Source organism: Acomys russatus, chromosome 29 (genome assembly GCF_903995435.1).
Source record: "Acomys russatus chromosome 29, mAcoRus1.1, whole genome shotgun sequence".
Classification (NCBI taxonomy): domain Eukaryota; kingdom Metazoa; phylum Chordata; class Mammalia; order Rodentia; family Muridae; genus Acomys; species Acomys russatus.
The window spans coordinates 40,867,071-41,010,173 of NC_067165.1; the positions used below are offsets into that span (position 1 = coordinate 40,867,071).

Below are 143,103 nucleotides of genomic sequence, written 5' to 3' on the forward strand. Positions count from 1 at the left end.
ATCAGGCCCATGTTAAAAGCCTGGTCCCTAGCCTGGTGGTCCGTGTTAAAAGCCTGGTCCTTAGCCGGGCGTGGTGGCGCACGCCTTTAATCCCAGCACTCGGGAGGCAGAGGCAGACGGATCGCTGAGTTCGAGGCCAGCCTGGTCTACAAAGTGAGTCCAGGATGGCCAAGGCTACACAGAGAGACCCTGTCTCGAAAAAAAAAAAAAAAAAAAAAAAAAAAAAAAAAAAGCCTGGTCCTTAGCCTAGGTGCATAATCTAAATACGCCTTTCTTTGTCTTTTGTCTCTCTCGATTCTCCTCCCCCTCCTTCCACTCACATGATGGCTCACAACGGCCTGTAACTCTAGTTTCCGGAGATCTAATGCCCTCTTCAGGCCTCTGTGGGCACCTCCTGCACACACATGGTACACATACATACACACACTGAAGCATACATACATGCACATAAAATAAATAAATCCAAAACCCAATAAATAATGAAAGTAAAACCCAACCACCAAAGCTTCAGCAAGGTCAAAGATGCTGGTTTTAAAGCATGATTTATGCCCTTTATATATAGTAAGACGGTATCTTCCCCCCCCCCCCCAAGACAGCTTTACAGACCACTCAAGGAGAGCAGTGCAGTAGAAATGCAAATAAAATCCGGCTGGAGAGGGGCGTGACACCTAACAGAAGGAGGTACATTTGTGGAAACAGGTTCAAGGCCGTATGCATTCACATCCTTAGCTCCCTAACTGTAAACAGATGGATCAGCCACCCAGGTTTAAAGGCAGAAGGGGAGACAGAGAGTGCCCAGCTGGTGCGGAGGTATTTCCTGGGCCATCTCATGGGCGGTCCCTATGTGACAGAGCCACATTTATGTAGTCCCCACCTGAGGAATCAAGCCTATGTGTATGTTTATTTTGTAATGTTTTTTTCTTATTTGTACTTTCCAAGTTTTTATAAGTAACTTGAATTAAAATCTGTATAAAAACATACACGTACAAATGTCACTCATGACTTTATAATATACTACATATGTATAAATATTGTATGCATATATGCACATATACATAGCATCTAAATACGTAACTCTTAGAAGATGCAGCCACTCCAATGTCCTTATTGTTGCAGTATTTAGTACTTTTGGTTGTGTGCCTAGCCTTTAATGGTTGAGCCATCTCTTCAGGCCATATTTAGTATTTTTTAAAACTGCAAATTCTTAGCTGGGCTGTGGTGGCACACGCCTTTAATCCCAGCACTCAGGAGGCAGAGGCAGGCGGATCTCTGTGAGTTCGAGGCCAGGCTGTTCTACAAAGTTAGTCCAGGACGGCCAAGGCTACACAGAGAAACCCTATCTTAAAAAAAATAAATAAATAAATCTGCAAATTCTCAATCCAGGCTTGGTGGTATGAGTTTGATGCTAAACTGACCTCCATGGAAAGTTCCAGGCCAGCTGAGGCTACTTAGAGAGACCTTGTCTCAACCCCACTCCTACCCCTGAGGAGGGGGGGGGGAAGGGGGAGAACCTTGCAAACTTACTTTTCAAGGGTCTCAGTTCCTTGGCAGATCTTCTCACTCTCAGAGTAAGCGCTGAGGCCAGCTCTCCATACTCAGTCCCTTCGTCCTCCATCTGTCTTATACGACCCCTTCTCAGTCTCCGAGGCCCCTTAGCTACACACAACTCTACACCCACTGGGCCAAAGTAAGAAAAGTCTTGGGAACACACAGACCTCCTGCATTCGCCATTCTGTCATTTATCATCTCTGCCTGTCTCTGTCTGGCAAGGATTCTGTGCCTCCTGCCTTCCTCGGGGCCATTTCTGTCCCCAGAACCTGCAAGATCAGTTCAGTTACTGTCTGTCTCTCTTTCCCACTGACTAAGCCGGGCTGTGGGGCTACAGTGGCCAATCTCATCACCTGGTACATTAGGCAGCTCACAATGACCTATAATTCCAGTTCAGGGGCTACTATGCCCTCTGGCCTCCTCCAGCATCCAGCCCATGCATGAGGCAGACAAACCCATGCAAACACACACATAAATAAAAATAAGTAAAGCTAAAAAAAAAAAAAAAAAAAAAAAAAAAGATGCATTTCTTGGGCTAGGGGATGGCTCAGCGGGTAAAGTGTTTGCCTCACAAGTTCGAAAACCAGAGTTTGGATTCCTAGAGCCCAGGAGGGGTCAGCATTGAAGGCTACCTTGTCATTTCAGTGGCCAAAGGCAAATACAGGGGACCCTCAGAAAAAACTGGCTAGCTAAACTGCCCAATGAGCAAGCTCTGGGCCCAATTGAGACAACCTGCTTCAATGAATAAGGAAGAGATCAATTGAAGAAGACTCCCAATATGAACCTCAGGTCTCCACAGGCACTCTCACATACTTACACGTGTGTGTGCGCATGGGCGCGCGCGCACACACACACACACACACCATCCCCATACATGAGAACTCATGTGTATACATGTGCACACAGACATACACACGAAAAGGGGGAAAAACCAATATATTTCTTGTCCAAATTCTGCCTCGTGTTGTATGACTTTTTCATAATCCTCGTGTTTTTCACACTAAGGGTAGAGTCGCTGCTGGGAGGAGAGGAAGTCACAAAGAAAATAAACATCTCTCCACAGCAGCACTGTGACTCAAAAGTAGGGAGACCTATGCCTTGGAGTAAAATAAACACGCCTGTATCGTGGAAGAGAACTTAAAATTAAGGTCAGTTTTAAAATAAGGCTCGAAGCTTCAAAGCTAGGTCACGGTTGGGGTGGGATGTTGCTGACTGGGGTTATGTCTCCTTCGGCCAGAAGAGTGGATGGGAAAGTTGGAGAAGACCAGTCCAACAAGGTCAAGGTCACTGCCAGCCACTCAGCCACATCCCAGCCACTTCCCCATAAACCTAGGTCGCAGGGATCCCGGTGGCTATTTTTGAAGTCGCCTGCCCGTGAGCTGCAGCTACAGAGCGAGGAGCAAGGGCTTGGTGGCTCACCTTAGGTGCTGTCATCACAGTTGTCAAAAGCTGAGTTCATGCTACACCATGCAAGCTTCGGCCATAATTTGTGGCACGGACATCTGTCATTCGAAAGCCATTCCCTCCCACAGTGTGTGCCTCTGAGATTCAGACTTCAAACGGCAGAAAGGTAGAGCTTTTCATGGGCCCATGGCCTGCTACAGGCTTCAGTTATTTCCGGCCATCGGGACAAACCAGCGAGACTCTGCCAGTCCCTGTTTCAGACGAAAGCTTGCTGGCTTAAGTACACGTTAAGTACATGTTAAGTATAGAGGTACAAGAAACACCTGCTTCTGGCTAAGTAGCCTAGGTTAGCATCGAGCTCACGATTCTCCTGCCTCAGCCAATTGAGTGCTAGGATCGGAGGTGTATGCCAATGTGCCCAGCCTATCTGTCCGATTCTTTTTATAATTACATTTATTTATGAGCACGTCTGTCTGTACAGAACAGGTGGGAGACGGAGGACAGCTTTCAGGAAACCATTTTCTCTTTCCACCATGTACTCCTAGGGAACAACCTAGGCTGCCAGGCTTGTCAGCAAGCATCCCTACCCACTGCGCTATCCCGCCAGCTCTAATTCTTTCTTTTTAATTCTTTCAAAGCTGAGGATCAAGCTTCAGGTCTCAGGCATGCTAAGCAAACGCTCTATACCACTGAGCCGAACTGCTAGCCTTCCTCTGTTTGCCTCGAAGGCTCTTGCCTTGAACACTCACATGAAGCTGTTTCCAGCCATTTTCTCCAAGCACAGCCCACAGACGCCTGAAACCTTGATTGTCTTACGCAATGGCCGTTGTTAGATGTGCCTCACTTAGCTGAAAAACAGACCACACTTCACTGGTTTCCAAATGACAGATGAGTTACCTCATTCAAACACTTGTCACACCACACAAGAGGAGACAGGCTCTAGAAGGGTCATTCACCCCGGACATGGGAGCCCGCAGAAGCAGGGGGCCAGCACGATCCTTTCACTGACTCTGCAAGCAAAGGATACCTGCTTATTTGTTTTTTGAATTGTTTTTAGATGGAAAAGGAATGGGGCAGAGGAGGGGATTTTGGTGGTTTTCCCCCTAAAAGAAATTTCGCATGAATGAACTATGTGAGACCAAGATCCTGGTTGTATGTACTTCCTTACCGCCAGCAGCAGGTCAGCCTCAAAGGGGAACACACCTGTGCCAGCCTTTTGCGGTACAACCCGCCCACTTGATTAGGTCTCCTCACTTGAGGCTGCTCTTGAGATAAAAGCAGGGGCCACTTCATTCTAGGGGGTTTCAGGGGCCTGGAGAGATGGGTCATTAGTTAGGAGTACACACTGCTTCTGTGGAGGACCAGAGTTCAGTTCCCAGGAGCCGTGTCAGGCAGCTCACAACTGTTCTGGAACCCTAGCTCTGCTCTGATGCCTCTGGGCCTTGGAAGGCTGGAAGGCACCCCCCCCCCACACACACACACATACCCCACCTGCCAGGCTCACAATTAAAAAGTAAGATCTAAGCCGGGCGTGGTGGCTCACGCCTTTAATCCCAGCACTCGGGAGGCAGAGGCAGGCGGATCGCTGTGAGTTCGAGGCCAGCCTGGTCTACAAAGTGAGTCCAGGATGGCCAAGGCTACACAGAGAAACCCTGTCTCGAAAAACCAAAAAAAAAAAAAAAAATAAAAATAAAAATAAAAAATAAAAAGTAAGATCTTTAAAAATAAAAGACAGGGCTTTACAAGGGCTAGGGGTGTGGTTTGATTTGTAGACAGTGTGCCTAGAATGTGCAAAGCCCTGAAGTCTAGTCCCTAGCAACGAAAACACAGTGTGGGGGAGGGGAGGGTTTCAGTAATCAGCACTATGGGCAAAATGCGGAGCTGGGGCCCAAGCCCCAGGTTCTGGTTTCTAAAGTCTCGGGGTCACCCACAGGGCTGCACCAAGGGTAGCCAAGGGTGACCTTGAAATTCTGATCCTCCTGTATTCATCCCCTACGTTGTAGCATCATAGGCGTGCACTATGCCAGGCTTCTGCAGTGGTGGGAGTGAACGCAGGCCTTGGGCCATGGTAGGCAAACAACAACTACTAAAGGGGTCACAGCCCATCCCTGACCTAAGTTTCTCACACTGCACAACAGATGCGTGCACGCCAACAACAGAACAGTTTCCAAGATGAATTCTGCTCTTGACAGGAACCATTCATAACCTTTATTCTACTTTCCACACCACAGAGATTTCAAGAACACAGAGGACCCAGGCTCCCAGAGGAATAGCCCAAGAGCCATCAACCAACCTGCCCCTGCACTGCATCCCCCACCCCACCCACCAGCCGCAGACAGGGTTTCTCTGTGTAGGCCTCACTATCCTGGAACTCTCTTTGTAGACCAGGCTGGCCTCAAACTCAGAGATCCGCCTGCCTCTGTCTCCCAAGTGCTGGGATTAAAGGTGTACGCCCAGCCCCCATCAAAACTCTTATTCTCTGTGAGGCACACACTGCCCCACCACAGCTTGTTTCTGTGCCCCAAAACAAGCACCATCCCCACCATCCACCTCCAGCCAGACAGGCAAGGAACACCAGAAAGGGCAGTCTGCTTAGACAGAATGACTTTGCTGGTCCCCTCCCGACAAGGTCACTGACCTCCTTGGCAGCTGATGGCTCGGTGTTAGATCAGTCTCTCTACGGCTTGAGGGTCCACCATTTCTCCTTGTTGGAGCAAGATGAGTCTTAAGAGCAAATGGCAACATTTTAACTTACCCGGAAACACGTGATAATTAGGGACAGCTGAAGACACTGGTGCGCTAGGTGATGTTAATCTAGTTCCTCTCATTTGATCCTCACAACACCACAAACCTGGCAGCAGATTCCCGCTAACCCTATTTTACAGAGGAGGGAACAGAACACCTGAGGAGTTAAGCCACCCACTAGAGGCCACCCAGCCGGGAAGCGGAGATGGTAAGGTTGGGACGTTATGCAATCATTCCAGAATAATGAGAAAAGCCATATGCTTGAAAAAGAAATCACAGCCGGGCGTGATGATGCACACCCATAATCCCAGCACTTGGGGAGGCAGAGGCAGGTGGATCACTGTGAGTTCGAGGCCAGCCTAGTCTACAGAGTGAGTTCCAGGACAGCAAGGGCTACACAGAGAAACCTTGTCCCCCCCCCCAAAAAAAGAAAAGTGACAGTTACAAACTCGGGGAGTAGGGACTGTGGGGTGGGTGGGCAGGCCTGGAAGTACCATAAGTGTTGTCCCTTCCTGAAGGGCACTTCTGAGGCTGGCGTTTCTGCTTTAGAGATTTACACTGCACAAAGAACCGCTAAGGTAGGAAGTAACTCGGGAAACCATTAAGCCACAAATGCATAAAGCCATTGCAGGGGACCAGGAAGGTGGCTCAGTGGGTACGAGTGCTCACTGTGAGAGCACGGGGACATGAGTTTGGATTTCCAGCACCCATGTAAAAGCTGGGCATGCTTACCGGTGCTTGTAAGCCCCAAGTTCGCGTGGCTGGAGATACATGGTTCCCAGGAGCTCAAAACAGGCAGTCTACCTGAAAGGCTCGGCTTCGGGTTCATCTAGAGACACTGTCTTTTAAATTTGTTTTTATTTATCTGTTTGTTTGTTTTGGAATAGGGTTTCTCTGAGGAACCCTGGCTGTCTGGGAACTCTCTCTATAGACCAACCTGGCCTCAAACTCATCTGCCTGCCTCTGCCTTCTGAGTTCTGGAATTAAGGGCCCGTGCCACTGCCACCCAGCTTGTCTTTTGGTTTTTATTTATTCACTTATTTATTTATTTTGGTTTTTTTGAGACAGGGTTTCTCTATGTAGCCTTGGCTGTCCTAGACTCGGTTTGTAGACCAGGCTGGCCTGGAACTCACAGAGATCCACCTGCCTCTGCATCCTCAGTGCTGGGATTAAAGGTGTGCGCCATCACAACCTGGCTGAGACCCTGTCTTAAGGGAATATGGGAAAGAGAGCAATAAAGGGAACAGATACCCTGTGTCCTCTTCTGGGTGCACCTGGGTGTACACACACACACACACACACACACACACACACACACACACACACACGCACAAACGCATACGCACACACGCACAAAGCCAAACACAAAAGCACATGCCTAGCTGGGCATGGTGAGTGCAGCCTTGGGGACACACAGGCAAGGAGACCAGGAGTTCAAGGCTAGCCTAAGCTGTGTAGTGAGTTTGAAGCTGAGCTGAGCAAGCTGAGACCCTGTCTAAAAGATGGGGCTGTCTTAGTCTCTATTATTTACTACACAAGGTACCTAGAGTTGGCGATTTCATAAAGACGAGAGAGGGGGGCTGGAGAGATGGCTCAGAGGGTAAGAGCACTGTCTGCTCTTCCAGAGGCCCTGAGTTCAATTCCCAGCAACCACATGGTGGCTCACAACCATCTATAAAGAGATCTGATGCTCTCTTCTGGCCTGCAAGCACACATGCAGACAGAACATTGTATACTTAATGAATAAAAAAAAAATCTTTAAAAAAAAAAAAAAAGAGCACCACCTGTTCTTCCAAAGGTCCTGAGTTCAATTCCCAGCAACCACATGGTGACTCTTAACCATCTATAATGAGATCAGCAGGCACACATACAGGCAGAACTTTGTATACATTATAAATAAATTAAAAAAGAAAAAGACAAGAGAGTGATTATCAGAGGCTAGAAGTGGGGAAGGGGAGCCATGCTTGGGGTAAAGGGGTCTCTCCCAGCTAGTTTTCAGACATCATCTGTCTTGCTGTGTCTGGCCTCTTTATCCATTCATAAAAACTTAAAAAACAGGATAGCTGCCTGGCATGGTGGCAACACCTTTAATCCCAGCACTCGGGAGGCAGAGGCAGGTGGATCGCTGTGAGTTTGAGGCCAGCCTGGTCTACAAAGTGAGTCCAGGATAGTCAAGGCTACACAGAGAGACCCTGTTTTGAAAAACCAAAAGAAAAAAACAAAAACAGACCAAACCAAACAAAAAACTGGATAGCTACTGCCATTGTTACAGCTACTGCCTCTAAGGCTCAGAAGACTAAGCACTTAGCCCAACGTCACTCAGCAGGAAAAAAAAAACTGCAAAGATGGCTCAGTGGTTAAGAGGGCATACTGCTCTTGGAGGGAACCCACCCTTGCAGGGTGGCTGGCACCACCTTAACTCCAGCTTTAAGGAACACCATGCCAGTACATGCACACACCCATACATACACACACAAATAACTTACAAATAATAAAAACAATTTTTTCATTTTGCTTTTTGACACAGGGTCTGTCTACGTAGCTCTGGCTGTCCTGAAAATCACTATGTAGCTTAAGCTGTCCTTGAACTCAGATATCCACCTGCCTCTGCAACCCGAGTGCTAAAATGAAGGTATGTGCCACTACGTCCAGGAAAAAAAAAAAAAAATATATATATATATATATATATATATATATATACATATATATATATAAAATATTATAAATTTTTAATTTAATTTAATTTTTTTAAGCAGTTGAGGCTAAACCTAGATCTGGGCTGGGAGTTGCCACTCAGCAAGGGAGCTTGACTCCCAGAAAGAAGAGCCTGGGTTCCACACTCAAACAGATGCCCAGCTGTGACCCTCATGCCTCTGTGTAGTAATCCTGCCCTGGTCTACATGCCGCCAACTGGTCGGTCCTCACTCTTACACAGATGTCTTCCTTTCCCAAAGTCTCAACAACAGGGCGATGCTTTCCTTTCCCTGTTAAGTAGGCACTGGCCCAACTTCCACAGCGACAAGGAAGAGTAAGGTAGAACAGAGTGGCCCAGCAGTGCCAGGGCCCCTGGGGACCAAGGTGCTGAGACAGGAGAGAGATGCAGGAAATGGAGGGAGGGAAGGGTGCCACACATCACCTCTAAGCAGAGCTGACAAGAGAGTTGCTACTGCTGCTGCTCACAAAGCCAGGGAAAGGGAAGCATGAGGGAGGCTCGGGGCAGCAGCTCGGCAGAGATCACTGGGAATTGAAACACCAGCCTAAGGTCACCCTGTGCAAGAGGTGGGACAGGACAGGGCAGGAGCAGAAAGACCACACCGGCTTCTTCCTTGGGAAAAGGCTTACAGAACACTCCCTTTGCCCTGGTGAGTTAGAGAGTGGTTCCTACGGGGGCCTTTGCCCTGGAACCTCACAATTGATTGAAAAAAAAAAGTTTGTGTTTGGAAGCATATGTGTGAGTATTGTGTACATGTGTGTGCCTGTGGAGGGAGGCCAGGTGAGACTTTGGTACTGTTCCTCTGCAACACTGTCCGCCTTATTTTAGGACAGGTTTTTTTGTTTGTTTGTTTGTTTTGTTTTTTGAGACAAGGTTTCTCTGTGTAGCCTTGGCTGTCCTGGAACTCACTTTGCAGACCAGGCTGGCCTCGAACTCACCTGCCTCCCGAGTACTGGGATTAAAGGTGTGCACTACCACCACCTGGCAAAACAGGGTATTATTATTATTATTATTATTATTATTATTATTATTATTTAATTTTTACTTTCTTTTCTGGGTGGTGGTGGTGGCAGTGGCAGTTGCTGCACACCTTTAATCCCAGCACTTGGGAAGCAGAAGCAGGTGGATCTCCAAGTTTGGGGCCAGCCTCGTCTACAGAATGAGTTCTAGAAGAACCAGGGATATAGAGAGAAACCCTGTCTTAAAAAACAAAACAAAAGCCAGGCATGATGGCGCATGCCTTTAATCCCAGCACTGGGGAGGCAGAGGCAGGCAGATCACTGAGTTCGAGGCCAGCCTGGTCTACAAAGCAAGTCTAAGACAGCCAAGGCTACACAGAGAAACTTTGTCTCAAAAAAACAAACCCCCCCCAAAAAACAAAAAAGAAAATAAGTGAAAAACAAAAGATTTTTAATAAAAAAAAATGTTATGTGTGTCTGTGAGTATATGCCATGAGTGCAGGTGTTATAGATCCCAGAAGGGGGCACTAGAACCTCTGGAGAGCGAGTTACAGGCTGCTGTGAGCTGTCCAAGGTGGGAGCTGGAAACCAAACTGGTTCTCTGGAAAGAGCAGTTAAGTGCTCTTAATCACTGATCTATCTCTCCAGCCCCCTATAGCTTTTTAATTGTTATTTTAAATGTGTATGGTGTATGGTGTGCCACAGCACACACACGGAGGTCAGAATACAACTATGTAGATATGGTTTTCTCCTTTCACCTTTATGTGGGTTCTGGGTCACCATGCTTGCATCTTCGGGCAGCAAGCACCTTCACCTTCTGAGCCATCCTGCCAGCCCAAGATGGGGTTTCTCCTTGGCCTAGGACTCCTCAACTAGGCTTGGCTTGCTAGCCAGTGAATCGCTGGATCTATCCCCTGTCTCTGTCTTCTCAGTGTTGGGGCTGCCACACACTGGGCTTAAACATGTTTGGTTGTTTGGGGGATTTTTTTTTTTTTTTTTTTTGGCTAGTACTCAAGTGTATGCTCCACAGAACCATTTCCTCAGCCCTTGAGGAGGGATCTTTGCATGTGACTAATGACTTTAACCAATGAAGTTAAAAATGATCTCCTCCTGGGACCTGAGTAGTCCTACACGCCAAAGCAAGGGTTCTTACAGGAGACAGAACAAGCCACACAGACAGGAGCAGTTGACTACATGAGAATACAGGCATATGAGCCAAGAGCTACTTGGAGCCATTGGCAGCTGGGCGCAGCAAGGTCTCTCCCAAAGTAATGGAGGGGACACGGATCTGCTGGGACCCTGACTTCAAACTTCTGGTTCCAGAACAGAACGCTGTTGTTTTAAGGTAAAAATGGTTGCTGCTTTGCTACAGCAGCCACAGGAACCAACACAGCATCTCAACAGGACCTAGAATCCCAAGCAAGTTGCTCCTCTTTTGAGTCTCCTCTCTGTTGCCCACCTCCTTAAACTCTCTGTAAGTGGAAGCAATTTCCCCACCAGGAGTGGAGCTCCCAGATGGAGCCGCCACATCCATTAGCCTTACCTGACACAGGACACGGGACAGGGAAGGCAGCCCTCCTCTGGTAGCCTGACCCTCACCCACTGTCAAAGCCTGGAGGGTTCACATGCATATTCAACCAGAAGGGGAACTTTCTTAGGCCCCAGAGACCTGGAGGGGGGGGGATGAGGCAGAATGAGCCATATTTTGGTGCGCCCCACAAAAGTCACACACAGTGTTTGGCTGCAGAGAACTATCAGGGAGGTTCCCTGCTTGATGTTTTTTTCCACCTTGAAACTGGCAGCATTTCTGATATGATGGCTGGGGATTTCCACCAACCACTTCAGTGACCATTCAGCTTGAGGGCTGAACGGCAGGACCAAGCAGAGATCTGCAAGGGCCGCTGTTTCTCCCGGCTGGTGGCTGCCGCTTTATAGGCGCTGTTTCCAGAACAAAGCTGGTGTTTTTCTCACTGCCAAAACAAGCCAGGCTCCTGCCGTCCTCCAGGCTGGCCGGCTAGTCATTCATTACCACAACACGTGCCCCGTTCAGGACTCTCCTTGCCCACCCTCCAGGGGCACTTGCCTCTGGGACCAGCCCTACTAGAGGACCTCCTGGGAAGCACAGGTTCCCTGGGGGAATCGGGAAAGCTTTCCTAAGGTCCCATCTGGATGAAACATTTACTGGGGCTGTGGACCCACAGAGGCGAGCTGGAGAACTGCTCTCTAAACAAAAATAAGTTTGAAAAGAGCAGCTAAGGGGGAATTGCTTCACACGTTGCACATTCACTTCCCTCTCCTACTGCGAAGTTGAAGGAAAACACAGCCAAGCAGGAAGCGAGCCCTCACCACCTACAACCACTTTGCCGGCCTCTACCCTGGGGTGACCCTCCAAGGCCCACTCCCAGAAGCCTCTACTTTCCCTACCTGCCTTGTTCTTAGCATAGTCCTGGCGAGACCTCAGTGAGCATCAGTTCAGTGTAGCTGAGCCAGAGAAGGGATGGAGCCACAGCATATTGCTCAGGGATGCTTTTGCATCCAGGACATTTGTAAGGGAAAGAATTAAACTGCCAAGAACAGCAGGGACACCACCAGGGACCTATGGTGTCAGGGATGAGAACCAGGGGTTATGTCCCTACTTTCAAAGTCCCTTTGAAGCAGGTAGTGAAGCCGCTCTCTCACCAGGGGACCCCCCTCCCTCCCTTACTCCCCAAAGGCACACTCACCCCACATACACAGAAGACTGTGCCCCAAGTCTCAGAGGGCAGGGGTGGGGGGCAGGAGGGGAGCTTCACTGACTGACTGTTGAGGCTGCAAACTGACAGATCCCCTGCTCCTGGCAGGGCCTAAACCCAATGGAAACTGCTCAGAGGACCCCAGATTCCATTTGCAAACTGGGGGGGTGGGTGGCGTGGAGGCGGTAGGATTTTAAGAGAGCTGGATGAAGACCCCGTATGTGGACACTTGACACCCTGACATTAGAAAGGCCATCTCCAGCCTCCACTCCACCCCAGAGCACTCATGTCCATCCTCGCCATTAGTCCCTTCCCAGGTCCTGGGGTCTCTGACACGGAAGTGCATGACCACCCTAGCAGTACCCCTATCCTGGGGCCCATGAAATGTCATCCTGGTCTCCCTATCTCTTAAGGATGAGGTGCAGAGAGGGAAGTACAAATAAGAACAGGAAACTGAAATAAAAAAGAGCCCCATTCAAGCTGATTTACCGGCAAGAATATTAAAAAAAAAAAAAAAAAAGTCCGGAAATGCAAAGCTGGAGGCGGTTTTGCCACCGTAACCCCGGCTCAGCCGCAGATCTGAAGACTGATGTAGCTCTCGCCTGGGTCCAAAACTACGAGGCAGCAACACTGGTGTTGGGGAGAGAGGGAAGGAGGGCCCAGAAACTTCGGTGTCTGCCCCTAGCCAGCCCTAACCCTCGGTGAAGAGGCGGGAAGGACTGCAGGGCCAGGACCAGGGTGCAAAGGATCTTGACGGGCTCCTGTCTCCGTGCCTAGGCTGGCACCCTGCTCTGGCTAAGCCTCACTACGACCAAGGCCAGGGAGCCCACACTATCTGATGCCTAGAACGTAGCAAGGGCCCCACCAGCCGGCATGGCCGGAGAGCCCCTGGTGCGGCGGGACGCACAGGGACCGGTGTAGGGGAGATGCTGCGGCAGGGGAGATGCTGGCACAGGCGGCCTTGAGGACCCCGAGGGTAGCTCAGGCCCAGGTCCCCGAAGACTGGCTCCGGAGGCATCCACTGTCCGCTTGGCGCCTAAAGTCGGGGCGCACCGGCTTTGCGTGTTGGGAACGCGCCGGAAAGTTAGCCTTGCCTTGCCTGAATTCGCCAACCCGTTCTTCCCACCTATGCGACCCATTCCCATGAAGAACGCTTACCGGTCCCGGAGCGGCTGGGCCCCGCAGAGTTGGCAGCCCAGAGGCTGGGCGCGAGTGAGCTGGAGGCGGGGCACACCGGGGGACGGCCCACCCACTGACAGCCCGCACACTCTACTTCCCACTTTGTTTCCTTTCTACAGATAACAGGAAAAACAACTGGTCCCCCACGCCTCTCCAGCCACGCCCCCAGCCCAGAGGGACTTGCAAGGGCAGTGGCGCAGGTGCCTCTGAACCCGCAGCAGCACTGTTCAAAAACAAAGTTTTCTCTTGATGCGAAGGCACATCGCCAAATAAAAGCTCAGAGAGGCCCGCGCTCAGGAAGCAGAGGCAGATGGATCTCTACGAGTTCGAAGCCAGCCTGGTCCATAAAGCACATCCAGGACAGCCAAGGCTGTTACACAGAGAAACCCTGTCTCAAGGGCGGGGGAGGGGGGGTAGCTTGATCTTAAGGAGGCATTTTCTCAATTGAAGCTCCCTCCTCTTTGATGCCAAATTAAACGATGACATAAAACTATCCAAGAAGCTGACTCCCTTCTTAACTCGACATACAAATGCCACAACCTTTCCTGTTCATCCCCAAGATGAACATTAATAAAGACATCACAATATAAAATATTTTACAAAGTTAAACTTCCACAGCCTTATAAATTTACTAAAAATTGTCTCTTGCTAGGTGGTGGTAGCAAATGCCTGTAAGCCCAGCACTCAGGAGGCAGAGGCAGGTGCATCTCTGATTTCCAGGCCGGCCTAGTCTACAGAGTAAGCTCTAGGACAGCCAAAGCTATACGCAGAGAAACTCTGTCTTGAAAAACAAAAACAGAGAACAAACAACAAAAGGTTGTCTCTTTAAAAATATCCAGTCGTGGGCTGGAGAGATGCCTCAGAGGTTAAAAGCACTGACTGCTCTTCCAGAGGTCCTGAGTTCAATTCCCAGTAACCACATGGTGGCTCACAACCATCTATAATGAGATCTGGTGCCCTCTTCTGGCCTGCAGGTGTACATGCAGGCAGAGCATTGTATAGAAAATAAATAATTCAAGCTGGAGAGATGGCTCAGAGGTTAAGAGCAGTTGTCTGTTCTCCAAAGGTCCTGAGTTCAATTCCCAGCAACCATATGGTGGCTCACAACCATCTATAATGTGATCTCGGTCCTCTTCTGGTGTGCAGGCACACATGCGGGCAGAATACTGTATAAAAATTCTTTTTTTAAAAATCAAGTTCTTAGCTGGGCATGGTGGCGCATGCCTTTAATCCCAGCACTTGGGAGGCAGAGACAGGCGGATCTCTGTGAGTCTGAGGCCAGCTTAGTCTACACGAGGCCAGCCAGGCATACATAGAGAAGCCCTGTCTTAAAAAGAAAAACAACAACAACAAAAACCCCAAAACAACAAAAAATTCCAGTCCTCTTTTTTTTTTTTTAATCCAAATTCTCTGTAAAACTCCAAAAAACTTTTTTTTTTTTTTTTTTTTTAAGTTTAAGGTCTCTCAACTGTGGTCTCCTGTTTCAAAAATTAAGCACTTTTTTTACTTCAAGAGGGAAGAATCAGGACACAGTAGAAATTTGAAGAAAGCAAACCTGAATGCCAACACTATTATAGATCAATCTTTAATGTCTGGGACTCACTCATGATCTTCTGGACTCATCCAAGGGGCTTGGATCACTACCCTGGCTCTAACCCTCAGCACCACACACAACTTATCTTCTAGGCTCTGGCTCCACCCCACCAACGCTGCTCTTCTTAGTGACCATCCCATGGTACTGGCATCTCCAAAAATGCTGGGGTCTCTGCTGCAACTAGGTTGCACTTTCACCTATAGCTTCTCCTGGGCTCTCTTCGTGGTGTCAAGCCTCGGTTTCTCTATATGACCCTTTTAATCCTGGGCCTTCAAGTGCTACTGAGGCTGCACCTTCACCAGTGTCCTACCTGCCCTCTCACAGTGCCAACCCTCAGCTCTTCTCCATGATCCGTTTATGCCTTCAAAACTACACTACCAAGCTCAGTTGCCAGCACAAGGTGGTTGCCTCTGAACAACAGCTTCTCTGTGCTCTCAGGAAACACTTCCCAGAAGACTTCACCTCAGTGATGCTGGTCTCTTCTCAATCACCACTAATTTCTCAGCGCCAGCTGACCAACATCAGTTGTCCCAGTGTGGGTTCTTTTCTCCGAAAGGCTGGGCTGAAAATCTGGCCAGAGTTTTCTTCAGCCTTCTGGAGGCTAGCTGAAGAATGCTCTGTCCGGAGAACAGGTCTCAGAGAAGGCCTTCTGGGCAGGGAGGGAGCACAAGACAGTCGCTCTCAGCCTGGTGGAGACAAGAGAAATCTACTTCCCTTCCAGAGGGGGAAGGGGGCCTCTGGCTTGCGAAAGGCTGGACTACACTTCATTAAAATAAAGATAAAAGAGTCAAACAACTAGATTTTAATTCACTAAGCTTAAAAGGAGAAGGGCAGAGAGCTATGGGGAAGGGATAGGGGGTGTGCCGTGCAACCTTCCAGCCCCTGGGTTTTTAAACTAAGCTTACTTGAATAGCAGGAGACACTCCCAGGACACTTCCTGGGGCTTGTCTCCAGGGTATCTTTGATAAGTTTTTCTTCAAAGAGCCAGTTTTTGACACCTTTTGTGTGGGTTATGGTCTGCTAGGAACTATCCTTTAACACATTTGGGTCTGGAGGCTTGTTGCCAGCAGGGGGGTCTGCTCACCTATGTCCAAGCACAAAGCTTACCTGGAGGGAGCATCCATCCTCCTCCTGCCTGCAGGCAAAGGCCCACTTCCCAGTAATGCAAAGGTTTCACCTCAGTGATGCGGGTCTCTTGTTAATCACACTGACTCTTTAGCCCAAACTGATCCAAATGACGTAATCTTAATTCCAAACAGTCTTTAAACTTCCCTGTGAAACTTCCCAAGCCAGGCCTCCATCACCTGCTGCCCTTAACACTCTTTTCCTCGAAGCTCCCACAGAACATCCCACTGAGCTTTGAACACTCAATGGTTTTTCTAGCCCAAAGTCCCAAAGTCCATCCACAGGTCTGTCACAGCAATACCTCAGTATCTTGTCACCAACTTGTCTTAGTTAGGGTTATTTTTTTTTCTTTTTTCTTTTTTTCCCAAGACAGGGTTTCTCTGTTCAGCTTTGGCTGTCCTGGACTCACTTGGTAGACCAGGCTGGCCTTGATCTAACAGTGATCCGCTTGCCTCTGCCTCCCGAGTGCTGGGATTACAGGCGTGCTCCACCACGCCCCACTCAGTTAGGGTTACTGTTGCTGTGATGAGACACCATCACCAAGGCAACTTGTGGGGAAAGGGTTTATTTGACTTTATAATTCCAGATCACTACTCTTTATCACAGGAAGTCAGGACAGAAACTCAAACAGGACAGTGACCTGGAGGCAGGAATTGATGCAGAGACCACAGGGTGGGGGTGGGGAGCGCTGCTTACTGACTTGCTTCACGTGGCTTGCTCAGCCTGCTCTCTCTTTTGTTTTTCTGAGACAGTGTTTTTTTGTGTAACCTTGGCAGTCCTGAACTCACTTTGTAGGCCAGGCTGTCAGCGAACTCACAGCAACCATCGGTCTCTGGCCCCCTGAGTGCTGGGATTAAAAGGTACACCACCATCCTTCAGCCCGCTTTCTTTTTTTGTTGTTTTGTTTTGTTTTGTTTTTCGAGACAGGGTTTCTCTGTGTAGCCTTGGCCATCCTGGACTCACTTTGTAGACCAGGCTGGCCTCGAACTCACAGCGATCCGCCTACCTCTGCAGATTGCTATGAGTTCGAGGCCAGCCTGGTCCACAAAGTGAGTCTAGGACGGCCAGGACTACACAGAGAAACCCTGTCTCGAAAAACAAAAACAAAACAACAACAACAAAAGAAAGCTGGCTGGCAATTGCAGTGGATAAAGGCTCTTGTTACCAAACCTGCTGACCTGAGTCAAATCCTCAAAACTCACATTGTGGAGAGAGAGAACTGACTCCCAAAAGCTGTCATTCATGAACTTCATGCTTGTATCATCATCATCATCACCACCAGCAGCACTACCACCATCATCTCTACCACACACATGTGCAAACACATATACTAAAACATTTTCAAATGGGCATGTGTGGGTGCAATGATCCACTGATGCCTTCACTATGCACGATGCTGCCATGAGCCAATATGCGCTTTTCCACAGCTCTCTTTGGTCCTCACTGCAGCCCAGGACACTTAGTGTCATCGTTAAGACTCATCATTAATAAGGACACACTGGCTGCTCTTCCAAAGGTCCTGAGTTCAATTCCCAGCAACCACAAGGTGGCTCACAGCCATCTACAATGAGATCTGGTGCCCTCTTCTGACATGTAGACACACTTCCGGGCAGAATACTGTATAAATAATAAATAAATCTTATTTTAAAAAAAATAATAATAAGGACACTCTGTCATTGTAGGAGGCCACAGTCAATAAACAGCCAGCCTTTCCCAGATCCTCAGGATGTCTACCTTGGCCTTGCTGTCATTGTGAGTCTCTTTCCAAAGAGCCTAACACCCTTCTTTACTGAGAGCCCAACTTAGGGTAGCCATCCTTTTCACTCAGAGTGTCAGAAAACTCAAACAAAATTGACATTGGAGTAGTCACCCCCATTTCTCAAATTCCTCATAGCGTGGCCTCCCGCCATCCCCTCTGGTTTCTGATCTCTTGCTCTATTTTTAACTGTTGTCATGCCTGTGTTAGAGGAAGCTGCCCCAGGTTCCCTTTGAATTGTAAATAAAATGAACTGCTTATGGTGGGTAATTTAAGGCGATCCTAAGAGAAAGGGGTACTCTAGCCACAGGGAAGCCACCGCTAACTGGGTCCTTCTCTCTGGAAGTGAGGACAGCTGGAAGCAAGCACTCTGGGTCCCTTTGACGAGAAGGAAAGGAAGCTAGCCTGAAAGGGTGGGGCTGCTCTGTGGAGAGCCTGTGGGCACAGGCCTCCAGGCCTGCTCTCTTGGTTCCCAGAGCCTTCTCCTGAAGACTTCCCCCTCTGCAGGCAGCCAACTTCCGCAGCATCTCCCGGATGTAACAAACAGCAAGTGTCTTTGTTCTGCTCAACCCCCAGTGGCTTCACCATAGACACCCACACATGACCACAGGCAGGGTTACCTCAGGGCAGCTACTGTGAGCCCTGGGCACAGAGGTGGGGCAGGAGTGAGAAGTCCTTCCCTGCCCCAGCCTGTCAAGATCCCCACTTTGCTGCAGATCGCATCCTTCAAGGCAGGACAGAAACTGCCCAGATCATTTCTTTACCCTTTGAGCAAGAAAAGCATAGTGAAGCATAGCGACATTTCCAGAGCAAGAATCTGCCCTGGAGCCAAACTGCCTGGGCTGCAGCAGTGGCGCTGTGTAATTTCAGCCAGTGACTTAACTTCCGTGTGTGTGTCTGTGTGTGTGTGTGTGTGTCTTTCTGTTACAAGGCAATGCTGATAGCAGGGTTCCACTTGTAGAACACTCCATGGGATTAAACTAATACATATAACACTGTAGGCTGGGGATATGGCTCAGGGATAAATAAATAGCTTACTGTGCAAGCACGAGGATCAGAGTTCAAATCTCAAGAACCCACAAAAAAAAGCCAGACAACAAAGTACACATCTATACTCTCTATGTACACTAGGTGAGATAGGAGTCATATATGGGAGAATTCCAGAAGCTCATGTGCCAGCTAGCCTGGGCCAGACAGCAGTGAACAAGAGACTGTCTGAAGCCGGGCGTGGTGGCGCACGCCTTTAATCCCAGCACTCAGGAGGCAGAGGCAGGCGGATCGCTGTGAGTTCGAGGCCAGCCTGGTCTACAAAGTAAGTCCAAGATGGCCAAGGCTACACAGAGAAACCCTGCCTCGAAAAACCAAAAAAAAAAAAAAAAAAAAAGAGACTGTCTCAAGACATGACGAAAGATGATAACAGACATCTGAGGTTGTCCTCTGACCTCCACATGTGTGTGCCCCACAACATACACAAACATTTAAGAACCTGTGTCTATCTGTAAAGCCGAACGAACCTCCATAATATGTTTTTGACTAATTGCTACTACCTTAGCTATTCTAGAACAGTCTCTGGACATTGCGGGATTGGACAGTTCTGCCCTAGAACTTGACACATTGGCTACAGATCTGTTCAGCGGGTTCTAAGCAAGAGAGCAACCAAGCCTCGTGGTATAGGCCTACCACGCTAGTTACTTAAGAGGCTGAGGCGTGAATAGTAGAAGCCCCAAGACCTGTGTGGCCTACAGAGTGAGCTGAAGGCTAGCTTGGGCAATTTAGGCAGACATTGTCTCAAAATACAAAAGAAAAAGGGGTGGGGGCTGGGGACGTGGCTTAGTGGTAGAGCCCTTGCCTAACGTACTCAGCCCCACCCCCACCCCAGTTCCATCCTCACTATGGTGCAAACAGAACAACAACAAAAACAAAACAAAACAAAACAAAACAAAACAAAACAAAAAAACCCTACACCCCCTCTGAAGTCCCAGGCTGCCACATCCCAGACACCACTTACCACTCTGTGACCCTGGGGAAGCCCTTCAGCCTCAGGTCCCCATCTATACCTGGAAGACTGAAGCTGTGCCAGGATTGGGCAATCCCTGGCTAAATCCTGCGCTGCCCTTGGCACTGAGGCCAGGCATCCACAGTTAGTTCTGAAAAGTCTTCTAACGATTTCTCTGGAATTGGGGTGCCCGTGGGGTCGGGTATGAGGCTAACGCAGAGTTCCAGAGTCAGGAGGCTGCCACCTGCAAACCCCTAGGACCGACCCTGGGCCCACCTAACACGGCTCCTTTGGCCACTCTATGTGGCGGCGCTGGGGTGCATGCTAAGAGGGAAAGGAAACCATGGAGATGAAAACGATAGTGTCTGACTGCGGGCTGAGGCGTCCAGAAGGGCCATCTGAGGTCAGGACTTGTGAAACAACAACAACAAAACACATCTTTAAAAAAATTCTCACTCTGCAGCTCAGGCTGGCTTTGAGCTCACAGAGATTTGCCTGTATCTGCCCCATCAAGAGCTGAACTCTGCTGAGCAGTGGTGGCACATGCCTTTAATCCCAGCACTCGGGAGGCAGAGGCAGGTGGATAACTGTGAGTTCGAGGCCAGCCTGGTCTACAAAGCGAGTCTAGGACAGTCAAGGTTACACAGAGAGACCTTGTTTCGAGGAAAAAAAAAAAAAAAAGAACTCAACTTAAAGACATGTGCCACATAGCTGGGCATGTTGGCACATCCCTTTAATCCCAGCACTCAGGAGGCAGAGGTAGGCAAATTGCTGGGAGTTCAAGGCCAGCCTGATTAAAAAAAAAAAGAAAAGAAAAGAAAAGGAAAAAGGCATGTGCCACTGTACATGGCTATCATTTTTATTTCCTTTTTTATTTTTCTACACCATCGATACTTTTCTCCAGTAAATCTCCTCTCCTGCCGTTTGTTTCCCAGAGTCATGGGGATCCTGTGGCTATGATTCCACAGGATTGGCCCCTTCACACAGCTCACAGATGGGGTAGACCCTTCCAGGTGCTCCAGCAGCTCGTAGGTAGGGTAGATGTTGGGGCGGGCCAACTCAAAGCCCTGACCTGGGCTTAGGTGGTGGCTGATCCAGATTCCCAATGGGACCCCATGCCACCTCCTTGCAGTGGCCAGAAAGGGGCTGGGCCAGCTCTCCTGAGCCCATGCCACTGCCCACAGCTGAGCACGGCTACTTATTTTGTTGGATTTATACAGTTATTTACCTATGGCCACAGTGCTCATGTGGAGGTCAAAGGGCTCCCTTACGATTCTCTCCCTCTATCACATGGAGCCCTAGGTTCAAACTCCAGTCATTGAGCTTGGTGGGAGAAGTCTTTACCTGCTGAACCATCTTACCAGGTCAGAGGTCAGGACCTTTGAGCAAAGCCATTGCCTCAGGAGTCATGAGGGTGTTTGAATTTACACCGTCCCAAGCTCTGAGAATGCTCCCCCGCCCCCTAACCCCACCCCATAGCAAGCTGCAGCATGGAGTCAGAAAGGTGAGGTGAGTAGGCTGCAAATAGCAAGGAAGAACCTTCCAGTGGCCAAAGCTAGAACATGAACCATACAACAAACAAAGTAACACTGTTCATAAATCAAAGCAGAAAATTAACATCTAGGCAGCTGACAGATGTCACCAAAAGACGCAGGGCCGTGGTTATGGCTCAGTGGTAAAGCACTTGCCTAGCACACAGAAAGCTCTGGTTTCATGTGGCACAGCATAAACCAGGATGGTGGCACACATTGTAATCCCAGCAATAGGGAGGTGGAAGCAGAATAACGAGAAGCCCACCTGGATCTATTTGGGGCTAGCCTGAGCTACATGAGACCCTGTCTTAAAAAAACAAACGAAAACAAGAACCCACCCAAAATTAAACCAAAATAAAACAAACAAAAAAATCGACATGTGGCTCAGTGGTAAGGTGCTTGCCTGGCTTCCCGAGTTCCGTCCCTAGGTTCTATCTCTAGGTTCAGTCCCTGGTAGCAACAGCAGTAGCAAGAAGCATGCCATAAGACTGAACACATGGGGCTGGAGAGATGGCTCAGAGGTTAAGAGCACCGACTGCTCTTCCAAAGGTCACGAGTTCAATTTCCAACAACCACAACCATCTATAATGAGATCTGGTGTCCTCTTGTGGCTTGCAGGCAGGATATTGTATACATAATAAATAAAGAAATCTGAAAAAAAAAAAAAAAGACTGAACACACAAAGAGATTCAGACAAGTTTCTTTCTCTTATGTTTGTTTGGTCAGTTTTGTTTTATTTAAAACAGGGTCTCACTGTGTAGCTCTGGCCTTGAATTCATTGTGTAGGCCAGGCTGGCCTTAAGTTCATGGAGATCCACCTGCCTCTGCCTCCTCAGTGCCAGGATTAAAGTCATGCGCCATCATGTCTGGCTAGACAAGTTTCTGGTACAAAAGAATTCCAAGTAACTCATGTGATGCTTTGGCCTCAAAAAGCCTAACTGCTGTCAGTGTGTGGGCAGTACCCAGTGACTTCCTTATAGAAACTACAGGAGAAGCAGAAGGCAAGAGCGTGCAAAACAAATAATAAAATTTAAAAAGAGAAAGGAAATAAGAACAGAGACAGACAGGCAGAGAGAAGAAAGGAAGGAAGGAAAAGAAATGAAAGAAAACCTTGGCCAGACACGATGGCGCATGTCTTTAATTCCAGCTCTCTGGAGGCAGAGGCAGGCGGGGTCTCCCAGAGGCCAATCTGGTCTACTGAGCAAGTTTCAGGACTGTCAGGGCTACACAGAGAAATCCTGTCTTGAAAAATCAATAATGATACCCTATGAGCATATACAGGGGGAGGAGGTCCCCCTCGGTCACAGTCATAGGGGAGGGGAATAAGGGGAAAGTGGGAGGGAGGGAGGAATGGGAGGATACCAGGGATGGGATAACAATTGAGAGGGAATATGAATAAATTAATAAAATATATAAAAGAAAAGGAGGATGGAAGGGAGGAGGAAAGGTTAAGCCTTTCCCTCCACAGGTCAGTGAACCCTGTTCATACTGTTTATACCAGGACTTGGAAGGCTGGCCCGTGGCTATGCCATGGCTGTAGCAATCTGAGCTCCAATGGCCTTGAGTTGCCACCGGATGCTCATTTGCTTGCCTCTTTATCTGACATGAGGACACTATGTATAGGGATGAGAACCTAGCACTGTGTGTGAGCATGGCCAAGTTTTTTCTTGGGGGCCACTTCTCCCTGTACTGTAATGGCTACATCACAGTTCCATCTCTAATGTGTTCACTCTAAGCCAGCTCTCTCTCTCTGCCCCAGCTCTCTGCACCTTGAGCCTCACTGCAGTCTTTTTTAGGATTTTATTTATTTATTTATTTTTATGTATATAACGTTCTGCCTGTATGTATGCCTGCCCACCAGAAGAGGGCACCATATCTCATTATAGATGGTTGTGAGCCACCATGTGGTTGCTGGGAATTGAACCCAGGACCTGTGGAAGAACAGCCCGTGCTCTTAACCTCTGAGCCATCTCTCCAGGCCCCTCACTGCATTCTTATCCTTGAGTTCTTCCAGTGTCTCCTCCCCTAATCCATCCCAACTAATCAGATCATCTTTGAAGATCTTGTTTCCAATTCTAAGGTTCTGAGAAAGCATTGCTCTAATTTGGAGGGGGAGGGGACAGCGGGGGGGGGGGGGGAGAAGGGAACATAGTTCAACCCAGAACAAGTTCTATATTGATACCACTGGTAGGAACCAACAGTCTAAACTGCAACCGATATTACTGTCAGAAGTAGGGTGTTATGGAAACAGTTTGTCAAAGGAAATGGGAAACTAGCTGACTTGAGGCCAGGCAAAGGATGTAGAGAGGTCTCTGTTCCTGGCTTGGAGGCTAGCCTTTCATATTACATGGGAACAGACGAGCTCTGCTAGGTTCACTGGTCTCCAGGGACTTCCATGTTGGGGTAATCATTAGGAAACTTCAGGCTCTGACTTTTCTTCTTCTTCTTCTTCTTCTTCTTCTTCTTCTTCTTCTTCTTCTTCTTCTTCTTCTTTCTTCTCCTTCTTTTCGAGACAGGGTTTCTCTGTGTAGCCTTGGCCATCCTGGACTCACTTTGTAGACCAGGCTGGCCTCAAACTCACAGAGATCTGCCTGCCTCTGCGTCCCGAGTGCTGGGATTAAAGGCTGGTGCCATTACTGCCTGGCTCTGACTTCTATCAGCCTTCCCAGGTGCTGTAAGCCGAGGTTTGGTTTCATTCTGTCTACTCTAGAGTGGAAGAAGGAGGGCTGCGGATATAGCTCTGCTGCAGTGCTTGCCCAGCATGCCAGAGACCCTGGCTTCCATCCCTTGCCGCACAAACAAATAAACGAAGCACACTGAGAGTGGTGCCACCCCAGCCTTGTTGTCCCAATACGTGGGAGGATGCTGAGGCAGGAGGATGAAGAGTTCCAGATGAGGGCCAGTGAGATGGCTCAGTGGGTAGAGGGGCTTGCCACCATGCCTGGTGACTGGAGTCTGATCCCCAGGGACCCACATGGTAGAAGGAGAAGCTGCGCCCTAAAGTTTTCCTCTGGGCTGTACACCTGCACGATAGCAAGCAGGTGCCCTCCCATACTAAATAAACAGGGGTAATAAAAATAATTTTAAAGGAAGAGTTTTAGGCTAACCTGGGCTATATCTCAAGTACCATATACTTAACTTTTTTGTTCTTTTTGAGACTGGGTACCACTTTGTAGCCTCGGATATCCTGGAACTTGATCTGTGTAGTTCAGGCGGGCCTTGAACTCACAGAGATCTGCCTGCCTCTGAATCCCGAGTGCTGGGATTAAAGGCTGCGCCACCACGCCCCACTTACATTACCTTTGTAAAGGGATACTCCTTTTTCCATAATCAGAGGCTACAAAGGGTTAAATACTCTCATGTGTGCTGCATGGCAGAAGCCACAGCCTGTGTGTAACCCTGAGTTGGCGCACTGCACCTGGCAAGGGAACAGATTTACTTATTTAAGAAAAGCCATAGGGCTGAGTGACTCTGACCACTGCTCCCTGTGAACTATCTTGTTTTGTCAGACAAACCAGCCTGCTGCCTTCTGGAAGCCCATGAAGGCTGGCAGTGGGTGGGGAAGGCATTGTCCAAGAAACGAAAGAAAAAGCTTGCACTCCATCTAGAAAACGGTTTCCTCCTTCCACCCTTGAGCTGAAAGAGGCCCTAACTCGCACTCCCCGCTAGGAAGCCCACACCCCGGGCCTGGCCCACTTTAAGGCTAACGGTTTACCTGGTCAGGATTTCAAGGCATTGGTACAGACAACTGGCATGACCCCATTTAAAAGTGCAAGAATGGGGCTGGAGCGATGCTGGTCTTAGGAGCCAGCACTGGTTTTTGCAGACGACCCAAGTTTGGTTCCCCCATTGGGCAGCTCACAATCTCCTGTGACTTTAGCTCCAGGGGATCTGACACTCTCTTATGACCTTTTCAGGAATCTCTACGCAGACACACATATACACACAATTTTTTATATATATGGAGAAATGTATTAAATGAGTATAAGGAGAGAAGGAAGAAGGGAGAGGAACTCCAGAGAGGGACAGACAGACAGACAGACAGACAGACAGACAGACAGAGGAAGTGAGGAAGACACATAATTTTTTAAAAATGTATTTATTGGCTGGGCATGGTGGCACACACCTTTAATCTCAGCACTCGGGAGGCAGAGGCTGGCAGATGGCTGTGAGTTCAAGGCCAGCCTGGTCTACAAAGTGAGTCTAGGACAGCCAAGGCTACAGAGAGAAACCCTGACTCAAAAAACCAAAACAGGCTGGAGAGATGGCTCAGTGGTTAAGAGTGCTGCCTGCTCTTCCAGAGGTCCTGAGTTCAATTCCCAGCAACCACATAGTGGCTCACAGCCATCTATAATGTGATCTGATGCCCTCTTCTGCAACTAAAACACTCATGTACAATAAATAAAGAAATTAAAAAAAAAAAAAACTTTGTTAAACTCGGGGGCAATTTCTTAAAAAAAAAAAAAAAAACAGAAAGAAAGAAGTCTTTATTTTGTGTGTATCATAAGTGTTTTGCCTGCATGCATGCACACACATGCGCACACACATGCGCACACACACACATTTGTGTGCCTGGTGAAATGGAGGTCAGAAGAGGGCTTTAGATCTTCTGGAACTAGAGTTACAGGTGTTTGTGAGCCACTGTGTGGGTGCTGGGAACCTGGCTGTTCTGGAACTCAGAGATCCACCTGCCTCTGTCTCCCCGAGTGCTGGGATTAAAGGTGTATGCCACCATGCTTGCTATTGCCCTATACACATAAGTAAAACAAACAAACAAACAAACAAACCAAGTATTAAGGAGGTTTCAGATAATCCACTAGGGTTTTATGATGGGTGAGGACCTGAGAAGTCGCCCCTGGCAACATAGGCTGTGTGCACTAGGTGGCAGATCACTGTGGCAGTTACAGCCCTACAAGAAAAAGCCTGGCTAGGAAACTCCCAGGTAGGGCCGGAGCGAGTCTCAGCAGGAGGAGCCTGGGGCAGCATGCTTTCTGACTAGAGAGTGGTGGCGGGTAAGCCTAGGCAGAAGCCTGGGCTAATGTCAGAGAACAGTTTTCCACACCATGTTTTGCTCTCTAGGCAAAGTGTGGTACGTGGTTAAATTGACTGATTGTTGCTAAGGTGAGGGGCTACCTTAGAGGAGGGGTAGCAGAGACAGGAAGGAAGTACAGGTGGAGAAGGCAGGCCTGAGAACAGAGCCTTGGACGCCACCACTAGACAATGCTTGGGTCACCTCATGTCTGATGGGGGGGGGGGTGAGTGGGGGGGGATGGGGGGGGGGGGGTGAGGGAGGAGGCAGTCAATGGTTAAGTTTGTGGTAGAGCACAAGCATGTGAAACAAGGGCAGCAGCCATGGGGCAACTTAGAAAAGCAGAGGAGGGCCTGGAGAGGTGGCTCAGCGGTTAAGAGCACTGATTGCTCTTCCAGAGGATGTGGGTTCGATCTCTAGCACCCACACAGGGGCTCACAACCACCTATGTAACTCCAGGGCCAGGAGATCCAACATCCATTTCTGGTCTCCACAGGTACCAGGAACACAGGTGGTACTCAGACATACATTCAACAAAATATCCATACACATAAAATAATGATTAAAAAAAGATTAATCCCTGCACTCCGGAGGCAGAGGCAGGTGGATCGCAGTGAATTCAAGGCCAGCCTGGTCTACAAAGTGAGTCCAGGACAGCCAAGGCTACACAGGGAAACCCTGTCTAAAGGAAAAAAAAAAGAAAGAAAGAAAAAAAAAAAAAGAAAAATGAAAACGGAATGTCTATTTTATTTTTGTTTTTTGAGACAGGGTTTCCCTATGTACCCTTGGCTGTCCTGGACTTACTTTGTAGACCAGGCTGGCCTTGAACTCACAGAGATCTGCCTGCCTCTGCCTCCTGAATACTAGGATTAAAAACATGAGCCACTATGCCCGGTGGATATTGTTTTCTTTCTTTCTTCCTTCCTTCCTTCTTCTTTTCTGTTTTGTTTGTTTGTTTGTTTGAGACAGGGTTTCTCTGTATAACAGCTCTGGGTGTCCTGGAACTCACTCTGTAGACCAGGCAGGTCTCGAACTCACAGAGATTTGCCTGCCTCTGCCTCCGGAGTGCAGGGATTAAAGACCCGGCTCTTTTCTTTCTTTTAAGTTTTTGGCTTTTTAGGATGGTTTCTCTGTGTAGCCCTGGCTGTCCTGAAACTCATTCTATAGATCAAGCTGGCCATGAATTCAGAGCTCCGCCTGCCTCTGCTTCAGTGGTGCTGGGATTGAAGGTGTGCGCCACCACTGCCCAGCAGAGGCAGTCTTTTTAAAAAAGATTTATTTATTTATTTTATGTATATGAGTGCTCTATCTTTATGAACACCTGCAGGCCAGAAGAGGGCATTAGATCCCCTTTACAGATGGTTGTGAGCCACCGTGTGGTTGCTGGGAATTGAACTCAGGACCTCTGGAAGAGCAGACAATGCTCTTAACCACTAAGCCATCTCTCCAGCAGCTGAGACATTCTTAAGAAAATCTAAAGGAGTTGAACAAGTATGCATGTGCTGTGTGTGTAGTGTGTGACACATGTGCATGTCTGTGTGTTGTGTATGTGTGTGTATTGGGCAGGACTAGAACAGTCACAGTTAGCTTCTAGCCTGTTGGTCTAGACCTTTTCTGGCAACTCTACCCCTTGTAACCAAAGGCTAGGCATCCAGAAGACACATGTGACCCGTGGCCATAACTGACTGGACCAGAATGGAGGCCCTGATTCCAGCGAGGCCAAATCCAAGTCCTTCCCAGAAAAGTGGTCTTGGGACCAAGGTGAAGAGGCCCAGGGTAGGTCAGCCTGGCAGGTGTGACAGGTTGGGACAGGTGAGTGGTGCTGAGGGCTTCCTTAGCCCAAGGGAGGCTGGGCTTCGACTGTGGGTCTTATAAGAGCGGCCTGTACCTGTAATGCTGTGACATGAACATCTGGCCTTGGTCCAGTCTCCTGCAATCGGCTCCTAACATCCTGGGAAATTTTGCAGTCGCGTTTTTCTGTGGCCAGGGCTGATTGGTACTAGAGGGCTACTGGACAGTCTCAGAATGGGGCTGGCTGCCAAGGGGAACTGCCTGCCTGATGAGGGTGGGGACGTCATTGAGCCCTGCCCCACAGCCTACTGAGAAGAGAAGATGGTAGACATCACCAGTCATTTCCACCAACAGTGCACTATTTGCTGCTGTTTGCTTTGAGCCAGGGTCTTATGGACCACAGATTGGCTCCAAACTCACTCCAGTGCTGAGGATATGCCCCTGAACCTCTGATCCCCCTTAAGTGCTAGGATTACAGGCACCTGTTTCAGGGGGTCCTAGGCAAACACTCTACCTCAAGAGGGCAGTGTTCTGAGCACTTTCTGGTCACTGGAATAAAAAACAAACAAAAAATTGAGCTAGGAAAGGAAAGTGGCCTTTGGGTAAGCCAGGGTGCCCTGTGTCCTCTCCTGGTCTCAGCCATTCATCTCCCCACTGTGTCTCATCTGGTCCTTTATTGCGAGTCAGAAAGCGTAAGTGAACATTTCCCAGAGTTTTCAGAGCAGCTCCAGTAAATTAGCGAAGCCTGACGAGGGGTCATGAGACCTGGGCTTTAACACCAGTCCTCCAGGAGCAGAGAAGGCAACCAGGGGACTGTGGTGGGTCCCGGGCAGGGGCAGCCTTGGGGACAAGGACACTTTACTACAAAGTCCTTTCCTGTCCTAGTGAACTGGCTGGTTTCTGAACATAGCCTGGGAAACAGACTGTGGACTCGAGTAAGGCAGCAACTTGAGAGTAAGGTAGAAACAAGGTGGAGTCCCACAGCCAGCCTTCCCCCACCCCCGCCCCCCACCCCTCCCGTCCCCTCTGCCCTGAGTTCTATCCCACTCCATCTGCCTTAACTGCCTCTGATGCTGCCCCAACCAGGACTTGCAGGTCCAGATCTTCCCTGGCTTGCTGTGGAGTCTGGGCTTTCCCATTGTGTGGAGTACGACATGTCTCTGCATCTGACTGTTGGTAGAATTAGGGCCCCAGTAAAGATGTTACCCAGCTGACTCCTTGCCCAGAGGGACCCCCCACTTTGCCCCCAGCTGTACCCTACCTAGCTTTGCAGTACTCATCTGCTCAGCTGTGACTGACTACTGGGTCAGCGCTCCCTGGGAACACTGTTCTATGCGTATCAGGGCTGGCTCCTTTGTCACCTGCTCTCAGCTGGGCGGGCGCAGTGCCGCATGCCTGAAATCCCAGCACTCAGGGAGGCAGGGGCAGGTGGCTCTTTGTGAGTTCCAGGCCAGCCTGGTCTACAGAGTGAGTCCAGGACAGGCAAGGCTACACAGAGAGACCCTGTCCTGAAAGAAAGGTCACCTGCTCTCTGCTTGGCACCCAGACAGCACTGGAAGTTAGTGTGTAGGAATGCTACTGAATGAATAACTGATGTAATTTTGAAGGGGCTGGGTGGGGGCAGTGGCCAGTGAATATGAAGAGTAACGGGAAGAGCCACCTCTCGCCATTGCGGAAATAATTCTGCCCTGTGCTTCAAGCTGGACTTTACACTCAGAGTTATGGGGCCTGATAATATTCACCCCTGACAGCAAGAAGGCTGGCTTCGCTTTTGTGTGAGGGTGAGTGTGTGTATGTTTTGTTTGCATGAGTACATGTATGTGTGCATATGGAGATGTCAATGCCTGGCATCTTCCTCTCTCTCTCTCTTCACCTTAGTTTTTGAGACAGGGATTCTTCCCCCAACATGGATTCACCAGTTCAGCGAAGCTGGCTATGCCTCCCTAGAACTGGGATTACCAATGCCTACTGTACCCAGCATTTTATGTGGGCACTGGATACAGAACTGTGTAGTGGAAGTTTTGGTTTCTTTGTAAACTTGGTTATGTCATGTAAATATGCTTTTGTTTTCACCCCAAGTGTGGGATTTTAGTTTGGGCTTTAGTTTGTCCACAGCTGATAATTGTCTCCTGTGGGGCCTGGTCTTAGGCAGCATGGAGAGGGGCGTGGTCTAGGACTCTGAGGAAGATAAATAGGAGATCAGTGGAAGAGAAGGTGTGGCACACGGTGGTAGCCTGTGGAGTGTAGCAGTTTAGAGAGACCAGAGACTGGTGTGGCAGACTGCGAGAAACGTTTCAACACTCAGAGGAGACTACTTGACCACAAAGAACCCAATTGACGCTAAACAGCCGGGAGCAGTAAAGGGGTCTGCACCTCCTCTCCCCTCTAACATTCTTTCTCATACTCAGGGTTAAGGGGTTGGTGGGAGGGAGTAGAGGCTTCAAACCCCAAATCAAAAAGCCAGGGTCAACAGAACTCAGATCCTGTGCTTTCACAAGTAATTCACCAACGGAGCCATCTCCCTCGCCTTGTACTTGCTTTGCACAGGGGTCTCAGCCCCTTCTATCTCCAGAGAAGGGCCTGGGGCTGGGCATTCTTAACTCAGGTCTCGAATCAAGACTTACAGCTTTAGAGAGGCATGGAGGGGCACTCTGCAGCCTCCCGATGGCCCCCCTAGCCAGCTGTGTGACCTCCTAGGCTCTCTCCACAGTGGCCTTCACCTCCAACCCCAGTCCCATGGTGAAAGACTAGGGGCAGAATTCACTGGGGGAGAAAAACAGGAAGTAGAGGCCAGAGGAGGGATGCAAAAGTTCCCAGGTGACTGTGCCGCCCCCCGCCCCCCCGCAGCACTATAGGAAAGGGAGCTGGGGGGCAGCCCTAGTCTGTGGGTATGCAGTGAGGTTAGGCAAGGCCCTATGGTGAGGGGCTTTATTTAGGGACCACACGTCACACCTGTGCCTCAGTCTTACTTCTTATCTCAGCTACACACAGCTGCCCAGTTTCCAGAACAGACCAGAGAAGCTCATGACTGGCCAGGGTTGCCCAGCTTTTCCCATGGTGGGGTCAGGTCTCCTTGCTCTTTTCTCAGACTGATTTCTATTTGTGGTGTGTTTTTGTTCTAGGCCTGTAAGCGTACAGTTGGTAGGAGCAGGGCAGGGCAGGGAAGGGCAGGGCAGGGCAGGGCAGGGCAGGGATGCTGTTCCTGGATCCGTTTCTGCACTTGGAGAGCAGGCAGCTGAGGACCTGAGCCCGAGACTCTGGTTCCCCCAGCTGTCTGCCAGGAAGGCCGGGTCCCCAGTCAAGCTCAGCTGTGTATGCTCTCTCAGTAGGCTGAGACACCAAAGAGCTCGGAACTCTAGTGACCTCAGGGTTGTTCTTCCTACCCCGAGCTCAGGCAGCCCCAGCACATCAGTCACGTGCTCTGATGACATGTATAAGCAGGCTGACATCTCAAGGAGGAAAAGGGACTCTGATGGCCTGAGACGGTGAGGGGACAGCTCCCTACCATGAAGTTTCAGTCTGATTGCCCCATTCCAAGACAACAAGCTAGGCTTCTGGGGACCCTCTTCACAGTCCTACCGCCAGGGCCTTTCCCTGCAGGAGCCTGGGAGCCTCATGGCATTGGGATTCTCCTGCTTTCCGGGGCTCCCCGAAGCCTTGTCCAGGGGCACCCATCTTCCCCTTGGCCATTTACCTCTTCCACATCCATCCCTTCTGCCTCTACAGCAGCCTCCAGACATGGCCCAACATTTTAGAGACTCTTCAAGCCAAGCACATCTCAAATGCCAGCTCCCTGGGCCTGCCTGTCCTGCCCACTCCTGTCTCTCCCTCTCACAGAAGCCCTGCTGGGCAGGCAATGCCAAGGTTGAGAGCCTGGTATCACTCTGACCCTCAGCCACTCACACCTACACCAGCCCATCCTCACTTCGCCTCTCACAGGAGCTTCTGGAGCTGTTCCGTCTGTCCGTCAGAAAGCACATGCCAAGCAGGTTGGCTCTACGTCCCTTCCAGGCTCCTGCTTCCGTCAAGGTGGCTTGGAACTAGAATCAGGCGGGGCTGACAGCCAGTTAGAAGTGTCCCGTATTCTCTGCCCTCCTTGGACGAAGTCTACCTCAGCTGTGTGCAGCATGCAGGACAAGTAGGGAAGGTGAACACCGTGAGGGAGGCGCAGCCTCTCCCTTTGGGAGGAGACATGGCCGCACAAAGAAGGGACCTATAAGGGAATAATGTGTATAAAATGCTTAAAATAGCCCCTGACTCTTAGTGAGAAGCCAATACCTGCTCCTCCTGACGTCAATGCTATCATCATAGTCTGTATTTTTTTCTTTTTGAGACAGGGTCTCATGTAGCTCATGCAGGCCTCAAACTATGTCACTAGGAATGACCTTGATCTTTTTTTTTTTTTTTTTTTTTTTTTAACGATTAGTATACAATGTTCCGCCTGCCCACAAGAAGAGGGCACCAGATCTCACAGATGGTTGTGAGCCATCACATGGTTGCTGGGAATTGAACTCAGGGCCTCTGGAAGAGCAGCCGGTGCTCTTAACCTCTGAGCCACCTCTCAGTTCCAACCTTGAACTTCTGATCTTACTGCCTCTGCTTCCTAAGTGCTGAGGTCATAGGTACCCACAACTATGACTGGCTCATCATTGTCTGTTCTAGTTATATTATTTTGGTTTTTTTCTTTTCTTGTTTGGTTTTTCAAGACAGGGTTTCTCTTGTAGTCCTAGCTGTCCTGTACTCACATGGCTGGCCTTGAACTCACAGAGATCCACCTGCCTCTGCCTCCCAAGTTCTGGGATTAAGGGGTGTGTCACCACACCTGGCAATTATTTTGGTTTCTTGAGATAGGGTTTCCCTGTGGAGCTCTGTCTGTCCTGGAACTCACTCTGTAGAGCAGGCTGGCCTTGAACTTATGGAGGTTGGCCTGCTTCTGCTTCCCAAGTGCCGGGACTAAAGGCGTGTGTAACATTGTACCCCATCTTGCATGTGAGGTGATAGGAGGGGACTCTCAGCTGCATGCCTGAGGTAACACAGCACCAAGTGTTTAACCTAAGCCTGTTGGACGCCTGAGCTCTCAAGCTCTTGCTTATGCAGGTCTAGTGTCAGCACTGAGCATCTACAAGCTGCCTATCACATTTGAAAGTCTGTAAGTTCACACTTCCACAGGACTGGTTGAAGCAGAGGTGGGTTCTCCCTTATGGGGTACCTGCCCCTCCTGCTCAGCTCAGCCCTTCTCTCTGTGAGCCTGCAGCCTGGTCACTGGGCCTGGGGTTAGGGCTCCAGGGAAAAGCCAGGCCCCATCTAGTGACAGCCGCAGGTGGGACAGCTCAAAGCACTAAACTGTGCAATGCTTTCTGATGCAATCGCCAACCTCTTGAGGGCAGCCATTGGGGTGCGGCATGTCAGAGACTGGTGCTGCTAACTGCAGCAGGTGCTGGGCTCCAAGGCTTGTTTTTCTGAAACTGCTTCTTCCTTCCCCAAACTTCCTATTTATTTCCCACACTGCAAGGGACACAGTATCCAGAGCTGTGTCCCCGTCATGGGTGCTGTGCAAATGGCTTTGAGCCATACCATCTTCCCCTTCCTCCTCATCACCTCTGCAGGCACCTGTGGCCCCCCCGCCCTTCCAGCCAATGTCTAGCTACTCTCTGGGGAGCCGCACCTGGACAATTCAGCCCTCTCCCCTTGGCATTTGCCCCTTCCACCTCCTCACGTAGCCTGACTGCCCTCCCAGTTTCCTCTCTGCTGTAGTGGCTTCAGTTCTCCCCGCATCACTCTGCATGGGCGGAGACCATCAAGGGTTGGGGATTACTGTGGTTTGTTCCCTGTCCTGCATGTTATTAATTGAACACCAGATATGTCATCTTGGATATGCAAGTGGCATTCTCTATTTGGAGGACACGGGATTACAGGCATATGCACCACAGAACTTAACCTGGTTCTCACATTTACAGTTTCGTGTGGGTAGGTTAATGCGCTGCCAGCATGTTAGTTTTCGGCTTTACCAGTTGAATGCCAGCTGACACGACTGGTGGTAATCACCTTCACTCACTGAGCCATCGGCCCTTTACTATCTTTCTGAACACTTGTGTCTGATGTGAGTCAGCCACCACACAGGTACAGAGGTCAGGGGACTGTGTGAGTCAGTCCTCTCCTTCTACTATGTGGGTCGCAGGAACTGAACAAGGGTCAAGGGTCTTCCCGCTCTTGAGCTATCTTGAGGGTGTTTTTCCCTGGGTACTGTGAATGGCATCTGTGCCATGCTAAGCTTGAACTCTGCAGGCAATCACACCCAGCCCCATCAGCTTGCTATTTGAAGCTTCAAACCTGTCCCTGATGGCTTGACTGAGAAACGGTCCCCACAGGCTTGTGTATATGAACAGCTGGACCTCTCGTGGCTAGAGGGTTAGAGGGACAGTTCTGCTGAATGAAGTGTGTGTCACAGGCTGCGGTCTTGAGTAAAGCACTTGAGTTTGCTGTACACTGTGCTCTCACAGCTCCCATGCCTTCCCATTCCTCTCTGAAACCTTAAGACCAACCAACCTTTTACCCCTTAGTTGCCCTTAGTTATGTCAGCTATCATGGCAACAAAAAAATTAACTGATATACCTTAAAAAGGACAGAGGGTAGTAACCGGGACAGGAATCCTGAGAGAGGAGGAAACAGCCTTTGAGAAGTGAGGCCACAGAACCCAGCAGGAAAGGGTTAAGGTGGCAGCACAGGCAGGCTGCTACAGGGTAGGCCCAGGTCAGCAACAAGCAAATGACAACAGAAGAGTAACTCTTCACCTCACAGGTGGCTGGGAAATGCGCCTGGCAGGAGAGATAGGCAAAGGCATGGGCTTAAGGAGAGACAGAGCACAAGGTGGGCACTGTGCGCTCCCCTACCTGTGTAGGCGGTGATCCACTCTGTGCCTGCAGGTTATGAGCTTGTGGCCAGATCCACAGGGATACTGTGAGGGGTTAGGGACAATAGAGTCTGTCACTTGATGACCTCTGGTCCTGCTTAGCTGTAAACCTGACATAGCCTGAAATTAATCTGGAGAAATAATTTTAATTGAGGAAATTCCCAGATCAGATTGACCTGTGCCCATCCATGTCTGTGGATTATCTTAATTTACGTAACCCAAGGGCCCAGCCCACCACGGGCAGCACCATTCCCGAGGCAGGGAGGGGGGTCCTGAACTGTATACAATGGAGTATAAGCCTCCCAGCCAGGCCTCGAGTAATGTCCCCCGGGGTCCCGTCCAACTTGTTTGGCTGTGAAGCGAGTTCCCTGGTCAGAGGTAATGGCTGTGGATCAGCTTGCAGGGTTGTCTTCAAGCTCCTGTCTTGATGTCCCTCAATGGCACTGTGACTGGAAGCTATAAGCTAAATAAACCCTTTCCGCTCCTCCACTGCTCCATCACAGCAAGAGAAAGAACACAGAACATCTCTCCAGCCTGAGGCAGGGGAGATACTTCCGGTGTTTCCTTTTGGTTCCCAGGCTTCTGGGTGTAGGTCAGCACAACACACCTACCAGCTAACTCCTTCAAGCATCAGGGCTCCACAGACTCCCTGTACCTCCTCCCTACAAGGCACTCCCACCCTGGATGGGTGTTTTTCCTAGGGAGCTATCCCAGCAAACAAAGAAAGACAACACTGCCTGATACAAGTCAAAGGTTGGTACAGTTAAAAATTTTTGTTTTGCTTTTATAAAGAAAAATAACATTGTGTTTTACGTATGAATCAAAACATAAGTAAAAGCCCCTCCTGGGTGCACAGGGCGCCAGGCTATGCTGCTGGGAGGGGCTTTTCGCTGGGCGCTTCCTCAGGGCAGGAGACAAAGGATGCTGGGGAACAGTTTGGTTTCATTAGGCAGGAAATAAAATTTAAAAACCTGATGCACCCACTGTACAAATCCAGACCAAGAGGTGCTACCTCCGAGCTGGAAACTCTGGTGGCAGCTGGATTCATGGAGGCCTGACACTGCCCTGACCCAACTGTCCATGTACTGGGGTGTGAGACAGCCTAGGCGCATCAGAGCTCAGGACAGCTTGTAGAGGTTAAGTCAGGTCTCCTTCCCTAAGGTAAAAAAAGCACCCGGAGCTTAAGAAACCACCTCCTGGCAGGGTGAGTAGGAGGCATCTGTCTCAAAGCACAAGCCTTACCTGGCAAAAGATGTATAAAAAAATAAAGTTAAACTTTATCCCTGAATGACAGTGAAGACCCTCTCTGCCCCATGCCCCTCCCCCACAACAAACCCCAAGGGATGCAACACAAAGACACACAAAAAGACAGACAGACAGACACACACACACCTGGGGCCAAGGCCTGGGATGAGAGAATGGGACTGACCCCCACAGGCACACATGGCCCCACACCAACAAAAGGGCCACTTAAAACAGTTCTTCCTTCTTCCTCACGGGACAGGACCTGTTCCAGCAAGCCTGCAGTGTCCTCAGCAGGGCAGTCAACTGAGGCGGCCTGGAGCCAGAGGCCACGCGGGACACAGACGGGGGCAGGATAAAGGAGAAGATAGAAGGGCCTCAGGAGAAAGGGATCTGGGTGTGGGAAAGGTCCAGTCTCATCTGAATTGTGCAGCTCACGGGGAACTGATGGGCCAGGGTGGCTCTGGTGTTCTCAAGGTAACAGAGCTACTTGCTGGGAAAGTCACAAAACAGGTATGTGAGGCAGGAGTCAGGGGAGGGCGAACACTCAGGATCCACAGCTGCCCAGCCTGCTCCAGGAGGCTTGCTCTCCACAGTGGGCAGGTGTGAGGATGGCGATACTCCACGTGCTACTCCCAAGGGCTTTCTTCATCTTGGTTCTTGGTGGGCTCTGAGGCAGGCCTCTGGTATCTCGGAGTACAGAAAAAGATGTGACTCACTGGGCAGCAGTAGGGCAGAGGCAGGCTGGCCCCTGGTGCAGGTACAATAGCACTTATAACCCTGGGGATGGGCAGCCTGCCAAAGACCCCTGGCTTCGGGGTCAGAGTGTCAGCACCAAACACAGTTGATGTCTGCAGTCTGTTGTGGGGACAGCAGGTATCCTGAGGTCAGGGACTCAACGCACAAGGTTGAGGGCCCTGGTGTCAAGGCAGAGACAGAGCCCCTCAGGGAGGGTCTGAGCGGCAGTGGTGGAAGCAGCACGCACGGGGCACTGTCCTCTGGAAGGGCAACCAGGTGGTCAGCGCAGGCTCTGGTACAGGTAGGCTGAGGTGAAGAGTGCATTGGCAGCCAAACTCAAAGCCAGGAGGCCCTGGACCAGGGAGGGGCCCACACGAGCTATAGGCAGAACAAAAGCGAGAAACAGTGAAGCTGGCTCCCTAATCCAGGCAAGCCCTCTACCCTAGCTAGCTAGGCCACATCCAGTCTTCCCTCCAGCAAAGTCCTCCCTGGCTGGAGCTTTGCTTCTCTGAAGGCCTATCTTTCCAGGACCTATGTGACACCATGGACCCCAGGTCAGGCTGCCTGTGACTGCACCCAGGAACAAGTGGGCAATCAAGACACCAATGTCACAAAGGAAGAAATAGTGTTGCAGGATTATTTGATTCCACTGTGATCCCTGAGATTGTGAACTGTAAAAACTGTCTTTTGAGCCAGGCGCCTTTAATCCCAGCACTCGGAAGGCAAAGGCAGGTGGATCACTGTGAGTTCGAGGCCAGCCTGGTCTACAAAGTGAGTCCAGGACAGCTAAGGCTACACAGAGAAACCCTGTCTTGAAAAAACAAAACAAAACAAAATCCCAACCAACCAACCAACTAAAAGAAAACCTATCTTTTGTTTAGTATGGTTGAGCCCTAGCACATACCTTTAATCCAAGAACTTTCTGTTCACAGGACTGAGTAACGTTAACCCTAGGTCAAGAGGCCGAGCCAGAAACCAGCTGACAGGAATTAAAGAGTAGGAGGGACTTTGAGTTGAGGGGAACTTAGGACGGCGTGTAGAAGCAGACTGGTTTTTTAGCTCTTTAGCTCCTTGGCCTTGGGTTTTTTAAGCTTTGAACCACCAAGCCTTTGGCCTTGGGTTTTTTGGCCTTTTCTTCTCGGGCTGCCAGCCGAGTTAATGAGACTTTTGAGCCTTTTTCTTCCTTCCTTTTGACATGAGCTGAGTAGGAAGGTCAGCTGGGTGCTTTCTCTGCTTCTCTGAGCTGGCAGGTTTTTCACCCCAGCACCTGGCTCCTGAGTTTTTATTTGTAAAAAAGAATGCTTTGGATTTTCATTTAGAGGTTCCAGGTCTTTTCATCACGGCCTCCAAGTCACCAGACCACACAGTCCAGATCTGATCCAGGCACAGCACTGGCTCCTAATTAGGAAACTTCACTGGCTGACCTGTCTCTCCCACCACCAGTGTCCTGCTTTCCCATCCAGCGGATGTCACTGGATTAACACTGATGGTCTCACACCCTGCCTGTCAGTAATCCAGCAGGCAAGGAGCCAGGATCAACCCAAGAGGCTGGTAGGCACTCTGGCCCAACAGGAATCCTTTGGAGTTCCCAGGCCCACAACCCAGCAGGCTCCGACTTCCCAGAGCAGAGCCATCCTGGATGGCTCCAAAGTCTGCTCCGAGCATAGGAGCCCTGGGCTACCCAGGGCTACTGAACATCTGACACGGGGCTAGAGCAGCTGAGGAGACGAACTAAGTTATCACAGGTGTGGCACTCTAGAAGGTTCTTTATCATAGATAGTAGTCCCCTGAAGTGAGCTTGGGGATTAGCTCTCCCAGCCCTGGATCACAGACCTTTCCAGAGAGAGGTCTCCTCTGAGCACCCTTTGGTGGTGGTGTCTACCACACAGGTGGAAGACTGGGACGAGTCATCCTCTTTCTTGATGGAGTGGCCGCTGTCTATTGTCAGCATCGACCTCATATCTGCAGAAGGAAGAACAAGCACCCACTGTACCCAGGGACACCTCGGTAGCTCTGCTGTAGTCCCACAACAAGGTCCTCCAAGTCCCAAACTGCCCCCCTTTGAGCGGCAGAGGGCCAGGGCCTTGTTTGGACCCCATGCTGAAGTCAAGGCAGCAAGTAAATGCTAACTGGCACCAGCAAGTCCCATGAGGCCATGAGGCTGAGGAGCAGCATGGCTCCAGGGATATGATATGGGCCGCTTGCCTAGCCCCTTCCTCTCAGCACCACTTAGCCCATGTGGCCAAATCTACCTGCACTTACAGACCCCAAGAAAGCCACACCCCCCCCCAAGAGGGTCTGGATTTTAACAGACTTTAAGCAGTTAACTTTTAAAAAGGCTCTGGCAGTGTGTGAGGGTGTAGGCAGATGAAAGCACTCATAACAGTGCAGGCTGAAGGCAAACAGGCTTCCCAAGGCCCAGTGAACAAAGACCTGAAAGTCACTTACGAAAGGACAAAACTCTCCACCAGAGCCACACTGGGCAGGCTAGTGCTCACGAGTGACTGGGGGTGCCCCCACCACAGCAGCAGACACCCTCTGGGATCAGTCAAGAGCTCCCGTAGCAGCTCCTGCTGCTTGTTTCAGGGCCACACATACCAGTGGTGTGCTTTGTGTCCCGAGTGCGGTTCCTCTGGGGGAGCTGGGAAGGCTCAAGGAAGAGGCTGCCATTGGGTGGTGAGTGTTCTTCCGAGCTGCTGGGGGTATTCGGTGCTTCCCCAGAGGGTGAGAAGAGCAGTAGTTTCTGCCCTTTCAGGTTGAGCCGGGCAGGGCTGATGAGGGGCCTGCGGTGGCGCAATGACCCAGAGCTGGAGGCCATGGAGCTGGCCACAGAAGGTGCTGGGGAAGGGAGAGGGGAGGAGGGGAAGCTGCCCGACAGCAGAGAAAAGTAATCTGCAGAGAGAGGACAATACGACAGCGATGATTGTATGTTGAACTTACATTTGCCACCTGGCTCTTGTTTTTTTGTTTTGTTTTGTTTTCCGGGACAAGGTTTTTCTGTGTAGCCTTGGCTGTCCTGGAATCACTTTATAGACCAGGCTGGCCTCGAACTCACAGTAATCCACCTGCCTCTGCCTCCTGAGTGTTGGGATTAAAGGCGTGCACCACCACGCCCTGCACCACCTGGCTCTTGGACCTGGTGCTTTCCCCTAACTCGTGAAGGAAGGTAAAGTGCAGGCTGGGGACAATGAGGAGCTCAGCAGGGACCTGAAGGAGGAGGGGCCCGGCCCCACTAGGACCTGAGCAGGGGGTAAGGGTGGAGGTACCTCCCTGGGGCTCCATCTGTGGGAACAGTATTATATTGTCTGACCCTAGCCCTCCTTCACATCAGAGGAAGCCTAGACATAGCCACGTTCGTCTCTTGCCCTGGGTGGGGTTTGAATACAGGTCCACTGCCCCCAAACTCAGTTAACCTTATACAGATGCCCTTAGCTTCAGAGGTACTTGGAAACAATTTTCCAGCCCCTTCTGCCAGCTCTCATTTTCCTTACCTGAAAGAGAAACCTCTCCGGGTGGAGATACCCGAGACGGTGGGCGGCTCCCGCTGAACAGGTATCCTGAGTCTGGGCAGAAAGAGAAACGCAATATAGACAGAACCAAGGGTGACAAGCCAGAGCCCTCTCTGTCTCTACACCCCTGCCACACAGTTAACTCCCTGTTTTCATGAAAACAGGTACTGCCATCCAGACACATGCAACACTACTACTTTGCCAATAAAGACACTGTCAGCTCCACTAGGTCAGAGGAAGTCAGCAGTGGCCACAGGCTCTGCCTCATTCCTCGCTCCACACTATGCATGTATGAGTGTTTAGCTTGCATGAGGTAGGTAGGTATGTATGTATGTATGTATGTCTGTATGTCTGTCTGTATGTATGTATGTGTGTGTACCATGTGAGTGCAGTACCCACAGAGGCCAGAAGAAGATGGCAGACTGCCAGAAACTGGAGTTACAGATGGATGTGTGTGAACTGCCTTGTGGATGCTGGGAATGGAACCCCCATCCTCTGGAAGAGCAGCCATGCTATTAACCACTGAGCCATCTCTCCAGCCCCAAGGCACCACTTTTCACTCACCTTGAGTTCCACTATTCTTTTTCAGGGGCGCTACAGTTCTTAGTCCCAAACCACTGGACCTCACAGGGCACCCCACATTGCCTCTTCCTAAATCAAATATACCCTTAGGGCAGGGTCCTGGCTCGCATTCTATGGTCTCCCAAGTGCCCAGATGCAGGCAGCTGAAGTACCACGATGGTCCCTCCTCTCCTCGAGGTCAGGCCAGATACCTAGGAAAGGCTCTACAACTCAAGTATGCCTATCAGAGTGCCCCCAAACAGGTCTGCACAAGGCGGGAGATGGACCTCTATGGGGCATGAGTGGCAGGCTTCAGCATCTAGCAGAGAAGCACAAGTGTAGAGAAGAGAGAGAGAGAGAAAGGGAAAGACAGAAGAAGAGAGGGAGGGAGGGAGGAGAGAGGGCTAGACAGGAGGCCCACCCTGGTGCCTGAACTCTAGACCTGGTCTCCTAGTGTATGAGCCATAGGCCTACAGAGAACTTGGTCCTGGACCTCCTTCCTGCCCTGGAGACCTGGGGTCCTACTACTACTATTTAGGGGTCCACAGAACTCTGCTGCCACCTTGTGCTGCAACAGAGAGATCTGCTGTCCCTAAGAACCAGGAGGAGGCCTATTAACAGGCCTGTCACTGGGACTGCTACCTTCTTCTCCCAAGGGGCTTGAGACAGAAGTCAGTCCTGCGGGCCCTGGGCTGCTGAAGACACACGGGGCGCAGACTTCTCTACTGTTTGCGGAGTCCCCGCCCCCGCTCTGATTAAGACCAGTAGCCACTTCTGGCCAAAGGTCCACTCTGAGTGCTTGGCCAAGCAGTCCTTTTTCCTCTCACCACAGTCCCAGACACAACTGCCTCATTTTATTGTTGTTGTTTATTTTTCGAGATAGGGTTTCTCTGTGTAACACTGGCTGTTCTAAAACTTACTTTGTAGACCGAGCTGGCCTCGAACTTACAGAGATCCACCTGCCTCTGTCTCCCAAGTGCTGGGATTAGAGGTGTGCATCACCACTGCCTGGCTATTGTTATTATTTTAGATTCTAGGAAGGCCTCAGGCCTCATGTGGCCTAGGTAAGTGCTCGATCACTGAACCACACATCCAGTTGGAACCCAAGGCCCCATTCTGTGCCCTGGTTAGACTAAAGCCTGGTTTGTCAGCTTCCTGCACAGAGTAAATCCTCACAACCCCAAAGAGTGTACACAACTAGCCCGTGTCACAGGCGGGGAAAGGAACCCCACTGTAAAACAACTTGTCACACTTCTACCCCTAAGAGCAGCAGATGGGGAGAGGCACACTGGCAGCTGGGTGGGTGGGAGGCAGAGCCGGGAGCTAGGTAAACGGACTGCTTTCTGCACAGGAAGTCCCGCCTTTCACCTTCGTACTGGATATCTTGAAGCTGGAGTAAGGGGAGGCGTAGGGGGCAGGACATGGGCTCTGGCAGCAGAACCAGGGTCCTCCGCAATAACGGTGTGGGCCTGACTGTTGAGCCATCGCCCCAGTCCCTTATTATTATCTTTTCTATCTATCTGTCATCTATGCACCCATCCACGCATCCACCTTCCTACCTACCTATTGACAAGATGCTGCTATGGAGCCAAGACTGGTCTTGAACTGCCTATGTAGCCTGGGCTGGCCTTGAACCCTGAGGGTGTACTAGGAAGGGGAGGGGCAAGAAGGTGTCCCTCCAGACAGGGCTGGGACCTGGCCTCTTCAGGCTCTACAAACAGCAAGCAACCAGCAAATGCAACTGGACCAAACCAAAGCCTTGTCCTTCAGATACACACTTTTCTAGTAAGAGAGGTAGGAAAAGGGAGGCAGGTGGATTTCTTGAGGCCAGGCCTGTCTACAGAGCTGAGTTCCAGGACAGCCAGCACTACACAGAGAAACCTTGCCTTGAAACCCTCCTCCCAACCAACCAAAGCCCCACCAAGCCCCACTGACTGTAGAGAGTGAGGAACCTACTCTGGCAGCGATGTTGATGACTGCAGGTGCACAGCTGAGAAAGGGGGAGCATGGGTGGCTTCTGTGACAGCCTGACCTCCCCGCCAAAAAGTAACAGTCTAAACAGGAAGCCACTGAAGGGAACTCTTGTGGTTTTTTTCTTTTTGATTTTTCGAGACAGGGTTTCTCTGTCCTGAACTCACTCTGTAGACCAGGCTGGCCTCCCAAGTGGTGGGATTCAAGGTGTGCACCACCACACTCGGCTAAAGGGAACTTAAAAAGGCGTGATAAGGCCGGGCGCAATGGCTCACGCCTTGAATCCCAGCACCCGGGAGGCAGAGGCAGGTGGATTACTGTGAGTTCAAGGCCAGCCTGGTCTACACAGTGCGTCTAGAACAGCCAAGGCTATATAGAGAAACCCTGACTCAAAAAAACCAAAAAAAAAAAAAAAAAAAAAAAAAAAAAAAAAAAAAAAGAAAGAAAGAAAAGGCGTGATAATGATGCTGAGGCATAGCTCTCCACAATGGACGGCTTCAGGCAGGGCTGCAGAAGGGGAAGGATGCAGATCTGTCTGAGGGGCAGCTACTGACCATGCTCCACAAATTGGACTTGGTTGTGTTTTAAATTTATTTAAAATTTTTTATTTTTAGGTTTTTTTTTTTTTTTTTTTTTGGTGGGTCACCAGGGTTGGGGGATGGATATGGACAGACTGGGAAGTAAGTGTGATGGGGCACATGATATGAAATTCCTAAAGAAATCAATAAAAATATTACCCTGGGAAAAAAAGAGAGAAGGGGCTGGAGAGATGGCTCAGTGGTAAAGAGCACTGTCTGCACTTCCAAAGGACCCGAGTTCAGTTCGCAGCACCCACATGACAGCTCACAGTTGTGTGTAACTCCAGTTCCAAGGGACCTGACACTGTTATACCAATGCACATAAAATTTTTTAAAAAATTAAAAAATTAAAAAGGAAAGAAAGGAAGGTAGGTGGAAAATGGTAAAGAAAACCTCAGTGAACCGTCATTTACTGAGACCCAATGGGTGCCATACTTTCTGGGGTGGGTGGGTGGTGGAGTATCTCACACAGCCCAAGCTGGCATCAAACTGGCTATGTATTTGAGGACCGTGAACCTCTGGTCCTCCTACCTCTCTTCCTCCAGAGTGCTGGATTTACAGGTGGACAGCACCAAACAGTATTGGGGATTGAACCCAGAACCTTGTGAATGCCAGGCAAGTACTCTACCAACTGAGTTTCATCTCTAGTCCTCCTTTGAGCCCTTTAAATATATAATTTCAAACAACACAACCACCCATGAGGAACATTCTCCTATAGGCCCGTGTTCTGGGGAGGGAAACAAACGGGTATGATTAATCAATGTGGCTCCTAAGTAGGCTCTGAGGCAGGGTCTGAACCTCAGCTGACGGTCCAACTATCTCTTTGGTATTATGCCATCTTTCCTCACAGGATTCTGGCTCAGCTGTCCCCAGCCGGCTTCTGTCATCAATGCTTACTAGATCTTACCTGTCTGGGTCAGAGAAGGTATGGTTCCCAGGGAGAGGGCACGACTGAGACGGCCTGGCAGCGAGGAGGGCGAGACCCGGCGGGAAGAGCGGAAGAGCTGCCGCTTGGTGAGAGGCAGGAAGCCGGGTGGAGTGGGGACAAACATGGATGCTGGCGAGGTTGTGATGCTTGGGCAGGGCATGGCCAGGCTGGGGCTGGAAGGGAAAAGGCTGGCAGCGTCTCCTGAGAAGTACCTGCAAGGGCCCGTGGGACACAAAGAGGAGGAGAGTGAGCTGGGAAGGTTCTAGAGACAGCCTCTGCACAATGGGGCCCGGGTCCTCCCAGGGTGTGAGGTGGGCCTGAGTTGGGATCCCAGAGGAGGCGTGCGTTAGTCAAAGCAAAAGAGCAATTGTCCACTTATTAGGAGCGGGTGGCTGGGAGATGCCAGCATGACCCACCCCACCCTGCATGCCCCCTTCAACCCTTAGGCTCACTGCAATCTACCTCTACTACAAGTCTCGGCATTAAAGTGACACTGTTACCCTGGCGAGCCTCATGCCAATCCCCTTTGGCCCCGAAGCAAATATTCCTATCCCCAGACCAGGCACTCATCGAGGCTCGGCAGACCTGGGGTTCTTCTGGCTGCCTTCCATTCTTTGCCTAGAGGCTCCCAACGAGGCAGCTGGGCTCAGAGACACTCTAGATGGTCCCCAAGTAGACTGGGACTTTAGAAGATGCTGCCACATCTCCCTGAGGCTGGGCCTCATGAACATGCCTCCTGTAGCAAAGGGGGAGGCAGCCAAGCCCTGGCTTCCCAGAAATGGCTCTTACAGTGTACACACCAAACTAAATCGTAGAAAAGACCCCAAACGATCACCAAGCTGCCCGGAAGACAGAAGGTGACAGTGTCTCTTTAACTTGAGAACGGTACAAATCACACAACAGAACCTGATGGCCACAGGCCAGAAAGTCACCATGCTTCTGATTAAGGCACCCGATTACAGAGGGGAGAGGGGCAGAGGCAGTTAATACATTAGTCTGCCATCTGGAAGGAGCTGCCGGTATCCAGCCTTACCTCAGTCCCAAGGGACAAATGAGCTCAGCAGACACTGTGCCGACGGATGGGCTGGCAAGGTCAGGCCCCATGGTGGAAGGGCTAAGGCACCCACGCTACCACGGCTCAGTGCCTCGGGGGCGGGGGCGGGGGGGGGTTACTGCTAGCCAAGTTCCGCATCACCTCTTTCCCCATCTTTCAGTTTTATGAGAAGTGTATGTAACCAGATGGTGAACGCCCAGAGAATCAGATGACCTTCCGAGTCCCTTGCAAAGGACTGAACTTCCAGCTCAGTGTGTGCGGAACATAGGAAATCAGGGCACAGCAGAGGGGCATTCTTGGACGCACCCTAACTTTGCTCCCAAAGCTGCCTTTTGGGGGCTGTTAGAAGCCCCACTCCTCACTCTAAGATTCTGAGGAATGCCCTGCTTAAACAGAGAAGTGGATTTTTTTGTGGGATAGGATTTACCTTAGTGGTAGAGTATTTGGTGTGTGTGTAGTCTGGGTTTGACTTCTAGCACTAAAAAAAAAAAGCTTGGTGGTCTACCTTTTTTCTTTCAGGATTACAACTGAGTCTGTCAGGACCTCAGTGAATGGCCGGGGGGGGGGGGGGGGAGGGCACGGGACACATGTTTAGGCACCTTAGAGTGAACAGAGGTGAGGCTGGAACCTGGGTACCACATGCTTGACTGTGTATGAGCCTTTGTGGGGAGACACTGGCCTTGCTGAGAATTTGGTGGAAGTTGTGGCAGGGTGTCTGTCAGTCAGCCTCAGAGCAGGTGCAAAGGCATGGCCGAGCCCTTCCAGCAGGTGGCAGCAGGATGTTACACTAGGCCTCCTGAGCACGTTCTTTCCACAGCCAGGAGCCAAGAGCGACCCTGGAGTAGGTAGCCCCAGGGATCAGCAAGCAGTGGGGGGGAGGCAGTGCGTGCATAGAAAGGGTCCTAGCCAGGCAGGAACCCCGTCCTCCTGGTCCTTAGCCTTAGCGTCAGCAACAAGAGCTGAGCTGGGCTTTGCTGGCACTTCCCTATTCTCACCACTCTGCCCATCCTTGGGGCCACACCATGGTTAGCCCTGGGGTCCTAGCCACTGAGCACGGGAACTGGTGCCGCTTTTGAAGCCTCTCTCAGGTGGAGGTGAGAGAGGGCTTTGGAGGTCTGTCTCCCTCTTGCTGTGACACAAAGCAGCATCAACAGATGAGTGAATCCCAAAAATGGTGAAGCCTGGCAGGGGCTCAGCTCTGCGCTGCCCTGGGCAGTTCCTGAGGCAACCTCCTCTGTAAGGGTCCAATGCTTCTTTACTGAGTGGTCCCCAAATGCCTACAGCTCAAACCCAACTCTGTTGTCTCCTGTCCCCTGGGAACACTGACTGAGGAGGGCCACCAGGCTGAGGCTGAACTCACTAACCCATCCCTGAGGGAGCCTCAAGACTTACTCCTCGGAGCCCCATCCAGAGCGTGGCTGCTTAAGCATCAGCTTATTCACATGGGAAAAACCCTGGGCAGCAAAACAAGGGAACAGCTGTGCCCCCAAGCCGTCCCATGTCATTGCCAGTTCCCCAACCTGCTCCCAACCCCAGACTCCTGTGCAAGTGCAGCACACCCCCAAACCCACCCACCTCCCACCTCAACACAGAAGCCCTTCTTAAGAATCATTAAAGAAAAAAAGACGCGGTACCTGGCGCCAACCGGAATGAGCAAGACCCAGGAGGCATTTATTGAAAACACAGCATTCAAACATGACGTGTACGGCCAGTGGCAGTTACAATGTTAGGGTCGCTAGACAATTCATCACAGTTCCACTACACGACAAGACTTGTACTGGGTGCAATAAAGGACACAACAGGATGGACGGGCTGGACAGGGGATGGAGGAGGGTGGTCAATGGTTTGCTCCAGGGCTGGTGTTACGGAGCATCTGCTGGGCCCAACATGGGGACCCCAAACCCAGGTGAGTACAGCAGCCTCCCTCCTTCATTATCAGCTGTATGTACCTGGATGATCCCACTCTGACCAGGGACGGCCTGGTGCTGGTCCCCAGTCAACAAGCCACATTCCAAGGGTGCCTGCATTTCCTCAGCTATGGACAGCTACACCAGAATAATCTGGCACTTTCCAACTAACAAAACTATAAAGGACTATTAATGTTAAATCGTAACAAAACTCTTTTTAAAAGGCCAGGAACCCTTGCCCCACCATGCCTTCTACACCCTCCAGAAGGCAAAAACGGCATGCTTAGCAGGGATTCTGTCTGGCCAGAGCTGGGTCTGTGTATCATAAATAATTTAAATGTGCACGCATGCACGTGCGAACACACACACACACACATGCACGCACGCACACACACACACACACACACACGCACCTTGCTTCTATCCAATGCCAAGAATGCAGAAATTAACACCATACTGTCAGCCTCTTTGATTTGAGACTAACATCCACAATACATCTAAGAGGATGCGCAACCACAGGCCCAACACTTATCACATCTTTTCCCCCTGTAGGCCAGTTTCTTGGGAGAAAGAGCTCCACAAGGTCAGTAGCAGGCAGCTAGCCCACATCTCAACATGGCTCCTCCACACCTCCTCAGAGATGGGCCTTTCATACCCTTTGCCCAGAGCAAGCCAAGCCCTTCAATGCCAGGAACCAACCCAGTCTCCTGACCCTTCCGGCTCCCTACACATGGAAGCTGAGTGAGACACAGGTTACTGTCTGATAACGGAGGGTCAGAGGATAGATAGAATGGTTTTTAAGGACCCTCGAACAGCTTTACCACAGTGGGGACGGGCGCTTCTCCAGCCTCACATGGGGTTCCAAGGATGACTGACCAGCCACCTCAAACTCCCAGCAGCCGATGGCCACATGTGATGTAACATTCATTCATGTGTAATCTGCCTTTGCCCTCCGTAGGCTCTGGTGCAGCCAGTAAAGGAGCCTGCAGCTTAGTGGGATCTATGCTAATAGACAAGCGGCAGGACACAGCAGCGAAGGAGTGTTAGTTCAATCTGGAGCCACCAGAGGGCAGCATGCCAGGTGGGTACAGCATTGCCTATGCTCCAGATGGGATCTTAGACAGTGACTTCTTCCATGGCCATCACCTTCACTGCCAGCATGTCACCATGTGTTAGCTCACACGGTCCTCAAATCCACAGCACCCACGGCTCTAGAGAGAGACCTCCTCCCACTCCAGATGGTTTACCAAAGCTGAGAGACAACTGGGGTTTGTCCAAACCCAAACAGCTAGCAAGGGCCTGGTTTGTGACCCTTCCCCTAAGATGGCAGCTTTTGGGGTGGCATCCTGAGAAGCTGTGCCTGAGAGGAGGCTGAGGCGGAGAACACATGGGCCCTGCAGCTGCCCCAGAGAATCTGAAGGCAGAAGTCTTGGCACCCTCTACAAGTAATCCAAGGAAGCCTCCGATGCCAGAGGACAAGGTGACAGCGACCTGTCCCCTCGGGGATGATCAGTCCTGGCTGGCTACAGGGTTTGCTCACAAGGACTGTCTACTTGGGAGGGGCTTGCCTCACAAACCTTAGCCAAGGCCAAGCTGGACTAAGAGCTGTACTGGCCACTGCCAGGGAAGGACCCCGAGGGAGCGTGAGTCTCAGGGAGGCCTTGAAGCAGGACTGGGACAGACACCGAGAGGCAGTGCAGCCACAGGAGGAATGAGGGAGTGTCGGGTTCAGGAGATGAGGGGACAGCTCTGCTTTAGTCCTTAGCTCACACCACTGAGAGGCCATGGCTTGTCACCTAGCTAGTGTCAAGCAACTGACAAGGACCTAGAAGGCAGGCAACATCTTCCCTTTGGAATCAGTCAGAGAAAAGCTGGAGCTAGCGGAAGCCATGGGCCAGAAGCAGGACATCTGAGAGCTGCCCAAGTTTGAGTCACTGGGGCTACGAAAGGGTCTTAAGCCAGAGAGGTGGGAGTGTGAGCAATTACAGGGCACCTGGGGAACATCAAGCCTGGGAGGCGGGGGCTTGGTGGTGCTAGGAAATAAAAGCATGAACTCAAGGCTCTGCTAAGGGGGTGGGAGTGGGGTGGCTAAGAAAAGACAGAGTTGCCTACTTCAGGGGGCGGGGCCAAGCCCTGGGCTGTTTCATCACCTGTCCTCCCCCCACAGTCACTGCTGCTTCTCTGACCTTCGGGGCCGGAATCTCCGTGAGCCTGTCGTTTTCCTTGTAGCCACAGCAGCAGTGAAGCCCACCAGGCAGCACAGGGACGTGGTACTGAACTTGAGTGTGTCTAGCCAGCTGGGCGAGGCAGCCTGAAGATACTGCTCTGTCAGGTGCAGCCCCAGCAGCACGGCCCAGAGACAGGTAGAGAAGGCATCAATCCGGCGGAGCCTGCTGGAGAAATCAAGGTGAGTGTGTACCCAGTGGGCATACAGAACCCCTGAGCCCTGTCACCAGAGGGAGAGGCCAGCGAGACCAGCAGAGGGTCTGAGGCCAGCCTGACTCATAGCCGCCCATCACCTAGCCTGGGAACCAAGGCAGGAAACTGCCCTCACTTGAGTTTCCACAGCTTGTTACTCTGACTTTAGAGGGATGTGTGAGGTGACTGGGCCCAGCGGCAGAGGGCAAGTGGCCAGCTGGCTCAGCGTCACTGTTGTTTTCGGTCCTGCATTGTCCTCCTGGCCCCTGGAGAACTTGGACACGTTTTCTAGCTGCATGGAATTCAGCACAGAGCAGAAGACCACCCAGACCTCCTGGTTCCCACACCCAGGCGGCGTGCCACGTGCAGACCTCTGCCCACCCAGTCGCCAGGCCCCACAACACACCTGATACGGCCAGCGAGCAGCATGGCCAGGAGGCAGGTGAGCAGGCCCATGGCCACAATGCCGGTCTGGTGGCTTTGCCCAAAGGCCCAGGCTTCATGTAGCTTCTCTGTGGCATGCTCAGGCAACAGGCCCAGCAGCTGCTGCCAGCCCTCTGCTTGAGTAGTGGTGTTGTCTGAGGCAGCAGAACTGTTGCCCCCAGGAGGTAGGGCTGGGGGCAGGGCAGCCCCTGGGGTGAAGGGTTCGCTGGGGCCATACAGTGTAGTGGACAGCAAGAAGGCACAGGCCAGGAAGGCCAGGGCACGGAGCAGGATGACCTGGAGTGGAGCCTTCACTGCCGAGGAACTGAAGCTCTGGGGAGGGAGAGATGGGTCAGTGAGAAGCCAGAAAGCCACCAATGGCTACCCCTATGCTCACCCTGTGGGATGCTGGCCAAGTCCCGATACCCAGCGGTCCTCCTCCTACGCCCTTCCTTTGATGCTCAGTGCTAAGCTACTGCCTCACTGTGGCGGGTCTCTGCTCCTTCTCCTTTAGAGAAACCTTTCTACACATCAGTCACTTTGTGCTTCCAAATCTTTCAATCACTTTGCCATGTTTTCACCAGAACTTCCTATTACACTTAATTGGAATGCCAGTAAGATATGCAGACAACTCTGGCAAAAGCTCATTTAAATTTTCTTGCTAATAAGTTACTCAGATTGGAAACCAGAAAGCTAGAATAAGAACTAGGGGTCTGAGGTCTGATGACAGGGATCGCCTGTCCTACTGAACAGACATAGGAGAGTAGGCACAGAGGTAAAATAGCCAAATGGTCAGCAGCGAGCTACAGGACGGAAATGACACAGCTGGTGTACAACCCAGGCCACCTCTCAGACACAGTGTGGAGCAGCTTGTGGGGGGATTCTCACTCTCAACACATTTGCTATTCTGACTTAAGCTTTTGCATGCAGACAAGTCCCCTGTCTGGACTTATTATTTTTAAAAAACCCAGACTACTGGGCTGAAGAGATGGCTCAGAGGTTAAGAACACCGTCTGCTCTTCCAAATGTCCAGAATTCAATTCCCAGCAATCACTTGGTGGCTCATGACCATCTGTAATGAGATCTGGTGCTGTCTTGGGGTGGGCAGGATACTGTATAAATAATAAATATAATCTTAAAACAAACAAAAACAAAACCCAGACTATTTGTTTACCCACTGTAACAAAACTAGAGTTAATTTTAGCCACATGTGCCTGGGTCTGAACCCCTGCTTTGTTGTGAATCACACGCGTAGCCCCTTGCAACCATCTCAGTCCCCCATCCTTGGTTCCCACAGCTGTGACCAGGAGCCACGGTACCTAACATCACGAGGCTGCCTCAAGGAGTAAGCACAACGGTGTCTCACAAGTGGAAGGGTCGGCAGGGCAACCGCAAACCAGGCTAAGGAATATGACAGCCACATCGTGATCCTAGTCACTCTTACGAAGATCCCTCCAGCTGATGACACTAAAGGGTCACCAGGCAACTGTTTCCCAGAACTGGAGTCTTGGCATGCTGCACTGTGCCCCAGCTCTGAGAGCATCACCCACACAGACTCAACACTCAAATGTCCCGTGGCCTCAGACCTGCCCATGGGCCTGGTCAGCCTCCCGACGCCGCAGCTGGTGGCTGAGAAGCAGGGCCCGCAGCTGGCGGTTCTGGTGCTTGATGTAGTACTCAACAGCGGCCTGGCAGGGGCGGCACAGCTTATACATCTGCTCCAAGTGGTGGCGGTACACCTCGATCTCCTCATCATACCGGCCCTGGGGGAGGGGGGGTGAGGGGGAGACACGGCCTGCGTTACAGCTAGGAACTGGGTTCAGACTCCAACCCTGCCTGTGCAAATGGTGATCCAAGCTCCTAGGAGCAGAGTCCCATCCCTTGCTCCCTCAGGGATGCAGTAAGGTACAGCTGGTGTATGGGACGGGGTACGGGGGCGGTGGTGGTGGCGGCGGCGGCGGCTGCTGCTAGTGTCATCTCTTGCTGGGGTAAACAGGAAAGTCACTTGGCCGCAATCTTTCCCTCATGGCCTCTTTGTAAATAGCATTTATTCATTTATATAGTGTACGTACATGAGCGTGTATGTGGAGGTCAGAGGATAATTTGTGGGAGTTTGTTTTCTCTTTCTACCGTGTGCAGCCCAGGAATCAAACTCAGATAATCAAGTAAGTGTCTTTGCCCTCTGAGCCATCTTGACGGCTCTCCCTCTTGGCCTCCTAGCTCATTCCTGGTCCCTCTCTCTTTTGTAGGCATCTCTGGGGCCCAGGTGGGATCTGCCTTTACTCCTCCCAGGACAGCATGCTAGGCAGGGTAGACTAGCGAACGAGGCTAGGATGCATGCAGCCCCTAAAGCTGCAGCTGGAACTCAAGGTCTCTACCTCCCTCTCCTGAGGGATAAACCCCTCTGGCCTGGCAGGCTCTGATTTCCAGGGCGTTCACCCAGGGGCTACAAGACCACAGTGAGAGCAAGCTCAGCTCCAGCTGAGAAGGAAGCCACACAGCCTGGAATGTGGGGTGGCAAGAGGTGAACAGCCAGCCAGAGGGCTGGCTCTACCCAGCCATGCACGCTCACCTCCTCACGTGGTGTGAAAGCAGCCAGCTGCTTGATCTTGGTGGTCTGGTGGTGGCTGCACCTCCGGCACAGCAGGACCTGGCTGCTCACCCACTGCTGCGGCTGTGCAGGGTCACGGGGACTGGGCACACTGCTCACGTGGTTCAGGTGCTCCATGTACTGTGCTGGGATGGGCTTGTTATAGTCACCATTCTGGGGAAGGTAGGAACTCCTGGTCAGTGGGGGCCCACTCAGGAAGGTTCCAGACTCCAGACAACCATACCCTGGCTTTCCTTACACAAAGCAACAGCACCGTTCCTTCTGATGCTGCCTCATGTGGAACCCCCAAAATCTAGGTGCTAAGAAGCCACCCAGCATGCACAGCAGGACAGGCCCTGGGGTGCCCCCTCCACTTTGTCCCTTAGACCCACACTGAGGACTCACTGAGCCTGTAGTTGGCTGCCCGTGTTACTAAGTCTCAGGAAAAGCTACACTCAAGATGCTCACATACTGTTTATGGGGGCTGGGCAGTCAGGACTGAGACAGAGAACAAACCATCCACAAAGCTGAGTACTTAATATCTGTAGACCGAGGCTACAGAAGACATGCCCTGCTCTTGACTTGAACCCCAAGCTTGCCACCTGTTGTGGTGAGATGGGACAAGTGGCCACAGTTCCCTGCACCTGTTCTTTTTCCTCAAAGGGAGACACGGTGCCAGGACTACAGTTAGAAGACAGTGGCGTGCAAGGCTGAGCTTCAGGCTGGCTCAGAAGCAGCCTTAGCACTGTCCACCCACCGCCAGCCCGTACCTCTTGGAAGCCGTTGTACTGCTCACAGTGGGGGCAGTCCCAGCAGTTGCGGTTCCCATAGGGCACCAGTGTATCGTGGTTGCAGAACCAGCAGTTGACCACTGTATGCGTTGGCTTCCTCCTGTGGACCAAGGTCAGCAGGGTTAGTCTGGAAGACTACTATGAGGTGTTAGACCATTGAAGAACAGGAAGTGGCATCCGTGAAGGAGATGAAGGCCCAGCCAGAGGCGGTGGAGGGAGGAGAGAGCCTCAGATGCTGTGTTGTCCTAGGATGACCGTAACTGACAAAGTACTTTGCAGGAGGCAGCTGGAGACTCACAAGCTCTGTAGGCTCTGGAGCACCCACCTGGGAACCCAGGGCCATCAGCCCCCCCATGTCCTGGGTCTCAGACAGTGGGGAGGGCGGTGGCATAAGCTCAGGGCTAGCTAACCAATGGGCCAAGAGAGATGACGCTTGGGACCTTTCATCCCTTGTGAGCAGAAGCTGTGTTCTAAGACTAAAGGAAGCTTTCTGTCCTCAGAAAAAACCCCTAGAGGAGAGCGAGCCAAGGGCAGGGCCTGGTGACAGGAGCAGGGACAAGTCACAGCTGCTCAGCTAGGACCCAGCCTTTTGGAGAAAGGGGGCGGGGGGCAGGCCCACAGTGGGCTTCGTTGGCCACACAACCAGCGTGGCTGCAGGCTAATCCTGGCCCAGATGCTGGGGATCTATCTGTGCAGCACTACGGGGGGCACACAGCAAATGGCCAGCAAACCCAGCCCCAGGACTCTAGAAACAAAAAGGATGAAGGCAGCAGCTGTGGAGCCCTGGCATCCTGGCCTAGCCCTTTTGCTCTGTCCTCACTCAGAGGCCATGTCTAGTTCAGGGGCACCGCTGAGACCTGAGCAGAGGGAGCCACCACACACAGATGGCATGACTCTCTGGCCTTTGCATCCTGAAAGAGAGGGTTCCTGGCTATGGAGGCTTATGACTGTGTGCCCAGGAGGTTTCCATTTGTCCAACTCAGCATGTAAGACACACCTGACTGCTTCTGCATGTCACGAGGAGGCAGTGACAAGACACAGGAGTCTTGGAATGGAAAGGGTCATCTAAGCTGGGCAGTGGTGGCGCATGCCTTTAATCCCAGCACTCGGGAGGCAGAGGCGGGCAGATTGCTGTGAGTTCGAGGCCAGCCTGGTCTACAAAGTGAGTCCAGGACAGCCAAGGATACCCAGAGAAACCCTGTCTTTTTTTTGTTGTTGTTGTTTGTTTGTTTGTTTTTTTGTTTTTCGAGACAGGGTTTCTCTGTGTAGCCTTGGCTGTCCTGGACTCTCTTTGTAGGCCAGGCTCGCCTCGAACTCACAGCGATCCGCCTGCCTCTGCCTCCCGAGTGCTGGGATTAAAGGCGTGCGCCACCACGCCCGGCTGAGAAACCCTGTCTTGAAACAACAACAACAACAACAAAACAAAACAGACCAACCAACCAACAGCCAAACACACAAACAAAAAGCAAAGGGCCATCTAGTCAGGAGGCCAGGAGGGAGGTCAGCCTTGGAAGTGGGGCTTTCGCTCCTGACTCTGCCCACTCTGACTGGCTAGCAGCTCCACTGCCTTCCAGGTTAAGGAAAGAATCCTGGGAGCTGGGGATAAGCACACCTCCCTCACTGGGCTTTGCTCTTGGGAAGTATTGAGCAGTGCTCTGGCCTCGTCAATGTCAATAAATGACCATGATGGGGAGCGCTGGTGCTTTTAGCAGCCCAGCCTCACACTTCCTTCTCCCTGAGTTCTGGCCTACCCACTTAAATAGCAGCAAGGCATGCTGGAGAAATGGCTCAGCAGTTAAGACACTCACTACTCCAGCACAGGGCCTTAAGACTGGATCCAGCACCCACTTCTAGCGGCTCAAAACTGCCTATAACTCCAGCTCCAGGAATCTGATGCCGCTGGCCTCCATAAGCACCTGCATTTATGCACACCCACCGCCCCCACACATACAGAGTTTAAAAACAACAATAAAACACAAGCAAGCCCACCAAGAACCTTCACACCTCGCCAGCAGCACAGAGCCCACAGGCAAAGCCTAAGGACCACACCCAAGGCAGGGTACCTTGTGCCTTGGCTCCTAGGGTCACTCCATCTCTTAAAAGCTTCATTTTAATCCTCATTTCTCAAATGACTTTGCTACTGCCTGGTACTGGACAGCTTTACCGAAAGAGGAATGCAGGACACTGCAGCCCCAGTTGTGGCTGGGGATTTGGAAATGTGCTCTGCTGGGTGCCTGTGTGCCTGGCATTCCTGGGCAATCAAGCCCTTACTTTGTGGTAATTTGTACGTCTTTCCAGGCCTCTTTGTAATTATGCATGAGGCAGACCTCAGAGCTGGTACCTGGGCAGGATGCCTTCTCCTCTGCCCCAAGGCTGAGACAAAGCATCCACCTACCCCTGGGGCTCCTAGCCCTGTTCAATTTGATGGGACCAAAGACAGGTAAGCAGGGACTGTGGCTCTAGGGTGACAAGTCGGCCAGGAAGCCCATCCCACCCAGGAAGCCCTCATTCCCACGCTGGGTCTCCAGCTCTGTTGCTAGGGAAATGGCTTCTGCAAAAGGCCTGCTCTGGAAGCGGAAGGCGGGGGATTCATCCTCCCCTAAAGCCAGAGGCTAATCTTTGCCAAGGGCAGGCGCTGGGGTGGGGTGGGGGAGGTTTCCTCTGCAGCCAGGGCAGCCATTGTCCACCATGGCCAGGTAGGATCTCTATACTAGACACTACCTCCTACAGAGACAGCCCAAAGCTATGTGGGCAGAAGCAGGGCAGCTGGCCCACAATCTAGACCTAGCACCAACCATGAGGTATGAAAGGGTAGGTGAAAATGCAAACAGAGGCTGGGTGTGGTGGCGCACGCCTTTAGTCCTAGCACTCGGGAGGCAGAGGCAGGCGGATCGCTGTGAGTTCGAGGCCAGCCTGGTCTACAAAGTGAGTCCAGGATGGCCAAGGCTACACAGAGAAACCCTGTCTCGAAAAACAAAACAAAACAAAAAAAAAAAAAAAAAAAAAAAAAAAAAAAAAAAAAGAAAGAAAGAAAGAAAAGAAAATGCAAACAGTCCCAGCAGGCACTTTACAGTTCTAACACTGTCCCCAGGGTAGGCTGGGCAGTCCTGACCTCAGACTCATCCAGTTATTGTTTAGGGAAAGCCCCTTTGCTTCCCTGACAAATACCTTGGCCCACTTTTCCTCAAGGCAGCAATCTCAATTCTATGACAAATCACATTTTGAGGAATTAGGTGGAGGTGGTAAGATGGTATATCCCCCCCTCCCTCTTTTTTTTTTTTTTTGGTAGCCTTAGCTGTCCTGGACTCGCTTTGTAGACCAGGCTGGCCTCGAACTCACAGCGATCCGCCTGCCTCTGTCTCCTGAGTGCTGGGATTAAAGGCGGTATATCCCTTTAATGCAGGGAAGGAAGGTGACTCTGCAGAGGACAGCATCTCAACCCATGACCAAGCCCAGGCCATATTCATTGCCATGGCTGAGTGAAGGACCTGGAAGCCACTTCTCCAGCTGGTCACTGTGACACTGAACTCTTGGATGCCAGAGGGAACCTGAGGGAGCTATGGCAGATGGATCCTGAGAAGGGGCCAGGGGCAACTGCATGCCTGGTACCCCCTGCATGAGCTTCAAGCACACACAGCAGGAATAATGAACACCTGCTTCTGCTATGTTTTCTCCATCAGCCCAGGACATTCAGGAAGAGCAAAAACTCCTGCCCCACACCACCTCAGCATAGATGGATTACTTCAAGTTCCTTAGCCCAGGAACCAGTCGAGGCCAATGCGATGTCAAACAGAAGACACTGGAAAGGCTCAGTTCCTGGAGTGCTCTGAGTCTGTGGGGGGCCAGTGTGCCTATCTCTCCTTAAGCATAGCCTGTCAGAGCCAGGCCTGGTTCCCTCAGGGTCTAGGGAAAGCTCTGTTTCACAGGATGTCCCTTCTCTGCTTGTCCAAGTGTGACCTCACCTAACAGGAAGAGTTCAAGAAGGCACATCTTGGGCTTCAGTGGCTGTGGCAGTGCTCAACTGCGACTCTGCACAGCCTGGACCAAGGAGCTCCAGATCTCCAGCCTAATGTCACAGCAGAAACGCCATCCACAACAGCAGAGAACCCCAAAGCTGATCCTTTGGGGAACAGAGCCAGCCCGGGACGGACACATTACCCACTCCGTCCATTGAGCACCATGCAAGGCTTTCACAGATGACAAGTGAGCAAAATGCACCGCCTTGCCTGGGACACAAGAATGACAATCCAGAATAGCTGGCAGCAGATGCCACAGGATTGGCCAGCTAACACACAGGGCCCATGCTGTCCCACAGAAACAGGTGCTCTCAGCAGCAGGGCAGAAGGCAGGAGAGGGTCACATAAAATGTGCACAGAAAGTGGCATCTACTGAGCTGGAGCGGGTAGCTCAGCCCAGACCCAGGAGCAACGGGGCTCTGAATGCTAGGACAGGCTCTGTTATACATCTGAAAGGAGGCTGTCCTTCACAGTCAACACCGACAGATGCCACAGGCTGTGCAGGGAGGAAAGTGACAGGTGCTGAGATGCACTAGTAAGGGGTGAATCCCAGGTGCTTGTACAAAGGGCACGACACACCTGGGCAGCAGCATGAAGAACTGTGGTGGCACAAGATAGATGTGGGACCTCTACCCCAGGACTACTGGTACAGAGAAGCCACGTGGCGGGCATGGCAGTGTGGGTGTGAGGCAGGGCAGTCCTCCAGGCTTTGTTTCCCCAGCTGTAAAATGGATGAGAGTGGCAGTGCCTGCCTCATTGGAGCTGCCGCTTAATTATAGGTACTCAGCAGCCTGTGTCACCTGTACAGGAACAACGGCTGCTCTCATTATTAACAGTGACCGGGACAAGAAAACTCCTCGAGTGACTGGGTTTGGGCTCTAGAGGACTTGTCAGCAACCACTTTGGCCACCTTTAAAAACACAGGAAGGGCTGACCAGAAAACACCCGCTCCACCAAGTGGCCTTCCAAAACCAACTCCTTGTAGCCCTCTTCCAATTTATTCAACACCACTCTCCAGCACAGCCGATCCTGGCCTGCCCCAGCAGTCTCTGCTAGGCAAGGGCAAGCTGCGGCTTCTTGCTCAGTCAGTCTTACTTCAGAATTGTGAGTGGCCAATCTACCTCCAGACGAAACGCAGCACCACACTCTGGCCAATGAGCAGTAGTGGTCCAAACACTTTACCTTGACAGTGTGGAATGAGCACGGAAATGGCATGAAGGGGCTTTTGGCTCCCACTGCAGGAGTGCGTGCCCCAAGGCTCTAGGTTCCTGCCTCCAGCAGAGGCAAGACCCTCACTGGCAGTACAGGAAAGGGTGACCCAGTCGTGGCCACTCGTCCTATCCTGGGCTGAGAAGAGAAGCAGTGATATCCAGGAGGAACCCAGCTCTGGGTAAGCTCTGCTTGGGACAGTAACAGACTGGCCAGGCTCTCCCCTAGCTCCAGGTAAAGAAAGATTGCTTTGGGTTGCCTGATCTTAGAGCGCCCCCTACCCCCACACCCACTTCCTGTTCCTGAGTGGGAACAAGCTTGGGGTGAGATCCTTAAGAATCAGGCAGTTGCCGGGCAGTGGTGGTGCACCCCTTTAATCCCAGCACTCGGGAGGCAGAGGCAGTCGGATCTCTGTGAGTTCGAGGCCAGCCTGGTCTACAGAGCAAGTCCAGGATAGTCAAAGCTACAGAGAAACCCTGTCTCAAAAAACCAAAAACCAAATAAATAAACAAACAAACAACAAACCCAGGCACTTTCTCAGTCCCCTTGAGATGTGGCCCCCTCCTCCAGACACAGCGGACTTCCTCTCCCTCCTTAGAAAGGCCCTTTGCCTGTCTTCAATTTCAGGACAAAAGCAGGGTCAAGGAAGCCGACCCATCAGCCAGGCTGCCAGGAGATCAAACCACAGCCCCTTGTTGCCCAGAAGAGACTAGGGTCAAGTCCCGAGCTTTGCACATCCCTGGCTGTCCCCAAGAGATCTCATAAACGCACATATGCTCCTGGCCTCAGGAAATGTCATCAGGTGGGCGATTCCTTCACCCTGCTGTAGAGGCCATTCACTTCGGGGTTTGACCGTGGAGGCTAATGTCCACAGCCAGCTTTGAGAACAGAGGTCTGTGTGATCTCTGAGCCATGGCAGGGCACGGTACTGCCCCCAAGCCCACCCCAGACAGGTGTCCAAGGAGTACAGAGATTCACCTGAGTGGACAAGTTCCCTAAATGTGTGGAGCGCAGGTTCCTGCCTGAGGCTGCTACTGTTCACACGTGCCTCTTGTAAGCATTCAGCTCGAAGGCTTCACCCGGGGGGAAGCTTCTGTGAGGAGTGGTTATTGTCATCGCATGAGGGCCATCAAGTGCCACTGGGTCTTATCACCCTAACCGATGGCCTGCAGAGGCCCAGCAGAGCAGTACAGCCAGGGGCGCAGGCCTCGAAGGGAGGAGCAAGCTGGCAGCCCCCTCCCCCAGCCTCGCTCGGAGACTGACCCCGGACGAGGTTTTTAGGGGGCGAGGGAAAGGGTGGAGGAAGCGCAGAAAGGGTGTCGCGCATCCTCAAGCAGGCCCGATCGGCCCCGGGGGGACTCAGCCGTGGCCTCGCGGGGGCGGGGCGGCGGCCCCGGCCGCGTGCAGCGGGGCGCGCACTCACCTCCGCGCGATCCGGTAGAGCAGCACGCCGGCGGCAGCGCACGCCGTGATCCCCAGGCCGCCCGCCAGGCCGGCGGTGGGGTAGCTGGCCAGCAGCGCGCTCACTCCCTCCATGGCTCCCGGGCGGGGTCGGTGGGCTGGGGGCACGGGCCGCAGAACGGACTCCCGGCGGCCCGCGCGCTCCTGCTCGCGCCGTGACCTTCGCTGCTTTGTAGGCGGCGCGGACCCGCCCCTTGACTCGGCGCGCACCCACCGCGCAGCCAATCGCCGCACGGGAAGAGCCAGGGTGGGCGGGGCGCCGGCGGAAGCGCTCGGCGCTGGCTCGGTCGCGTCCTCCAGCGGCGGGAGTGGGAAGCCACGCTCTAGAGCCGATGGGAGTCCCTCCCGGGCCTGCTGCCTGCGCATGCGTGCATTTTGCATCTCGCCGCGATAAGCAAGAGTGGGCTTGGTCCTGCTATCCTGTGCCAAAGCTTGCCAAGGCTTTCCTCCTGCTAGTCCTGTTTTCCTGGCGTCGGGCCAAAGCCAGCCTGTCCTGCTCCAGAAGCCACAGTGGTTGAAAATTAGCTTGCGCAAACACAAACATCTAAAGATGGGAACGAGGTTAAATAATGACAGGATAGTCATGTTTCAGAACATAATGCAGCCATTAGAAAGAATGGCTGAGCTCGTGGTATTGGCCCGGAAGAGGTGATTTTTTTTTTTTTTTTAATTCAAATGTAGGATTTTCAAAGTTGTTAAGTTTGATGAAGCCTGAGCCTATGCACTTGAAATAAATTACCTCAAGGAGTGATCCCGAGGGAAAAGGCACTGTATAGGAGTGGTTCAGCATTTTTGTGAGCTAAATTTCTGATCAAGAAAAACTCACTGAGGCTTGGTGCTGCTGCCCGCATTTATCTCAGCGGAGGTAGGTGTATATCTGTAAATCTGAGGCCAGTCTCGTCTATACAGTGAGTTCCAAGGTCACCAGGCAATCTAAGGGCGACTAGTGAGGCCTAATTGAAAAAATAAGAAATAAAATCTTAGCAGGAAATATTTATATCAGGACGGGCATGCCTTTAGTCCCAGCACTAGGGAGGCAGAGAAAGGCTGAGTTCTGTGAGTTCGAGGCCAGCCTGGTCTACATAGTGAGTTCCAAGACACAGATACACACACACACACACACACACACACACGGGCACACACACGAGGGGGGGTGGCGGGGGAGAGACAGAGAGAAAGACAGAGAGACAGAGAGACAGAGAGACAGAGACTCTGTCTCAAAATAAGTTTATCTAATTACGTTATGTCTGTGGAACCCCAACACACACAACTTTATGAGAGCTTTTTTTTTTTTTTTTTGGTTTTTCGAGACAAGGTTTCTCTGTGTAGCCTTGGCTGTCCTGGCCTCACTTGTAGACCAGGCTGGCCTCGAACTCACAGCGATCTGCTTGCTTCTGCCTCCGGAGTGCTGGATTACAAGCGTGCACCATTACGCCTGTTTAATGAGTGCTTTTAAGATCTATGTCTCTGGCCAATGATGCACTGAGGGGTCACTGTAACCTCTTGCTTCTGTTGCTAGTTCATGCACAACCACGGATGTGCATTCGCTGGCAGGCAGGAGGAAGCAGGCTGAGGGAAGGAAACCAATGTGAAATCACAGGGGCCTTTGGGTCTGTCTGGGCTGGAAGGCTTCTTCTGCACATCAGAGAAAAGGCCTTCCAGGGGGGGAAAAATCCTTGTGATTTCACTAGCTCTGGGTGTGCCTAGGGTGCACTGGCTCATAAATGCGTGGAACTGTGGCTAAACATGCCTTCCTTTCTGGATCTGGTACCTGACCTGAGAGTCCCAGGGGAGGTCTCTGGTCAGTAGAGGACTGTCCTCTAAGAGAATCCTGAATATCACTCACAATCTGAGGCATCTCATTATTATTGGTATCTCTAAGCCTTAGGTAAAAGGAAGGAAGGATGATTTCAGACCCAGACCTGCTAACGAGTGGCCAGGTCCCAAATGTCCTCCAAGGCCCATATGTTAAAGTTTTGGTGTGTAGCCGTTGGAGCTATCGGAAGGTGACAGGTGGAGACCTTAAAGCCGAACAACAAAACGAACAAACAAAACCGCCTTTTATTTGTATGAGCGTTTTGCCTGCACATATGTCTGTGTACCACAGTGGTGCCGGGTTTCCACAAAGGCCAGAAGAAGTCTCTAGGTCCCCTGGAACTGGAGGCAGACGGTGCTGAGTCATCATCTTTAATAGACAAACCATTTCTGTAGCCCACGTGGTAAAGGCGTAATAGACGGTCACCAAGGCCGTGTGCTGCAGGGCACTGTAAGGATATAGCCTCTTGTTCCTGCTTCCAGGCTTTGTTGTGCTGTGTACCTGATATCAGGAGCTGCCTCTCTAGAGGCCCCGAAACAATGGATCGGTCAACCATAGCCAAAGCAAACCTTTCCACCTTTTAAACTGACGAGCTCAGGTGTTAGTTTCTGGCCTTGAGTTAGACCGTTCACCAGCTGTGTGGGCTCTTGGCCCTCGCTTATTCACTCATCCAGCCAGAGGGACACACATCCTTGTGGCTCAGTATTCCATTTGTGATCTGCATCATCTCAAGGTAGTTATTTATATACAGTTATTTATGTACGGTCAGCCTCACTGCTGACAAGGTTGCCAGGGTTACTTACTTGAGGAAATACCTGCCCCCTTAGTCCAGTGTTTGGCAGGTGCCCGGATGAAGTGAGCGTTGTTAAAGGCAGAAATGTATGTGCGCATATAGATGTATGTATAAGGACTATTTAAAGGTAATGAGTTGGGGCTGGAGAGATGGCTCAGTGGTTAAGAGCACTGACTGCTCTTCCAGAGGTCATGAGTTCAATTCCCAGCAACCACATGGTGGCTCACAACCATCCACAATGAGATCTGGTGCCCCCTTCTGGCCTGCAGTACATGCAGGCATAGTACTGTATATATAATAAACAAATAAATATTAAAAAAAATAAAGGTAACAAGTTGTTGCTTTTAGAAGACAAAGTTTGATTCTGCTGAATTAGCAGAGTACTTGCCTATCATGCATAAGGCCAGGGGGTCGATGCCCAGCACTGCCTGAATGATCAGCAATAGAATTATAAATAAACATTCAGAGACCAAAATGTACTTATGACCCGGCTGCGGTGGCACAGATCGCTGTGAGGTAGAGCCCAGCCTGGTCTACAGAGCAAGTTCCAGGACAGACAAAGCGACACAGAGAAACCCTGACTTGAAAAACCGAACCAACCAACCAACCAAAAAATTAATAAAATGTATTTATTGTGGAAGACACCATGGCCACCACTACAATGAACAAACATGATGGAGAGGTGGGAAAGAGAAAAAAAAAAAAAAGTGGAGAGGCAGAAGGGGAGACATGATGGCAAAGACAGGCACCCACATACTGTCCACAAGAGGTCCACATACTGTCATTGCCCAGTAGGGCCGGTGAGATGGTGTGCAACAGCCTGGAGCTTATACAGGTGCAAACTCAACCCCTGAGCAGCCTGGCCACGGGATGGCCCCTGGCTCTGGCCAAGGACAGAGGCAGGAGATGAGGAAAAAAGGTTCACTTTCTGGATTGGACCTCCTTGAAGGACCAGCATGACTTGATGCCACCAGAGGCCAGAGGTGTCTGTGGTTCATGCTGCTGCCCTAGGCCACGATGAAGCCCCAGATCCACGTGGACATATGCGGCCTGTGCTGTTGTGTCCTCGGGCCTTGCTGCCTGGGAGGTGGGGGGCGGGACATGCTGACGTGAGTGGCTTGTGTAGCCACCTGAGGCCATGGTGGGGCTCATGGTCTGTGCAGTCGCTGAGAGCCATGAGTGGATCCGTGGTCCTGATATGGCCAGGGTTGATGTCTGTGGCCTGGGCAGCCCACAGGAATTGTGGCGCTGGTAGTGGTGTGGGTTTGTGAGAGCTGGTCCCACCCGTCTCCAGCCAAGCAAGGCTCTCCTCAATTGATGGCTGCTGGCGTGGGTGCAGGAAGAGACTGACTCACTGTCCTGTGGGGAGCTGGCCCTAGGAATATGACTATGTTCCAGTGAGTATATGGACAACACAAAATGGATTTGGTTCCCTCCTCCTTTATTTGGGTGTGTGTGTGTGTGTGCACATGTGCGATCATGGGGGGGGGGATGGGGCATGGGAGGACTGGGAGGAGCTAATCAGCACAGTATATTTATTCCCAGATGTAACCAATACTGATGAGGTGTTTATATTTATTGAGGTACTTGATGTTGATGGTTTAAAGGTAAGGAAGCTGGGGATTGTAGCTGAATTAGCAGAGTACTTGCCTATCGTGCATAAGGCCAGGGGGTCGATGCCCAGCACTGCCTGAATGATCAGCAATAGAATTATAAATAAACATTCAGAGACCAAAAAACAAAAACATGTATTTCTCTGTAGCCAGACTTTTGGCTATGTTATTGTTTTATCTACCTCCCTACACCACCCCTATGCCTTCCAACCCCCCAACACTAGGTAGGAGAGAAAGAAGGTTAGAGCGGAAAGGGGACGGCGACATTGTTAGACTACTTCCCTGCTGATTAGGGGCGAGTTTGATCTTCCTCATCAGGAAATATGCAACCAGCATCAGGAATAAAAGGGGAAGCAGCAGCTGCAGCCTCTCTTGGGGCTCTGGCATCTATATACCCTCTGAAGAGTCCCCAGAATTCCAAACTTCAACTGTCCTCAGCTGGCAAAATCACACCCCTGCTAGAACAGGAGGCGAGTCACAACAGTCCGCTGCTGTGGGCGATCTGAAACAGCCTCATATCCCACACCTGGGATTAAAACAAAAAATATTCATACAACATTTCTGTGTTAAAAACAAAACAAAACAAAACATTCGACTGGATGCGGTTACACTTGTAATCCCAGCACCTGGGGAGGCAGAGGGAGGCAGATCGTTGAAAGTTCAAGGCCAAACAACCCAAAATTCTCCATATTTATCCCAAACCACAATCGAAAATGAAGCAGTCTAGCCAAGTGTGGTTGCTATGCCTGTAATCCAGCAGTCGGGGAAGGCAAAAAACGCGAGGATCAGTCCAGTCTCATCCTTAGCTACTGAGTGAGTTTGAGGCCATGCTAGAATACATGTGATCTTGTCTCAAAACAAACAAACAAACCCAACCCCAAACAAACAAACAAAAACCAAAATACCACTAGAGAAATGGCTCAGTGGTTAAGAGCACTTATTCTTGCAGAGGACCTACAAGAATAAGTTTGATTCCCAATATTTGTGTGGCAGCCGTAGGGGACCCCCCCCTTCTAACCTTCGGGGCACACCAAAGCATTTACTTGTATGTCTTGGTACATACAATAACATATGAAACTCATAAAAAAAAAAAAAAAACCAAAAGAAATTAAGGAATCTAAAATTTGAACTTAAGAGAGAAAATTATTCAGGTTTTCCTAATACTCACATGCCCTGGTTTCACACTGCTGCCTTGAGCCACTCACTGTCAAGCAGCCTTGAGTTTCTGGAATGGAGATCACTCTTCTGCCTTGCACTTCAGGAGCATGTACAGGCAGTCACTTCCATCGACTTCTAGACACTTAGAGGAGCTGGGGAAAGACACTGGCCTCAGGGCTGGAGAGATGGCTCAGAGGTTAAGAGCACTGTCCACTCTTCCAGAGGTCCAGAGTTCAATTCCCAGCAACCACGTGGTGGTTCACAACCATCTATAATGTGATCTAATGCCGCCTTCTGGCATGAAGCTGTCCATGCTGGTAGAGCACTCATATACACACAAATAAATAAATATTAAAAGGCACCGGCCTCGTAGACAGTAAAGGAACAAACGGAAATGACAGACTCTGAAACTCTCCCCCCTCCCCTGCAGCTGAATCCGTCAAGCATCTCAATGTCCACAGTGACATCTGGAGGACAGACTGCTGATCCTTCTTCCCTCCCTGTGCTGTGCTCCCTCCCGGGCTGTGGCGGGCCCGGAACTCTTCATGTACATCAGGCTGGGCTTGAGCTTCTAGTTATACCCCTGTCTTTGACTTACTATGCATAGTCTGTGTGTGTGTGTGCCCTTGCTGTAGACCAGGCTGGCCTCAAACTCACAGAGATCCGCCTGCCTCTGCTTCCCCATGTGCTGGGATGGGACTAACGGTGTGTGCTGGCCTTGATGATCTCCTTGTGGAGCTCCTGACCCCTCTGGGTCCTTCCATTCTCCCATACGACTCTCAGCGCTCCGCCCAGAGTCCGGCTGTAGTCCTGATCCCCTGCTGGGTGGAGTCTCTCAGAGGACTTATGTGAGTATATATCATGTGTGTCTTTCTGAGTCTGGGTTACCTCACTCAGGATGATCTTTCTCGAGTTCCATTCATTTGCCTGCAAATTTCATGACTTCCTTGTTTTTGATAGCTGAGTAGTATTCAATTGTGTAAATGTACCATTTTCTGTATCCATTCTTCAGTTGAGGGACATCTAGCTTGTTTTCCAGATTCTGGCTATTACGAATAAAGCTGCTATGAACATAGTTAGTTGAGCAAATGTCCTTGCACGGTGGAGCATCTTTTGGGTATATGCCCAGGAGTCAAGGCCAGTGGATTGGACCCAGGGGGTCCCGCACAAACTGATGCACCAACCAAGGACAGTGCATGCAGAGAACCTAGATCCCCTGTTCAGATGTGGCCGACGGACAGCTCATTCTGCACATGGGAGAGGGGACTGCCTCTGACATGAACTCTGGTGTCCATGATTTGATCACTTTCCCTTCGCGGGGAGGCCTTGTAGGCCCACAGAGGAACGGGATGAGACCTGACAGGCTGTGGTCAGATGGTGGGGAAGGAGGGGGCGCCCTGTCAGAGGACTAGGGGAGGGGAATAGAATAGAAGAGGGGGGGGTGGGTGGGAAGGGGACGATTCGAGCAAGGGGAGTAATGTGAATAAATTATAAAAAATAAAGGCGTGAACTATCAACCACCACTACTGCTCGGCTTGCATGGTCAGGGTGCACACCGAGGAGATGGCTCCCTGGTAAGAATGCCTGTCCAGCCAGCAATTCACACACTGAATGTGGGGGCACATCCTAGTAATTTCAGCACTCGGGGAAAAAGCAGGACTGGAAGTTCAAGGTTGGCCGGGCAAGACAGGGCACACCTTTTAATCCCGGCACCTGAGGGACAGAGGCAAGCAGATCTCAGTGAGTTCAAGGACAGCCTGGTCTACCAAGGAGTTCCAGGTTAGCCACAAAGTCAGGATTACACAGCGAGACCCTGTCTCAAGCAAAGAAACAATCACAGAAAAAGTTCAGGGTTATCTGTACTAGGCACATAGGGAGTTTGAGGCCAGTTTGGACTACATAAGACCCCTGTCTTCAAATAAAATCCTAGTATTTACTTATTTCATTTTTGAGACCATCTCATATAGCATAGGCTGGCCTCAAACTTGGTATGTTGAGCCGGGCGTGGTGGTGCACGCCTTTAATCCCAGCACTCAGGAGGTAGAAGCAGGAGAATCAGGCTTGGTCGTATACCAAAGTTTTTTTGTTGTTGGTTTGGTTTTTGTTTGTTTGTTTTGTTTGAGACAGGGTCTCTCTGTGTGGCTTTGACTGCCCTGGACTCACTCTGTAGACCAGCTTGGCCTTGAACCCACGGTAGTGCACGCCTTTAATCCCAGCACTCAGGAGTCAGAGACAGATGGCTCTCTGAGTTTGAGGCCAGCCTGGCCTACAGAGTGCGTTCCAGGACCTCCAGGGCTATACATTAAAACCCTATCTCAAAAACAAAACAAAACAAAACAAAACAAACAAAAAACCCCAAAAAAACAGAAAACCCAAAAAACAAAAACAAAAACAAAAAAACCACAACCAAACCAAACCAACCCAACCAACCAACCAACGGAGGTATGTAAACACTAGTTCCTCCTGTCAGAGCACAAGCAGCCCCAGGGCTGGCAATCACTCCTGTGAGGCACTGCATTCCTCAGCAACAGACCATGACACTACTCAACACACCCAGGATCTGAGGCCAACACTAGTGGCTGTGACATCCTACACTTGAGAGTGTGCCTGGGGGCTGGAGTGACAGCTCAGAGGTTAAGAGCACTGGCTGTTCTTCCCAAGGTCCTGAGTTCACTTCCCAGCAACCACATGGTGGCTCACAACCATCTCTAATGTGATCTGACGCTCTCTTCTGGCGGGCAGACATACATGCAGACAGAACATTACATACATAATAAAATAAATAAATCTTAAAAAAAAAAAAAAAAAAAAAAGCATGGGCTTAAATGGATTTCACTCCTGGAAATACAGCCAGGAGGCAAGCAAGCAATAAGCAGTTCCTTAAAACTGCCCTGGGTCCAAATGTGGGAAAAGATGATAAATGCAGGATAATGTTTATAATGTAGCTAAAAATTGTCATGTCAGGTTAGGCCCAGTGGTGTACAACTACATTTTCAGCACTTGGGAGGCTAACGTAGAAGAATTAAAGTTTGAGCCAGGTACAATAGCGTACACCTGTAATCCTAGCACTTGGGGAGGTAGAGGCAGGAGGATCTCTGTGAGTTCCAGACTAGCCTGGTCTACAAATTGAGTGGGGAAGGATTTAAGGAAACTACACGCTGTACCCCCACTTCCCCCCAATCTCAGTGGCTGGAAACTTACATTATGGACAAACCTACATGGGGAACTGGAAACACACAGAGGGAATACTGTGGCAAGCTTGTCCACAGCATCGCCACACAGCTGGTTGCTCTTCCCTGGCCATTGGTCCTCACAGCTGGCTAGAAAACAAGCTGTGGTTTTCATTATCTTTCCATGTTTCACCGCTGGACCCCGTGGCTGGTTTATGGTACAGTGAGCATAAAAGAACACAAACCCAGCACAAACTTAAATTAAATAGCATGATTTAATTTACTTGCTGCTCAGTCCTCAATCCTCTTAAGTTAAAAAAAAAAGTTATAATTAACTATTAACGTTAATGAATTTAAACCTTCCAGAAACATGAATCCAAAAGGAAAAGTCCAACAGGTGACACGAGCCAGGTATTCTATGGCCTTTGCTGTTTCAGTTTCGAACACTAAACATCAACGGAAAAGAAAATCTCTAGGGTTCTCAGTTTTATTCTTCTAGAGCACAACAGTGTGGCTGGTTACTAAGCACGCTCTCCCAGCAGGTACACGATGAACTCATAGGTGGACAGAACAATGGCAGTATTGGGGATCTGCCGGATGAGCTGAGCAAACAGTCCTCGGTAGAAAGCCAGGTAGCCTTCCTCTCGGAACACCAGGCGCGCTGTCTGCACAAACGACTTGTACTTGCTGCCTTCCTCCCGGAGCCGTGTCCTGATGACCTCTGTGGGAGAGACACAACAGGGAAGAAGTCAAGAGTCCTGTGTCTACTGGGCATCTCAGTCCTAACATGGACAGGGCAGTCATATGCCAAGAGGGACAATGAAACGTTAAGTTCTAGCAGGTACAGTGGAGCACACCTTTAATCCCAGCACTTGAGAGGCAGAGACAGGCGGATCTATGTAAGTTGGAAGCCAGCCTGGTCTACAGAGTGAGTTCCAGGACAGCCAGAGCTACATAGTTGAGACTCTGTCTTGAAAAAGAAAAAGAGAGAGAGAGAGAGAGAGAGAGAGAGAGAGAGAGAGAGAGAGAGAGAGAGAGAGAAGAAAGCTAAATTCTTTTTAGACCATGTTCTGCTCCCCAGATTGCCTCAAATCGACCCACTCTGTGTAGCCCCTCATCGCCCAGCACAGTGGCCCAGAGCTGGTCACTCCTGCTTGTTAGCAGACCTGAGCCTGGGAGGCACTGCTGATCTCTCCTGCATCCAGACTTTGTAGCTTGTTAGTAGTGTCCCAGCACACAAAGGGACCTACGCCTAGTTCATGAGACACTGGTGCGTCTGTCACTGATGAACACAGGGCTTTTGAAAACACAATTTGTTTCACAGCACAGTGAACTGTTTTTAAGTAGGCTAGTGGGACAGTAGTGATCTCATCCTTGCATCTTGCCTAAGGGGTAGCTCAGTGGCAGAGCACCTAGGTTCTTTTTTTTTTTTTTTTTTGGTTTTTTCGAGACAGGGTTTCTCTGTGTAGCCTTGGCCATCCTGGACTCACTTTGTAGACCAGGCTGGCCTCGAACTCACAGCGATCCGCCTGCCTCTGCCTCCCGAGTGCTGGGATTAAAGGCGTGCGCCACCACGCCCGGCTCTTGCACCTAGGTTCAATCCCTACCAGGAAGTGTACTTGGCTTGGGACACAGAGGCAAGTGGATCTCTGTAAGTTCAAGGCCAGCTTGACTTACATAGTGAGTTCCAGGACTGCCAGATATGTAAAAAGCTGTCTCAAAAATAACAATAACAATAAGCAAACAAATATAACCAAAAACACTTAAAGAAACAAAAAAGCCCAACTAGTAGATTTATGTAGCACCTACCCAAAGTCAAAGGCAAGTGACTTTCATCCAGCTCCCACCTAACTTTTTTGAGTCAGGGAATTTTAAAGTAAGATCTAGTTTTTGGCTTCTTTGAAAACAAAAGTTCAGTGGCCCACATTTTGGCTCAGCAAACTTTTGCCACACTGAGATGGGGCCGACTACTTAGCCTATGTCTATGCAGTCAATGATGGTGTCACTCTGCCCTGCAGGGACACAGTGAGCATCTCCAATTCAAAAGTCTAGAGTGTCACCTTGGCCAGATTGAACATGCTTAACCAGTCAAGCTGTGCACATACTCCAAACTGAAATCTCTGTACTCAACCACTCCTGCCACATGCATTTCAGGCAGGGACATTCAACCTATGTCTGCATTTCAGCCTGTGCAACTCAGGCTGTCGATGTACAGTGATAAATGACAAACCAGACAACTGTTTAATGTTTTTAGGAAAAAAGAACAAAACATACCATGTGGGTAAGCAATGCAGGAGGCACATCCCTTAGAAACAGCAGCAGCTGCCATGAGTCCAAAAAAGCTGGAGGAACTTTTCTCACTTCCATCTGTGGAGGAGACTATCGGAGCTTCTTTCAAACACTTCTTTAAACTCTCATAAATAGCAAAGCAGATGATTGTCTCTGAGATCCCAGCATAAGAGGCAGTCAGCCCTCTATAGAAGCCACGGATGCCTTCTGTCTGGTACACATGGCGAGCACACTGGAGTGTATTCATCTGCTTGCAGCCTCTCACCCTGTCAGAGGGGATCAATGATAGACACACCACACCCAAGTCACAAGGGGCATCACCTATGACACAGCAATGACATGGGAGAAGAAACCTGTCTTCCTTGTTCTGAGGCTATCTGACCTCTGGCCCACTGCGAAGCCAGTTCAATTAGCTGAGAAACCTGACAGGCCCACAGAGTAGATGGCATCTGAATCTATAGTCACTGAAGCAGCTTATAGCCTTTGACCCAACTCTGTTAAATTCTAATGGAAGATAACATTTATCAGAGAAAACAGTTGGAACCATCCAAATATCTAAAAACAGGACTAGCTAAGTAAACTGGTACATACACGTGATGATGACAGATATGACAGCAGAGAGATACGGGAAAGCTAAGTAGATAGTAGGACACAACTATACACAAAGTAAAACATATGACACAAGAGGAAAATGCTGAGGGGAAGGGTGGTGAGGCATCGTCTTTCTGGTCTACTAGGGATTGAGCTCAGGGCTTTGTGCACGGAACGCAAGTGCTGTACCACTGGGTTACCTGCCAGGCCAAAGGCTTTTTCTTACTATTGTACTCTGGAGTGTGATTTGTGTGCACGCTAAGGACTGAACCCAGGGCCTCATACATTAAAACAACAACACACATACACACACTTCCTGATATTTTACTCATTTATTTAATTTTAAAGCTTCTATTGGTGTATTTATTTTGCACGGGTCTGTGCAACAGGCATTAATCACCTGGAACTGGAGCTACAGGTTGTTGCGAGCTGCCTGAGGTGGTGCTGGGAACTGAACCTGGGTCTCTGTAAGAGCAGTGAATGCTCCTAATTGCTGAGCCATCTCTCCAGCCCATGATGCTATATTTTTATTCTATTATTTCTAAGGTTAGTCAAAACCCCTGCCTTAAACTTTTCAAAAACTGATATCCCAGCGTGAGCTGATGCACTACATTTCTTACTATTCTTTTTTTTTTTTTTTTTAATATTTTATTTATTTATTATTTATACAGTATTTTGCCCCCATGTGTGCCTGCATGCCAGAAGAGGGCACCAGATCCCATTATAGATGGTTGTGAGCCACCATGTGGTTGCTGGGAATTGAACTCAGGACCTGTGGAAGAGCAGGCAGTGCTCTTAACCTCTGAGCCATCTCTCCAGCCCCCATTTCTTACTGTTCTTATGTCTTTGTCCTCACTCTACAAGGAAAAGAACAGAAATGATCTACTTTTTGTTTGTTTCTTTTATAGATATTCCTTTTTGTCTATAAAAAATGGCCTCTGCTTGAGAGTCACTGAAGACATATGTGTGTGTGCACGTGGGGGGGTTCGAGACAGGGTTTCCCTGTGTAGCCTTGGCTGTCCTGGACTCACTCTGTAGACCAAGCTGGCCTCGAACTCACAGTGATCCACCTGTGTCTGCACCCCCCCCCCCGAATGCTGAGATGAAAGGTGTGCACCACACCTGGCTTGACACATTTTGTTTTATAGAATAAAGTATTGCTGATAATTGAATCATGGACTGAAAACAATCATGAGCTTAAATAGCCAGGAGTGGTAGCTAATGCCTGTAACCTCAGCATTTGGGAAGCTGAGGCAGGGAGGGATGTGAGCTTGGGGTCAGCATGGATTATAGAGTGACACCCTGTCTCAAAAATCAACAAACAAAAAGATTTTTAGCCAAACTGTTAACCTTCTGTACTCTAATGAACTGTTTTTGTGCTCACACCTTTTTGTGCAATGTCTCTCTCTATACCTCCACCTAGCTCCTCTCAAAAGGGCGGGAGCTGCTGCCACCTCAGGAGGCTCTGCTACCCTCTTCTGATTCTATCCTGCCAGAATGTACTACGGAGCCTCCAGTGTGCTGGGCACCTCATCCCTCTTGTCCCACCAGACCATAATTCTCTTTGCTCACTGACTGTACTGTTGTAAGGTAGAAGACAGGAACAACTTTCCTGGCAGCCACTGGAACAAGACATGCTCACTGATGTTCACAGATATCACCTAAATAAAAGTCTAAAATGTCCTGAGCTCTAGAAAGGTTCTCAGTCAAGAGATGCATTTATCTGTTGCTAAACACAGGTGTCATCAGGATACTGCAAACACTTGGATCTGAGGTGATATCCAAGGCTGCTAGGGGACAAGGCTGGCCAGAAGCTTAGAGTACAACTGTAAGGAGGAAGGGACACCCCAGTGAGGGGCAGGGACCGCACTCGGGAAGATGAACGTGTATGACACACATGATATTTTTGGAAACTGCAAAATTTTTGTTTTGCTTATTTGTTTGTTTGTGACAAGGTTTCTGTATAGCCCTGGCTGTCCTAGACTCTCTTTGCACACCAGGTTGCCCTAGAACTCAGAGATCTCCACTTGCCTCTGCCTCCCAAGTGCTGGGAAGAAAGGTGTGCGCCACCACACCCAGCTGCAAAGGGCTGTCTTACTGCTTGGTTCAGAGTTAGTTACCCTGGAAGTAACTGACCCTGGTCATTGCAAGCACTTCAGAAGGCAGAACAGACCAGGGCTCTGATCAGGGGATGCATGGCCACAAGAGGATGGTGAGCCCAGGCAGGTCCTTCCTTCACCCCACAGGCACATCTTGGCCTCTCCTCTCTCCTTTGAGGCAGTTGGAGGGAAGATGGGACTGCTCGTGTTTCCAGGGTTCACATTTCTGGGCTACACGGCACAAAGGCTCTTCCTTGAACTTAGACGGGGAGAGGCCACATTTCTGGTAGACAGGAGCATCCCTTCAAGAAGCGCGAGTGCGGGTGACAGAAGTCACAGCTGTGGCTTTACACAAATACACATTTTCCTGCCACATCCACTGTAAAGTTAAACAGCACTGTCTAGTATACTTGATTCTGTGAGAATCACAGGAGTTGTTTGCTGCTGAGAAATCTGATTTATGTATAAAAGCATTATTACTGTATCACAAATTTTAAAAATGCTAATGACTTTATTACAATTGGTTTCTATTTCTTTAAAACCCTTGCTCTAGTCAAGAGTAGCAGTATAGCTGGTGAGCCTCGCCCTGGGGAGGCTTGAGACAGCAAGATCACAGCACAAACTCCACAGCAAGACTCTGTCAACAGAAAATAAAGCCCCAACACTCTGTAGTGTCACCAGAGCACTCAGGGAACACAGTATAAACACTGCAAGGGGCTACGTTCAAAGTGCCCTCACTGGTATCCTTCAGCTAGACAGCCAGGCCCCTGCAGAGTTCACAGCACACCTTCTGACATGGTGTTCAAAAAGAGCTCCAGAGAGGAGCACCCAAGATGGAAGCTGGACCATGGAGAGGCCTTTCTGTCCATCTTCCCCTGTTCTCTGTGGTCCCTCTCCCCCCACAATTCTGCCAGGAGAGATTGCAAAAGACATTCTTACACACGTTAGAGAGAGATCTAGAGGGGACAGCTAAGGACCTCTACTTCTCATCCACAGTTGGGATTGGGAGAAGGGAACGAAACACGCCAGGAACTCCCAGATAAGGAAGGAACTATTAACTTACTTTCGTTCTAGCTGCATCCTCGTTTTAACCATCCAAATAGGATTCATTAAGGTATTTGTGACAAAAGCTGGAGGGAAAAAACAGTCATCACTGATACAGTCAGTGTTTACTAAAGCTGTCTCTACCATACAGTGCGCAGCGGCCTGACACAGCTGGGCACAGAAGCAGTGCAGCTACAAGCCCTCTAGTTCTCCCGGCGTAGCAGCTGTTGCTGCGCCATGTAGAGCCTTTTCAGCCTCTAGGTGGTGCTGCTAGCACTTTAGTTCATTCGAATCAGGAAAAAAACTATCTAAAATTTCAATTTAGAAGTTTCTGATCCAGAAATGATAGGGTTTTAAACTTGCTGATCTCTACTTATAGCTAACATTGAATAAGAGTGTTACATCTTCAGTTACCTGAATTCAAACTTGGAAATTTAAGGAAACAAACATCTAAAAAACCCATAGACCCTCAGGAATCATTTTGGCAAGCCTTCTGTAGCCTTTTAACATTCCAGATCAGCCCCAAACATCAAAGCCCAGCTCTCCTCTGGGGCCCAGTGTCCTCCACAGTCCCGGGTAAGCAGATTAATTAGGGCACTGGAGGGCACTGGTTGAAAGCTCCCTCAAGGTGTGCCTGCTTTACCCAGAGTTCTTCTGGGTCAGTTTTACAAGCGTTACAGAGCTGATTACCAGGGTCTGGATTACGGCTGAATCACCATGGATTGACCTGTTTTGGACTGGGACACTGTCCTTCTCAGGGCTCAGTATTAAGAGAATCACTGTTCTTGTGTGAAGTAGTTTGATTAACATTGATTTTGCTCTGCCTAAAGATCATAATCTGGGTTAGTAATTCTATTGAGAGGAACAAAGGATATTGGTGAGGATACATTGCAGGCTGTTGTTAGACTTCAACGGACAGAAGTCTTTGTGAGGAAGGGCAGAGGTTCCTCCTGGTAATTTAGAAGCCAGTGCTTTTCACAAGCATTCCCTGGAGGAGGGCCTGCCCTGAGCTCTGCAGTAGAGGGGGGTGGGGGGACATGACACTTCCTCAAAAGAGAACAGACCATCTGGAAGCACAAGGAAGGCCTTAAGTTTTGCCTCACGTACCAGGGAGCACACAGAATAAGCAGACGCCTTGGGCCCCAGACCCAGTGCCCTGCAAACCAGCTGTTCTGGGTGGATGCACCTCAGGCACCAAAGGGAGTAGGAAAGAAGGCAGCTCCCACTCCACAGTGGAACTCAATAGGGAAACCAGGAAGACGTGAAGACCACATTAATATTCCTTTAGAAGAAGCACAACTACCCAGTGCAGGGAATGTGTGTGTCAGGAGGAAGAAAATGAGATGTTTATAAACTGCTAATAGTCATACTCTACAAACTCCAATATAAAGCTTCTGTAAATGATTTTAGGTACAAAAGAGGCACGGAGTTAACTTCTAATTTATGGAAAGAAAAAAAGGAAAGTAAAACAAAGCAACACATGCTTTGGGACACGAGTCTTTGTCTCACTTGCTAGGGTAACATACCTGCAGAGCCAGCTGAGAAAATGTGCACAGTATTGCTATTAGGCACGAAAATGCCATTAAACTGTTCTTTGGCTTTGGAGTAACATGCAAAGTACACGGCCCTGTTAGGACAAAGAGAAAAGGCCATGAAGAAATCATTACAGCACTTTAAAGTATATATGCCCCTCTGTAACCTCTATGACATGTAGGAGACCACAGGAGAAAGTAAAGATCTTATGTGGCAAGGAACCAGAGGCTGGATGCACACCCAGGCCTGCCACTGCCTCTGTGATGTTCATGCCCACCCAGGAATTAGGTGGTTACAGGGTATCCAGGATAAAAGAGGAAAATGAGACTTTTGGTAACACATATAAAGAGAACGTGAAATATACTTTCACGTTCTTTTTATTTGTTTATTTTAGAAACAGGGTTTCTCTGTGTAGCCTTGGCTGTCCTAGAACTCGAGATATAGAACAGGATAGCCTCGAACTCAGAGATCCACCTGCTTCTGCTTCCTGAATGCTGGGATTACAGGTGTGACTTCATTACTTGGCTCCTTTCACATTTTTTTTTGTTTGTTTGTTTATTTTTGTCACCCCTTGCCCCCTGCCCCAGACAGGATTTCTCTGTTTAGCCCTGGCTGTTCTCGAACTCACAGAGATGTGCCTGCCTCTGTCTCAGAAGTGCTGGGATTAAAGGTGTGCACCACCATACCTGGCTTCCTTTCACATTCTTAATTCTGGATAAATGCTAATCATTTGAGTAGAAATGTATACTGTCATTTTAAAGGTGTAGAGTTTTTTAAAAATATATTTTACTAATTTATTCATATTACATCTCAATGGTTATCCCATCCCTTGTATCCTCCCATTCCTCCCTCCCTCCCATTTTTCCCTTAGTCCCCTCCCCTATGACTGTGACTGAGGGGGACCTCCTTCCCCTGTATATGCTCATAGGGTATCAAGTCTCTTCTTGGTAGCTTGCTATCCTTCCTCTGAGTGCCACCAGGCCTCCCCATCCAGGGCACGTGGTCAAATATGGGGCACCAGAGTTTGTGTGAAAGTCAGACCCCATTCTCCACTCAACTGTGGAGAATATCCTGTCTATTGGCTAGATCTGGGTAGGGGTTTGGAGTTTCTAAAATATAACTGTTTCTACGTGTAGGCTGCCTGCAATGATGATGCAGGAGCAAGGCTTCTCTTCACCTCTGCTGACTGATGGTCAGTCACAGAACCTGTTTCAATTCAGGAGACTGTTGAACAGGGTCCCAGGAAGCCACTGGTTTGGACTAAGCGGTGGCAACAGATCCCAACAGAAAGGACAAAAAGGAGGGTGAGGGGAGTAATCACTTGTGCTGAAGTTCCAGTTCCTGTTACCGAGTCAAGTTATCTGGCCTTCCAAGAAACCAGGATTAGAGAAAAGCACCAGATTTCCCAAAGGGGCCAGTTCCCTCACTTTCATCCTTCTACGAGAGTAACCTGATGTGAGCCAGTCACTTATTTTCCTGTTTCTCTGTCCTCCCTTGGTAAGTCTGAAACACAAGATCTTTTGATGTATACCTTTTGATCCTGTTCATGCTTTTTGCAGCCCTGTTTGGTCTCAACAAACAAGCACACACTCTGACTTTATGGAATAAAACACTGCCAGCTTCTAAAATAGAAAAGGTTAACTAGAGCTTTAAGCTCCATCGTTAGGACTTTGGCCCACGACACGTACTGCTACTTGTTCCTTTTACACACACAGTCCCCTCTATTAGCACTGCCCAGGAACGTTCTGTAATACCAAGACACTAGCTAGGCATGGATGATGAGTACTTCAAAAGCGGTCAGTATTTGAACTAATTAAAAAGGAGAGCAGCGCCGGGCATGGTAGTGCACGCCTGTAATTCCAGCACTCAGGAGGCAGAGCAGGTGGATCGCTGTGAGTTCGAGGCCAGCCTGGTCAACAAAGTGAGTCCAGGACAGCCAAGGCTACACAGAGAAACCCTGTCTTAAAAAGAAAAAAAAAAAAAAGGAGAACAACGCTAGGCATGGTGGTGCACGCCTCTAATCCCAACACTCAGGGAGGCAGATTGCTGTGAGTTCGAGGACTGCCTGGTTTACAACAAAGCAAGTCCAGGACAGCCAAGCCATGGATACATAGAAAACCCTGCCTCGAAAAACAAACAAACAAACAAAGTGAGCAGTAGCTTAGTGTGCTAGGATAGTGCAGTTCTATGAAGTCTTTAAAGAAAATGTAAAAACCAAGGATAAAATGTTATAGAAAGTAAAGCCTTTGTAATTCCTTCAGCCTAATGTTCCTATGGGTCACCTGGACGTCCTGCTGAGAAGGCAGATTCTGATATGGATCTGTGCAGGCCACAACACCCAGCATGTCTACACCCAGGGACTGACTGCACACCACACTCAAGGAAAGAAACTCAGAGAGATTTGAGTGCTGACAAAAGGTTAATTTTCCCACTTAAAATAACAGAGCCCCCTATTCACATACTAAGAACCACTCAAGGTCACCACTGTTTCTACATGTCAGACATGTTTAGGCAATTTTAATACAGGAAAGACAAACAGCCATTCAACAGTGTCCCTCTTGGGCAAGAACAGACCCAGGGCCGCATGCTGATCTTGATGAGCTCATGCAACAGTTAAGTGCTTACCTTGATGGTGCAACTCCAACCAAATTTGGACCCAAGCCTCTAAAAAGTGACTTTGGTCCCTCCTTTTCCAGGATTGACCTGAATAAGAATTAGAAAAAGACATAGCTTTAGACTCTCCCTGGAAGCTGCAGATGTGGCTGGCTAGGTGAGGGCTTACCTAGTGTACAGGAAGCCCTAGTTGATCCTCAGCAATAAACAGGGTGTGGTGGCACACACCTGTAATCACAGCCCTCGGGAGGTGGGAGCAGGAAGATTAGAAGTTCAGCGTCATCCTTGGCTACAAAGAGTCTGAGGCCAGCCTAGGCTACATGAGACTCAAAACAAAACCAAGACCTCCGAGCTAGGCCTATCTGGGTAATTGAAGCCAACCTTTCCAGCGTCTCCTTGAAGGAACAGACTGTTAAGGAGCCCTAGTCTCTCACTTCCCTCTGTAGAATATAAAACCCGAAGGCTGTATAATCAGACAGGAGTGTTACAAAGAGTAAATCTCAAGAAATACTGTCCTAGGACATCTCTGATCCTGTTTCTCAGTTACTTGCACGCACTTCAGTCTGGAATCTCATTTCCTGTGGAGGCTGAGACAGAAAGATCACATGTTCAAAGCCTGTCTAGACTACACAGTGACTTTAGGGCGGCAAGCCTCCAGCTCAAAACATAAGTACAAAAAGAAGAGTGGTGACGATGCAGGCCAGCGGCACAGAGAGCACTGACCGCACACATGGAGGCCCTAGCTCAGCTCTCAGTTCTGCTTCGCCTGCAACCTGGGCCCCACTATATTATTGTGAATTTATGATTTTATATTGTTTCTGGAGACTGCCTCACTGTGCAGCCAAGGCTGGTTTCTCCTCCTTCAGCCTCCTAAGTGCTAGGATTACATGTGTGTAATACCTCATATTGAATGGATGAAATGCCTTTTTTGTCTTGGTTTTTAGAGACAAGATTTCTCGGTGTAGTTCTGGCTACCTGGAATTAGCTCTGTAGAGCAGGCTGGCCTCAAAATTACAGAGATCTGCCTGCCTCCCAAGTGCTGGGATTAAAGGCACGCACTACCACCGCCTGGTGAAGATGTCTTTTTTAAAACGTACTTTTGGGCTGGGTGGTGGAGGTGTACACCTTTAATCCCAGCACTTGGGAGGCAGGGGCAGGCAGGGCTCTGTGGGTTCGAGGCCAGCCTGGTCTATAAATCAAGTCCAGGACAGCCAGGGTTACACAGAGAGACCCCGTCTCAAAATCCAAAAATAAATAAACAATAAATAATAAAATACAAGCAACAAAAAAATCTTACTAAGGGTCATAAAAACTGAGACTAATTTTATAGCATGTAAAGTTATAAAAATCAAAGGTTACAGCAAACAGTTATTAGGCTTCTATGAACACAATGCTTTAAAATGAAATTTGTGAGAGTTTCATAAGAGTCACAAGGCCAAAAATAAACCACCTGGCTCATATCATATACAACTTAATGTTTTCAATGAAAACACTTTACTTCTGTTATCTTCCTCAAAGAAGACTGTTTCCAAAAGGCGAACTCCTTGAACAAAACATGTCTCCAGTAGCACCTTGAGGTGACTTGCATTTTATGGCATTGCAAGGACTAAGGATTCAAATGTGGCTCTACCCGACAGTCTTTTAAGTGTAGACTTTAACTGGTCTCCAGTAATGAGCACTGTGCAGCCTAGAAGCTATTTAAGAAGGGTGAGGGAACCTCTGGCTCCAGAAAGCTGGGAGCCCTCATGCATAATGCAGCAGGGAGCGTTGTGTCCTCAAGTGACTTGCGCCTTTTAAGAGCGGAAGACAGACAGTCTCCATAGCTACGCATTTAACAGTGGCAACAAGTCAAACCTGTTACATAAGCTGAACTTCTGCCCTATCTGGGTGTTTATAAACTCTTCTGAACAATCAAGTTCCCACTGTGCATGCATGGCACAAAGTTTTGAAAGACCACTGTAGGATCCAGGCTCTCTCTCTCCCACAGGCATGCAAGCTTTCCTATTAGAAAGGCGTGTGACACAATCAGTCTTCTCTGGACACACATGACTAGGAGAGGCAAGTGTCTCATCAAAGTATCTATCAGAACAAGGTAGTTTTTGAAAGATATGGACTAGCTAACTGATATGGACTTTACATTTCAGATTGAAAGAAGGAGCTGGAGGGGCTGGAGAGATGGCTCAGTGGTTAAGAGCACTGTCTGCTCTTCCAAAGGACCCGGGTTCATTTCCCAGCACCCACATGGCAGTTCATAATTGTCTGTAACTCCAGTTCTAAGGGATCTGACACCTTCACACTAATGCACATAAAATAAAATAAAATAAATTATTTAAAAAAAGAAAAAGAAAAAGAAAGAAAGAAGGAAGGAAGGAAGGAAGGAGCTGGAGAGACGGCTCAGGGTAACAGTCACTCGCTGCTCTTGCAGAAGTCCAAAGTTTGGTTCCCAGCAGCTGCGTCAGACAGCTCACTTCACAACAGCCTATACCTCCACCTTCAAAAGACTTGGCCATCTACACTTATGTTATTATTTAATAATATTTTTATTTAATTATATTTAATAATAAATTATTATTAAAAAATTTTAAAGACCTTAAAAAATAAAATAAGATACCTTAGTAACTCAAATGTTCATTTAAAAAGCATACTTTTTCAAAAAGAGATACCTGACAAAACATTATTTTTAAAAATTGCCTGTTGTAAAAAAATTGTGTTGTAACCTCCATATGCATGCACATATACAGCATAAAACACATAACTTTTTGTGTGTTTGTTTGTTTTTTGAGACAGAGTTTCTCTGTATAGCCCTGGCTGGCCTAGAACTCAGAGCCCTACCTGTATGCACCACCACCACCAGGCTGTCTTTGGACTTTTACTCATGGAAGGCAGTTTCTTTTTCTAAGCAAATAGCTTTGATGGTTGTGCTTAGACAGGAAGAAGTTCTTGTTGGTTTCATTTCTGTCACTACTGTATTTCTGCCTCCTGAGTTTGTGCCACTACTGCCCAGCTTCATCTGGGCTTTTGATAAACACAGTGTCTCCTAGAATTCAGAGCAGAACCCAGGATGGGCCTCGCAGTACAGATAAGGTCTGGGGCTTATCCTTGCTTACTGTCTTTTTCACAGACAGCCCTGGTACAGCATCACCCTACACTTGGCTTACACAAGTACATTTTCATAGGCTGAGGATGTACTTTCTTCACATGGGGATTGGAACTTACCATACAAAGAATCTCTGCTGTAAACCATACCTTAAAAAGCACAGGAAACCTAGGCCCCTGCTCAGATGTAGCCGATAGGCAGCTCCTAGTAAGGGGAGCAGGGGCTCTCCCTGCCATGGACTCTGTTGCCTGCTCTTTGATCACTTCGGCTTGGCAGGGTGCCTTACTAGGCCACAGAGGAAGAGAATGCTGGCAGTCCTGGTGAGACTTGGTAGACTGGAGTCAGCTGATAGGGGAAAAAGGCTCCTGTCTCTGAGAACTAGGGGAAGGGCATGAGGGGAAGAGGGAGGGAAGAGGGGGCCAGGAAGAGATAAGGGAGGGGGGGGGGGCTATGATTGGGATGTAAAGTGGAAAAAAAAAAAAAAAGGGCCAGGAAAGAACTGAGCTGGTAGTGCACACCTATAATCCCAGCACTCGGGAGGCAGAGGCAGGAGGAACTTTGTGAGTTCTAGGCCAGCCTGGTCTACAAAGTGAGTCCAGGACAGCCAAGGCTACACAGGAAAAAACCCTATCTTGAAACAAATAAACAACAAACAAACAAGCTCAGGAAAGCATTCACTAGTGATAGCAAGGTAATGTGTCTACATGGTGGGAGGCTGGTAAGCCCTGAACACGACTTTTACTGACCTGCTCAGTTAGTTCTGAGTGCTTCTCCCGTCACACACAACATTTTAAGGAGCTTGGGGACACTATTAATCAGAACACACACTTCCCACATTCAAGGGTGCAGTGCGAGTGAGGAGACAGAAGACCATGTACATAAGCAAGCAGCACTGCTGGCAGATGGAGGGAGGTGCTGTGGCTAAGGGGTGGTAGTGGCTCAGTTTAATAACTGGGTCACTGCAGGAGATTCCTGAAAAGGTGTCACAGCCACACAGATAATGTCTGAAGGCACAAGAGAAACTTGTGCTAGCTATGTTCCTGTGCCTTTATAATTTATTTTTGAGACAGTGTCTCACTGTGTAGTCCTGGCTGCCCTGGAACTTTATATGTAGATCAGCCTGGCTTCAAACTCAGAGTCTACCTCCTGAGTGCTGAGATTAAAGGTAAGTACCACAGTGCCCATTCCTGCGCCTCTAAAGGAACCAGGAGGCTGGAGGGAATGGTATGGTCACAGGACTGCTGAGTGACAAGCCGCAGGCCCCAGGGATGGCTGTGGGCTGAGGCTCCTGCTTGGATGAGGCATGTGAGCAGAGTGAAGACGGTGGATAGCTACATCTCAGGCCAGGGCAGCTAGGATGAGAACCTTAGCCTAACACTAACACGACACAGCACTGTAGCCTTCATCAGGACAGCACTAGGTTCCTATATACTTTGGAAGCAGAGCTGACAGGATTTACTGTGGGTTGAGAGAAGTCTCCAGAATGGCTCCAAGGTCGCAGAACTGTAGCTGCAAGGATGAAGCTGCTTTAAGCAAGCAGGCTCTGGGCCCAGCAGGGCAGAGAGTTCCGGCTTGTACCCATTTTGTTGGGGATGAGTGGAAAACATTCATGTTGTCCACAGGGCAGCAGAGGGTGGATGTGAGAAACCCCATCACTCACAGATGACTAAAAGAGACAACTGGGGACAGATATCACTGAGGGACTCCTAGGACCCTGCCACAGCAGGAAGAGGTAAGGTTACCTCTCTCTGAGGTTAACAGCAACAACAATGCAGCAGCAGCAACAATGAAAGGGCTGAGGCCCTGGTCTTGGCGTCTCTGTGCCAGCACCACCTACGTCTCCACATAGGACCTGAAAGAGGCTGCATGCAGGCCAGCCATGATCTGGGCTCATCTGCTTTTGGCTTAACTTGCTCTTAGCTGCTTCAAGCTTTCCTAGAAATAAGGGGCTGGGCACTAAACATGACCCTGGGCACCTACAACTGCTAATCTGCATGCCTTCTCTCTAAGATGAGAGGAACTCAGGTCCAGACACTAAGCTAATCCTCTTTTTGCTTATTTATATTTTGAGACAGGGTTTCTCTGTGTAGCCTGGACTCTAGACCAGGCTGGCCTCAAACTCACAGCAATCCACCTCCTCTGCCTCCCAAGTGCTGGGATTAAAGGTGTGCGGCACCATGCCTGGCCCAGACACTAATCCATTAAGGCTGCTGTGAAAAATCAATAGAATCTTTTTAAAACCTGAAAGCCATTGGGGACAGCCCAGGCTGCAGGAGAATCCTAAAGACTTACATAACAGGCTAAGAACTAGAGCTTAGACAAACAAGACAACTGCACAGAGCCTTTCTAACATGGGCAGCATCATTAACTCAAGAACTGACTTAATTCCATGGTTTCCATTTTGACATGAACAGAGTGTAAATGGATATTCATCACAGCCACTGACTGTATAGCCAACCACTGCTGCAGGTCTGTGGTGAAGCACTGGCTTTTGTGTGGTGTGGAAGTGTTCTTGAAGTTTCAGTGACAAAGTGCCCTTTCCCTTTGGCTTCCACTGTAACGAATAACTACTGCAGGTGGGGCTCCGGCAGTGGGAACTTAGAGGAGGAGGAGGAGACACACTCCATAAAACTCGCAGAAGAGAAACATTTCCATTTACCTTACAGGCTCTGTCCTGTTGGTAGATACAGCTTTTGGATAGTGGTTTCTAATGGAGGGTCACAAATGGAGGGTGGCAAGCCTGTGTGGAGCAGTTCCTTCTGAATGCTGGGGAAGTGGCCTGATGACCTGCCTCCATCTCACTCACAATGACATCTCAAAAGGTGTCACCTGACACCAAGCAGGAAGTATTCTTTCAGCCACTGAGGACCTTGGATCCTGTTTTGTCACAGACATGAGGATAAGTCGTAGAGGCTTTGCTTGACAAAGTTCCAAAGATCTCCGGCTGATCACCACTGCCCTTAAATATTACATATGGTCCAGGTGTAATTTTGTCTAAAAATCTGCCTTTTCTCCTAAAATTCTTTCTCCTTATATCTCAGCCCTAGTGAAACCCTCACAGGGAAAACTTTTTCCCACAATGTTGAAGGAAGGCATCTGTCCAAAGGCTTGAGACAATGATAAGAGCTTTATTTATTTTTTTGCTCTGATTGTGAGCAGCCAAGCAGAAACTGCATGAAAAAAAGTTAGGACCTTGACATAACAGTACCTCGCTAGATACTGTAGAAAAGTTTCTTTGGAATCTGCTTTGAGAGCAATAGACACTGGGCTTGGAACGTCACACTTTACAGATATTTTACAATAGAGGACCCCTTGGCACTTAGCCTAGGCTTACATAACACCTGTTGGTTTGGGACTGGGAGTAAGTTAAAAAAAATTTTTTTTTCCCTCTCTCTCTCCTTTTGGTTTTTCAAGATAGTGTTTCTCTGTGTAGCCTTGGCTGTCCTGGACTCACTTTGTAGACCATGCTGGCCTCAAACTCACAGCGATCCACCTGCCTCTGCCTCCCAAGTGCTGGGATTAAAGGTGTGCGCCATCACCACCCGGCTTAAAACTTAAAGCCCAGAAGAACTGTCTCTCTCACATGCTCACTGTCTGTCTCTCTGTCTCGCTTGCTCTCTCTTACATTTCTGTCTCTCTTCTCGCTTGCTGTTAACCTTATTTTTCTGTGTCTGTCACTTACTTGCTGTTCTTCTTGGGCCAACCCCTGTATTTTACTTAAAGTGAAGTTTAATTTTTTTCATTACAGATTACAGCATGATCTTTCTCATCTTTTACAATCAATAGGGCGTTTAAAAATCAACAAAGCAAGAAAACAGTCTAACAAAGAAATACAAACAGTTATGTATAACCTACAATAAAGTATACATCAAAAATCAATCAATTTCCAAGCAATGGTCAGCATAACTTGATTATTATTTCTTAAACAATACTTGGGAAAGTTTAATCATAAATTTCCCAAGGCTAAACCCGGTCTCGAAGAACAAAACAAAACAAAAATCCAGAAACTAAAAACAAAACACACACACACACACACACACACACACACACACACACACACACACACAAAACCCTTCAGTTTTGTGCTGTATATGCCTGGATCTAGTACTTCCTTTTTCCCTCTGCTCCTCAACCTCTCAACATCTGGCTCGACAGCTGTCCCCAGCGGCTGGCTTCCTTTAACCAGCCGTCTACCACCTGCTCAATCCTCCCTATCAGGGACCCACCAATGCTTTCTCTCCTCTGCTCTTCACTGTCCCTGGAGCTGGTCTGCTGGAGCGGGGCTGTTTGTCTTCACTGAGATCTGTGCTTCCTCCGCATACCCTGGCCTCTGGTCTATCACCAACCACCTGTTTTTGGGACTTCATTCCCTTCCTCAGCATTAAAACTGAAAACCTGATCCTCCTGGGCTGCAATTTCTCCAAACATCTGACCAGCACGATGGCTCAGTGGATTAGGACGTCTGTCACGGAGCCTGACCCCGGGAGCCCTGCCCTCCACCTGTATGCTATGGCACACCATCCCATTCCTCATTATTGTATTTGGACGAAAAGTGTATAAAGTAAACAGGCGAGTGACAGGAGACGCTATGTGAATAGGATGGACGGCACTTACTTCAGAACCTGTAAGAGTCCAGGTGTCACAGACGTTGGTCTCACCACTCCAGCTCCACTAATGGTCCCCAGATGAACCTGAGGATAATATACTGTCCGAAGAGCTAGTCTCGAAGACTGCAATCTTGTTTTAATGACTTCTAGTGGACATGTGAAAATAGCACCAACTGTGCCCCCGCACCTACAGAAGAGAAACCACAACAGGATCAGAAGGCAACACGCATCTATCAGCCTCTTCCTCTTTAGAACAGATCATCTGAACTCATTTCATACAACTTACAAGAAAGTTAAAAATATTAGCTAAGGTTCCAGAACTGCAGAGAACCACTTCACAATGACCCACCAGCGCAACGCCGTGTCCCTCTGCATCTCTACACGGTACTCAGCCAATTCCCAGGTGGATGCTCATGCAGTCTCTCCATGAGACTTGCCGTGAATAGTCTAGAAAGCACAACAATATCTGCACATGCAAGCTGGATATTCAGACGGTGCAGCCGTTTTGAATATCTGTTTATCACAACACAGACCTAACATGGACACTACTCAACATTACATCTTTTTTCAACTGTGGAATCCTATTTCCATCCGTCATGACTGACGGGCATGCACTGTGTTGTCCTGGTCACTGTCTCTCCTAGTCACTCCTCTAAGACAATCACTTCAGTTCTGCCCTTCACAAGGGGTTGATAGCAAGAAACTTCTGAACTACTTTTTAAAGAATTTTCTTTTTGGTATAAGAATTGAGCCCAGGCTCATGCCAAGCAGATGCTCTAAGATACACTCTCAGGCCTTTGTATTTTATTTCAAGACAAGGTCTCACTAAATGGCCCAGCTTGCAACTCTCCTGCCCCAGCCTCCTGAGCAGCTGGATCACGGGAGTGCACACAACCATACCCAGATTAACACCTTTCTTCAAGACAGCTCACTTGTTCACCCTAAACTACCTATTTCTACCTTCTCTTACATAACCCTGTCTACAAAACCATGCTGGATGGGCTAGCTACAACAAATGATGCCACGTGCCACCTAAGGTCACCGCCCGTACAGCTAGGGGCTTTCCTCTTTGGAAAACATGGCCCTACATCAGAGCAACTCCAAGCTGGGTCCTGGGGTCTTACTCACCGTTGCATCTATGGCATCAGGACCAAATCAGTTCACAAATGGTAATTTCTCAGCCAAGGATTATTCAATTGATAATACACAGAGAAAGCCTTAATTTTTTTAAAAGTACATTTATGGGCTGGAGAGATAGCTCAGTGGTTAAGAGCACTAACCGCTCTTCCAGAGGTCCTGAGTTCAATTCCCAGCAACCACCTGGTGGCTTATAACCATCTATACTAGAATCTGATGCCCTCTTCTGGCATACAGGTGTATATGCAGATGGAGCACTCACATAAAATAAATAAATAAAATCTTTTTAAAAAAGAATCGTAATGTGTTAGGGGCTAAAGAGATGGCTCAGAGGTTAAAAGCACTGTCTGCTCTTCTGGAAGTCCTGAGCTCAATTCCTGGCAACCACATAGCGGCTCACGCCATCTATAATGAGATCTGATGCCCTCTTCCGGCCTGCAGGTGTACGTGCAAAATGGAGCACTCACATACATAAAATAAATAATAAGTCTAAAAAATTCAGAATGTAAACATCTAATATGCAGGATATCTGGTATGTGGCCCCTGTAAAAGGGCTCTCTCCAACCACCAAAGGGTCACAACCCATAGGTTGAGAACCATTGTCTTGAGTGAAGTACCATATATTGAGATGTGTTTCTAAAGAGACAACGGCGTGAAGACAGAAAATAGAGAGTGGAGAGATGACTTGGTGGCCAAGAGCTCATACCTTTCTTCCAGAGAACCAAACTTCGGTTCCCAACACCCACATCCAGCAGTTCATAACTGGCTACATCAGCTCCAGAGAATCTGATACTCTTTTCAGGTCTCTACAGGTATCCACACACTTGACACACACAGACACACAGACACACAGACACACAGACACAAATTTTAATTTTAATTTTTCTTTTTTTGGTCTTTCGAGACAGGATTTCTCTGTGTAGCTCTGGTTGTTCTGGAACTCACTCTTAGACTAGGCTGGCTTTGAACTGAGATTCACCTGCCTCTGCCTCCCAAGTGCTAGTATTAAAGATGTGTGCTACCATCATTTGACTCACAAATAAAAATTTTAAAAGAAACTACAGAGAGAAATTTGTTTAAAAAAATTTTTACAACTTAATTTACATTTTGTGTGCATATATTATGGGGGGGCGGGGCAGATGGCCCAGGATGTAAAACATTTGCCTCACAAGTAACCATAGTAACAGGGAGGTAGAGACAGGTGGACCCACAGAGCTTACTGGCCAGCCCATGTAGTCAAATTAAATGAGCCCCAGGTTCTATGAGACTCTGTCTTTACAAAAAAGTTGACCTTCACACACATACGCCAACATACGGATAAATACAAGAGAACTTTATTTTCAGGTCATGTGACCAGAGTCTGAGGCCACTATTCTAGGCTTGCTCCTTGGTGGTTTTAGTGATGCTGTGATTAGCAAGCCGGTATGCTGCTAAACGTTCTAAAATGTAGAGGACAGAACAGCTAATCATCCTGCCAAAGCTGGAAAACTCTACTCTAGACCAGTAAAATGGACTGTCTTGGAGGCAGTGTAAACAGGGTGGCACTGCTGGCAGCACCCCAGCATTTGGGCCTCTGTTCTAACCAGACCGTTAGCCATACAGTATGAGTGGGATCAAGGCCATTTCTAGTTTTAACTCTGACTCACCTAAGCCCATTAACATGATACCATCTATTCCACAACAGTGTCTGTTCAGAGAAGAGCATGTGATTTGGCCCAAGATAGTCACATAAATGCCCTTAGAGCAATGACTGGTTTAGAAATAGGTGTGTCACTAAACTAGTTCCATTTACTGAAACTCAAGACCTACTGAATGGTGGAGACAGAGGAACTGCATACAGGTAAGGGGACAAGCAGGTATCACTGGGAGGCAGAGCCGTCAGGGCCACAGTGACTGTGGAGCGTTTGCTCCAAGAGTTAACCAGTGGAAAGTAGATTTTCTGTTGCTTACAGCTCATAGGTAGGAAGCTGACTATTGCAGACTATGTTCAAAGGGTAGTCAGCTCTCATGTTTCCACTGGCTCTGTGGAAACTTCCCGGACACTAATTTCTCTCCCAGGGTAAGTCTGCACTGGCTACCATGCCAAAGTCCAGTAAAATTCTCTGGAAGGTTCTACTCAGAGCAAACATGGAAGTATCTGAAGAGTGATGAAATGTCTAGGAGAAGACACAAGACACAGTTTGGCTGTAAAGTCTATTTGCCTAATTTCTTTCTTTTCTTTTCTTTTTTTCAAGACATGGTTTCTCTGTGTAGCCTTGGCTGTCCTGGACTCACTTTGTAGACCAGGCTGGCCTCGAACTCACAGCGATCTGTCTGCCTCTGCCTCCCGAGTGCTGGGATTAAAAAGGCATGCACCACTACACCCGGCACTTGCCTAATTTCTTGAACATAAATGAAGCTATGACTATGACTGAGAGTCTTCTTCACTCCCTGTTCCCTTTTACAAGAGGCTATGATCTTGGGCGTGTCTCCACCTTCTCTCAGCCTCCCTTTAAGAGCTGAAGCAGTACTTATTATACAAAGGCAAATTTAACATTTACCTTTCTTTCTTTCTTTCTTTTTTTTTTTTTTTTAAGATTTATTTATTATTTATACAGTTGATTGTCTACACACCAGAAGAGGGCTCCAGATCTCATTATAGATGGTTGTGAGCTACCATGTGGTTGCTGGGAATTGAACTCAGGACCTTTGGAGGAACAGACAGTGCTCTTAACCTCTGAGCCATCTCTCCAGCCCCAACATTTACCTTTTTATATCCACATGGTCCTTGCTTAATTTCCCCTGTGGATTAAAGACCTCTCCTCCAGTTAAGGATAGAACAACTACTACAAAATATACAGTGGATCTTTCTGCTAATTTTAGGGGCATCACAGAGTTATATAACAATTTAAAAATATGTACATAAATTACCTTTCACCTTAGAATTTCAAATAACCAGAAAAAATTTTAGATATGTAAAACATGCTGTTTCCTAAGCATATACCCACTTACCTTAGTCTCTAAAACCAAGTACTTTTTACCAAAAAAAAATTATTACTTTTAAAATATTACATTTATGAGCTGGGAGCAATCGCACACTCCTGTAATCCTAGCACTTGGGGAGGCAGAGGCGGGTGGGTTTCTGTGAATTCAAGGCCAGCCTGGTCTACAAAGCAAGTCTAGGACATCCAGGGCTACACAGAAAAACCCTGTCTCGAAAAAACAAAACAAAAATAAATAAATAAAATAAAAATTACACTTATTTATTGTGTGTGTGGAGTGTCAGTTCTTTCCTTCCACCATGTGGGTCCCAGATATTGAACACAGATTGTCGGGTTTGGTGTCAAGTGTCTTTGTCAGCAGAACCATTTTGGTGGACCATGAACTTTTATTACACTTACTTATTTAATGTAGGGCTGGGTAGGTATTGCTGTGCATGTGTGGATGTCAGAGAGACAAACTCACAGTTCTCTCCTGCTATGTGGGTCTCCAGGTTTGACTCAAACTGTCAGGCTTGTCAGAAAGCCCTTTGCCCACTGAGCCATCTCTCAGGTCCAGTGTGTTATTTATTATAAAAATCACTACCCTACTAGTGGTAAATTGATTTCCATGTTCATGGACTATTCACAGGCACAAAATGGACTCTACCAATAATACAACAGGTATTCTGCAAGCCTCCTAATCTTTAGCAATTCAATAATTTTTCATCTTCTTGGCTACTTCTGTAATCACTACTTGAAAAACATTAGTTGCACTCGGGAGGCAAAGGCAGGTGGATAGTGAGTCCAGGACAGCCAAGGATACACAGAGAAACCCTATCTCGAAAAACCAAAAAAAGAAAAAAAGAAAAACATTAGCTGTTTTTGGCATACACTATAATATTCTGGCAAGTTTATTTGAATATCTGACAGCAGGCTTATGAGATGTCAATTATGCAAATTGCACATTTATTTTGCTATGGCAAAACCAATTTTGGATGTAGCAGATTCTCTTTTAGATGATACATCCTCGATTCCATCTCATTTGGGAAGAACATTTTTTTTTTTTTTTTTTTTTTTTGGTTTTTCGAGACAGGGTCTCTCTGTGTAGCCTTGGCCATCCTGGACTCACTTTGTAGACCAGGCTGGCCTCGAACTCACAGCGATTCGCCTGCTTCTGCCTCCCGAGTGCTGGGATTAAAGGCGTGTGCCACCACGCCCGGCTGGGAAGAACATTTTTAATCGCACCCCTGCAGCCCTAAGGTTGGAGAGATGGCTCAGTGGCTTGCTCTGGCAGAGGACCCAGGCTCAGGTCTGCACGGCGGGTCATAACTGTTTATACGACTCCTGTTCCGGGGGTTCAGTATCTTCTTCTGGTCTCAGTGGGCACTAGGCATGCACATACATTCAAGCAAGCAAAACACTCACATACATAAAACAAAAATACACTTTTTTCCAAGACAGGATCTCTCTGTGTAGCCTTGGCTCTCTTGGACTTGCTTTGTAGACCAGGCTCGCTTCAAACTCACAGAGATCCACCTGCCTCTGCCTCCCTGAGTGTGGGGATTTAAGGCATGTGCCACCATGGCTGGCTGCAATAAATATGTCATAAGAGGAAAAAAAAAATAACCCAAATAAAGAAAACCCCTATCTTTCACAAATAAGAGAAATCTAAATCAGCATTGCTGGATACAATATAGTCTCAGCAAATATTAATGTGTAATTCAGCAATAAGGTACTGTTTCTCTTTCCTTAGGACAATTCAAACTACATTGTTTAATACTGACAGGTAGTTGTAACCTGCCTGGTACCACACTTAGAATGGTTTAGTGAAGGGAGTTCATGGTACCTTCCTTCAAGACACTTCCATCCTTAGCTGGAGGTGGGGGAGTTGAGGGGGGTAGGTAGAGTACTGGCATACGCCTTTAAGCCACACTGGGGAGGCAAAGGCAGGCGAATTCCTGAATTCAAGGCCAGCCTGGTCTATAGAATGAGTTCCAGGACAGCCAGTACTACACAGTGTTGCAGGATATTTGATCCCATTGTGAACCCTGAGATTGTGAATTGTAAAAACTTGTTTCTTGTTTGGTGTGGTTCAGCCCTAACAAACACCTTTAATCCAAGAACTTTCTGTTTACTCTAAACAGGTGATTATGGTGTGGCTTAGTGTAAGCACAGAGCTTTAATCCAAGAGCTTTCTGTTCACAGGATTTAATAAAGTTAACCATAGGTTAAGAGGTGGAGCAAGTAACCAGCTGACAGGGAATAAACAGAAAGGAGGGACTTTAGGGTGAATGGTATTTAAGATAGTGTGGAGAAGAAGAAATAACTTTTGGCTTTTCCTCTTGAGATGTCAGCTGAGCTAACAAGCCTTTGGCTTTTGGGGGGTTTTAACTTTGAGCTTTTGGGTTTTGGCTTTTTCCTTCTGGATGTGAGCTAAGTAGGAAGGTCAGCTGGGTGCTTTCTCTACCTCTCTGAGCTACCAGGTTTTTAACACAGCACCCGGCACCTGAGTCTTCATTGGTAAAAAATCAAATGATTTGAGATTTTTTTTCTTTGTAACAACAACAACAACAACACAGAGAGACCACCAAAAAAAAAAAAAAAAAAAAAGGGGGGGGGTAGAGGAGAAATTTGCATTCTATTGGGCATTTCCCAACCAAATTAAAACAAAACAAAAACAAACCCCACCTTTCCAGATATACAAATGTAGTAGATGAAATTAAAGTCAATTTTATTCATAATAGTATATATAACCTGACAAAAGGTATTGCATTATATTTGTTTCATCAAAATTTCTGTAAGCCAAGTGTTGCTGTTTGGTTGGTTTATGTAGCTCAGTGGATCCAGCTAGGACTTGTGTGTGCCAGCGCATGCTTTACAGTGAGCTGTGTCCTCAGACCTCAGGTGAGTTCTGAATGGTCTCTGCACTTTCCCTAGACAATGGACGGCCATCTCTGTAATGCTTCCAAGTAACCAGGGTTAAATTGGTAGTGACAGTGCTAGACTACACCTGTCAGCCAATAATCTGTGGGAAGGCAGTACATGCTGAAAATATCGATAGGCTACATTTTCAGACCTTAAAGATCTACCATCTCCCCATTAAAATACTTTCTTTGGAGCATGCTGGGGATTGAACCAAGAACCCAGGGCCACAGTCATACTAAACACACAATCTACCAATATGTGTAGAAGAATGTTAATTCAGAACGTGGCTGGTTTTGCTAGAGATCACATCCAAAGACCTTCTAGGTCTATGTGATCTGGCTGGAATAAAGACACACTTTAAAAAATTATTTACTTTTACTTTACATGTATTGGTGTTTTGCCTGCAGTACGTATGTCTATGTGAGGGTGTCAGGTCCCTTGGAACTGGAGTTACAGACAGTTGTGAGCTGCCAATTGGGTGCTGGGAATTGAATCTGAGTCCTCTGGAAGAGCAGTCAGTGCTCTCAATCACTGAGCCATCTCTCCAGGCAGCTCCAACACACCTTTAATCTAGGAGACAGAGGCAAACAGATCTGAGTTCAAGGCCAACCTGGTATAAAGTATCAGGTAAAGAAAAGCTTAGGTCCCAGTATGGTGAAACACACCTTTAGTCCCAAACGAAGGTACAGTTAGCTTGTAGAAGGAAGCCCCCATGTTTGGAAGTGATGGCTAATTGAATGGCAGAAAAGGTAACCAATCAGAGAAGATTTGACAGAACAGGATATGCCGAACTTTCCAGAGAAAAGAGAAGCTACTTAAGAGGCAACTGTCTCGAAAAACCAAAAAGAGGCAATTTTACAGAGAGAAGAGACAGTTTTATAAGAACCGTATTAGAGATGGGTTGCAGAGTGAGAACTCAGGTGAAGATGGAATGAGCCAGAAAATGAGAATAAGCCAGAAGATTAGAGCAGATTGCTGAGTTAGTTTGAGTCTAAACAGAACATTTCTGGATTGAGAAAGAAGCCAGATTGAATAAGTCAGCTGGGAGAAGAGTCTGAGCCGAGTTGAACCAACCAGCCCAGAGCTCAGAAAGAACAAGTAAGGGTGAGCTCGTTCTGCAGTGAGTCTCAGAGGTTTTCAGGACTAGGCCTAGGTTAGCAGACGGAGGCAGTAAGCCACACAGACAGCAAATGAGCCTGGAAAATAAAAGTTACTTTTACAATATGTTATTTCCTGGCCCCTATTAAAAAATATTTAAAGATCATATAACTGTTTATTATGACAAAACACACACACACACACACACACACACACACACACACACACCACACAAAATCACACCATAAGAATAAGACCAAAGGCATCCAGTTCAGATTGTCTGAGTCCTTCTTTGCTTTGACAACACTAAAGAAAGCAGAAATCTTATAGGAATACCTTTTAAAACCAAGAATAAAGCCCATTCTCGAAGATGCAAAGACACTAAGAGGCACTCTGAAAATGTTGAGACCAAATGCCTTAAAAATGTTTCAGGGGCTAGAGAGATGGCTCAGAGGCTAAGAGCACTGTCTGTTCTTCCAAAGGTCATGAGTTCAATTCCTAGCAACCACATGGTGGCTCACAACCATCTATAATGAGATCTGGTGCCCTCTTCTGGTGGGGAGGCATACATGCAGCTGTATACACTATATATAATAAATAAATAAATCTTAAAAAAAGAAAAAAGAAAGTTTCAATTTGGGGCTGGAGAGATGGCCCGGTGGTTAAGAGCGCTTGCTGTTCTTCCAAAGGACCCAGGTCTGGTTACTATTACCCACATGGCAGCTCATAACCATCTACAAACCCAGTTCAAAGGGATCCAATGCTCTCTTCTAGGCCCTGATGGGCACAGGGCACGCATGTGATACACAGACATACATGTAAACAAAACACCATACACATGAAATAAAACCTAAAAAAAATATTTTGACTCAGCAGCTGTATTTCCACAGGTAAGAATACGATTTATAGTGGAGGAGAAGGAACAAAATGTAAAGATTAAAAAGATGTCATCAGTGTCACAGGATGTTGCTATAAATTATGCCAACATCTTCACTGATCCCCACCCACTGGCTTTAGAAACCGAATTTGCCTTCACTGTTCTCTCCACAATCGGCACTGAAGAATATTAGGCACAGACTTTCTAATGAGAGACTGTACACAGCAATACACGAACATTCAACGTATCACTAAGAAGAAAGCAAAGTGAAGAACAGGGAGGGCCAGCCAGGCAACATGCCGCACGCCTTGTGATACTAGGGTCTGAAAGGCTGAGGCAGGACTGCTGGGCGTTTGAGGCCAGCCTGGGCTATATAGTGAATTCTACACCTGCTCATGCAAAGTGAACAAACAAAAAGAACTCGGTCTTATGTTTAAAGTGCGTATAAAAACTGGGTTGGGATGTACACATACTCGGGACCTTTTCCAAAGTGCTTGCCTCTAGATGTTGGCCTGTGGTGGCCTTTCTTCCTTTCCTGCTCTCTTCTCAAAGGGTAATATGTTATACTGAAAACCTGACTATTACATGTTAATACAGGAAATAATCTTTGGAAGTAACCTCTGAAAATAATCTAGGGACTTGTCTCTCCAAGGCGGGGGGGAAAATTAAAGACTATGAGCTGTTTTGGTACAGTCTTTATTTTTCCAGGTTCTAAAATCAACTTTCACTGGTTATATTAATTTATAAGTCTGTTATAGCTAGTAAAGTATTTATGTATCACTAGGACCTAGTGCCACACATCTTTAATCCTAATACTTGGGAGGGAGAAGCATAGACAGATTTCTGTGAGTTCTAGATCTTGTCTCAAAAAAAAAAATTATTTGTATTAGAATAGCAAGGAATAGCATTGAATCTGTTTGAGAATACAGTCCTTCAACAACTATTCAATAAACAAGGAGACACACAGTTTTCAAAAGCAAGATCTCCTACTTTTCAAAGCCATTGAATTTAGCTTTCTGGAAAGATGCCAGCTTAACAATGGAGGAAAACGGTTACACAGACCCCTGGGCTGACAACTTTAACCTACAGGCCGTGCCCTCTTCATGCTCAACTCCTTTCATGATCTACCTTAACAAGGACAAAAGCATTAGGCCAAAATCCAATTAGTAATTCTGAAAACATCCTTTTAAAAGTTCATTTCTTCTCTTATCTGCAAGCCCGAAGATCTCAAGCTGCTAATGAAAGAACTGGAGCTTGTTAAACACCATGGCTTCAGGCACAGCACTAACAAACTCCCTACATCTTAATGAGTCCACCGCAGTATTCTCTATCAGAACCTGAAAGGCTGGACTTGGCAGCCAGAGGGCACTGTGAAGGGTGAACAGGGAGATGCATCCAGACAGGGCCATCCACTACAGTGAGTCTCTACATAGGCCACTCTAAAAAACTCCTCCCGTTAACAGCATACACACATACAATGTAGGAAACCACCTCAGTAAAAAATAAAGTGTAAAAATAAAAAGTGTGTAAACTTATTTCTCTTGGCTTAAAAGTCCCAGAGATGACAACAGAAAATGGTGTACCCTTAAGAGTGCTTTCTGGGTGTTATTCTCAAAGATAATTATCAGCGAAGCCATGGATGGGTGGACTGGAGGAGTGACAGAAATAAACCGGACAAGGAAATTCTTCAACCATTAAAGCTATTTGCTTGGAGAAAGAAAGTAACTGCCTGCCTTGAGTAAAAGCAGGAAGACATCAGAGGCCCTTTCATCATGGTATTTTCTGGGTAGTTCTTCGGCCATTACTTTTTAGGATAAGGAACTCTTTAGGTATAGTACTCAAGTGAATATACTAACGCGGGATGAACGCGTTATCCTGCGTTACGTAAAACACCCTACACTTAAAATTGTTGTATTAAGTCAAAGAGCTCCTCAAGACCCCGGGCCGGGGGTGGGGGAGGGAGAGCCACAGCTCCACAGATAGTTTGAAAACCAACAAGGATTCCATGCCACTGGCAGCTATGACAAAAGAAAAAAAAAAAATTCTGCTTAATTTTAGGTGGTGGTGGGGGGAGGGATTCAGCTCCTGCTTGTATCCTCCTACCATAATGCGTTTCTCCATTGAAAAACATTTAAGGTGCTTAAGGACATACCTTCCGAGGTTCCCATTTACCCTCCCACGTGGTGCAGGCCGGCATCCGTTCCCCCCACACTCCACAGGCCACGGCTGCCCTGCGACACCTGCTTGCTGCTCTCTGACCGTGCGCAGTGCCTCCCGCGCTACCCCGGGATGTCCAGCATCCGCATCTCCGAAGCGGCGAGTGACCGCAGCGTAGCCAGGGAGGAGGCGCAGGAGGCAGGAGTCACAGGGGCTCCGCGCGTTCGCCCCTGGTGACAGTCACACCAAGCCAGAAATTGTTCAAAAGGAGAACACGGCAGAGAGGCGGTCGGTGGGTGGGGGATGGGAACGCGGACGCGCCGGGTGGGCAGCCGCGGCGAAGCCCCGACCCTCCCCGGCCGCCCGCCCTCGCTTCACCCCGGGAAACGCGGGTTCCCGAGGCCACGGCGCGCCGAGGGAGGAGGTCGGGGCTGAGGCGAGCGCCGCTGGGGCCCGAGGCTCACCCGCCGGCGAAGAGGTGAAGCAGCGTGTTCTCCTTCTGCTGGGTGCCCGTCGCCATGGCCGCGCCGGCTCCGCGGCCCGCCGCAGCCGCTCGTGGGATGCGAGAGATCTCGGGCTCCGCTGGCCTCCCTCAGGCAGCCGCTGACGCTCCCATGCGCGCGGGAGGCCCAGGCGCCCGGCTCCCTCCGCGGCGTGGCGGCCCGCCCGTCAGCGGCCTCGGCGGAGCCCTCCAGCCGCTGGTCAGAGCCGGGCGCACGGCCGTCACGTGGCGGAGGCTGGGCCGTGACGTCACGGGGCGCGGTGCGGCGGAGGTGTGGGCCCGGATCCTGCGTGTCTATTGGACGGCAGGTGGATGTGGGCGTGGCAATGTGCGAGCACGGGGTGGGGCCATCCCCTGGGGGGGCTAGTTGCGCAGGACTGGTAGTGGACGGCCTGAAAACCTGCCAGGCTGCTTGCTTGGTCCTTCTCAGAGGTTGGAAACCAGGCCCCATGAGCCAAGCCTCACCTTGAAAATAAACAAACAAAAAAATAAACAAACAAATGTTTAGGTTTATGGGTATGTGTATGATTTGGTTTTTGTTGTTGTTGTTTTCAAGACAGGGTTTCTCTGTGTCGCCTTGGCAGTCTTGGACTCGTTTTGTAGACCAGGCTGGCCTCGAACTCACAGCGATCCGCCGCCTGCCTCTGCCTCCCGAGTGCTGGGATTAAAGGTGTGTGCCTTCGTGCCCGGCTGATCTGTTTTGTTTTAAGAGGGTCTTACTGTGTAACCCTGGACAGCCTGGAACTTGCCATGTGGACCAGGCTGGCCTCAAACTCACATTTGATCTGCCTGCCTCTGCTTCCTGAGTGCTGCATCTAAAAACGTGTGCAACCAGGGCTGGCATGTGTTTATTTTTGTTGTTTAAGACATGGTCTCACTATGTAGAAGTTTCTATGTAGATCAAGCTGACCTCGAAGCTGCATTGATCCACTTGCCTCTGCCTCTCCAGTACTGGGATACCATACCTCTGAGATGGCTCAGAGGTTAAGAGCATTGACTGCTCGTCCAGAGTTCAATTCCCAGCAACCACATGGTGGCTCACAACCATCTATAATGTGATCTGATGCCCTCTTCTGGCCTGCAGGTGTAACGCAGGCAGAGTATTGCGTATATATAATAGATAAATCTTTGAAAATTTTTTCATTTTGTAATATTTCCACATGCAAAAAAGTATACAGATTATATATTACATCTCACAGCTTAACAGGAAAAAAAAATACTTGATTTAAACAAGCCTGCCCTGCGCCAGCATACCCTTAGTATTTTGTGTGTTCTTGATCTTTCTGTAACTAGCATCATATTTGGTGTGTATTCTTTAGTGTGACGTTTGTACTGTGTGTTCTCAGATTGAGATATCCAAACTGCTGCTCCGCTTAGATGTCCTGGACCACTGCCGCACGCAGACCTGCATCTTCTTAACCTCCAGGCCTGGTTACCCTGGCAGCACCCTGATCACATGACTTCGGTGACTTGCCTCACTTGGGCTCCTGCACTTCCTTTGTTGTTTTATTTAAACAACATTCTGGAAGGAATGTGAGCTCCATGGGAGTGGGGACTTTGTTTTTAGACTTCATGGTTGTTCTTAACAGACTGTTCCTGTCACAGTACCTGCCACCTAGAATTGCCCAAGGAACTAATAAACAAATGTCCTACGCTGAGCTGATCACTCTGCTCCTCCCCCAAACCTGCGCAGCCTCTTCTGCTCCCAGCCCCTGGTAGTAACTCTGTATTCTGCACAGGCATCGAGGCCATAAATACCTGCTTCCAAACTGACTCACAGTCTCTCTCTCTCCCTCCACGCTCCCCCCCTCCGTCCCTCCCCGACTAGGGATTCCAGGTCTCACCAGCTTTGCAGCACTGGCCACTGCTTTGCCCCTTTACCCTCCAGAGAGTTTGGATGCAGAACATGCCAACCCTTTGTCTTCTGTCTCCCAGACCTGCTGCAAATCACCACCTTCTACAGACCAAGCTGCTAGATGCCCTGTGTGTACACACACAGAAAAGCTGGAGTGGGAGCCGAGTGTGAGCAAACACAGCCAATCTGTATTTGATAGTGGGCATTGCTTAGAAACAACCGCTAGGCTCAGTCATCTAGAATACAAACACACTGATTGCTCTATATTAAAGCCATCGCTGCCAGGCAGAGCAGAGCGTAGCTGTGCTCCAAGTCTGGGAGTACAGTTCAGTTTTAGAGCTGTTGGCATGGGGGATGCATACCAGCTACACTCTAATATTGGAGAAAGAAACGAAAAGGGTGAAATTCTTCAATCTTCCTGTATCTACCGAATCCTTTGCCCTCGTTCTGTAGGAAGTGAGAGCTTGCCCTAGCTAAAGTAGATTTACAATATTTTAATAAAATATTTATTTTATTAATATTATATTATCTATTACATATTAATATTAATAAAATATTAATATTTTATTAAAATATTATAAATATAACATGTATACCACATGTACCCCTAGTGCCTGAGGAGGCCAGAAGAGGGAGTCAGAGTCCCTGGAATTGGGGTTACAGAAAGTTTTGAGCCTTCATGTTGGTTTCTGGGAACAGAACCCATGTCCCCTCCAGTCCCAGCTCAAGGTGGTTTGTAGGGCAATGGGGGAACTTAAGCAGAATACTGCCAGGCTGTTAGTCAGAAGAGAACTGTCCCTCTCTAGTCAGAGCTTTGCTTGTCTATCTGTCTGTCTCTCTCTGTCATGAGGCAAAGTCTCCAGTGGCCAGTCTGGAACTCTCTGTGTAGACAAAGCTAAATGTGAACTCCTGGAGCTTCATATGCCTGCCCCATCCTAGGCTGGACTCTAAATCAGGGGCGGTGTCACCCTGGGAACCCCCCACCCCTTTCCTTGCCTGTTGTTTGAGGCTGGGATCCAGGCTCTCACCCCTAGGCAGAGCCAGTCTCCTGGCTTCTCCTTGGGCCTGTCAGTGCAGTGCAGAGCTGCACACGCAGCTAAGACTCCATCAGCTTGTCAGCACTGTGGCTTTCCTGTGAGAGTTTTCCCAAGGTCTTTCACATACGCTATCTCACCACAAACCCATGCTGTTGGCAGCCCTGTTGTTTTGTTCCCTCTTTACGAAACAAGCAGGTCAGATCTGCTCAAGGTCAGCAGCTAAATTGGTGGCTGATGCAAGGATCTGTCATGCCTCTGTGCTTTTGAAAGTTTCCTTTTTTTTTTTTTTTTTAATTTTAATTTTAGTATAACTATGTATACACTGCTCTGCTTGCATGTACTCCTGCAAACCAGGAGAGGGCGCCATATCACATTACAGATGGTTGTGAGCCACCATGTGGTTGCTGGGAATTGAACTCAGGACCTTTGGAAGAGCAGGCGGCACTCTTAACCACTGAGCCATCTCTCCAGCCCTGCCTCTGTGCTTTTGAACGTGCTGTTTCTAATGCCAGGCTCTCACCCTTCCTCCATGGCACAGGTTCCTTCTGGCCCTTTAATACCTCCCCTTCCTCCTCCTCACTGGAAAAAGAATCAAGCCAGCTCAGAGATTGGCCTCTTTGTAAAGCGTCTCTGTAGAGCCTCTTGCTCCCGCTTCCTACTCCTGAAAGGATTTTACTGCAGGGCCCTGTACCGCAGAGCTACAGCAGGAGGTGGTGAACTGCTCTAGAGTCAAAGGAAGAACCGGGCAGTATTTTCAAAGGGAAGACTGGAAATTTCTGTTGACATACGTAAAGAAGTTATTTGGCCCAGCAGTCCCACGTGGAAGAAGCTATTGGTTTCATGCGATTAGCACAGCTACTCTTTAGAGCAGTTGTTACAGACTCTTGAGGGCACAGCAGAGGCCAAATGGATACAAATCCTTTCCAAACCATGCACGGCGTTGGGTCAGTGGTGGTGGGCTTGCTCAAAGACTTGTGTATCGTATCCAGCTTGGCATAAAAACTGGGTATGGGCTAGCAAGATGGCTCAGCAGAGGACCTGGATTTGACCCCAGCACTCATATTGCAGTTCATGTTTACAACTGACCATAACTCCAGGTTCAGTGGATCTGATGATCTCTTCTGGCCTCCAAGGGCACCAGGCACACAGTGGTACACAGATAGATGTACATGCAGACAAAACACACACATACATACAAACAAACAAACCAATATGGCATGTTGGTATGTGTCAGTAGTCCCAGCACTCAGGAGGCAGAGACAGAGGATGAGAAGTTCACAGTCAGCCTTGGCTACATAGTGAGTTTGATGCCAGCCTGGCCTATAGAAAACTCTGTGTCAAAAAGAAAAAAATTTCACTGGGTGGTGGTGGTGCATGCCTTTAATCCCAGCACTTGGGAGGCAGAGGCAGGCGGATCGCTGTGAGTTCAAGACCAGCCTCCAGCCTGGTCTACAAAGTGAGTTTAGGACAGCCAAGGCTATACAGAAAAACTCTGTCTCAAAAAACTAAAAAAAAAAAAAAACTAAAAAAAGAAAGAAAGAAAAGAAAAAAAATTTCAAAATCAAATTTAACCATAACAGGAAAAGGGTAAAATGTCATGATGAAATGGCTTATGACGCAGGAATGTGAAGCTGGTTCAGCACTAGAGCACCAATAATATCCTTTATCAGGCTAACAGAACAAAGGGCGGGTGTCAATAAGCCCAGAAAAGCACTTGGCCACTATTCATGATGAAGGAACACAGTAATCTTCTTGCCAATAAATGATGTGTAAGCCAGGCGTGGCAGTACACACTGTAACTCTAGCCCTGGTCTGCTGTCATGGTAAGTCATCTACAGTAGAAACCTATTCTTTTTCTCTACCTATTTAAAGAATTAAAAATCAGGAAAAGCAAGGTCTCACCACTAAAAAAAATTTGCGTTTGCGTGTTCTGCCTGCATGTATGTCTGTGTACCACTTGTGTGCCAGAGCTCCTGGGAGCAGGTCCTCTGTAAGAGCAGCCAGTGCTTTTTCACACACACACACACACACACACACACACACACACACACACACACACACGAGAGAGAGAGAGAGAGAGAGAGAGAGAGAGAGAGAGAGAGAGAGAGAGAGAGAAGGAGAGAAGGGGCGGGGAGTCTCAGGTGGGAAGGAGCTCTAAAGTAGTGTATATTTGGAGATTGGCTGCTCCCCTCCCCCCATTTATTTACTTATTTATTTATTTAGCTTCAGGACTGGCTGCTTTGGGCTATCACAGAGGCAGGGTAATATAAACAAAGAGAGGCTAATTGGTTCTCAATAGAGGAAATCAACCTGCCCACTGAAAAGTTCCCTTGGTAGGGGGGGGAGGTGGGGGTATGTGTGTGGGGGAAGCCCGCCAAACTAACTTAGTCTTCAAGGAAGCCAAACACCCTTGAAAGTGTAAATGAAAAGTCTCTATCTATCTGGAGCCTCTTCTTTCTTCTTGCCTGCCTGCCTGTCCCAGTCCTTCACTCAGGAGGTAGAATTGAGAGCCTCAGGCACTCAAGTATCTGGAACCATCCTATAGCTGACATTGTACCTAAGGGTAAACAGTGACTGCATATTCCCCAAGCTTAGCTGCAAAGGTGCTTACCTCTTTTTCATGGCTGTCTTATTGGTCCTAGACAGCACAATGAGGTAAGAAAATACGTGAAAGGCACAAAGATTATATGCTGTGTTGTTGTCAGTGACTCCGTCTTGCTTTATTTCTCTCTCTCTTTTTTTTTAAAGATTTATTTATTTTATTTATTGCATATGAGTGCTTTATCTGAAGAAGAGGGTATCAGATTACATTATAGATGGTTGTGAGCCACCATGTGGTTGCTGGGAATTGAACTCAGGGCCTCTGGAAGAGCAGGTGGCACTCTTAACCACTGAGCCATCTTTCCAGCCCGCTTTATTTCTCTTTCATTCTCAGGGGTTGTCTTCACTCTGCCTTCTGAGTGTCTGGCTCAGCCTCCTGTAGGATGTCTCTGTTAACACCACCACCACCACCGAGGCCCAGAGAAGAGGAGGCAGGAGAAGGCTGCTGTGAAACGCTGTTTTCTGGATGTGAGGTGAACATTGCAATCAGCTCACAGCACCTGTGGGACACTGCACAAGATCAAGCCCGCCCAAATCCGGGCATAGACAGGTAGATGATCTCCAGGCCCCACTCCTTCCTGAGGAACTATCGGCAGAGGGTAGTTGCTGGGAGAGGAACAGCCACTCATTTCTGAGGATGTGGCCATTCATAGGTCTTCCATGCTCTGGTGGATGGCCTCACAGCCACGCGCATATGGGCAGCACTGACTGTACTTTGTGGGCGAGAGAGAGGGAGGGGAGGGGAAGGGGAGGGGGGAAAGGGAGAGAGGAAGTTAGCAAGGGACGTGTTGAAGGAACATGGGAGCAGGGGAAAATGGGGGTGGATATGATCATATTTCAGTGTATAATATATATACACATATAAACATGCATATACATATGTACGTATATATTTATGGCGATTGCCAGGAGAGTGTCACATCTGGAAGGTGTCAAAACACCAGACTACTTAATTAAAGTTCTCAGGGAACCGCTTCTGCAGGCAGCTCCTAACCTGGTCCTCACATAAACATCTGTCCCTTTCTAAAGGTTGAAAGGTGGTCTGGAGACGTGGCTCTGGGTAGGTAGAATCCTCAGGAGGTCTGCTGTCTCTTCCTCAACGCTGGTCTCTTGGACATTGACTTCGTGGGCCACAGGCTTGACTTTGCTAACGCTTGGAACGGAGAAGTAAAAGCCTCTTCAGTCACAGGTGATGTAATTGTTACGAAATCCTGGGGAATTTCTATAACAACTCAAAATGAACTGGTAAGTTCAGCCAAGTCACAGGAGGTAAAGACAATATGTAAAAGAAACTTCTTTTTGCAAATAGTTGGCTTATGAAGCTTTAGGAAATTCTGTTTAGGGCCAACAGAGCGACTCAGCCACCAAGTCTGATGACCTGAGTTCAGTACCCAGAGCCCAGTACACAGTACCCAGGACACAGCAGGAGAGAGAAGGCTCTGCAAACAGCCCTTTCCCCTCCAACATGAGCCATGCCCCACGAATGCCCACGCACATGCAAATAAATGTAATTTAGGAAAGCTTACTTATAATAGCACTGAGAAAATGAAAGATAAGAAAACAGGCATAAAAGAGTCCATGGTTCTGTGTAGCTGTACTTTTTTTTTTTTTTTGCTTTTGTTTTTGTTTTTTTTTTTTTTTTTTGAGAGATGGTTTCTCTGTGTAGCCTTGACTATCCTGGACTTGCTTTACAGCGATCCACCTACCTCTGCCTCCTGAGTGCTGGGATTAAAGGCGTGTGCCACCACGCCTGGCAGGCGTGCTTTTTAATATCGATTTTATTTGTGTTTCTTATACCTCTACTTCCCTTCCAAACCCCCAACACTAGGTAGGAGAGAAAGAAGGTTAGCAGGGACAGGGGACAAAAACCTCTTTAGGCTTAGTTCCTGCTGATCTCAGATGTCAGGCTATCCAGCAAACCAGCAAACCAGCTAACCAGCAAATGCAGCTGCAGGATGAACCAGCAGCAAGCAGCCTTCTTCCTCCTCCTCGGAGGGTCAACAAAAAAAAAAAAAAAAAAAAAAAGAAAGAAAGGAAGGAAATGTTCCATATTTGGATATAGGAATATAGGTATAGGAACCTATAATGAGAATAAAGTTAATTGAAAGTCCCACTCTGAGGCTGGGTGTGGTGGCACATGCCCATGATCCCGTACGGGGGAGATGGAGGCCAGGTGAGCCAAAGTTCAGAGTTATCCTCCGCTGCATAGTGAGCTCGTGGCCAACCTAGGACACAAGAGACCCTGTATCCAAGAAGAAAACAGGTTTAAATTGTCCACAAGTGGTGGATCCTGCCTATAATCTCAGCACTGAGGAAGCAGAGGCAGGAGGCTCGGCAGTTCAAGGTCAGACTACACAGCAAGTCTGACGCTATTCTGGACCATAGGAGGCTTGTCTCACAGCCACCAAAGTCCCCTTTACAGTAGATACACCTTATTGTGTGCATGCTGCATCTCAGAGAGGGGAACTAGGTAGACAAAAGCAAGGCCAACTACACGTGCCACGAGCCCAGGAGTTGGGATGTAGCTCAGTGGTAGACTCTGTGCTTAGGTCATGGCTTCAACCACTAGCAGACATAAATAGATAAAGCGAACAAACGCACCACATGCCAAGCCCAGAGATGAAGGAGGACACGGTACCCATTGACCCATTTGCTTGCTGCCTCTGACTTGACAGGTGCAAGAAGAAAAGCATCCTTGTCCTCCCCCCACCCCCTCAGGTTTCCAAGGCCAGTGGCGTCCGGTGACCTGATGCAGGTTCCATCTTGTTTCTTTCCCTCTAGCCTCTAATTTTCTAATTCTTGTTTTGCTGCAGAAGCTGCCGGCGCAGGCAATCGCTCGCCGCCACAGTGGCTTTGGGGTTTCAGTGCTTCGTGGGGGTGCTTTAAAGGAGCATTTCTGCTTTATGAGCACCAGAGGTGGGGCTAGGGCTCATTTCTTTCTCTGGAAGCTTCTGGTAGCTTCATGTATAATCAACTGATAGGACGCTGCCAGAGAGTCTGGGTCCTATCCAGGGGCAGCAAATGACAAATGCCAGGCTGCCATTGCCCTCACCTTCCTCTTTCTAACAGATCCAGCCTGAGCCAGCTTTCCCTGCCATGATCTCAGTGAGATTTTGCAGGCCAACCCTCCTCATTAACGAAAGGCCTGGCTTGTCCTGGCAAGGCAAAGCCAGGGCAGCCTGTAAGTCTCTGTCTGCCAGGCTGGAACCTGCTTCCCCTGACTCTCTTGAGTGCCCTTTGTTCCTTTCCACAGTGTCCCTGATAGTTTCTTTAGAAGGAAATCACCTTTGGGATGAAGCCGAGTCTAAGAGGCTTGCCTTTGTTTCTCCCATTGTGTTGAACGATGTTGACAATGTGGTGGTCACTTGAAGGAATCGCTGGTACCCCTGTGTCTGTGCGCTGGCCAGTGAGTGAGTGCTGCCTAGAAGAGGTCTCCTCTCTTCCCTCTGCCTGCTGTCTTGGCCTCAGCTTCCTGGAGGGAGCGGAGCAGGAGGCTCTGTGACTGAAGAAGAGCCCCCCTGTGCCTCCATTTCCCCACCTGTTGTGGCGGTGGCAAGCTTAATTTTGCTGATACTTCAGAGTAAGGACTAATCATGGCTGGGTGGGGGCTGGGATGATGGCTCAGCTCCTGAGAGCAATTGTTGCTCTTGCAGAGGACCTAGTCAGCTCCCAGCACCCAAGAGCAGAGGACCTAGTCAGCTCCCAGCACCCACACCTGGTACCTCACAACCGGCAGTTCCAGGGAATTGGATGCCCTCCTCTGGCCTTAACAGGCATGGGCACACATGTTCTCTCTCTCTCTCTCTCTCTCTCTCTCTCTCTCTCTCTCTCTCTCTCTCTCTCTCTCTCACACACACACACACACACACACACGCCTTTTTTAAAGAAGAAATTTTGTTCCAAACACAAGAGATGGGATGGACGGTAAAGAAAGATGGTAAAGATGCCATAATCTGAAAAGAAGAGAGGCCTGGCTAGGCAGTGGTGGCGCACGCCTCTAATCCCAGCACTCGGGAGGCAGAGGCAGGTGCATCTCTGAGTTCCTGGCTACAGAGCAAGTTCTAGGACAACTAGGACTACACAGAAAAACCATGTCTGGGAAAAATGAGAGGTGTGTGTGTATGGGACAGAGGAGAGGGAGAGAGAGAGAGAGAGAGAGAGAGAGAGAGAGAGAGAGAGAGAGAGAGAGAGGTGTCATTTATTGAGCTCCTATTGTATGCCAGCCACAGGCCAAAGGATGTAATAGAGACAAACCATTATCCAAAAGCCTTGGCTGGGAACAGCTTAGGGAGAGGTCTGACAGCAGCAGCCTGGGTGGACTTTACAGTCTGAGCTGTAGTGATTTTAGAGAAGTCAGATAGAGGATGTGTCTGACTTTGGGCGGCACTCCATCTTGAGGTATGAAGCGTTTCAAATAGTCACCTGCAGGGACTTTATAAGCAAAGTACCCTTTAAGCAGCTTTGTGGCCAGTACAGGTCAGAGCGTGCTGCAGATGAGGTCCTGCCAGGCTGGCTCCTGATGCCAACAGGCGTAACCTGTAGCTTTTGTGGCTCAGGTTTTACAACTGCAGATGAAAGACTTTGGATCTGTTTTGCTTCATCTGACAACCACCGGGGATGGATAATCTCCAGGGCGGCCAGACACTGGCTGTGCGTGAGTTCTAGAACCAATGCCAAGCTCACCAGCCAGAGCTGCCGCTGCTCACCACCCCCAGCTGCTTTTCTCCCTGGATTCTCACACATGCTAGGTAAGGCCTCCATCACTGAGCTATAGTCTCTCGACTACACAGCATCCCTTCATATACCTTACCTATGTGAACCTCCCAACTGCCCGTGGCTTCTAATCACCCTCATTCACTTAAGCTGGAGAGAGGTCAAGTGCTGGGGACATGGCTTACCAAGGCTCAATAAGTGTGAGCATCCACGTGAAAACCAGGCTGATGGCGTGCATATGTAACTGGGTACCAGGGGGTGGAGGTGGGCTGACCGCTTGAGCTCATCCACCATCCAGCCTGGACCAACGGATTCCAGGTTCAGTAAGACCAGTAAACCAGTAAACACCTGGTTTAAAACTCTGGCTTCTGCATACATGCGCACATGCTGTACCCACACGCATGAAGATATGCCCACAAACATATGTGTATATAAGACATATGCACATAAGAGAGAGAAAGGGGAAGAGGAAAGAGAGAAAGGGAGAGGGGAGGAGAAAGGGAGAGATAGAGATAGATGGATAGATAGATAGATAGATAGATAGATAGATAGATAGATAGAGACTTTAAGTACACTGTCTTATCCAGAGTCAGGAATGAACCAGCTGCCTGTACCTACAGAGTGGGGGTATGTAATGCTGAGCTGGTGTGGAGGGAGCAACCCCCTGGAGTCAGGCCAGATGGATTCACATCCAAGGACCCTGAGCCCAACACCGAGCCTTGTTGAGCAGTGGCTTCTCCAGCTATAATGAGATGGACTATAACAGCATCTGCCTAGGGTATAGGAAGGATTGCATATTATCCTTGGGATTGCCTGGAGAAAGCATCCAATTAATACGAGCCACATTACTCTCCCAGTTTTAGCTCCCTGGCCCTCAGCATGGGTTTATGTCCCTCTGAGTGACAGAAAGGCCATTGAGGACTCTCAGCACAAGAGAAGGAGCGCTGGGGTTCTCGTCCACGCACGTTACTCCTCAGCCTGGTACCCAGCACTGGCTGCCTTAAGTTCTGAAGGATGCTAGGTCACGGGCATTGGTATGGCCATTCCGCGGTGGAGATGCAATGACATCTGGATCCGCAGCAGCATCCAACCCTGAGGAGCAGGCGGGACAGAGCAGGCCTCATTCATTCATTCATTCATTCATCCATTCATTCATTCCTCCGGTCATTCATTTATTCATTGCTGCATGCAATGCTTCTCTGCTACAATCTGACCACGGCACCGGCCTCCAGAGCACACGCTTCGTGGAGGCCCTCAGAAAATGCAAAAGCCCTAAAAGGTACGGGTGCAACAGGTCATTGCATTCCTCTGGGGAGGCACTGGGACCCTGCTCAGCAAGGGCGGGGAGAGTGGTATAGGAATAGCAAGCACCAGCGGCCAAGGCCTGGTGCCCGGAGAGAAAGGCTGGCAAGTCCTAAGTCCTGTGGGGCTGGAGAGCGGCAGGCGCGGAGAGGAAGAGGAAGCCTGGGGTTACTATTCCATCCCAAGAGCAATGGAGATTGCCGAACAGTTCCGGAAGAATTGGGAGACGACCAAGATGACCATGTGGTGGCCATGTGGACAAGGCATCTCTTGGCATGAGGCTGGGATCTGGAGGTTAGGGTTGAGAAGGGTAGGTGGGGCAGACAAGGAAGGGGGACCCCGGGACCAAGGGCCACGGCACTGAGATGGATGTGCAGGGTGCCGGGTGTGGGGTGCCGGGTGTGGAGTGTGGGGTGCGGGGTGCGGGGTGCGGGGAGAGGCTGGCTATAAACTGACTATGGAGGGAAATTGCAAGTCACAAGCTGTAGCAGACAGATGGCTTATGGGAGCCAGTGAGGAGCCTGCTCAGTGGGTCCACACAAGATGGAAGGGCACAGTTCCTGTAGTCGGAAGTGCGGACTGTGGACCCCTCCAACCTGGGCTTCCCATGTGAACTTCATAGTGGGTCCTAATTTGTGTTTCACCTCCACACTAAACTTTCTGGTGACGCTGCTGCCCCATCCCCCCTCCCCCCAGCAGACCTGAACAAAGTGTGGCTGAGCTAGAGGCTCAGAACCAAAGCACCAGTCCTAGATCCACTAAGGCCAACAGCTGGCTTTCCAAGCCACGGTGCTGAAATCCAGAAACCCTCCTCTTACTCTGCTAAGTGCCTAGAGCAAACAGAAGGGTGAGGCTGGGCGAGGAGGGCTCTGTCCGCTCAGGGGCCTCACCTCAATTGCATCTGGTGGCATTTAAGAATCCCTCTGGCAGATCAGGAACCGAAGAGCCTTGACACCAACAAGCACACAAAGCAGAAAGTCCTAGGTCCCTGTCGGTGACACCAGCAGTGACTCCCACAGAAGTCCCTGTATTGCAGCTGAGGCAGAGTGGCTTCAGGCTCGCCGAGTCACTTTTTCACGAGCCAATTTTTGTTTGCTTGTCTGTTTTGAGAAAGGCTCTTGTGTAGGCCAGGTAGGGCTGTACCTCAGTATTAGCAGAAGATGACGGTCAACTTCTGATGCTTCTGCCTCCATCTTCCCAGTACAGGGATTACAGGTTTGCAATGCCACACTATTTACACAGTGCTGGGAATAGAACCCAGGGCTTCATGCCACTCTACCCACTGAGCTCCAGCTCCAGCCCCCCATGGCCCTAGCCCTCCAAGGGTATTTTTTTTTTCCTTTTTCTGGGCTCAGTCACTCTGAGAGGAATCAAAACACTCTGCCTAAATCTAGTAAGTCTCAAGGGCCTGAAGAATTCATTACTGTTAGGATTCGGCTTCAGTCGGCTTACCTGTGACGTCATTGCCTACCTCCGCGGGGCGTGGCCCTAACCGGGGCTATACACTCTCTCTCTCTCTCTCTCTCTCTCTCTGTCTCTGTCTCTCTCTCTGTCTCTCTCTCTCTCTCTCTCTCTCTGTCTCTGTCTCTTTCTCTCTGTCTCTCTGTCTCTCTCTCTCCCCCCGGGGTACCTCTTTCCCCTTCCCTTCTCTCCCCATGTTCATTTAATAATCGTCTCCATCTAGTTAGTACCTGTTGCCTGCCATGTTTTTTTTTTTTTTTCTCTAATCAGTAAAATTACTATGTAGCAATGAGGCCATGTGTGTCCTTCCAAAGGAGCTGGTTCCAGTTGCAGACTTGGCATGGCCACAGTGTGAGCAGGGCAGAGTTAGGAAGCTGTCACTCTGTGCCCGGGAAAGGGGAAGGGACAGGCATGTCAGATCTGGCATCTGGTCACATGTAGAGTATCTGTTTCAAGCCGTCTCTTTCGGACTCATAACAACACAAAGCTGAGGCTGCGTATTCGCTGTCCCCCATTTACAAAGGAAGAAACTGAGGCACCAAGGACCTGTTTTGTGTAGTTTTTTTCTCCTCAGGGTTAGAAGTGGCCTTTCCTGCTCCCTTAGGACTCTGCCCACTCCTTTCTTACAGCTTTCATGGCACTGCCCCAGGCCCCTCCCACTGACCTGTGGGTTCTCTCAGGACAGGGGCACCTTATCTCCAGCACAGGCCCTTAAGGACACTGGTAAACTCTGGTTTCATTTTGCTAAATAAAGTAGGCCATAGGGCAGGGGTGGGGCTCTGGGGTACAGCATGCACTGAGCATGTGCAAGGCCCTGAGTGGATGTCATTCCCCAGCACTGCAAAAGTAAGGGGAGGGGCACGGGGCTGGAGAGATGGCTCGGTGGGTAAGGATGTTTGCTGTACACCCATGAGTTCGTGAGTTCAGATTCCAGTATCTGTGTAAAGCTGCAGGAAGTGTGAGACTGGAGGATCGCTGGGGCTTGCTGGCTACCCAGAAAAACGCAATGGTGTGTGCACATCTAACATTCCCTCTGGGGAGAGTGCAGAGCTGTCACGAAGATGCAGATAAACCTAGCTCCAGGTTCAGTGAGAGACCCTGCCTCATGGGAATAAGGCCAAGGTGAGAGTCTCCCTCTGCCTCCCGTACATGCCACACTCAGGTGTGTGTACTTGCATGTGTGTATACAACACACACACACACACACACAAACACACACACACACAGCTTCTACCTGAATTCTTTTTCAGTGTCACACCCAGGACTCTGGTGTAAATAAGAAATAGTCCTTGTCCTTCATGGAGCTCAAATCTAGTGAAAGAGATCAACCACTAACAAAGGACCCATTAAAGTACGCTCGCAGAGGGCCCAGAAAGGCAGTAAGCATGTAATGGTGTGCAGCTAACTTTCCCTTTGGGGAGGGTGCACAGCTGGCATGAGGCTGGGACACAGAGGATGCAGAGAGCTGGGGAGGTCAGTCTGACCGGTAAGAACAGGAAGTGCAAAGGCACTAAAGTGGAAGGAAGCTCAGATTATGTAAGGAGCAGAAAGAAGCCTGGCCAGTGAGGCTGAAGTCAGGTGAGGTGGGTGGGGGTGGGGGTGGGCCAGGGAGAAGCACAGCTGGGCGGCAGTGTCCTTAAGCAGCTGGGATGGGTTCTAGCCTCCATGCCTGGGATCTTCCAGGAGCTGGGGTGCTGATGCAGGGTGCTGAGTGACCTCCAAGGCCCGGTGCTCTTTGGTCCTTGTAACACTGAATTTCAACTCACCTGGGTCAAAGGATGTCCTGCCAACTAGTAGCATGGTGTTTCTGGGCACACCTGTGAAAGTTTTCTGGAAGAGATCGATATTTGGATGGGTATTCTGGGTTGGAGTGAAGACTAAGGACTTAAGAGCACTCAATGTCTCTTGGGGAGGATCTGAGTTTGATTCCCAGCATCTACCACCTGTAACTAGTTCCAGGGGATCTGAAACCCTTTTCTGGCTTCTGAAGGCACCAGGAATATACACAATATAATACATACATGCAGACAAAACACTCATGCACATACAATTAAAAAATAAAGTGGGCCCTTACTGATTCAGGTACCATCTGATCCATTGGTGACCCTAGTAGAATGCAGAGACAGTGGGAAGAATAACCCTCACTGTTTCTCTAGGTGGACAGCCATCTTTATCTGCCCTTGGGGAATAGAGTTCCTGGTTTTGAGCCTTGGAGCCTGAATTGAGACCCATAACACTAACTCTTTGCTCCCAAGCCCCTTGGGTTTGGACTGAAACTATAGTTTTGATTTTTCTGGGTCCCCAGCCTGCAGATAATGACACCTCTCAGCCTCCAGAGTCACAGATACACAAATCTCTTTGTCTCCCCTCCCCTCGGTTCCTCTTCTTCTCGTTTCATTTTCTTGAGACGAGGTCTCTGTGCTGGTTGGCTTTTTGTCAACTTGATACAAGCCGGAGTCATTTGGGAAGAGGAACCTCACTTGAGAAAATACCTCTGTCAGATTGGCCTGGAGGCCAGTCTGTGGGGGGCATTTTCTTTATTAGTGGTTGAGGTGAGAGAGCCCAGCCCACTGCGGGTAGTACCACCTCCTGGGCTGTATAAAAAAGCAGGTTGAGCAAGTCAGGGGGAACAGTTGCTGCCTCCAGGTTCCTGCCTCGGCTTCCTTCAGAGGACTGTGACCAGGGATGTGTGAGCCAAACAAGCCTTTTCCTCCCCAACTTGCTTTTGCGCAGGGTCATCATCACAGCAATAGAAACTCAAGACACTCCCACTGTGTAGCCCAGGCTAGCTTCTAACTACCCCTATCAGGTTCTGGCCTTATGGGCATGTGCCACCATAAGTGGCTGTGCATCTCTTCCTGTGTTCCATTTCTTTGCAGAACCCTGGCTGATACAGTCCCAGAGTTTCTGCATCTGAAAACATGACGTGCCCACACGCATGCATCAGACACACACTCAATAGATCAGAAAATGCATCTTTCATCCTTTTTCGTTTTTGTTATTGTTTTTGGTTTTGGTTTTGGTTTTTTAAGACAGGGTTTCTCCGTGTAGCCCTAGGTGTCCTGGAACTAGCTCCATAGACCAGGCTGGCCTCGAACTCACAGAGATCCACCTGCCTCCGCCTCCCAAGTGCACCACCACTGCCTGCCTGGCTGCACCCTCCACTCTTGAGTGCACACTTTGTGTTACTTCCTTCCCTCACCCTGTTTGTTGTTCCCTGAGAGACTGGCTTGTCCTGGCTGAGCCCCAAGTGGTTCCTGGGAACTTGATGTCCCAGGAGATGTTTCTTCCTCCAGCTGTCCTTCGAGGGCTTTCCCTCTGGGCATGAAAGTGGGAGTGGACTCAGATAATCTCCCGGAAGGAGGCTTGCCAGCATCGCTCAGGCAACCGCAGGACACGCCAGTCCTTGAACAGAGAACCCAAGCTGGCACTTCTGTCCTGGTTGTTAAAGACAAGACTGGGGGTGGGAGATGGGGTGGGGTGAGGGGGTGGAGGATGGGGTGGGGTGAGGGGGTGGGGGAGGGGGAAGGGGGAGTGGGGCATCTGGCCCCTACCTGTGCCCTTGCAGGCATCCCTACTGTCACTAGTCACACTCTCATGCATGGACCTTTAAAAGTGTTTTATTCCTGAACGGAAGGTTTGATCACAAGCCCCAAGTCTTGAATAAAGAGCATCTGGGGAAGTGACAGTGAACGATTGTCTCCTTTAGACATCAAGTCCCAGGAAAAGCAGAGGTGGGATGTTTAACTTAAGTTTTTATTTTTATGATACAAGATTTGAGATCAGCAATTATCTCCAAGGATCAAAACAACGGAAGATGGCGTGACCAGACCCCCAGGTTCAGCATGTGTTCTGGCACTTGAGCTGCACTTCTACCCTCTGTTTATTTTATTTTATTATTTTAAGAACGAGTCTTGTAAACTACAGTGCAATGGCCTGCTTCCCACGGGAGCCTCTGAGTGCTCTATGATTCCCAGTGCTTGGGAGGGGCTCTGGAGAGGATTTCACACTGGACAGTGCGTTACAGTGATGAGACACAGGACATTCAGAAACTGTCCCTGAAGTTTTGAATTCAGAGCTCTCGAGCCAGCTTAGCCAAGGAACACAACTGTCAACAGCATAAATGTCACTGTCCGCAGCACTGGAAAGGACAGGTTACATAATGCAGCGGTTGGAGGGCCACTAACACAGTCCCACAGACTGGGGCCTCTGACAGCTGACACTTGTGCCTCAGAGTGCTGGAGGAGGCAGGATGTCTGCGATCAAGGGTGGGCAGGGCCGGATTCTGCTGAGGGGTTGCTTCCTGGCTGCAGACAGGGCCTTTTCAGAAGCGTCCTTACATGACCCTCCTTTTGTAGTGTGCGCCCCCCTGGAGTCTCTTCCTCTGCTTTATGGCTTCATTTAACCTCAACAACTTCCTTAAATGCAGTCTCAAAGTTCATCATCACTTACCAAGGGGGACACAATCTAAGAAACACAATGTTGGCATTGTGCAAACCTCAGGGTTCACCCACGCCCACACTGACAGACCGTATTGTCCACGTAGCAGGAAGCGGTTGCTGCTGTAACGTGGTGTGGCGGGCTAGTTGTTGTCAATCCTTTGTGACGGTTCGAGACGGGGTCTCCTAGCTTGCTGTGTAGCAGAGGCTAACCTTGAGCTCCTCATCCTCCTGCCTCAGCCTCCCAAGTGCTGGGATTACAGGTTTGCACCACGGTGCCCAGTGAATCTGAGGGATTGGATTGGCCTCAAAAAGAAAAGCTCTCCATGCATCTGTGGAGCACTGTCAACTTTCTTCCCGTGCGGTGGCGGGGGGGGGGGGGTAGAGGAGGGGTGGTCTCCCCTACTCAGCCCTATGCTCCTCCACCCTTCCAGCTCAGTCATATATATGTGGAACCAAGATGTTATTGCTCACTGCTACTTGGGCTCTGTCTCTCTAGGTCATGTCAGTATAGTTAAATCTGAAAATACATATTTAGATGCACATACTAATATGAAGTAAAACCTGTGTTCATCCTGATGTCTCACTCCAGTTATAATCCAGCACTGCCCCCCCCCATTTAGCCTAGTTTTTTCCCCTTTTAAAAATGATACCTAATTAATTAATTGTGTGTGTGTCAGTTCTCAGGAGCTCAGCCTCCGCAGCGAGCGCCTTTACTGCTGAGCCCCTTCTGCAACCCTTCCATCCCCCTTTGCTTACCGAGCAGGAAGCTGGTCACACCATCTATTGTCTGGGCCCTTGTTATCAGACCTCGGCACACCTGTGCAGAGCTCTGGACTGCGCCTGCATCCCATTCTACATGACATCACCACCCAGCGCAGTGTTTATCCATAGTTTCCTGTCTCCGGTCTCATTCATTATGTAGTCTAGGCTGGCCTGAACTCACTGTGTGCCAAGGAAAAACTCCCCCACGACCAAGCTTGGTTTATGCTGTGCTGGGATTTAAATCCTAGGTTTCCTGCACACATGTGGCACACACACACACACACACACACACACACACACACACACACACACACACAAAACAATAAGCGTGGTGATGCACATCTTTAATCCCAGCACTTGGGAGGCAGAAGCAGGTAAATCTCTGAGTTCAAGGCCAGCCTGGTCTACATAATGGGTTCCTGGACAGCCAGAGAAACCTTGTGCAAAAAAACCAAAAAACTTGCCAAGTGGTGGCTCACACTGTTAAGCTCTGGGTAGAAGCTGATTTTGCTTTTGCTTGCTGGCACGTGAACGGCTCTTGTGTACCACAGACTCCTGCTGTCATAATGTGTGGCTCTCAGTGACCATGGAACTGAACCTTTCAACCTGATCTCCTCCAGCAGATAAGTGTGAGCATCGGGCCAGCACACTGGAAAACATAGACCTGTGGTCCAGGAGGATTTCCCACTTCCCCACAACCACCCTTCTGCCGTCAGAAATGAGCATGCGTCCATCCTAGACCAGAAGGCACACCCCAACCCAGCAGCTGTCCAGGACATCAGCAGAGCCCAGCCCAGTCATCGGAACTGCTTATTCATAGATCTGTGATCTGTAAGGACATGTACTACTTAGTCTACTAAACCATGAAATAGTTTGTTATGCAGCAGTGTAACACCAACATCCTAAAATATATGATTATTCTCTCATTTAAAATAGGGCTGGAGAGATGGCTCAGCAGTTAAAAGCATTGGCTGCTCTTGCAGAGGAGCTGGGTTCAATTCCCAGCACCACACCACAGCTAATAATCATCTGTAACCCCAGTATCGGGGGACCCAATGCTCTAATCTATTCTCCTTGGTCACTACACCCACGCAGTTCACAGACAAAACATCCATACACATAACGGTAAAAGCCTTTTTATTTATTATTATTATTATTATTTTTTTTTTTTTGGTTTTTCGAGACAGGGTTTCTCTGTGTAGCTTTGGCTGTCCCGGACTAACTTTATAGACCAGGCTGGCCTCGAACTCGCAGTGATCAACCTGCCTTTGCTTCCTGAGTGCTAGGATTAAAGGCGTGCGCCGCTGCCACCACCACCTGGCTAAAAGCCTTTTTAAAAGACCCTCGGGGGGGGGGGCTGGGACTGTAGCTCAGTTGGCAAAGTGCCTGCCTAGCATGCAGGAAGCCCTGGGTTCTAGCCCCAGTCTGGCATAGACCAGGCGTGGTGGCACACGCCTTTAATCCCAGCACTCAGGAGGTGGAGGCAGGAGGATGAAGCTCAAGGCAGTAACTGTGTACTACTGCCTCAGTGTCCTGCCTCGCAGCAACATGAGCCACGGAGGGGCACTGCAGGTGCTCATGGGAAGCCTTTGTTATAGTAACACACAGACTTGACCATGAGTTATGTAGCCACATGCCACCATACCTAAGTCATCTACACAGCAGATTTCCAAATCCCCAGTGCCTGGTACCATCTGTCATGCCCCTGACAGTAGGGCATTGGGGCAGGGGACTGAGGCAGGGAGTGAGGATGGGTGGGGACAGTGATGGACGTATCACGGTTTCCACACTTGTAAGCATATCTGACCTGAAAGATCCCTTGCAAAGGCCCTGGGTGTCCCCATTCCTCTGTGAAGTCCGTGGGGGAGTTCACAGCTGCCCTGTGCTGCTGACCAGGTGGGACACAGGAGTCTCCTGAGGACATCACTGCTCTGTACATTTCCTCACTGGGGGGCCGCAAAAGAAGAGCCATCTTTTAAAAACTTGCTTAGAGAAATACTCATGGCAGCATTAGATCCCTCAAAGCTAGGTAGCCAAGCAACCCAAATGCCCAGCAACCGGATGGATGGATAACTAACATGGGGTACCCACCCAATGGACACAACTCGGCTAACAGGGAAAGATGTACTGAAGACCGCTACAACAGGGGAAGTCTGGGAGATACCTGCTGAGTGAAAGAAACAGACACTCAAAGCCACATAATGTATGATTCTATTTACGTCCAGAGTGAGCAAATCTAGAGACAGAAGGTGGATTCGTGTCAAAGGCTTGATGGGGGTAGGGGTGGTACACCAGGTTGACAGCTTAGCAGTACGGCTTGTTTGAGGAATGATGAAATGTTTAAAAATTGACCGTGGAGATTGTGTAATTCCATGAAAACACACTGATGACATTGGATTCTACACTTGAAATTGGTGAACTGCAGGGCACGTGAGTAACAGCTCAATAAAAGACATTAACCAAAATCCAACCCCAAACAAAACCCTTCAGACTACTTTAATTAATTAACTAACTATTTAACTAATTTTTGGAGCTGGGGATCAGATCTAGGGTGTGCATGCTGGATACATGTTCTGCCACTAAGCCAGCTATGCACCCCAGCCCCAGGAAATACTCACTTAGGTTAGGATTATTTATAAAAGAGGTGTTTCTATAAATCCCCAGAGGACTTGGGTCAGGGTTCGAGTCCCTTTTGTGAACATGGCAGTAGTTTGGGTGGAGTCCTTCAGGCCAGCACAGGGCCTAATGAGAGCTTACCCAAGGGTGCGTACCCAGTTTGCAGTGTCATGCGGTAAGCCAGCCATGGGCATCCGCAAGTCTCAAGCTGTGAGGTGAAGGGAATTACATGGAAATAAGACGGGAACAGAGGGCTAGGAAGATGGCCTGGCTAGCAAACTGCTTGTCTGTATTGCAAGCATGAGGACCTGGGCTCCATCCCGCCAATGAAAAGCCCTGTTTCCAAACAAGAACAAAAACAAACAAACAAACAGACAAACAAACAAAACCAAGGTGGGACTAGGGAGATAGTTCAGTGGATAGAATGTTCACTGGGCAAGCATGAGGACCTGAGTTTGAACGCCCAGCACTGTGCAAAAGCCAGGCATGATGGTCTGTGTCTCTAATCCCAGCATTGGGATAGGTGGTGGGAGGAGACAGGCAGAGCCCAGGACTCTCTGGCCAGGCTGTCTAGATGAGTGACAGGCTCCAGGTTCAAAGGATAAGGTGGAAAGTGATAGAAGAGGCCTCCTAACACACACACACACACACACACACACACACACACACACACACATTGGCAGAGGGGGTGGATTTTGTAAGCAACAGCACTCAGAGTCCTGTGAGGGCTCTGGCTCAGCCAGGTGGAAACATGACTATAGCTACAAGGTTAGGAAACAGCATCCAGGCAGCCAGGGAGGTCAGTGTCAGAACCAGTCTGAGGGAAGCGTCACACACCTCCTGAGGTAGAGCAGTGTTCACAGTGAGGCACAGGGAGTCTGGTAGGTTTTCAGGGCAATTATAAGAAAATTGCTTTTCCTATAGGTCAAGCTTTGCCCTGTACTGTGGACCCTTGGCGTGTTCCTGGTGTCTTGTTCTCCCTGGCCCCAGTGGGTCCTGAAAGAGCTGGCTTTAAGGACTGTCAACTCATGTGGTAATTAGGCCCTGCCATGAGTGTGCCCCCTCAAAGGTTGGAAGTTTGGTCCTCTGTGTGGTAATGCTGGGGGGTGATGGCCCTTTAAGAGGTGGGAAGTCATGAACTCACATGCTCCTTCCAACAGGGTCCTATCTGCAACTGGAGGGACTCATAAGAGAGGCTGGAGTTGCATGGGGTCATGAACACCTGATGTGTGGGCGCTGGGAATCAATCTTGGGTCCTCTGGAAGAGCTTAAGTGGACTTACCACTGCGCCATCTCCCTAGTCCCTCTTTCAGATTTTCAACCTCTAAAGCGGAATAACTAAATCTTCTTTCTTTTTTTTTTTTTTTTTAAGATTTATTTATTTATTATTATGTATACAGTGCTCTGTGTGCGTGTGTATCAGGCCAGATCACATTATAGATGGTTGTGAGCCACCATGTGGTTGCTGGGACTTGAACTCAGGACCTCTGGAAGAGCAGCCAGTGTGCTTAACCTCTGAGCCATCTCTCCAGCCCCTAAATCTTCTTTCTTTATTAAGGACCTGGCCTCGGCCATTTTATTATAGTAACAGAAAGTGATCCTGTTATGAGTTTAATAAAGTATTCCCCCAACCTCCACATCAAGATATGATTATCTCAACTGGCAAAAGTGACTTTTTTTTTTTTTTTGCCATCCTGGACTCACTTTGTAGACCAGGCTGGCCTCGAACTCACAGTGATCCGCCTGCCTCTGCCTCCCGAGTGCTGGGATTAAAGATGTGACCTTATTTTTGAATAACGGTCCAATGCAGATGCCATGTAGTTAAAGACTGTAAGACAACATTATCCTGGGTTGTGCACATGAACTCTAAATCCAGGCTGATGTCCTTATGAACGGCAGGTCAGGAGAGGATACACCGAGAAACCACGTGAAAAGGGAGGTAGAGAGACACAAGGGAAGGGACGTCAGGATCTAGGAGGAACAAGGAGGGCCATCTGGGTATCAAAGAACACGCCTGCAACCCAGAACTCAGGAGGTAGAGACATGAGATCAGGAGTTCAAGGCCACCCTTAGCTACAAGATGAGTTTGCCCCAGTCAGAGCAATGCCCTGTCCAACCTCCCTACTCCGGAAAAACACCAAAACCTCAAGTTTCTATTAACACGCTGGTTTAAACCCATGTGCTTCAGAATAGGACAGCATAAACTTCCAGATTTGTTTTTTTTTTTTTTTTTGTGGACCATCATCTTAAGAGGCCCTTGGGTCCCCCACGGGTGAGGCCCACCCTCCTGCCTGGTGCACATCCTGTGCCCATTCCTAGCTGTTTTTTCTATGGGTATTTTCCTGCCTCGGGTTGCCCATGTGCCCTCCTCACCTTTTGCACCAGAGCAAAGCAGATAGATTGGCAAAAAGCATCTAAGATCTGGGTATGGCAGGCAGGAGGGTTGCGGCCAGTTAGAGGCCAGGCTGAGAAACAGTGGGATCTCATATCAGACAGCCAACAGCAACAATAACAAACAATAAAGGAAGAGATGTGGGCCCCTGGAGTTCAGGGGTCGGAGGGACACTTAGTCTGGGTTCCAGGCAAAGTTAACTGTAGCTATGCGACAGTTCCCAGGCCAGCTGGGAGTTTGTGAGCCTGTCTCACCAGAACAAACAAACAGGCTCCCAGGAAAGTCACGTGGGCTGCCTCCCTCTGCTCCCAGCTTTCCTCTCAGCAAATAGCAGAGAGGCTGATGCCACGAGATGAAATGCTGGCCTGGGAGCCACTGGCCCCTTGGGGGTTGGGTGCCTTGGTGTTGGGGTAGCTACTTATGCAGCCTTCACTCTGGGCGGCTGGTCTGGTTATTAATGGGTCTGGCTTCCTGGAGCCTGGATAGGACTTGTTTGAGTCTCTCATGCTGTTTTTTTTTCTTCCAATGTCCTCTTCCCCCCCAGTGAGAACACACGCCTGAGCGAGGCCCTGGCAATTCTAAGTCAAATCAATGGGGCAGCGTTCACCTACTGCCCACGTTCAAGGCCTGACTTTTCCCCCACTTTCCCTGGGGACAAATATGTTGACCATGGGTAGAGAATGTGGGCTCAGGGTGTGGGTGTGACCTCTAGAGCATTGGCCCCTAATGGTGTCCTTCCTCAGAATGGCCTCAAAATCACAGCCATCCACCTGCCTCTGCCTCCCGAGTGCTAGGATTAAAGATGTGCGCCACCACGTCCGGCTTAAGTATTAGCATCTTATATACTATTTACAGCGGAAACCAGCCACAGTCCACTGAGCTATGTCCGGCGATATTGGCAAAGAGAACACGTGACACCTCAGACACAGCTGCCTAAGGGCTGGTAACTACAGCCCAGGAGGAAGAGTCAGGTCCCCAGCAACCTTGACTTCTCTGGGGCACTGGCTGTAGCGTGAGACGAGCCTTGCCAAGTCCATTCTTGGTAAGGACAAAGATCTAAAGTTCCCTCTGTCCTTTTATATGTGGCCTCCGAGAAAGTCGCGGGTCAGCACTGCCCGCAAACATCAGTATATTACGTCATTACCTTCATAGTGCAGGAAGCGAGCAAGTGCAATTTGAAATTAAAAATGTGTTACTGGGTCAGCAACATGGTTCATTGGGTAAAGGCGCCTGCTGCTAAGGCTGGTGGCCTGTTTTCGGTTGGCATTTCCAGCTGCTGTCTCGCTGTCTCGTTCCTGACGGGCAACCTGAATTTGATTCCTGGGACCCACATGGTGGGAAGAGAGGACTGATTCTTGCAAGCCATCTTCTGACCTTCATGTATGCACTGTAGCACACGCACCCCCAAGTACGCACAAATGTAATAAAAAGCTTAAAACTATAACCATCTTTACTAGCACTTCCAAAATGAAATATTAAGATGTAGGTCTGTAAAAACAAAACAAAACAAACAAAAGAAAATGTGCAAGATCTACATAGGGAAAGTTAGAAAACTTGAGTGAAAGCAATCAAAGGGGCTGGAGAGCCGCTCAGCAGTTAAGAGTACCCGGTGCTTGGGGCGGGGGGGGGGGGGGGGGGGGGGGGGGCGGTTTGACTACTGTTGTGATAAACACCATGACCAAAGGCAATTTGGGCAGACGGGGTGGGCAGGGTTAATCTGGCTTGCAGGGGGTTTGGGAATTTAGCTCAGTGGGAGAGCGCTTGCCTAGTAAGCACAAGGCCCTGGGTTAGGTCCTCAGCTCTGGGGGGGGAAAAAAAAATCTGGCTTGCAGGTCACAGTCTGCCATCAAAGGAAGCCAAGGCAGGAGCTTAAAGCAACACCATGGTGGAAGCCTGCTCACTGGCTTGCTCCCTCTTCATCCAGACCACGTGCCTAGAGATGGCCCTACCCACAGTAGTTGAGCCCTTTTAGAAGAATTAGTAATTAAGAAAATGCTTCAGTGGGGGTGGGGGTGGGGTGGGGAAGAAAAAGGAAATGCTTCGGGCCTCCATGGGCAAATATGTGCACACCTGTGGTATTTACACACACACACACACACACACACGCACGAGCACAAATAAATAAAAAATAATTTAAAATAAATGTTTAAAAGAACTATTTATTTGTTTGGTTTTTTGAGACAGGCTCTCTCTGTGTAGCCTTGGCAATCAAGAAGATGCCCCACAGACTTGCTCACAGGCCAATCTGACAGGACAATTCCTCAGTGGGAGTTGACAGCCAGGATTCTCCACCACAGAGCCAATGTGGTAAGGCTGTATATTCTATTATTTCAACTGTATGGCATTTGGGACACTGGACACCTGTGGAGGCAGTGAAACATCCATGGTGTTTAGCAAGAGGTGACCAGGGGAAGCACAGACAGTTTGGGGGAACCCTGGAACTGCAAGGCTGTGGCCTGTTACAGTTGCCCCAACCCATAGAATGTGTGGCACTGTCCTAATTTGCTTTCTATTGCTGTGATAAACACCATGACCAAAAGCAACTTGGAGAGGAAAGACAGTTTACAGGTCTTCACTGAGGGAAGTCAGGGCAGGAATTCAGGGCAGGAACTGGAGGCAGGAACTGAGGCAGAGGCCATGGTGGAACCCTGCTTGCTGGCTTGCTTCCCAGGGCTTGTTCAGTCACCTTTCCAATATCCCCAGGGCCATCTGCCCAGGGTGACACTGCCCACAGTGAGATGGGCCCTCCCACACCAATCAAGAAAATGTCCTACAGCCTAGTCAGGTGGAGGCATTCTCTCAATGGACCTTCCCTTCCCCAGGTGACGCTAGCTTGTGTCAAGCTGATGAAAAACTAATCAGCACAGACATCAGGAGCCAGCCCCGAGGCACTCTGGGAGATACCGACATTGTCAGTGTGGTTTGTAGCAGTGATAGAAGGCTGAGGGCATAGTGGCAGGAAGTGTGCACAAAATCTGCTGCGAACCTACAACTGCCTTAAAAATTATTCTATAAAAAACTAGAAAAGTAGGGCTGGCGATATGGCTCAGAGGTTAAGAGCACTGACCTCTCTTCCTAGGGGTCCTGAGTTCAATTCCCAGCAACCATATGGTGGCTCACAACCATCTATAATGAGATCTGGTGCCCTCTTCTGGCCTTCAGGAGTACAAGCAGGCGGAGCAATGAATACATAATAAATAAATTAATTAATTTAAAAAACAAAACAACAACAACCCTCTCCCCCCAAAACTAGAAAAGCACCCAGGCAGGGTGGCACATACCTGTAATCCCAGCACTCGGGGAGACAGAGGCAAGCGGATCTCTGTGAGTTCGAGGCCAGCCTGGTCTACAAAGTGAGTCCAGGACAGCCAAAGTTATATAGAGAAACCCTGTCTCAAAAAACCAAACCAAATCAAACCAAAAACCTAAAAAGCCTGGTGTGGTGGTGCTTACCTGCAGTCTCAGCACCTGGGAGGCTGAGAAAAGGATTGAAAATTTGAGGCCAGCCTGGCCTACATAGGCAAGCTCTGTCTCAAAAACAAAACCCAAATGAACAGTGGAAGTCCCAAAATCCAAATAAAAGCAAGCAACCAACTAACCAACCAACCAACTGTAATTACTCAGTACTGGAGGGTTGAGGTGTGGGATTCAAGGGGGACCACCAATGAGGTGGTCCATCCATTGGATGAGATTTATTGAGAGAATCACTAATTCCATGGGCAGACAGACACGCGACCGCTTGGCAGGGTCTGAGGAGAGTTCTGGTCCAGGAGACAGGTGTGGGGGTCCCTTCTTATAGGTCTCATAGGAAGTGGGGTTCATGCTGCTGCCAGAGGCAGGCGGCAGGGCAAGAGGGCAGCCATGTAGCCAAGCTGGTTCTGATTCCTGGTAGCAAGGGAACCAGAGAGGATTTGGGGTGTAGGAATATACTACTCCAACGATGTGGGAGAAATGAGAAGGGGGCACTTCCAGTTGCGGGGTACCTGTTATACGGTGGGGGAATGTGTCCCCACGGGTAGTCCTCTGATGTCCTGGAGCTTGGCAGCCTGAGGTCTTCTATGCTTCCTTGGGGAAGGGAGCACAGCACCTGGCATCCAGGCACAGGGAGTCTGTGTACACACTCCTAGCCAGGCTCTCAGTAGAGTCTCTCCTTGTATGACATGGATTCCGGATCAGTTCTGAGGATGGAGACAGAGAGGGCTGCAGCTGGGCATAACTTGATTAGAGCTGGTCTTGGATTTAGTATTTCTTTCTTGGAGTACCCAGGAAAGCCTGGTATCAATTTGCAGACAGGCGCTCAGTACGGAGCTTGCCAGTAGCCTGGATGCTCCGGAGAGAGGGGAAAGGCTGCCACAGGTGTGTGTGGTCTCCTTAGCTCTAGAATCTGACAGCCTTGCTCCTTCAAACCCAATATTGTAGAGGCAGGAGTAGAGGGAAACAGAGGAGGTGCCTTGGATAAGGGCTTGGGAACTGTCTTAGTTTTGTTGTTGTGTGTGTGTTTTTCTGAGACAGGGTTTCTGTGTAGCCTCAGCCGTCCTGGACTTGCTTTGTAGACCAGGCTGACCTTGAACTCACAGAGACCCACCTGGCTCTGCCTCCGAGAGTGCTGAGATTACAGGTGTGTGACACCACGCCCAGCTTCGTTTGGGTATTACTGCTGTGAAAAAACACCATGACCACGGCAAGTCTTATAATTGGGGCTGGCTTACAGTTTCAGAGGGTTAGTCCATTATCATCATGGCAGGAAACATGGCGTCATGCAGGCAGGCAGCCTCGGTGCTGGAGAAGGAGCTGAGAGCTCTATGTCTTGATCCGCAGGCAGCAGAAGGAGACTGTGTGTCACACTGGGCATAGCTTGAGCACAAGGAGATATCAAACCCAGCCCCCACAGTGACACACGTCCTCCAACAAGGCCATACCTCTTAATAGTTTCACTCCCTATGGGTCAAGCATCCTAACACACGAGCCTATGGGGGCCATTCCTATCCCAACCACCACGGGGACAATCAAGAGGGCTGACGTGGCTCAGAAGCAAGGACTGGTGGTCTCTGTCCCCTGGACAGGCCAGTTGAGACCTAACGTCCTTGGCCTACTGCTTGCTGACTAGGATCCTATTAAGTCAGTGATACCAGTAGAATCGATTCATGGAGTCCATTTTTTTGTTTTTAAACTTCTTCCCCTTTCTCTGCTGACTGAAATCACAGAGGTTAACAGGAGCTGCGCCCCAGAGGGCAGCCTGAGAACTAAATGGGTCCCTGTGGCTCTTTCTGGCACCACTGTGTCCTCTAGTGGCTGCAGACGGTGGGGGGTGGGGGGTAGCTACGAAGCACTCAGGACTGCATTAGCCTGGGAGGTTTGTCTGTGTCCCCAGGGCCCTCGCTGAGCTTCTCTCAGCTTCCTCTCTCCCTCCCTCCGACGTCACAGGACAAGACTGGTGGACACCTGTCGGACGGTCTCTTAAGGAAACGCCTTCACAGCTAAGAAGCAGAGGGGACCACCACCACCCCAACCAGGAAACCACCCACTAAACCAGAGGTGAGCACACATGAACATGGGAGTATATGATGTATCCCTGGAGGTTGAGGTGGTACCCGAAACGGGGATACAGGCTAGGTGGATCAAGAATGATGGTAGGGGAGTCTTCCAGAGTGTCTGAACTCGGGGAAAAGGGGCAGTTCAGCGAAGAGGGCTCACAGGCTCCTAGGGCAGGCTGAGGTCAAGTTAGGAAGCAAGAGGAGAGAGACAGAGCTGTCCCACCTGCCCCACCCCTAGAAGCATCCGTAAACAGAGTCCTTTTGTTTGTTTTTCAATACAGGGTTTCTCTGTGTAGCCCTGGCTGTCCTGGAACTTGCTCTGTAGAGCAGGTTGGCCTCAAACTCAGACACCTGCTTGTCTCTGCTTCCTGAGTGCTGGGGTTAAAGGTTGTGCATCAGCGCCCCTCACCCCCCCAGCAACAGAGTCCTTCTTAACTACCCAGAAATCTCAGAGGCATCTAAAACAAGTGTCGGATTGACGTCATTTGAAAGAGAGCGTGGAACTTGTAGCTTCTCTATTACAGGGACTCTGTAATTTCTGTATTTATTTTATTTTAGCTTTAAGATTTATTTTTATTTTGTTATGAGTAGTTTGCCTCCATGTATAAGTTACCACATGTATTCACTGCTCTTGGAGGCCAAAAGATAGCGTTGGGCCCAGGATGCAGGGGGACCTAAGTTCCATCTCTGGGACCACATAAAACCAGGTGTGGTAGCTGGGTACCTGGGAGGCAGAGGCAGGAGGATCTCTGTGAGTTCGAGGCGAGCCTGTTTACAAAGTGAGTCCAGGGCAGCAAAGGCTACACAGAGAAACCCCATCTCTAAAAACCCAAAACTGAAATGAACAAACCAAAAAAATCAAAACCAACCAATCAACCAATCCCCCAGAAAAACCAGGCATGATGGCACATACTTATAATCCCAAGAAATGAAGGCAGGAGGATTGGAAGATCAAGGTCATCCTTGGCTACACAGACAATTTGAGGATAGCGTGGGCTGCATGAGGCCCTGCCTGGAAAAAAAAAATCATTTAAAAAAATGATAAAAGTAACAGAAACAGAGAACTGGGGACAAGTGAAACCCTGTGGCTTTAACCATGAAACAGTCATCTTGGTCCATTGTTCACGAGGCTGCCTAGCATGATAAAATCTGGGTTAGAATAGCTATCAGGCTTCCTCAACAGTATGTTACAAGTGAGAATCTAAAAGTGGACAGAGACTCTCTAAAGATGAAATGCCAGAAGATTCTGATGAAGACAGATTGAAAGCAAAACAAAATGAAACAGAACATTTTTATCACTGGTAAGACTATCAGTGATGGGGCTGAAGAGAGGGCTCAGAGGCTAAGAGCACTGGCTGCTCTTCCAGAGGTCCTGAGTTTAATTCCCAGCAACTACCTGGTACCTCACATCTGTAATGTGATGTGATGCCCTTTTCTGGCATGCAGGCACATAAATAAGTGGAGTTTTGCTGGTTTTGCGTATTTTAGTTGTTTAAAAAAATATACCCCAAATTTTAAAACCTTTAAAAGAAGTTACGTATGTGTATAACTGCCCTTCTTGGAGTTCAAAGAGGCCCAAAGTGACTGAGAGGCTAACCAGCACACTCCACTGGCAGTGTCTTAAATCCCCAGTGCCCGCCAGGGGGCGCCCGAGACCGCGCTAATCCGTCCAGGATGGGGATTCCCAAGACCCTTTTTTGTAGATTTGCAGATTCCATATTCTCCAGGGAGGAACGTTTGCTCAAAAACTTGCAGCGGGCGTCAGGGCCACGGCCACGACCTGGGGAATGCGGCTTACAGTGTACAGGTGGAACTGGGCCTTCGTGATTTTTTTTTTTAAATATAGTGTCTCCCATGATACTTTGGGGATAGAAAGAAAAGAGAGAGGGGGGGGGGAGGAGAGGGAGAGGGAGGGAGGGGGGAATGAAATGAATGAAGCACTGTGTGGACATCAGAGGGCGTCTGCCCTCACCCTTCACCTTGCTGAGACAGGGTGTGTGTTGCCCCCTCTGTGTCCTCAGGCTAGCTGGCCTGTGTGTTTACAGGGATCTCTGCTGTCTCTTTTTCCCATCCCAGTACCGGATGCAGGAATTTCAGATGCACGGTCAGCTTTACATGGATTCTGACTGCTCCGCAAAGAGTTGAACACAGAGCTACCCTACGACGCAGAAAGTCCTGTCTCGACGAATCTTCCTTCTCCACCCCTGAAAACCACTGTGGGTTTTTCTATCTGCATTTCATGGCCGTGGACCACACACCGGAGGACTCTTTTACTTCTGACCTTCTTTACTCAGCATTACACTTTCGTTTTTGTTGTTGTTTGTTTGTTTTTTGTTTTGGTTTTTTGAGACAGGGTTTCTCCGTGTAGCCTTGACTATCCTGGACTCACTTTGTAGACCAGGCTGGCCTCGAACTCACATTGATCCACCTGCCTCTGCCTCCCAAGTCCTGGGATTAAAGGCCTGTGCTACCACGCGGCCGAGCATTATACTTTCAAGGCGCACCCCCCCCCCCCCCCGCGTGCATTAGATGTCAGAATGCTGTACTTTTTCATTGTTGAGTAATATTCCAAGTATACATGGCCTTCATTCATTCACTCAAGTTGTTTATAATGTTTAGTCTTTGTGCATGTTTTTGCTTGACCTGTTTACTTCTAATGACTTTAAAACATTTATTTCTCTACCTATTTGCTGTGTGTATTTTTACACACATGCGCACAAGTGTGCCATGGCCCACATGTGTAGTTAGAGGGCAACTTTGAGTCAGTCCTCTTCTGTCCTCATGTAGTTCTTGGCGGTTCAACTCAGGTTGTCAGGCTTGGCCGAAAGTGTCTTTGGCCCATTGAGCCATTCACTGGCCGGTTGAGCTGTTTAATTTTAAACAGCTTTTCTTTCTCCTTCCTTTCTGTGTGTATGTGTGTGGACACATGTGTGGAGGTCAGAGGACACCTCGCAGGAGTCAGTTCTCTCCTTGCACCTTATGGGTCTCAGGGACTGAACTCAGGTCCTCAAGCTTGGCAGACAGCGCCTTTACTCCCCGGGTGGGTGGTGTGGCTGGCCCCTGACTTGCTAATTCTAAAGAAAATCTCCCTTGGCAACAGAGAGACTCAGAAGATTTGTAACCCAAACCAGGAGTTTTTTCTTCATTTTCCTCTCAGTAAGGACCAGGCATGGGGTGAGATGGGGACAGGGGCACTGTCTCTAGAGTGTGACTGTCTCATCTGGGACCAGCAACAGGGAGGGTTGCCACCCACCGAGTCAGAGACTCCCCCTGTGAATCCTGTGTTGGTCAGGTACAGCGCCAGGCATTCAATTGTGGGTTCTCCTGGGAAAGGTGAGGCCTTGGGCTGAAGTCTCGTTACTTCCTGCCCAGCGACTTGAGGCCGGTTACTTAATTCACCAGAACCTGTGTGCCCTCCCTCTAATGAAGAATGTCTTTCTGGATGAAGTGAGATCATGTGCTACAGCGCTCTGGCTGGGTGTAGGATGATCCACTGATGACATTTACGGGAGCCCGAGGATGCTGCCAAGCAGGTGGGCCCCGTAGCTCAGGATCCCTGACTTGGCTGTTTGGGTTGAAGTTATTTGGGGCAGGAACAGAAAAATGTTGAGGGTGACAAAGGGGCCCGCAGAGTAGCAGGCTGAGAGGAGGGGAAGAGAGCTGGTGAGCGGATGCAGGCTCAGACAGGCAGAAGCTGACAGGAATCCCGGGATCCCAGACCTCCCATCTGGCCCAAATCTCGCCTGTAATCGTTCTGAGGAGGAGTGTTTGCCCAGGAACGCATTCTGGGAGATGAGAGAGTGCGTCTTATCTGGAGGATTTTCTCTTAGGCCTTCCCTTGTGGAGTTTGCTGATAATTTTGGAGGGAGTTTTTGCCGGGAAAAGGCAATAAAAGTGATGGAGAGGCTGGAGGGCCCGCTGATGAGGCAAGATGAGAGAGAGAGCTTGTCCTCTGGGTTGATTTAGAGGAGCTGAGAGGCTAGGGGGGCTGAGCTGGCAGGCATCAAGGGTCCCAGATGGGAGGAGGAGTTGAGAAGAGTCTGGGAGGACGGTAGGAAGGGTGACAAAGTGACTCTGTGGAAAGGAGGCAGAAGGCCGACTTTCAAGGTAACACCTGGACACAGAGCCTACTTAGGAGAACAGTGGCCCCTGGGGGGCTCTTGGGCTTGATTAGGCTAAGGTCCCTGCCACCTCTGTCTGTCCCAGGTACACTGCCTTCCTCCCACACTTATTTGGAAGCACTGGTTGGCTTTGCAGCCTGGACCTTCCTGGCTGTGCACAGGCCTGGTGACCTGGCCAGCTGTCGGGGACTGAGCTGTGGTCTCTGGATCAGCTTCACTGAGAGGCATTTGACCAGCTCTGGGCTGGCGTCCTTCCCTCCTTCCCTGCCTCCTTCCTTTCCCTTCTCTTCCCTCCTTCCTTCCTTGCTGCTCATTCCTTCCCACCCACTCTCCCTCCCTCCATTCTTCCCTCCTTCTCTCTCCCCTCTTAAAAAAAAAAAAATCTTTTATTTATTTATTTATTTTGGCTTTTCAAGACAGGGTTTCTCCATGTCAGCCTTGACTGCCCTGGACTTGCTTTGTAGACCAGGCTGGTCTCAAACTCACAGACATCCGCCTGCCTCTGCCTCCTGAGTGCTGGGATTAAAGGCGTGTGCCACCACACCCAGATTTTTTTTTTTTTAATTATCAAATTCTAGTTTGTGCATGTGCCACTGTGTGTGTAGAGGTCAAAGGGCAACTTGTGGGTGAACTTCCTTATGTGGGTCCTAGGGGGATGGAACTCAGAACACCGAGCTTCGTGGCAAATGCCTTCAGCCAATGAGCTACCTGGCTGGTCCTTCCTTCTCTCACTGGCCTAGAGTTCTCTCCATCCTCCTGCCACAGCCTCTTAAGTGCTAGGATCACAGGTGCATAGCACTTGTTATTAGTTACTTTCTGTTGCTGTGGTAATGCACCTCTGTCAAGGCCGTTCCTGGAAGAAAGGGTGTCTCTGAGCTTCCAGCTCCAGAGGGGTGTGAGTCTGGGAAACACGGCGGCAAACAGCAGGCACAGCGGTAGGAGCAGGATGTCCTCGCATCCTGAACTGGAAGTGCTTTGGGTTTTTTTTTTTTTTTTAAGATTTATTTATTTACTATTATGTATACAGTGTTCTGCCTCCATGTACACCTGCAGGCCAGAAGAGGGCATCAGATCACATTATAGATGGTTGTGAGCCACCATGTGGTTGCTGGGAATTGAACTCAGGACCTCCGGAAGAACAGTCAGTGCTCTTAACCTCTGAGCCATCTCTCCAGCCCCCTGCTTTGGGGTTTTTAATCTCAAAGCCTACCCCCCAGTGACATAATCCTTCCAGTAGGGCCACACAACCGGAACTTCCGCCAAAGAGCACCACCAACTGGGGACCAAGTGTTCAAGTGCCCAGAACTATGCGGACATTTCTCATTTAAACAACTAGACTCCACCCCCAAGCCACCACAGGATCGCCCGTTTTGTCTTAGTTGCTGTTTCTATTGCTGTGATGAGACACCATGACCAAAAGCAAGTTATTTCACTCACATTTCCACATAACAGCTCATCATCAGAAGCAGGGAGGGAAGCCGGGCGTGGTGGTGCACACCTGCAATCCCAGCACTCAGGGAGGCAGAGGCAGGTGGATCTCCGTGAGTTCGAGGCCAGCCTGGTCTACAGTAAATCCAGGATAGCCAAGGCTACACAGAGAAGCAGTATATTGAAAAAAAAATTTTTTTTAAGGTGATTAGGGCAGGAACTCAAGCAGTAGAGGAACCCAGAGTCAGGAGCTGATGCAGAGGCCATGGAGGGGTGCTGCTCACTGGCTTGCTCCTCATAACTTGCCTAGGCTGCTTCCTTATAGCGCCCAGAACCAATAGCCCAGGGGTGGCTTCATCCACAATGGACTGGGGCCCTCCCCCACTAATCACTAATTAAGGTGCCCTACAGGCTTGCCCACAGCTCATCTATGAAGGCTATTCCTCTCAGATACATCTAGATTGTGTCAAGTTGACATAAAACCAGCCAGCACAACTGTGCCCGCCACTGGGAAAGCCCACTTCCTTACACTGTCTCCCTTGCCCTATGAAGATGTCTGTGCTTCTGACCAGCCCCATGTAGTTATCAGACAGCTACGTGTCTCTGACCCTTTGTCTATCTGGCTTTAAGAGCAGCAGTGACATTCTCGTCATGGTGTTTAAACAGGGACTGGATATGTCAGTTTGAGAGTTGTCACCACCAACCATGGACTGTACGAAGGCCCTGATATGGGGTGACTCACTGAGGAGGGGAAGGTGGATGGAGACTTGAGGTCTTGGGTGGCAGTCCTAGAGCCTAGGGAAAGTGAGGGGACAGGAGAGAGCGGATGTGATGGTGACAAACACATATCAATGTCTCCCAAATCCGCAGATACTGATGAGATAGTGTGTGTGAGGTGACAAGGACCCTCAGGGAGCATCTAGGTTGATGGATGAGAACAAGGCTGGGGCAGCCAGCGTGGCAACGTTCTGCTTATGGAACTTGGAGAGAAACAAAAAGAGCATCCAGATTCCATAGGGATCTGCAGAACCTTCCCAGAACTGGGGACACTTGGGGAAAAAAAACTTAAGAGAAGAGTCTTTAAACACACACACACACACACACACACACACACACACACACACACACACACCCCACACATACACCAGTGTTGAAAAGGGAGGAGGAAGAATGGTCTAGAAGAACTCATAAGAGAAACACAATTGAGCATTGTGTATGTTTAATGGGGGTTTAGAGTTTGGGGCCATGCCCAATTTGATTGGCAGAGCCTGTGAACAGCTTGTTCCTGAAGGGAACTTGTGGAGACTAGTGTCTGGATTTGAGCTTTTGAGCTGTGGCCACTGCCTGTCACCAGTGGCTTGCAGGCCAAATTCAGCCCATTTCTGGTTTTGGAGAGACCTGTAAGCTGACGGTGAGTTTTGTATCTTTTTGTTTTTAAACAATTTTATTATTTTATTTATTTATTTGTTTGTTTGTTTATTTTTCGAGACAAGGTCTCTCTCTGTGTAGCCTTGGCCATCCCGGACTCACTTTGTAGACCAGGCTGGCCTCAAACTCACAGCGATCCACCTGCCTCCACCTCCCGAGTGCTGGGATTACAGGTGTGTATCACGACTCCTGGCAAATGATAACTTCTAAGCCGCCCATCTTGTGTGTGTTTGTATATTCATGTGTGTCAGGTGTGTGTGCATATTTTCACATGCATGTGTGCATGCATCAGAGCTCAGCATAAGGTGTCTTCCTCAGTCTCCCCCTTATTTTTGAGTTTTTGTTTTTGTTTTTTTTTTTTTTGAGATAGGGTCAGTCTTTGAATCCGGACTAGTTAACTCATCTTGTCTAGCTAACCACTGAGCTTCATGGCTCTTACTGCCTCCACCTCCCTGAGACTGCAGGCATGTGTGTGTCACTGTGCTTGGCTTTTTATATGGGTGTTGGGGGCCCAAACTCAGGTACCTGTGCCACACTTTACTGACTGGACCATCTCTCCAGCTCTCAGTGACATAAAATTTGGGACACTGAGGACCCTTTGGTGAATAAGACAGAAGTTGGGGCCTCGAGGGAGCTGCTCTCCGTAAGTCACCTGTGTGTGAGGGAAGAAACCGTTTGGAGTGTGACCAACTCCTGCATCTAGAATTTCCCATGTCCCTCCTCCCATCACAGTCTGCAGTCATGAGTGAGCCCATGACCTCCAAAGGTCCCACACCCCACCTGGGATGTTTTTTCTGGCCTGTTGTTTATGACAGAGCCATCAGATGGCCTGTCTGTGTGTTCCCTCTCACTGGTAGAATGAGCACACCGTTTACCTAGGGTCTGATTCATTGTTTTGTTTTTCCCTTCGGGAACAAGCTGTTCACACAAGGACAGGTGTCAAATCTTGTTTGCTGGGTGGGGGAAGCCGCCACACCAGCTCCCAAGGGACATATGTGCCTCTGGGAGCTGCTTCTAAAGGCCTGTAAGTGGAGAGGGAGCTGTCCTGTTTGGGATCCCATAATGGCTAGGCTGACTTGAAGGTTTCTGTGTGCACACTGTGCGTCCTCAGCTGAGTGCTCACTGGGATCAGGGTCCCTGTGCTGTGTGTATGGGGCTGGGGTCAGGGTCCCAGTGCTGTGTGTATGGGGCTGGGGTCAGGGTCCCCGTGCTGTGTGGATGGGCCTGGAAGGACACTTTTTTTTTTAAAATAAAAGATTTATTTATTATATTCTGCCTGCACACACTCATGCACACCAAAAGAGGACACCAGCTCTCATTATAGATTATTGTGAGCCACCATGTGGTTGCTGGGAATTGAACTCAGGACCTTTGGAAGAGCAGCCAGTGCTCTTAACCTCTGAGCCATCTCTCTAGCCCCTACTCTTCTTTTAAATTTTTATTTTATTTTTTGGTTTTTTCGAGACAGGGTCTCTCTGTGTACCCTTCGCTGTGCTGGACTTGCTTTGTAGACCAGGCTGACCTCGAACTCACAGCAATCTGCCTGTCTCTGCCTCCTGAGTGCTGGGATTACAGGCGTGTGCCACCACGCCTGGCTTGGAAAGACACTCTTGTCCTGACAAGCTGACAAGATAGCTTGAGCTCAGCTAGAGAGGCAGCCTTGATGGTGGCTGAGAAAGGGAACCAGGAGCCAGATGTCTACATGCAAGGCTGCTTTATCTCTTAGCCGCCGTTGACCTCTCTGCACCCCAGCTTCCTGCCCTTCTGTAAGATATGGCAGTCATTGCCCTACCTCATACAGTCTTGGTGAGAACTCAGTGGTTTCATGTTATGATGTACTTAGAATGAAGGAAAGTGATTCTGTGAAGGGACCTGCCTTTCTGCTCTCTCGGTTCCCAGGGCTCCCTCGCAGCTCAGCTGTCTTGTTAGTACAGGATGGCACTGCTGTAAAAGCCCATGGCTGCACACCACTGAACAGAGCATGCCACTCCTAGCAGGCTCTGGGTAAGTACTAGATAAATGGCTCACTGAGCACAACTCTTTTCCTCAGAGGTCCACATGCTGGTCCTGGAAGGGGGAATCCCAGAGAAGCACCCTTCCCTGTTAATTCCTGAAGGTCTTTCACAGCTGGAGCCTTATTTCTCATGCTGGCCCATCCAGGCGTTGGGTGTGGCTGGGAGTCTGCGGGCTCTAAGAACAGGGTCCCAGGGTGAACAGGACGGCGGCGTGTGGGGTGCAGAGGTTTCTAAAACCAGGAGATGGAGGGAGGGCAGCTCCCAGAGGACACATGTTTCCAGCGGTCAGAACAGAAGCTACCTGCCAGTGGTCCTGAAGTGTGGAAAAGTCAGTTCCCTTTGTTAGTGTTCCAGGAAGAGTGGGATTCTGGGTAGGGTATTCAGCAAACACTCTGCTACTGAACTGTATTCTCAGCCCACAAGCCCTCTTTTGAAGTAGACTTCTAGGCATTTCATTCATTCATCCATTCATTCATTTATTCCTGCAACAAGCACACACTGAGGTCCCAAGAACTATGCAGGTCAACAGTGCATCAGTATAGACTTTGCCCTGAAGGATCCCAGGGTGGGGGCAGGGACAGACAGGAGAGGCAGACAGATAATTACAAGCAACCTGCAGGTAAAAGAAGGCTGAGTCTGAATCACAGGCCAAGGCATGAGTAGCTCACAGCCATGGCTTCCTGATAGAGGAGAGGAGAGGTGTGTGTGTGTGGGGGGGGGCTGGGTCAAGGGAGGTCACCTGAATGGAGGGGGGAAGATTGAGGAAGCAACTTTTCGGGGGCTGAAGGGAGATGGAAAGAGTATTCCAGAAAGAGGAGGTAAGAGTGAAGAGGACCCAAAGACAGGGAAGTGTGTGTGTGTGTGTGTGTGTGTGTGTGTGTGTGTGCGTGCGTGTGTGCACGCGCATGTGCACGCATAATGGGGCAGCTGGGGTGTTAGTTAAGAGACGTGGGCTATAAGGCATGAGTGATGCTGACAAGAGTAAGGAAGCCAGGAAGGGCAGGGGTGTAGCTCAGTGGCAGAGTATTTGCTTAGTGTGTACGAGGCCATGAGTCCAGCTGACCTCATGAGCCACACGCTCTAGATAAGCCAATGTTCTGGTTAAGCTGCAGCCATGTAACTGGAGGGTAGTAGGGACTACCATCCGCTTTCTCTTGACACAGATGGAGGGATCCCACCCTACACCTTGAGGCAGTTCAGGGCAGCCTGGCCTCGCTTGGTCTTGCAGGGCAGCATGTCTCACATTGTGCACCAGAAAATACAGGGCTCAGAAGTGGTAGGGGCCATGAGAAGGGTTGGTGTTCATTTGCTGCCAGAGAAGATACTTTCACTTGTTTCTGTAGACATTTTCAGAAATTTTGATGCTGTCGAAATGTACAACCGTCTTCTGGCTCAACCGTACCTGCTTGGCCACAAGAAGATAGCTGTTGCCACCCAGTACCAGACCTTGCCGCTCTGCCATCTTCTGCACGTTCATTGTTAAAAGGGCTTGCTGCTGTATGCAGCGCTAAGGCAGGAAACTAAAGCCACCTCTTCTTCCAGCAGCAAACGCACACTCCATCCAGCTTACACACAGAAGATGCTATACGCTTCTCAAGATAAAACGTCTAGTCTAAAGCTGGTTGTACTTCCGGCGGAGGTGGATCCAGGTACCCCTGTGGATAACAGTGGGTGACTGCTGCCTAAGTTCAACCCCTAGAATCCTCCACATGGCAGAAAGAGAGAACACACTCCTGCAGGTTGCCCTCTGCCCTCCACATGTACACCATGGCACGCGCACACCTGCGCATTCCCGAGTGTATGTGAGGCCCTGAGCTCTGTCCCAGTGCTCCAAGAAGCTTGCCGATAACAGATAGAGACAGCGCCCGGCCCTGTTGCAGGGCTGTTTAGGCATGGTCCTGAAGTTGTTTTGGGCTGCGGTTGGGTCACTAACTTGTCCCCTTGGGGTGACCATGGTGACTTGAGGTTCAAGCTGCTCTTGGAGACAAGGGTGGGGAAGCTGTGTGAATGGAGAGAAGGGCTGAGGAATTGTCCCCCAAAGTCAAATGGGGGTGCCGCAATCAGAAGGGCAGTGGGCGCTAGCAGGCAAAGCAGGGCTGGCCAGCGAGACTGTATGGTTCCATTTGTCTGAAACACACGAGAGAATAGAAACTCCAGAGAGACTGCTGATAGTGACGGGGGTGGTGTGGGGTGGTGCGGTACTTAGTGAGGATGATGTTTCCTTTTGGGGTGATGCTAATTTGGGGGGCCTAGGTGAGGTGATGGTTTACACAACATTGTGAATTAAATTAAACGGAACTGAATTGTTCACCTTGTGGGTTTTCTCTTTCTTTTTTATTTTTTGGTGTTGGGGATCAGGTCCAGGGTCTCACGACTATGAGGCAAGGCCTCAAATTACTCACTTTGAAGTTGTGAGTTTTATATCACCAAATCTCATCTCAGCACAAAATAAAAGGTGACTGTTTTCCCTCCCTCACCCCAGGCATCTTGGGGTGCTCCATCATCTCAAGGGCCACGGGCTTTGTGACTTTTCCTTCCCTTATTGCTGTCTGGGACTCACAGTGGGTTTTTAGCCAGAAGAGATCACACAGGGCCATGCTGGGCGTGGCACTAGCGAGGCCACTGCCTGCTGTAGGGACACGGAAATGCCTGGGTGTTCTGGCCAAGGGAGAGTCCTATATTTTCATGAAACCCAGTGAAGCGAGCCTCAGCATGGTGCCAAGGACATCTTGTTCAGGGGAGAGGTGGCACTTGAGCTTCCCTGGGGCCACTGGCCACAAGGACTGGCACCTGTTCTCGTTCTGGCTTTGGAGCTGGGAGGGACTGTCCCCACTCAGAGTCCACACTGCTCCAGCTGGCTGGGGATACTGGAAGTCCTGGTTTCCTTCCTTATTCGGCACTGGGGCGCTTGGCGAGGCCACCATGTAAAGGGCTAGTTTGGGCTCATCCTCTGAGCCTGTCACACACTGCACACTGGAGTCTGGGCAGAGCCCAGAGCTGTCTGTGGCTCCCAAAACGAGCACACTGACACCTTCAGGAATAGATGTTTCAATCTAGTTTCTCTTTCTTGAACGAACCCCACCCTCCCTTTTCCCACCAGCTGGTAGTGGCAGGATTCTGGTCCCCAGCAGGCTAGTGCTGGGCTTATCTGGTGAGAACATGAAAACAATCCTTTTGCTCAGCTGGGCTCTTGGTTCCTGCTCCAAGCTGGAGGACGGCTGGTCTGGAGCTTCAGGTTTAGCCCCACTCGAGGCTGCTGGGATTCCTGGGCCCACTGTCACTGAGTCACCTACCTCACCATGCATAGACATGGGCGTGTTGGTTCAGAATCTCCCTGTGATTTTACAAGCTCTGTTTGAGGACTTGACTCTTAACTGAAGAAAGACAAAGACTAAGATATGGGAGCACACCTAGCTTCTGAGTGCCGAGGACCCCTACCATGTTCAGCCTTGTAGGATGGTTGCAGGGTAGAAATTCTCTCTGGTGTGGATTCTGAAAGAGACAGTATGGGGCTGGGTGTGGTGGTGCACACCTTTAATGCCAGCACTCGGGAGGCAGAGGCAGGTGGATTGCTGTGAGTTCAAGGCCAGCCTGGTCTACAAAATGAGTTCAGGACAGCCAAGATAACACAGAGAAAACCTATTTTGGAAACAGAGAGAGAGAGAGCATGCGAGAGAGCGCTGACTTCAAATTCTGGCCTCAGCACTTACAGCTGAGGCAATCTCCACGGGCCACTTCCACTCACTGACTCCCAGCATCCTTAGAGATAAAAATGATACCGAGATTCATAGCTGCGTCTGTCCCACCTCCCCTGAATCCAAGGCCACTAGAGGATCAGGGTATGACAGGGGGACAAACTGGACCTGCTTCCAGCTCTGCTCTATTGTATGAAGTGCCAGCAGGCTGGGTCTAGTGATAAATCCATTTCATAATGCAACAGCATTTGGCTGGAGAGATGACAGTGGCTAAGGTGCATACCACTCTTCCAGAGCACCAGCCGCAAGAGGTTCACAACCTCCTCTAACTCCAGCTCCAAGGGACCCGATGCCCTCTTCTAACTCCCTTGGGCATATATATACACTTGGGGCACAGAGAGAGAGAGAGAGAGAGAGAGAGATAAAGAGAGAGAGAATAAAAATAGGAGTTGAGAGATGGCTGAGTGATTAAGAGCACTTGTTGCTCTCCCAGAGGTCCTGGGTTCGATTTCCTGTACTCACATGGAGGCTTACAACCATTTGTAACTACAGTTTTAGGGGATCTAGCGCCCTCTTCTGGCTTCCATGGGCGCCGGGCATACACATGGTGCCCAGATATATTTGCATGTGCATAAAATAATAAATAAATAAATAAACAATAAATCTCAAAAAATGTAAAATAAATCTTAAACCTTAAAGCAACAGTCTTGACCTAAGTGACAACACTTTGAGTATAAGTGCCAAGAAAAAACATTTCTCCATATCATTTTCTTATCTTTTGAGACAGGGTTTCCCTGTGTAGCCTTGGCTGTCCTGGAACTCACTCTGCAGACCAGGTTGGCCTCAAAATCACAGCGATCTGCCTACCTCTGCCTCCTGAGTGCTGGAGTTAAAGGCGTGTACCACCTCGCTCAGCATACTCCACATCTTGGAGTTACAGACAGTTGTGAGCTGCCACATGGGTGCTGGGAATTGAACCCGGGTCCTTTGGAAGAGCAGGCAGTGCTTTTAACACTGAGCCATCTCTCCAGCCCTAATACTCCACATCTTAATACCAGTAAATTGTCAGTAGCTTCCAGCTTCCAGCACTGGGAGGCACAGATTGGCGATTATTTGGGCCAATAAGGAGTGATTATTTGGGCCAATAAAGAATAACATCTGAGAGTGCATCCAAGCATATTGGAAACCTCAGACACAGGAGCTTTTCACTCAGGCCAGATGAAAGCCTTCACCTGAGATCATAAAAGAGGAATGCATCAGGACAAATGTGCAGGCATGCTGCGGTCTCTGGAAACTTGTCTTGAGTCTTGTCCGTAAAAGTTAGTGTAGCGAGTGGCTCCTGTCTGTGCCCCGGTCTCCAGCTCAAACTCAGTTTCTCCCGCTCATAACACTTCGCCCACTTCAAACCGACCTCGCGTTTGAGGACAGCTTTGAGTCTTCAGTCCCTGGCACACCCCTTGGGCCCCTGCAGACCTTTCCTGTTTGCACTGGCTCTGCCTCCAACCTCAGCACAGCCCCTCTGACCTTCTTAGCCTCTTTAACCCTTTCCTGGACATTCTGCATATATTATCTTGCGATGGAGTTAAGACTGGAGTCAAGCAACCTGTGACTGCCAGCTAGCTACCAAGCGAAACTGGGATTACCTGACAAATTGCAGCTGGCTCGTGTATTTATTACTATATGATAAATTTTGACATTGAGGAAAGACACAAATGCGTCTGTGACAATGACCTGTTTGAGAAATAGAGCTTTTGCAAATATAACCAGAGGTCTTCAGATGCGACCATCTTGGATTTGGGTGGGCCCTACATGCCATCGCCGGTGTCTTCATATGAAGAAGATTGGACTCAGAAGGCTAAGACAGAAGGCAATGCCATTTGAGGTGAGAGGCCAGGAGAATATGGCCATAGCCATGGGCTGAGGAAATTGTCTACTACAGACTGGAGAGGCCAGAATAGCTTCTCCCCAGAGTATCTCAGGGAACATGGACCTGCTGACACCTTGATTCTGTCCTTCTGGCTTGCATTGGAAAGAATAAATTTCTCTTGTTTTCAGACACCCAGATTATGGTAATGTGTGACTGGTGGCGGCTTTCCAGAGAGGGAGATCGGCAGTTATCACAAGCATTTGCCTTAGAGCACACAGTAGGTGCTCATTAAAATCCAGAATTGCCGGTGCTGCCATGCCTGAGGACACTGTGAGCAACACCAGGGCAGCTAGCTAGGTGACCTTTCAGGGGACAATCTGTGACCCTGCAGGGGACCCAAGTAGCACTAGGAGCATCCTGGGTCTCCAGGGGCAGTTGCTTCTGCTGACATACTATTTCCTTTAGAGTTCCTGGCCGGAGCTCTGAAGGACTGAGCCAGAGGGAGAGGGTGGAGTTTGCAGCTGGAGAGGGCAGCGGCAGGGCTGGGGCTGAGGCCTTCAAGAAGAATGCTTACCACCCTGAGTCATGGCATGCAGGCCAATGGCTGTTTGCTGACACATCACACCCCAGAGGGGAGGACAGCAGTGACCTCATGCTGATTGTCAAACACTCAGCACCCCTCCCAGCCCCGCCCAGTGCTTCAGCACTGCCCAGAGGGAGCTGTCCCCACCCCACCCCTGCCTGAGTCCTCCCCTCCCCTACACACACAGGCCAACAAGCAGGACAAGCTAGCCTTTGGGCCAAGACTTTAGCTGCTTTTGGGGCGACGTGGATGGTTTCCACTTCCCCAAGGGCACTGGGACCACAGACACTGGAATACAAGTGCCGCAGCTGCCGCAGCTGCAGAGAGCAAGCATTCTGAAATAAGCTTTGCAAGATACATTCCCCGCTGCCTCTTGCATATAAAAAAGGATGGTTTACAGGTGGGGAAACTGAGGCTCAGAGGCTCTACATCTCTGAATTAAAGGGCATCCCAGAATAGGAGCTTGGTCTGGAACTAAGAATTCATCTTGAGATTAAGTCTGCTGCAAGCCCTGAGCCAGAACCCTCATTCTGCCTCTGGGTTCCAGAGTGCCTGGAGTCAGCCTCTGGATTTTTAATTTTTAAAACCTCCTGCTTTCTTTCTTTTTATTCTTTTTATTATTATTATTATTATTATTATTATTATTATTATTATTATTATTATTATTATTATTATTATTAGTTTTTAAAGACAAGGTTTCTCCATGTAAGCTGTCTTGGAACTTGCTTTGTAGACCAGGTTGGCCTTGAATTCAGAGATCTGC

General features: G+C 49.3%; 2 protein-coding genes across 2 annotated transcripts; both read right to left on the reverse strand.

Annotated features, from left to right (window-relative positions):
• Positions 1-36,881: 36,881 nt before the first annotated feature.
• On the reverse strand, positions 36,882-60,590 carry Tmem201 (transmembrane protein 201). The gene is made up of 11 exons (XM_051172161.1): positions 60,372-60,590; positions 53,703-53,823; positions 52,915-53,106; positions 51,929-52,105; positions 50,326-50,675; positions 49,688-49,891; positions 44,520-44,752; positions 40,485-40,556; positions 39,592-39,885; positions 38,827-38,955; positions 36,882-37,371 (listed from the first exon to the last, which is right to left on the reverse strand). The coding sequence occupies exons 1-11, from the start codon at positions 60,482-60,484 to the stop codon at positions 37,274-37,276; spliced, it is 1,983 nt and encodes a 660-aa protein (XP_051028118.1). The 5' UTR covers positions 60,485-60,590; the 3' UTR covers positions 36,882-37,273.
• An 8,621-nt stretch (positions 60,591-69,211) lies between these two features.
• On the reverse strand, positions 69,212-98,635 carry Slc25a33 (solute carrier family 25 member 33). The gene is made up of 7 exons (XM_051172174.1): positions 98,451-98,635; positions 86,840-87,019; positions 79,141-79,218; positions 76,509-76,609; positions 75,002-75,068; positions 71,234-71,514; positions 69,212-69,680 (listed from the first exon to the last, which is right to left on the reverse strand). The coding sequence occupies exons 1-7, from the start codon at positions 98,504-98,506 to the stop codon at positions 69,481-69,483; spliced, it is 963 nt and encodes a 320-aa protein (XP_051028131.1). The 5' UTR covers positions 98,507-98,635; the 3' UTR covers positions 69,212-69,480.
• Positions 98,636-143,103: the final 44,468 nt, after the last annotated feature.

Coding starts and splice junctions, on each gene's coding strand:
- Tmem201 (XM_051172161.1), bottom strand. CDS start 60,484: ATGGAGGGAGTGAGCGCGCTGCTGGCCAGCTACCCCACCGCCGGCCTG. Junction 53,824..60,371: donor CTCTACCGGATCGCGCGGAG/GTGAGTGCGCGC, acceptor CTTGGTCCACAG/GAGGAAGCCAACGCATACAG. Junction 39,886..40,484: donor CGGAGAGGTTTCTCTTTCAG/GTAAGGAAAATG, acceptor CTCTCTCTGCAG/ATTACTTTTCTCTGCTGTCG.
- Slc25a33 (XM_051172174.1), bottom strand. CDS start 98,506: ATGGCGACGGGCACCCAGCAGAAGGAGAACACGCTGCTTCACCTCTTC. Junction 75,069..76,508: donor TTTCTCAGCTGGCTCTGCAG/GTATGTTACCCT, acceptor TTTTCCCTCCAG/CTTTTGTCACAAATACCTTA. Junction 69,681..71,233: donor CTGCATTGCTTACCCACATG/GTATGTTTTGTT, acceptor TCTCTCCCACAG/AGGTCATCAGGACACGGCTC.